General features: G+C 40.5%; 2 protein-coding genes across 7 annotated transcripts; both read left to right on the top strand.

The window, feature by feature from the left end:
• Positions 1 to 33,972: 33,972 nt before the first annotated feature.
• Positions 33,973 to 40,162, top strand: LYZ (lysozyme). The gene is made up of 4 exons (XM_008003981.3): positions 33,973 to 34,162; positions 35,706 to 35,870; positions 38,435 to 38,513; positions 39,385 to 40,162. Exons 1-4 carry the CDS (start codon positions 34,027 to 34,029, stop codon positions 39,449 to 39,451), a joined length of 447 nt encoding a protein of 148 aa, XP_008002172.1. The 5' UTR covers positions 33,973 to 34,026; the 3' UTR covers positions 39,452 to 40,162.
• A 5,480-nt stretch (positions 40,163 to 45,642) lies between these two features.
• On the top strand, positions 45,643 to 115,766 carry YEATS4 (YEATS domain containing 4). Of its 6 annotated transcripts, none has more exons than XM_073020938.1 (9): positions 45,645 to 45,931; positions 48,563 to 48,682; positions 50,093 to 50,167; positions 50,777 to 50,843; positions 50,933 to 51,027; positions 55,901 to 55,993; positions 56,273 to 56,360; positions 89,961 to 90,077; positions 114,967 to 115,766. In XM_073020938.1, the coding sequence occupies exons 1-8, from the start codon at positions 45,881 to 45,883 to the stop codon at positions 90,059 to 90,061; spliced, it is 690 nt and encodes a 229-aa protein (XP_072877039.1). In that variant the 5' UTR covers positions 45,645 to 45,880; the 3' UTR covers positions 90,062 to 90,077; positions 114,967 to 115,766. The 6 variants fall into 6 exon arrangements, with proteins under 6 accessions (XP_072877041.1, XP_072877039.1, XP_072877040.1 ...); XM_073020939.1 differs by lacking the exon at positions 114,967 to 115,766 and adding an exon at positions 108,495 to 109,384; XM_073020940.1 differs by lacking the exons at positions 89,961 to 90,077; positions 114,967 to 115,766 and adding an exon at positions 73,549 to 74,207 and having other exon boundaries at positions 45,643 to 45,724; positions 50,118 to 50,167.
• The last annotated feature ends 27,549 nt before the right edge of the window (positions 115,767 to 143,315 follow it).

Consider the following 143,315-nt stretch of genomic DNA (forward strand, 5'->3'; position numbering starts at 1 on the left):
GATTTTTAGTTTCTTTGCACTGGGTACGTAATTCCTCCTTTAGCTCTGAGAAATTTGATGGACTGAAGCCTTCTTCTCTCATCTCATCGAAGTCATTCTCCATCCAGCTTTGATCCGTTGCTGGCGATGAGCTGCGCTCCTTTGCCGGGGGAGATGCGCTCTTATTTTTTGAATTTCCAGCTTTTCTGCCCTGCTTTTTCCCCATCTTTGTGGTTTTATCTGCCTCTGGTCTTTGATGATGGTGATGTACTGATGGGGTTTTGGTGTAGGTGTCCTTCCTGTTTGATAGTTTTCCTTCTAACAGTCAGGACCCTCAGCTGTAGGTCTGTTGGAGATTGCTTGAGGTCCACTCCAGACCCTGTTTGCCTGGGTATCAGCAGCAGAGGCTGCAGAAGATAGAATATTTCTGAACAGCGAGTGTACCTGTCTGATTCTTGCTTTGGAAGCTTCCTCTCAGGGGTGTACTCCACCCTGTGAGGTGTGGGGTGTCAGACTGCCCCTAGTGGGGGATGTCTCCCAGTTAGGCTACTCAGGGGTCAGGGACCCACTTGAGCAGGCAGTCTGTCCCTTCTCAGATCTCAACCTCTGTGTTGGGAGATCCACTGCTCTCTTCAGAGCTGTCAGACAGAGTCGTTTGCGTCTGCAGAGCTTTCTGCTGCATTTGTTATTGTTTACTGTGCCCTGTCCCCAGAGGTGGAGTCTACAGAGACAGGCAGGTTTCCTTGAGCTGCTGTGAGCTCCACCCAGTTCGAGCTTCCCAGCAGCTTTGTTTACCTACTTAAGCCTCAGCAATGGTGAGCGCCCCTCCCCCAGCCTCACTGCTGCCTTGCCGGTAGATCACAGACTGCTGTGCTAGCAATGAGGGAGGCTCCGTGGGTGTGGGACCCTCCCGGCCAGGTGTGGGATATGATCTCCTGGTGTGCCTGTTTGCTTAAAGCGCAGTATTGGGGTGGGAGTTACCCGATTTTCCAGGTGTTGTGTGTCTCAGTTCCCCTGGCTAGGAAAAGGGATTCCCTTCCCCCTTGCACTTCCCAGGTGAGGCAATGCCTCGCCCTGCTTCAGCTCTCGCTGGTCGGGCTGCAGCAGCTGACCAGCACCGATCGTCTGGCACTCCCCAGTGAGATGAACCCAGTACCTCAGTTGAAAATGCAGAAATCACCGGTCTTCTGTGTCACTCGCGCTGGGAGTTGGAGACTGGAGCTGTTCCTATTCGGCCATCTTGCTCCGCCCCCTAATTTTTTTATTCATTTACATTTAGTGTTGTTATTGATATAATTGAATTACATATGCCATTTTGCTTTTTGTTTTCTATGTCTCATATCTTTTTTTTATTTTGCTATTTCTTCCTTACTGCTTTCTTTTGCCTTTGGTGTTCCAACCTGTTCCTGTTACCCAGCTCCAAAGTTGCTTCCACATTTTTGGGCATCTTTACAGCAGTGCCCCACTCCCAGTATCAATTTATCATATTAGTCCATTATGCTGCTAATAAAGACATACCTGAGACTGGGTTATTTATAAAGAAACAGGTTTAACGGACTCACAGTTCCACATGGCTGGACAGGCCTCACATTCGTGGCAGAAGGCGAAGGAGGAGCAAAGGCACATCTTACATGGTGGCAGGCAAGAGAGCATGTGCAGGAGAACTGTCTTTTATAAAACCATCAGATCTCATGGGACTTATTCACTATTAGGAGAACAGCATGGGAAAAACCTGCCCCCATGATTCAGTTGCCTCCCACTTGGTCCCTCCCATGACAGGTGGGGATTATGGGAGCTACAATTCAAGATGAGATTTGGGTGGGTACACAGCCAAACCTCATCAGGTATATACCCAATAATTGCATTGCTAGGGATAATTTTGTTTTGAGTTCTTTGAGGAATTATGGCACTACTTGCCACAATAGCTGAACTAATTTACATTCCCACCAGCTGTGTATAAGTATATACTTTTCTCTGCAATCTCACCAGCATCTGTTATTTTTTCTTTTTTAATAACAGCCATTCTGACTGGTATGAGATAGTATTTCATTGTGGTTTTGATTTGCATTTATTTAATGACAGGTCATTAACATTTTTTCATGTACTTCTTGGCTACATGTATATCTTCTTTTGAAAAGTGTTTGTTCATGTCCTTTGCCCATTTTTTTTTTTTTTAATGGAGTCTTGCTTCATTGCCCAGGTTGGAGTGCAGTGGCACAATCTCAACTCACTGTAATCTCCGCCTCCTGGGTTCAAGCAATTCTCCTGCCTCAGCCTCCTGAGTGGCTGGGACTACAGGTGTGTGCCACCATGCCCGGCTAATTTTTTGTATTTTTAGTAGAGATGGGGTTTCACCATATTGGACAGGATGGTCTTGATCTCTTGACCTCATGATCTGCCAGCCTTGGCCTCCCAAAGTGCTGGGATTACAGGTGTGAGTTGCCATGCCCAGCCTTCTTTGCCCACTTTTTAATGGGGTTGTTTTTGCTTATAGATTTAAGTATTGTATAGATTCTGGATATTAGACTTTTGTCAGATGCATAGCTTGCAAATATTTTCTCTCATGCTGTAGGTTGTCTGTTTACTCTGTTGATAGTTTATTTTGCTGTATAGAAGCTGTTCAGTTTAATTAGGTCCCATTTGTTAATGTTTGTTTTTGTTGCAATTGATTCTGATGTCTTCATCATGAAATCTTTGTCAGGTCCTGTGCCCAGAATGTTATTTCCTATGTTATATTTCAGGGCTTTTATAGTTTTTGTTTTACATTTAAGTCGTTAATCCATCTTGAGTCTATTTTTGTATATAGTGTAAGAAATGCTACAGTTTCAGTATTCTGCATAGGGCTGTCCAGTTATCTCAGTACCATTTATTGAATAGGGAGTCCTCTCCCTATTGTTTGTTTTTGTCAAGTTTGTCAAAGATTGGATGGTTGTGTGTGACATTATTTCTGGGTTCTCTATTCTGTTCCATTGGTCTATGTGTCTGTTTTTATACCAGTACCATGCTGTTTTGGTTACTGTAGGCTTGCAGTATCGTTTTTGTTGTTTTTTTTTTTTTTAAAGACAGAGTTTTGTTCTTGTTGCCCAGGCTGGAGTGCAATGGCGCAATCTCAACTCATCACAACCTCTGCCTCCCGGGTTCAAGTGATTCTCCTGCCTCAGCCTCCCAAGTAGCTGGGATTACAGGCATATGCCACCACACCCAGCTAATTTTTGTATTTTTAGTAGATACGGGGTTTCTCCATGTTGGTCAGGCTGGTCTCGAACTCCCAACCTCAGGTGATCCACCCGCCTCGGCCTCCCAAAGTGCTGGGATTACAGGCGTGAGCCACCATGCCTGGCCAACCTTGTAGTATAGTTTTAAGTCAGGTAACATGATGCCTCCAGCTTTGTCTTTTTTTTTTTTTTTTTTTTTTTTGAGACAAGGTTTCACTCTGTTGCCCAGGCAAAGGTGCAATAGCACAGTCTCAGCTCACTGCAGCCTCCACCTCCCAGGTTCAAGTAATCCACCCACCTCAGCCTCTTGAGTAGCTGAGACTACAGGTGTGTGCCACCATGCCCAGCGGATTTTTGTATTTTCTGTAGAGATGGAGTTTCACCATATTTCCCAGACTGGTTTCAAACTTCTGAGCTCACATGATCTGCCTACCTTGGCCTCCCAAAGTGCTGGAATTACAGGTATGAACCATGACACCTGGTTCCCAGGTTTCTTCTTTTTGCTTAGGATTGCCTTGGCTATTCAGGCTCCTTTTTGGTTCCATATGAATTTTAAAATGTGTTTTCCTCACTGTGGTGAGTGTTATTGCTAGTTTGATACACATAACATTCAATCTGTAAATTGCTTTGAGCAGTATGACCATCTTAACAATATTGATTCTTCCTATCCATGAGCATGGAATGTTTTTTCATTTATTTTTGTCATCTCTGATTTCTTTGAGCAGTGTTTTGTAATTCTCATTGCAAAGTTCTTTCATCTCCCTGGTTAGCTATATTCCTATGTATTTTATTCTTTTTGTGGCTATTGTGAATGGTGTTACGTTCTTGATTTGGTTCTCTGCTTGGATATTGTTGGTGTATAGAAAGTCTACTGATTTTTGTACATTGATTTTGTATCCTGAAACTTTGCTGAAGTTATCAGATCTAGGAGCTTTTGGGGGAGAGACTATGGGGTTTTTTAGGTATAGATCATATTGTCTGCAGAGATAGTTTGACTTCTTCTCTTCCTATTTGGATGCCTTTTATTTCTTTCTCTTGCCTGATTGCTCTGCCTAGGACTTTCAGTACTGTGTGAATAGAGGTGGTGAGAGTGGGCATCCTTGGCTTGCTCTGGTTCTCAAGGGAAATGCTTCTAGCTTTTGCCTATTCAGTATGATTTTGGCTATGGGTTTACCATGGATAGCTCTTATTATTTGGAGGTATGTTCCTTCAGTGCCTAGTTTGTGGAGGATTTTTAACATGAATGAATGTTGAATTTTATCAATAGCCTTTTCTGCATCTATTGAAATGATTGTGTGGTTTTTAGTTGTTTATGTAGTGTATCACATTTATTAATTTGTGTATGTTGAACCAACCTTGCATCCCAGGGATAAAGCCTACTTGATCATGGTGGGTTAGCTTTTTGATGTGCTGTTGGATTCAGTTTGCTAGTATTTTGTTGAGAATTTTTGCATCTGTGTTCATCAAGGATATTGGCATGAAGTTTTCTTTTTTTGTGTCTCTGCCAAGTTTTGGTATCAGGATGATGCTGTCTTCATACAATGAGTTAGGAATGAGTCCTCCTCAAGTTTTTGGAGTAGTTTCAGTAGGAATGTTACCAGTTCTTTATCCATCTAGTCCTGGGCCTTTTCTGGTTAGCAGGCTTTTTATTACTAGAATACAGTATTGGTCTGTTCAGGGATTCAACTTCTTCCTGGTTAAATCTTGGGAGGTTATATGTTTCCAGGAATTTATCAACCTTTCTTCTGGATTTTCTAGTTTGTTTCCAGGAATTTATCAACCATTTCTCCTAGGTTTTCTAGTTTTTGTGCATAGAGGTGTTCATAGTAGGCTCTGAGGGATTTTTGTATTTCTGTGGGATTGGTGGTAATGTCCCCTTTGTCATTCTGATTCTGTTTATTTGGATATTTTCTTTTTTTCTTCATTAGTCTAGCTAGTGGTCTATCAATCTTGTTGATTCTTTCAAAAAAAAAATGCCTGGATTTGTTGATCTTTTTAATGGCTTTTGAGTCTCTTTTTTTTTCAGTTCAGCTCTGATTTTGGTTATTTCTTGTCTTCTGCTAGCTTTGGGGTTGGTTTGCTCTTGTTTCTCTAGTTCCTCTAGGTGGGATGTTAGATTGTTAATTTGAGATATTTTTAACTTTTTTATATGGGTGTTTAGTGCTACAAACTTTCCTCCAAACACTGCTTTAGCTGTGTCCTAGAGGTTCTGGTATGTTGTATCTTTGCTCTCATTCATTTCAAATAATGTATTGATTTCTGCCTTAATTTCATTGTTTACCCAAAAGTCATGCAGGAGCAGGTTGTTTAATTTCCATGTAACTGTATGGTTTTGAGATAATAACTTTATTGTTTAGAAAGGAGAGCAAACTGGGAATGGGAAGAGGAAGAGCTATCATTTATTTATTGTTTCAATGTGCCATAGTCATCATGGTATGATTTCAAAAAAGCCACAAAGTAGATATTAATATCCTTATCTTCTGTAAGAGGAAGTTGAGTTCCACAGTGTATGAATAACTGGCCAGAATCATAGAGATGAGTGTAGCTTCTTAACCTTTATTTTGGAGAGGTTGCTTGGGCAAGTATCTGGAGGCATCTGGACCCAAGTTCATATCACTTGCAGAAACTGTGAACTCTGATGGTGTGAATTCAGCCATGGATAATCTCTTTATGGTAGGATGACTTTGGAAAGAAAAGATATTTATGCAGTTTCCATGGGTTTCACAATTCTGTATTCTGAATGGTGCCCTGTCTTTTTGTCCCACTTTGCCATTCAGAGGTACTTAACTAATTAAGGCCTCATTTGGCCACGTTAACAGAAAATTATGTTTTTTCTTCTACAAGTACGTTTTTCTTTGATGTTCAAAGATTCCAGTGGCGCTTACTCAGTCCAGAGTATCAATCTTGTTTACTCTTACTGCATACTGAAGCTGGACAGCCCAAACAACTCAGAAAAATGAACTCTTCATTATAACTATTGCAACTGTTGCTAACCTCCATCTTTTTTTTAGACGGAGTCTCACTGTCACCCAGGCTGGAGTGCAATGGTGTGATCTTGGCTCACTGAAACCTCTGTCTCCTGGGTTCAAGCGATTCTCCTGCCTCAGCCTTCCAAGTAGCTAGGACTATAGGTACCCACCACCACACCTGGCTAATTTTTGTATTTTTAGTAGAGACGGGGTTTTACCATATTGGCCAGGCTGGTCTCGAACTCCTGAGCTTGTAATCTGCCCACCTTGGCCTCCCAAAGTGCTGGGATTACAGGCATGAGCCACCACGCCCAGCCTGACCTCAGTCTTTCTTGAGGAGAGGCCAATATTGCCCTTTCGCCAGCCTGGACACAGTTGTTGCTGAAGCGTGTAGCTAAATATGAGCAGCCCAGTCAGAGGGAATAGATTTTCTAGTTGTCTTCTCTGTTGCCAGGATGCTGATGCATGGTGACCCCAAATCAACCACTCATGGGGCTTCAGATTGAGACTCCCTGTCTTTTAGCCTGAAAATAGAGAGATCAACCCCCAACAAAGCTGGCCCCTTCCAGATGATTCTTCTTTTCTAGTCCTGCCCCTGCCCTAACAGAATCTGGAAGGGCTGCCTCTTAATGGGGCTCTCAGCCTTACCCAGGCATGGTCCATCAAGATGTAGTTATGACAGGGAAAAACCCTGGGTTATCCAGACAGAACTACTGAGAGAAAAATCTTCCAGAAGCTGCTGAGGTGAGAGAAAGACAGGCAGGATTATGGAAGAGACCACCATTCATGAAGCTTGTACTAATATGCCAGGAACTGAGATAATGTATTAATAATGACTTTCTGTATTTCTGTAAGATGTCTGGTTTGACATCTTAGGAGCCCTGCTGGCAGGGGAGGGACTGCTCCTTCCAGGGCTAGTTAACTCCTAGACACAGTAAATAACTTGCCTGGGAGAACACCTTTCATGTGCAACACAACAAATCCAGCCACACCCCCAAACCTTTGGGGGTCATGGCTGTATCTATCTAACTATCACATACCAAGCCAATATTTGTCCTGCCCTAAATCATCCCTGGGCCAGATACCTAACAACTAGAGCCCATCCCTATAATCCAGAGTCTGTGGAAATTATTCAAAATTAGCAAATTTTAAACTATTTACTCTGTCTTGTTCCTTCCTTCTCATGGAAATCACAATAATGTCTTTGAGCCATGCTTTCCTCCTGCTCCTTATGCCTTCTGACTGACCCAGGTGCTTCCACATGTGGTCCTGAGTGGAATGGCATGTCCCCTTCTCTAGAGAACAGAATTACAAAAATCTTTCAATGACGTTAGCCTCTCTCTGCAATCACTCAGTCACCTCCAAAGTGAAAATCCTACAAGTACAATCATGACACAAAGGAACTTTATCTATATAATCCCATCAAAGTCTCACATCTCCTAGGAAACTGAGGCTCACTGAAGACCCTTCACAAGCTCCTACAGTTTTAGTGCAGAGCCAAAATTTAAGCTCAGGTTTTTTGGACTTTACAGCCTAAGCTTTTTAAATTACAACACGACACTGAGTCCCTTGGCCCCGCATTTAGCCTGTAAGTCCTCACCCTGGAGGGACTAGAAATCAAAAGTGTTGGATTATAATTCAGCTAGGACCCTGCTATGGACTGAATTGTGTCCCCCTTCACTACACCCCCAAATTCATATGTCAAAGTCTTAACCCCCTGTGTGACTGTATTCGAGATGGAATCTTTAAGAAGGTGATTAAGGTTAAATGAGGTCATAAAGGTGGAGCTCTGATTTAATAGAAATGGTACCCTTATAAGAAGAAGAGACATCAGAACTCTTTCTTCACCATAGGAAGATACAGGGAGAAGGTGGCAGTCTGCAAAGCCAGGAAGAGAGCTCTCACAAGAACCTAATGATGCTAGTCCCGATCTCAGACTTCCAGCCTCTAAAACTGTGAGAAAATTGATTTCTGTTGTTTAAGCCACCCAGTCTATGGTATTTTGATATGGCAGCCCTGAGTTGACTAAGATAGCCCCTACCTCATTTCTATACCTTGGCCAATCACTTCTCTCTGAATGTTAGTTACTCATATAACCATGAATAGTTTTATCTGTAAAGGTACAATTCTCAAATTATTAAGACCAAATCTCAGTTCTTCTTCTGATTCTATTATAGAAAATCACAAAAGGGTGTCAATCTCATGCTAAAAATAAAAACAAGCCAGACATAATTTTTAAAAATGCTTCAGAGAACTGAAGGGCCAGGTGTGGTGGCTACTAGGGCAGCTGAGGCCAGGAGTTCCAGACCAGCCTGAGCAAGATAGCAAGACTCATCTCTATAAGAAAAAAAGAGAGAAAGAAAATAAAGAAGGAACTAAAGACACAAAGGAATCTAGAAAGAAAAAAAACACAAACTTCAGAAAGTAGCCCTTATCTAGGAAAGATAAGACCCACAGCTGCTCTCATCACTGGAGCAAGAACAGGTTGGGGGGAAAAACACCATGGATGGGAATAATGAGAAATTAGCTAGCTTTTCACCAATATGTAATAATGGGCTAGTGAAACAGATTAAATCCCAAGGATACCCAGCCACAGAGCAAGTCTGCATCCACTCATTCACTTTTTCCCGTGGGTCATTATACAACAGTAGTGGGTAAAAAGTTAGAGAGAAGAAAAGTTAAGAGAGATTCCCTGTTGGGGTGTGTGGAGTCTTCTGCAAGTTCATAGTTCTTTCTGGAAGCAAGGGAACAGGGAAGATGAGTGCAGAGCAATCCATCAGAGGTACTCTAATGTCCAACTGTGAAAGTTGAGATAGGTCAGGAATCCTCACAAGCAACGCAGACTTTCGACTACCAAAGCCTGAAGACTCAGTAGGAAAGTTAAGAAACTTCTCTGAAACATTCTGGACCTTCATGGAGAGTAGAGAAGTTGTCCTCCAAAGGCCAGAGTGTGGGCAGCAAGACTTCAAGAGACCTCTACACACACAAACAGGAGGCTAGACAAGAACAAAGAAAACTCCCAGCAACCCATAATCTGACAGGTTGACTGTAAAGCAGGAAGAGAATCCCCCAGGTGACATGGCTATGAAGCACAGGTGGATCTCTAGGATGTTGTTAGTTCTCAGATCTCAGGCTCTGCTGAAGAGAAGCCCTCATTCCACTCCATAACACTTGAAGTCAGTGGTGAACAGAAACTATCTAAAACCACAACACAGCCAGTCACAGCTCAACTACACATCAGATAGACTTAGTTCCATTCCAATAACCTGACACAGAAGAGGCAATGGATCTGGAGATGGTCTTTAATGGAGATCACCACCAAGAAATAAATTTTCTTTTTTTTGAGACTACAGTTTTATCTCTTGTTGTTTACTAAATGTAAATTGTGTGTTTGGATGTATGCATGTATTTGTGTGTGTATATATCCATATGCAAAAAAAAGAACTTGGATCTATACATTGTACCATTTCATCATACATAAAAATTAACTCAAAATTGATCATAAACCTAAATGTGAAACATAAATCTATAAAACTTCTTAAACATAGTAGAAAATCTTTGGACCTTGAGTTGGGCAAAAATTTCTTAGATACAGCACCAAAAGCACAAACCATAAAAACAAATCAATAAATTGGACTTCATCAAAATTGAAAACTGCTATTCTTCAAAAGACAATGTTAAGAGACTGAAAGACAACCCACAGGTCACAGACTATGAGAAAATATTTACAAAGCAAATATTTGATAAAGAATTTATATCTAGTCTGGGCGTGGTAGCTCACACCTATAACCCCAGCACTTTGGGAGGCTGAGGCGGGTGGATCACCTGAGGTCAGGAGTTCGAGACCAGCCTGGCCAACATGGTGAAACCCCGTCTCTACTAAAAATACAAAAATTAGCTGGGCGTGGTGGTAGGTGCCTGTAATCCCAGCTACTTGGGAGGCTGAGGCAAGAGAATTGCTTGAACTGGGGAGGCGGAGGTTGTAGTGAGCCATTACACCACTGCACTCCAGCCTGGGCAACAGAGTGAGACTCCGTCTCAAAAAAAAAGAAAAAAAAAAGAATTTGTATCTAGAATGTATAAAGAACTCTTAAAACTCAGTAATAAGAAAACAACGTTTTTTATGGGCAAAATATTGCAACAAACATTTTACCAAATAACATACGTATATGGCAAATGAGCCCATGAAAAAAATGTTCAACATAATTAGTCACTGGTGAAATGCAAATTAAAAGCAAAATGAGATACTATTGCATACGTACTAGAATGGCTAAAATTAAAAGGACTGACCATATCATGTGTTGACAAGGATATGGTGGAGCCTGAACTCTCATATGCTGGTTTTACATATGAGACACATATATTGTAAAATGGTAAAACCTTTGGGAAACAGTTTAACTGTTTCTTAAAGAGTTAAACATACACCTACTATGTGATCCAGACATTCTACTCCTAGATATTTACCCAAGAAAAAGAAAATAGATGTCCCTACAAAGGACTTGGGACCCAAATGTTTGTAACAGCTTTATCTGTAATAGCCCAAAAATGGAAACAAATCAAATGTCCATCAACAGATGACTGGAATAACAAACTAATATAGCTGTACAATGGAATAGTACTCAGTAAAAAAATGGACTTTTGATACATGCGATGACATGGGTGAATCTTAAAATAATTATGCGGAGTTAAAGAAGCTAGACAACAAAGAGTAGATACTATGCGATTCTCTTATATAAAACTAGAAAATGCAAACTATCATCACAAAAAGCATACCAGTGACTGCTTGGGAATGGGGGAGTGAAGCTAAAGAAAGGGAGGAATTACAAAGGGGCACAGAAAACTTTTGGAGATAATAAGTATGTTCATTGTTTTGGTGGTAATCATTTCATGTGTGTATACATATTTTAAAACACCAATCTGTGGCCGGGTGCGGTGACTCATGCCTGTAATCCCAGCACTTTGGGAGGCCGAGGCAGGTGGATCACAAGGTCAGGAGATGGAGACCATCCTGGCTAACACGGTGAAACTCCATCTCTACTAAAAAATACAAAAAATTAGCCAGGTGTGGCAGGTGCCTGTAATCCCAGTTACTCGGGAGCTGAGGCAGGAGAATGGCATGAACCCAGAACGCGGACCTTGCAGTGAGCCAAGCGCCACTGCACTCGAGCCTTGGTGAGAGTGCGAGACTCCATCTCAAAAAAAATAAATAAAAGAAAGAAAAAAAGTCAACTGGTATACTTTAAATGTGTGGTTTATTTTATATATATATGTGTTATATCTCAAAGACCTAGTTAAAAAAAAATAACATACCACTTCCTACACACCAGATAGACTACAGTTAAAAGTATGGGCAATACTAAAGGTGTGGAGAAAGAACTTCCATCATTGCTGGTAGGAGTCTAAATATGCCCAATTACTTTGGAAAACTAGCAGAATTTACTGCAGCTAAACAAACACCTGTTCTATGACCCAATAATTCCATTGCCTGGACTATAGTCACAAGACATGAGTGCATATGTCTACCAAAAACATGTGTAAGAATATCCATAGTAACTATTCATCTTTACCAAAAGAATGAAAAAAATCCATCAGTAGTTGAATCGATAAATTTTGGCATATTCATGCAAAGTAATACTACACAGAAAAAAATGAGCCGCTGCTACAAAGTGGCAACACATGGAAGAATCTCAAAGACATAATGTTGAGTGAGATGAGCAGACGTGAAGAAAACATACTGTCCGATTCCATTATTATGACACCCAGAACAGGAAAAAACTAATAAATGGTGACAGAAACAAAAATACTGCCTACCTTTGAAGAAGTGTTGATTGGAAGGAGGCACAAGGAGATTTTGGGTTACTGGATATATTCTGTATGCTGATATCATGTTTTACACATCTGTATTTCTCTTATAGATGGTTAACACAGGAGTTACACAGGAGTATGTAAAAATTCTTTCAACTGTACATTTAAAATGTGTTAACTTAGTAACTATAAAACACCAATGAAAAGTAAAACAAAAATAAATAAATGAACGGACACTCAAATTCCATGATTTAACAAGAGAGACTGGTAAGGAGAAACACAGATATGTAAAACATAATTTCAAGAAATTAGGCAGTGGAAATTTCATGAATAATTTTAAATTATAAATACAGAGTTGCTCTTGTTATTTTTTCAGGAATTCTTAATTGGCTCTGACTTCCTCCTCCCAACCTAGTTGTCTCCCAAACCTAATTGTCTGTGAGTTATTAAGGATTACTGAAAATTTGTTTTCATAAACTAAAATGAGCACATTAATAGGGTTTACTGATTGCCCTTTGCTCTGGCCCCCAGCCACGGCAATTGGAATTTCCCAGGGTGCACTGGTGGCCCTGCGTTCTCTCAGGTCAGGCGTTCCGAACTGACCAATAAATCCAGTATCTGTACCTTTGGCTGAGATACTTTTGACTCAGCGGGCTGGGCTCAGCTATCTCACAGGAGAGGCTGCAGCAGTAGCTTTGGCTGCCTGAGGAAAGAATAGTACATGCTAGAAGCATAAATCATCGATGATGCACCCTGCTGGGGAGGCAAAGATCTTTTTAAACACAGAATTCCTTTGTTTAAATTATTTTAACCCAAGAGTAAAGGAGGTTGGTGATGCTAGGCAGGTATCCTACAAATTAGTATCCTACAAAGAAGTCTGGCTGCGTGCAATGTTAACTGTACATAAATAGTTAGAATTCCCCTAATTTTCAGAAAGGATGTTTTGCTATCAGTCCCATGGTTTTCAGTTCCTGCCTTTTTGTTTTGTAATGATCATTTCCCATAAGTGTAGATTTACATCACAATGCTTTATCTTTATAATTATAATTAACATATGCATTTTGCTTCAGATATTAATATTCATAAGCATAATGCTAAAGTAGATGTATATAATTCAACAAAACTTGACTTTTTAAGTGACAGTTCATCATAATTACTCAGTACCCTTTCCTCAGAAAAGTAGCAACAGGTGGAGTAAAATAAGTTATGTGGTAGTTTTCTGAGGTATTGCTCCTCAAACTTATGGGCATTAGCTGCAGGGGACTGCCCTCAGACCCGAATGGGATGAATAAAACGTACATTGACATGTAGATATTGTTAGAAGCTGGAAAGGGAGTGTCTGCCTAGATGACAGGACTGAAAAAAGGCAGATTTAAGAGATGAGCTTAATAGAGTGTAGCAGGTATAGGTAGTAGGCAAAGTGAGAGAATTAAAAATGAATAAATTATCTGGCTTAGACTTTTGCTTCTTTAGTATAATGCCTGCGACCTGTGTTGTCTGTGGAAGCCACATTGTTGAGGCTGCGGGTCCTGTAGGGTTTTTCTCAGGCTGACTTGAGTTTTTTTCTTCTTTCCATCCTTTGATGAGGATGTAGTCTCCAGGCTGGTGCTGGTGTACTGGAAATTCTAGGGGTGGCGCCTGTGCTAAGAGACTTTTTACGATCTTTAAAGAGCAGGTTAATGTTTTAAGAAAAACTTGTTGTACTTTATTTTAATGTCTAGTTTACAGAAAAACTGGATGATCCCGTTTTTTATTTTAGCCAATATGTTTACACAAAGAATTTTTTTTTTACAATTAACGTTTTAAAACTTGTTTACACCTTCAAAACAAAAATTATACAACAAGCCGGGCACAGTGGCTCATGCCTGTAATCCCAGCACTTTGGGAGGGCTGAGACAGGCCCGAACCTGAGGTCAGGAGTTCGAGACCAGCCTGACCAACATGGAGAAATCCCGTCTCTACTAAAAATACAAAATTAGCTGGGTATGGTGGCACATGCCTGTAATCCCAGCTACTAGGGAGGCTGAGGCAAGAGAATTGCTTGAATTTGGGAGGTGAAGATTGAGGTGAGCCGAGATCACGCCATTGCATTCCAGCCTGGGCAACAAGAACGAAACTCCGTCTCAAAAAAAAAAAAAAAAAATTATATGACATTGCCTGCATAAATTCCTTTTTATAACATTCTTCACAACTTTCACAATCTTCAACATGCTTTAACTTTCTATGTTTTATAACCTTCCTTACTAAAGGTGCTTTCTTATATCTATAACTTTAATATCTTTCGTTTCTTCCTACTTTATTTCTCTCCTTAGTCTTTCTTTTTGTGTCTGTCTCTGATCTGTCTTTTCTAGTCTCTTTCTTACTCATTCTTTCCCTTTATTTCTCTTTTTAATGTGCACTAATTAGGTGAGTGTTGGTATTAACGGATACATGTATATATCCCAAATTTAGGGATGTGCGTAACATCTGTTTGCCACAACTAATTAAGTTCCAATCCTCTAGGGTTAACACCTGTTGAAAGAGGAGCTGTGCCTGTGAGCTGGCAATCTGGGTGTTGTTGAATAATTTGTTTAGCCAGTCTCTGTGTAAGTTGAAACTGTTTAGATGAGTTTCTCTAATTTTAGTGGAAAAATTGATGCAATTGGGTCGCTTGGTCTAGCAGTGATGTTATAACCTGAAGATCTGCTGGATCATTGTCATAAGCCAATGGGCCAGGCAGAGAGCTGTGGGCTCGAATGTGTGTAATAAAAATAGGATGTGTACGTTGGTCTAGCAACTGCTGAAGTCACAGAAAAAGAGCACACAGAGTGGGCTCCAGAGCAAACTTAATGCTGTAAAAGTTCGTTAATAAATAAACAGAGTAACCTCAGCTCTCTGAGTGCTAGTAAACTCAGACTGAATGATGGAATTGTGTGGTCTCTACTAGACTGCCACTTTTCCATGTTTACCAGACCCATCAGTAAAGTGTTAAAGCATTAGGTATGGGGGAGTGCAATACCACTTCGAATTTACTTAAAGGAATCCTGATGATATCAGGGTTACAACTTAGCAATTGACTGCATTAATCATTAAGATGGCAAATTGAAATAAGTAACGTGAAGTTTATAAAGAAAATCTGAAAGCATCTCTAGAAGCAGAAACTTAAATAATATACTTTAACCATGTGCTTAAAGCCACAGGCAGAATAGCTTAAATCTTGCAATTGAGTTTTCAGGCTGATCAAGTTTATGGACTTTAATCTGGCCAACAGTCTTGAAAACAGTGACTCACTAGTTGAGGAACTCAATTCAGGCCTCTTTTAGCAAGTACAAATCAAAGACTATCTGTAATTAGTGGGTTAAGACAGTCATTCATGAATATGCTTTCACTACACTTACACACAACTTTTCTTCTAATTTAACAAATACGATTTAGTTAGGTTTAAAGGTCTCCTTTAAAGGGTAATGTGTGGTTTTATATGCCTAGCTTTTAATTACTCTTTAATTCATGGGCCTTCTGTAATCTCTCTCCCTTCAGAGGTTACTGTTTTACCTAATCTGGATTTGGAGAGCTACGTCAGGGGTAGGAGAGAGACAGCAACAGTGGCCATTATCAGAAAAGAGGTTTTTCAAATTCTTACATTTCACTTAAATTTTAGCAGATAATTAGAATCTGGGATGTCCCTTGTAAACAAGCAGCACACGAGATTTTGCCTTGGATCACCTGCAGAGCTGGAGAGCTGAGCCGGTGGGTCCCTAGGCGGTAACTGTTTTATTCGTAAAAGCGCTGCCTTTTGCCTGTGCTGGCTCTGTTTCTGTGAACTTCCGGGCTGCCGAGCCTTTCTTTTTATTTACTCCTTGCTCGGCTGCATTTCTTTCGGCTTCTGATGCCTTTTTTCTTATCTTTTTATAAACATACACCTGATTGCCTTGCTGATTCTGCATTACTGGGCAGGCTAAGAGCTCTGCTTCTCATGCTGCCTGCTTAAGACAGGGACTGATAGCTGTAGCATATCCTCTGTCTTTTTTCCTTTTTCCTATCTATTGGAGGAGGAGGCTCAGATAAAACCTCCGTTTCCTCTTTGTTATTTCGGCCCGGTGATATTAGGGTCGAGGGAAGAGGAAGTGATAAGGCAGGTGACGTTTTCTCCTCCTGGCTCTTTTTAGGCTCTTCAGTGTGTAACAGAGCTAGGGCTGCTCTAATTGAAGGCTGTAACATTAAAGCTGTTACTGGGACCTATTGCCTTTGCACATGATGTTTAAGATTTCTCCCCCATTTGTTCCCAGAGTTCTACGTCTAGCGTTCCTTCTTCCGGGAACCGTGGGCTTGGGATCACAACAGTTTGCATTACAACAGTTTGTCTGACATGGATGATTAGGTCCCTTAATTGAGCCTGCGAAACTAAGGCTCCGCTAGCCTTAAGCAACTGTTTTAATACTTTTATATAATGTTTCTGCTGCACTAATAACTGTTGTCCCATGATGAAAACTCAGTTTGACCCAGCTTCCCCCAGAACTTGGTAACCTTGAGTGGGCACCAGTGACTTACTGATTACTCACTGACTTGACCACGCGGTTCCTGTCTTCACCTTTGTTTTCCGGGGGTCTGTCGCTTTTCCTTCAGGCTTCCTTTGCAGCTTTCCTCATGAGGGCGGTCTTGCTTCCTGGGCAGCTTGCTTCATGAGGAGCTCCAACTGCGGGGAGTCTGTTTCTGCAGACCCCTGACTGGCCTCACACGGCTTTCCTCCCACGGGTTTCCTTACACGGGGCACCAGTTGAGGTATTGCTCCTCACACGTGAGGGCATTAGCTGCGGGGGTCTGCCCTCAGACCCTGACACAAACGATGGATGAATAAAACGTACACTGACACACAGATATTCTGTTTTGCCAGTCCAGCTAAGTGTCCGGCCACCTGCACACCTAGAGAGGTTTGTCACTGTGGCCGGCCCTGAGCAGCTCGAATTCCAGGCATTTATTTAGTATACAATTAACAACAGAAGCTTTGAGTAAACACACTTGTGGGTAATTAACATGGTTAAGAGAGTAGTTCTAGGAATGATGAAAGCTCAGGTACCCTGGTCTAAGGTAAATACTGTCAGGCCTCTGAGCCCAAGCTAAAAACCATCATATCCCCTGTAACCTGCACGCATACATCCAGATGGCCTGAAGCAACTGAAGATCCACAAAAGGAGTGAAAATAGCTTTAACTGATGACATTCCACCATTGTGATTTGTTTCTGCCCCACCCTAACTGATTGATGTACTTTGTAGTCTCCCCCACTCTTAAGAAGATTCTTTGTAATCTCCCCCACCCTTATGAAGATTCTTAATGTACTTTGTGAGATCCCCCTCTGCCCGCAGAACATTGCTCCTAACTGCACCACCTATCCTAAAACCTGTAAGAACTAGTGATAATCCCACCACCCTTTGCTGACTCTCTTTTCGGACTCAGCCCGCCTGCACTCAGGTGAAATAAACAGCCTTGTTGCTCACACAAAGCCTGTTTGGTGGTCTCTTCACACGGGCGCGCGTGACAAATACCACTGGGGGCAATATCCTTGGTTGACCTCCCCAGAGAAGGCCATCTGGCTCAAAGGTTAGTTAATGGAAGTAGGGTAAACAGACTTAACTGGGGAAGCCTCTGTTGTCCCTTGTATTGACTCTATGACCTAATGCTCTAAGGTAAGAGCCAGCTGCCTTGGCCTGTTCAATTATTACAAGCTATGTAACCTTTCGGCCTTCTAAACGGTTTGTGACTATTTCCTATAATTTTCCCTAATATTTCCCTTTACCCTTTCTGCCACCAACCTGAGTGAATCCTAACAGTTTTCTCCCGTTGCAAAATGTACCACGTTCAAAAGTTTGAAGATCACTGTCTTTATTATCATCTTGCCTTTAATTTTGGCCTTCCTTCTCCAAACACGCACACACCCACCCACACGCACAAAATCACTTTAGTCTGTACTAGCAAAAAGTGAGCTATGTGGTCCTTTTTAGCACACAAAAAAATACAATTGTGTCATTTCTTTTACTCAGAAGACTTCAGTTTTTACATTGCCTTCAGCAATGATTATAACATATTTTAGGTACTTATACTTTTGAGAATAAATAAAGCTTTTTACTTTCTTCTGAGAAAAATATGCAATATAATTTTATATAATTTTGGAGGTTTAGCAACACCTCTGAAGCCTATCCATAGATCTTCTAGGGATCCTTCACCTAACCTATACAATAAAAATGGAATCTCCTTTGAATAGCATAAAAGATTCTTCATTTACCTAGCCAGGCTCTTCACTTCCACTTCCTACTTTGAAAGGAACTTCCACAGCATACCACATTCTTTCTTATTGTCAGACCTCTGAGCCCAAGCTAAGCCATCATATCCCCAGCGACCTTTGTGTATACATCCAGATGGCCTGAAGCAACTGAAGATCCACAGAAGTGGAAATAGCCTTAACTGATGACATTCCACCGTTGTGATTTATTTCTGCCCCCATCAACGGATCGATGTACTTTGTAATCTCCCCCACCCTTAAGAAGGTTCTTTATAATCTCCCCCAACCTTAAGAAGTTTCTTTGTAATTCTCCCCACCCTTGAGAATGTACTTGGTGAGCTTCAACCCCTGCCACAAAACATTCCTCTCAACTTCACCGCCTATCCCCAAACCTGTAAGAACCAATGATAATCCCACCACCCTTTGCTGACTCCTTTTTCGGACTCAGCCCGCCTGCACCCAGGTGAAATAAACAGCCTTGTTGCTCACACAAAGCCTGTTTGGTGATTTCTTCACATGGACATGTGAAACACACCTTTTTTTCCTTTTTTTTCTCTTTTTTTTGAGACAGAGATTCCTTCTGCAACCCAGGCTGGAGTGAGTGCAGTGGCACAATGACGGCTCACTGCAGCCTCTACCTCCTGGGCTTAAGTGATATTCCTACCTCAGCTTCCAGAGTAGCTAGTAAGGGAGGAGACCACCCCTCATATCATCTTATGCCCAATTTCTGCCTCCAAAGAAGGAAGAAGTAAAAACTAAAAGGCAGAAATGAAATCCACAGGCAGACAACCCGGTACTGCGCAATGAACCTGGAAGTTAAAGATCGACCCCTGACCTAATCGGTTACGTTATCTGTAGATTACAGACATTATATGGAAAAGCACTGTGAAAATCCCTATCCTGTTTTGTTCCGATCCAATTACCTGTGCATGCAGCCCCCAGTCATGTACCCCCTGCTTGCTCAATCATGACCCTCTCACACGCACCCCCTTAGAGTTGTGAGCCCTTAAAAGGGACAGGAATTGCTCACTCTGGGAGCTCGGCTCTTGAGACAGGAGTCTTGCCGATGCTCCTGGCCGAATAAACCCCTTCCTTCTTTAACTCAGTGTCTGAGGGGTTTTGTGTGTGGCTTGTCCTGCTACACTAGGACTACAGGCATGTAACATCATGCCTACCCAATTTTTTTTTTTTAACAGACAGAATCTCACTATGTTGCCCAGGCAGTGTTTATTTTTAAATGAACTTTTAATTTTAGCATAATTCGAGATTTACAGAAAAATCCTGAAGATAAGACAGTTCATTTCTGTATTCCCCACACCCACTTTCCCCTATTACTAACATCTTACATCAATAAGGTACCTTTGTTACAATTAATGAACCAATATTGATATGTTATTATTAGCTAAAGTTCATACTCTATTCAGATTTTTTAGTTTTTACCTAATGCTCCTTTTCTGTTACAGGATCCTATCCAGGGTGGCATATAACATTTTGTTGTTGTATCTCTTCTGGTTTCTCTTGGCTGTAGTAGTTTCTCAGACTTTCCTTGTTTTTGATGAGCTTGGCAGTTTTGAGGAGTACCCATTAGGTATTTTGTAGAATAATCTTCAGTTGAGGTTTGTCTGATGTTTTTCTTATGATGAAACTGGGGTTATATGTTTTGGAGAGAAAGACCACAGAGGCAAATACCATTTTCATCACATCATATCAAGGATGCATACTTATCAACACGCCTTATCACTGTTGATGTTAACGTTGATCTACTGACTGAAGTAGAATTTGTCAGGTTTCTCTCCTGTGAAATTATTCTTTTACCTTGTTGCCATACTGTGGAAGGAAGTCACTATGCACAGCCTCAATACTTCCTTTAGGGTAGAGTATCTACATAAAGTACTTGAAATTCTTCTGCATGGAAGATTTGTCTGTTCTTCCTTTCTTTTATTTTTAAATATGTTCACCTCTACCTGGAATGCTGAAATAACACAATTTCAAAATTTCGATGACTTAGCACACATTTTATTCCTTATTCATTCCAAAATGCCTATCACACTTTAGCAAGTGGCTCTGCTCCACACTCAGACGCTTAGGCTGCCAGAGGTTCCACCATCAGGTAGCTACACTTTCTGAAACACACAGCTTCATCAGTTGCCAAGGAAAAGTAAGAGCACTGGAGTGTTTTGTACCAGCAATTAAATGTTTCAACTTAGAAATGACATTTCTATCCATAGCTCATTGCCTAGATTTATCTACATCACTCTGCCTAACTCTACAAGGGGACAGGGAAGTATAATTCTCTCCTGTGCCTGGAAGGAGAGGGAACTAGATATGGGTGAGTACTGGAAGTTTCTACCACAAGTCTTCTACCCTACTTGTCCACTAAACAAAATTCTATTCTTCTGCCAATTCTCATTCAGCTGAAATGCTATGAAGCGTTCACTATCTCTTCCAGACAGACTTCAGGTTCCCTCCATGCTCCGTCATCACTTTGTGGCTATCACCATTAAAACTATTATATTGGATTATAATTGTGGGTTTGCATATTCTGTAGAAGAAAACAACCATGTTTTTTCACCTTAGTATCCTCAGCATCAATACCGTGCCTCTTACATAGAAAAATATTCAGTCAATGTTTATTATTGGCTGGGCACAGTGGCTCACACCTGTAATCCCAGCACTTTGGGATGCTGAGATGGGAGGATTGCTTGAGCCCAGGAGTTTGAGACCAGTCTGGGCAACATAGTGAGACCCTATCTCTACAAAAAATGAGAAATTAGCTGGGTGTGCTGGTGGTGCACCTGTAGTCCCAGCTACTCAGGAGGTTGAGGCAGGAGGATCCCTTGAGCCCAGGAGGTTGAGGCTGCAGTGAACTATGATCACACCACTGTACTCCAGTCTGGGCAATAAAGCAAGACCCTGTCTCAATTAAAAAAGAAAGCTTTTATTATATTGAATTAATGAATAGATAAATTCTTAAACTTTATAACCAATGTTACACAGGACCTTATTCTATAATAAGATTATAGTGTTCTTGGCAATGAAAGTGGAATTCTTTTGGTCCATATTAACTTTATTTATTTTTTTTTTTTTGAGACAGGGTCTCACTCTGTCACCCTGGCTGGAGTGCAGTGGTACAATCTCAGCATATTGCAACCTCTGCTCCTCCTGGGCTTAAGCAATCCTCTTGCCTCAGCCTCCCGAGTAGCTGGGACTAAGGTACATGCCACCACACCCGGCTAATTTTTTGTATTTTTTGTAGAGATGGCGTTTTGCCATGTTGCCCAGGCTGGTCTCGAACTCCTGGGCTTACACAATTTGCCCACCTTGGCTTCCCAAAGAGCTGGGATTACAGGTGTGAGCCACGGCACCCAATCCCTTATTAACTTTAAATGAAGTATTGAATCATACCTTCAAATAGTTTCTACCTAGATTGGTATGAAAAATCCTGTGCCTCAAACATATGATCTTATTTCTAATGTATTCCAGAGGACTAAATTAACTGTGTATTTTTAAAAATTATTCTCTCAGCCAGGCACAGTGGCTCACGTGGTGGATCACACCTATAATCTCAACTTTGGGAGGCTGAGGTGGACGGATCATTTGAGGTCAGGAGTTTGAGACCATCCTGGCCAATGTGGTAAAACCCTGTCTCTACTAAAAATACAAAATAGCTGGGCATGGTGGTGGGTGCCTGTAATCCTAGCTACTCGGGAGGCAGAGGCAGGAGAATCACTTGAATCCAGGAGGCAGAAGTTGCAGTTTGCTGAGATCGTGCCACTGTACTCCAGCCTGGATGACAGAGCAAGACTCCATCTCAAAAACAATAAATTAAATAAATAAATAAAAATTATTCTCCCTCTTTTTTTTTTTTAACTCTAAGCTATATTTTGTAATTATTTTCTAATAATAAAAAAACCCCACATCCCTCTGTAGTTTGTGGTTGGCTTTTATTTAGAACTTTGTGTTACTTCATTGCATCATGTGTAAAGTCACAATCCTGTTTTAAAACACATGTTCAAAAGAGAAGAGCAACAATTTAATTGTAGGTGGGATGTATTTTTTATACAGTGATTTTACCAAATTTGTTGAGTGTCTACATTGTACAAATGAAGGCTTCTTACTGGGAAGGCAGAAGAAAAGGTTTAAAGGAGCATAATAAGCCCTCAAAAAGCTCATGATAGTAATTATAAAGACAATACAACAGCAAACAACAATAGAAAATGAAGTCATAGATGGCATGTAATGACATATGTGTGTGTTAAACACTAAGTCGTCTGAGTTCAAGAATGGCACGCTCTGGGTGTGGAGTGGGTCAGAAGAGAGAAGACCTGGAGTTAAGGGGATTAGTAAGAAGCCACGTACCAACATGAAGTTATCATGAAGTCCACACCCTTTAGGTCTAAAATAGATTCTACACTCCACAGGCGATATTTAACTTGCAGTGTGATTGAATTCCTTATGTAGGGATGATAATTCTAAGTGTAGTTTTTATGTGTTTAGGTTTATTTTACTACCTTTTTTTCACAAATAAATAGTAGTCAAGTGTGTGTATGTGTGTGTATAAACTTTACTGTTGCCAGGCGCAGTGGCTCAAGCCTGTAATCCCAGCACTTTGGGAGGCCGAGACGGGCGGATCACGACGTCAGGAGATCGAGACCATCCTGGCTAACATAGTGAAACCCCGTCTCTACTAAAAAATACAAAAAACTAGCCGGGCGAGGTGGCGGGTGCCTGTAGTCCCAGCTACTCCGGAGGCTGAGGCAGGAGAATGGCGTGAACCTGGGAGGCGGAGCTTGCAGTGAGCTGAGATTCGGCCACTGTACTCCAGCCTGGGCGACAGAGCAAGACTCTGTCTCAAAAAAAAAAAAAAAAAAAAAAAAAAAAACTTTTCTGTTTTAGAAGATGGCACACTTACCGTGGAAACTTAAAATACCTTTACTTCCTAGATGTTAAAAAAATTCATTTCTTTTTTTTAGCAGATTAAGGTTTAGCATCCTATTTTTAAAATAACATTTCTAATTTACTAAGTTACTCTTCAATTACATGTCAGTTTGAAACAGCAGTCAAAGAAATTATTTTCTAAAATAAATGTGTGATCTCAACACAGTGTTTCTGGAACTAAAAAAACCCACACAAAATAGATGTGTGAGACACGGATACCAGCCTTCATCCTCTTTGGGTCAGGCTGACTTGATTGCAAGGCCTGGGTGTAAATGGTACTACATTTGTGGGTTCAGTTTCTACTTGACGGAGGTGGAAATTGAGTATTTCCATGCTGGCAAGCAGCCACCTCACAGAGCTATCGTGTACTGGAGTTGGGGGAGTTGGGGAGGAAAGAATAAGATAGTGTAGCTGTACCCAAAACAACTTAGAGTGATGCCAAAAGGGAGACCAGCATCCTCTTCAAGTAAATGTGTATATACAAATCATCATTAATAGGAAGTTAAATATTTTAACTTATTTGCTTTGCAGTAAAATATTTGTCAAGAGGGAGAAAAATGCAACCCACATATGTGATCCCATTATCCTATTTACAACCCTCTTTCATCAACATTTTGTGATGTTACCAGAGCTCATTTACAGATTGAAATCACTAGTTCAGTGAGAGGAAATTTAATAAACATGCAATTAGATAGGCACAAATGAAAAGATTATACAGAACCTAAATTAAAAAAAAAAACGGTAAAAATAAAAACAAAACTTTAAAAATACAAAATGAAAAGATTATACAGAACTTATATCCAAAGATCTTATTTAATACAGAACTGAAATCAGAATGCCCTTCTAGAAAGAGGAAGTTAAAATGGGAACACTTCTGTTTCTTTGCAAACAAGACTGCATTTCATCAAGTCTGAAATATCAGTTGATGATTGCATTATAATTTCTCAATGTTGAATGCCCAGTTATTGTGTAAATTGAGGAAAGATCTTTGAAACTTGACCAAAGTGGGAAGAAAAGTGTTTTCTTTATAATGGGAAAGGGGGAAGTGAGATCCAGCCAAAGTTCTAATTACTTTGGCCTTGGAAGCTTAAAGATAATGGAAATAATAGAGCACTGAGAAAGAAATCAAAAGTCCTTCAGAATGATTTTATCATTGTTCAACATCAAGGATATTGATTTTTTAAAATAGCCTATAAGCGTTCAATGGCATTGCCTGCTATTAGACCAACCTCTTACAGAAAACTCACACCTTTAAAATAAATATATAAACGAGGTGTGGTGGTGTCTGGCCTATAGTCCCAACTGCTAAGGAGGCTGAGGTGGAAGGATCACTTGAGCCCAGGAGTTCAAGGCTGTAGTGTTCTATACCCATGCCTGTGAATAACCACTGAGCTCCAGCCTGGGCCACATAGCAAGACCCATCTACAAAATATAACAAAATAAACTAAAATAAAAATTAAAAAGAATATAATGGGTTGGCACAACTATATCGGAACTGAAATCAGACAAGGGGTAGGCAAAGATGTTACAGCTTGTCAAAGCATGAGAATTGGGTCTCAACAGAATTTATTCCTTTTTCATTTCAATGTTTACAAGGTAGTATGGTAGACTGAAAAAAGGATGTAACTGAACCTGAATCCAAATCTCTGCTCTCGCATTTATTAGCTATATTTATTTCTTTCTTTATCTGTAAAATTGAAATAATACTTATAAAATCCCTGTAAGAATTATAGGTAATGTTTATTAATGGACTAGCACTTTGTAAGTATGTGATAAACAAAAGCTAGTATTGTTTCCTTTCCCTTTTTTCTTAATCTCCAAAAAGTCTAAGTAATCGCCAGTTTAGTAGGCTGACTATTCAACCTCCTAAATATCTCTTGAGCTCTCTCAGTTCTCTCCATAGGCAATCATCACCTGCCATCTAGATTATTTGTCAGTTCTCTAGCAACTGTCTCTGAAGCCAATCTAGAGTGATTTCTTTAAAATTTTTGAGCCTGTTACTCTCCACTTTAATACTCATGAATAGTTTCTCATTGTCTTTGGGCTTAAGTCCTAAATCCCACTGTCTTTGGGATTAAGTGCCTAGATGTGGCCCTGCCTCTCCAACCCTGACCTCAATCTCATTTCTCTTTGCCACTTTCTCCAGTGGCAAATGTCTTTTACCAGACATTCTAGCACTTACAGATTTAAAGTCCAAATGTCTTTTTTTTTTTTAATTTTTTTTTAAATTTTTTTTTTTTTTTTTTTTTTTTTTTTTTTTTTGAGACAGTCTCACTCTGTCGCCCAGGCTGGAGTGCAGTGGCACAATCTCTGCTCACTGCAAGCTCCCCGTCCTGGGTTCATACCATTCTCCTGCCTCAGCCTCCCAAGTAGCTGGGACTACAGGCACCCACCACCATGCCTGGCTAATTTTTTGTATTTTTTAGTAGAGACGGGGTTTCATAGTGTTAGCCAGGATGGTCTCGATCTCCTGAGCTCATGATCTGCCTGCCTTGGCCTCCCAGAGTGCTGGGATTACAGGCACGAGCCACCACGCCCGGCCAAGTCCAAATGTCTTTACCAGACATTCTAGCACTTCTTTCAGGTTCTTCATCAACCTGTTCTTGCATTTTGCCTCTGGGTTTTAGAACATGCTGTTTCAGCCCCACTCTCTCTCCACAATTTCCCTACCTCTCGTATCTGGCTAACTATAACTGATCATTCAGGTCTCAACTAGAACCTCCTAGACAGGTTTATCACTTTTGTTAATTTCTTCTATAAATACAGTGCTTCTATTTCTGAAGTACTCACCACACTTAAAATTGTTTTCAATCAGCATGACTTACTATTCTATAAACTCTATGAGGGCAAGGATGTTATCTGCCTAGTTCCTACCAGAACCTGAGTTCCTTGCACGGTGCTGCCTAGCGGACAATAGCTGCTAGATAAAACATTGTCAAACAAATTATTTCCCAATAAGTGCATGACAGTATGACCCATGGCAAAGGCAACAACTGTAAGAAGCATATTAAAAGCAACTTAAAAACTTAAAAGCCAGGATGCCTTTACAAAACTGTTTTTGAACTTTAAACATAACTCTGAAACAGTCTTAACTCTAAATATCCTTTTAACTGAAATGTTGTTACTTTTTAAAAACTATTTTCAGTGATTCTTTCAGATATGGCCTACTCTCTTTGTTCTCTGCCTTTGCTTATATGACTTGCTCTATTTAGAACACTGCCCACCTAACCTCAATTCCTTCAGTCCCCTGGCTGGCTTGTACTTCTTGAAGACTTTGTAGAATTAAGAGGCTTTCCATAGGCAGAGTAGGTGGGGAAGGGCATAGCAGATTGAAGAAATAGCAAGAGAGAAGCAAAGAACAGAGTAAATGCACAGCAAATACCAGAAATGGTGAATTCTCCTCTGGGGCTGGAGGTAAAATGCATGGCAGAGCCTAGCAATACCCCTACTAGGCTAGTGCTATTTATTAGGCCAAGTGATCAAGTGACAGATTTTAAACATAGTAACATGTGGCTTTTGCTAGAGACTGTTGTAGCACAGTATTGGCAATATAGTAGAAATAATTCCCCATTACCCAGCCCTGTGATGTATGGTGAATTATGGTGAATAGTATTATTTCCTTTCAGAATTATCCAGTTACCTGACCCAAAATGCAACAGCAGCAAGACCACAGCATAAATTAAAGTTATGTGATTTCTGGAGTTTAGACGGTGTCAGAAAACCCGGGAAGGAAATTATCTAACTTGTTTGATCTATTTTGCAACGAGCAGGACCTCAAATTACAGGGATATCGAGTGCTAAAAGAACAGGTTGCATGCCAATCACAACAGGAAGAAAGAAAACAAAAAAGAACACACTGTGGTCACTAATACTTGGAAAAAAAATACACTAGTCTGCATTAGCCAATCCTAAATTAGTTACCATTTCTTAGCAACCCATGTGCCTCAGGAGCCAACGAAATGCCACCTTTGGATTGGGGTCAAGCCCTACTCCTCATAGGGACTACTTCCACAGAAAGTCATTCTGACCCATGGCCCGGCTCCTGGACTTGCAGGGGGCAGCTGGTAGGGGTGCTCATCCTGTTTCACAAGACTGGTACATAGCAGCTCCACTAGTTGAGAAAGTAATTACTTCACTTTAACCTTTCAGCATGTAATGTCCCCTGGAGAGTCAGAGGGTATTGCTCCCTACACCCCAACTCTCTCACTCCCTGTATATTCTAGCAGCCATGCTGCCACAACAGAAATGAATCTAGGTCCTCTGCACCCCTAAGCCAAACCCCACAGGGCAGCCTCAGTTGAGTCATGAGTGAAATGCAGCTGTCCTAACCACAGTATCCCAACGTCCTCAGTAACTTCAAGGAAGCAGCACTGCTTCACTACCAAGTGGTTATTTGCATCCTCTAACAAAAGCCATGCCAATGCTTCTCTCCATTAATACAATTTAGATTTACCCGTGTCAGTGACATTCTGAGGTTTTTAAAATTCATTTTTCTGATATATTGACACAGGTAATATTTTAATTACTTAATACTAATAGCAAAAACAAGATTGCAGGAACAAAAAATATATAGTAGTGACATAAATTAGAGTGAAACAAGATTATAAAGACAGAGGGGTCTGGCTCACTAGTGTGGACCATTGAAAATCTAAACACTGGCCAGGCATAGTGGTTCATGCCTACAAGCTCAGCACTTTGGGAGGCCAAGGTGGGAGGATCACTTGAGTCCAGGAGTTCAAGACCAGACTGAGCAACAAAGTGAGACCCCATCTACATAAAAATTAAAATAATTAGCCAGGTGTGTGGTACGTGCCTGTAGTCCCAGCTACTCTGGAGACTGAGGCAGGAGAGTGGCTTGAGCCCAGGAGTTCAAGGATGTATAGTGAGTTACGTTGTGCCACGGCACTCCAGCCTGGGTGACAGAGTGAGAATCTGTCTCTAAAAAAAAGAAAAGAAAAGAAAAGAAAACGACCTAGGGTTACCTCTGGAGTTAATGGTGACCTGAGTCATGACAACAACGAGCTAGTTTCAGCTAGTTTCTTAATCCTTAGAGCCCGCAGGAATCACCTCATTTTCTGCTTTCTAATCGCATTCTAATCAGAGCAAGCAAGTCTAGATCAAATAGTGTGGTTAGTATAGATTTGGTGTACCATAAATGGATGTAAGAAACATCACTTTGCTTTCTTCCCAAATCTAACAAAATATGTCTCTAAGCCCCACTTCCCCCGTGTGGTGAGGCAATGCTAGTTTTCGTTAAACTTTTTAAGCTGCTCTCCTGTCCAGGAGCTTCTAGGAGTCTCAAAAAAACTACGAAGTTCCGAAAACCTGGGGAAGACCTTAGAGCTTCAGCCTGTCATGGTCATACCTGAGCTGCTCAGACAGTGATTACTGCCCAAGCTGACGTGGTCATTCAAAGGCAGGAGGCTCCTTTTCCAAGCTTTGTTGATGCCCAAGGCAGAGCAATTTGTGTTCAATTTCTCCAGCAGCTACGTGCCATCCAAGAGACCTCTTGCCATTGCCTTGGATCCCACATGGAGTGAGATGCAGAGTGCTACCAGTCTTGGAATCTGCTGCCACTGTCACCCTAGATATGACCAAATTTACCTTGTCAATACCCAGTGGCCTCAGAAAGTTCCTCCCCAGCTTATTCTCTCTCAGTGGAATTTGTTTCCCAAACAATAGCCTGGAAAGGAGGTAGCATTCTGGAAACATGGCAACTTGTGTTTCTTCCAGGAAATACAAATGCTATTCTTGCAAGAGCTTTAAATCTTTTTTTTTTTTCTAACTATGCAATAAAAATGACCCTACCAAAAGAACACTGTACTGAGAGATATTCTTTCTAGTTACTTTTTACATGGCTTATATGTTATTTGAATACTGCTCATGAAGCTCTGTGAAAATAGTTCACTTATTTCCATTGAATTTAAGAGAACACAGATCTGGGTAGAGATGAGCTGCAGAAGAAAGATGACTATAAAGTAACATGACTGCCTCAATAAATATGACAGAGTTCATATATGCAGATGAATGAGGAAGCCTTCAAAATAATCACCCTTACTTTAGTAATTCCACTATCGATTAAAATATTTTCGGAACCTCTCTCTTAGAGTTCCCTTCAAGGCCTAAAACACACTCCTCTCTTTCTCCCTCCCTTTCCTTCTCTTATTTTCTCTTATCTCCCTGAGATATTCGTTGTAGCTTATGTCTTATTTTGTTTTGTCTCTGTTTCCTTTGAATTCTTCTTCTCGAAATGTTTCTTTTGATATTAATGTCACTCTGTATTTCACAATAGTGTCTTCCATCAAGTATCCTCCACTGATTGTGTAAGAGTAATACAAAGCACTAAAGAGCTGAGCAGAAAATCTGTAAGCCTGGGTACGTCTCACCACAAGCAATTGATCAAGACTGGCCATTTCACTGTGGGCCCCAAATAATAATATCTATAGGTCTTTTCTCCTGGTTCAGATATTTACTCCAGAGAGAATCCTACTGGTTCCTGCCTGGGAGGTGGTTTTGGCAGCCAGACATCGAGGAGCTCGGTTCAGGCAGGTTGAGAGCTGGGTGACTGGCTTACTCTTCAGAAGGCAGATTTGTATTTAATGCCTCTATTTTCATTATGGCATTATCCCCTGTCTTTAGTCATGCCTTGAGTCCCAAGTCCAGAGTCTCTGGTTCATCCTCTCCAAAGACTGATCTTCTCATCCTTCTTCTAGGATTGGGGAAAGGCAGCAACCTGGTTTCCTGGTCTGGGGGAGAAAATCTGGGGCTTAACTGTTTCATATACAGATTTCCAACCTATCTTTCTGTTTATAGCACTGCCGTGCAGTCCTGCCTTCAGAATTACCTAGTTTTTTCCAGGATCTAAGGCACGAGTTAGTTTGCTCTGTAGTGATTCCCCTTTTTCCAGGCACTCAGGTGTCAGCTTTCTCCATTATCCTAAATTAGTAACTATTCAGCCACTCTGTATTATAAACTTTTATTGACATTTCTCATCTATTATCATCTCGTCTGCTTTTCCTTTGCCCTTGTTGGTTTATACCTTTTCATATTCCTTTTGTTGATACTTTAATGTAATTTGGAAAGTGAACAGAGAGAAACCTGTGTGCCCAACCCACCACTTTCAAAAGAGGGCATAGTGGCTTATGCTTGTAATCCCAGCACTTTGGGAGGCCAAGGCAGGAGAATTGCTTGAGCCCAGGAGTTCAGGACCAACCTTGGCAACATAGCGAGACCTTGTCTCTACAACAAATGAAAAATTAGCTGTGTGTGGTGGTACATGCCTGTAGGTGGGAGAGTCACCTGAGCCTGGGAAATCAAAGCTGAAAAAACATGATTGCACTGTTTCACTCCAGTCTGGGCAACAGAGTGACACCCTGTGATATAGTTTGGTTATTTATCCCCATCCAAATCTCCTGTTGAATTATAATCCCCAATGTTGGAGCAGGGGCCTGGTGGGAGGTGTTTGGGTCATGGGGGCAGATCCCTCATGGCTTGGTACTGTCCTGGTGATAGTGAGTGAGTTCTCACGAGATCTGGTTGTTGTAAAGTGTGGCACTACCCCAACCCCCAGCAACTCTCTTGCTGCTGCTCCCACCATGTGAAATACCTGTTCCTCCTTCACCTTCCTCCATAACTGTAAGCTTCCTGGGGCCTCTCCAGAAGCGGATGCTGATGCCATGCTTCCTGAACAGCCTGTAGAACCATGCGCCAATTAAACCTCTTTTCTTATAAATTACCCAGTCTCGGGTATTTCTTTATAGCAACATAAGAATGGCCTAACAGAGCTGGGTGCAGTGGCTCATGTTTGTAATCCAAGCACTTTGGGAGGCTGAGGCAGGAGAATTGCTTAAGTCCAGGAGTTCAAGACCAGCCTGGACAACATAGCAAGACTGTGTTTCTACTAAAAATTTAAAAAGTTGGCCAGGTGTGATGGCACACGCCTGTGGTCCCAGCTACTCGCCTGTGGTCCCAGCTACTTGAGAGGCTGAGGCAAGAGGATTGCATGAGCCCAGGAGTTCACACTGCAGTGAGCCAAGATTGCGCCCCTGCACTCTAGCCTGGGCAACAGAGCAAGACCCTATCTCCAAAAAAACAAAACAAAACAAAACAAAACTGGCCTTACATCCTATCTAAAACCATAACAAAATAGAGGGCTATAGCACATTGTTTAGAATATCTTGCATTATGGCAAACCTTCATCTTTTCAGGATGGCTTTGGTTTTGGGGAATAGTCAAAAGTGTGAGAAACCCTTAGTCAGATTCCCTTTCCCAGGCCTGAAGCACCCAACACTCACCATAAAGAATTATTTTTCTCTATCTTGAGAAACAAATGAGTAAATCATAATTATTGTCCACTGTAATACAACAAAGTAATCTAGGGTCTGTAAGCAACTTTCGTAAAAAGATAAAATGCATACATTGCATCAAAAAGAACATGCAATACATACAAAATTTCTGAGGAAGAAAAATAATCTGTGCCCTCAAATCATGCTTACTTGCTATTTTATTTTTAAATAGATTGCTCATTAAACCTACCTCAAATGGAATGATAGGATTATAAATGGATGTTATAACTGCCCTTAAGTTCTTTGCCAGGGGAAATAATTAAGGGGATCCCTTTGAAGCAGTCACTTGATAACATGCTGTCACTTTGGTTCAGGTTGGCAGCAAATATTTGCTTGTTCCACTCCCAAGAAAGTATAAGGTCATAACTGTTTAGACATTTGAAAAGAAAAATTAATCTTATCAGCATAAGGCTGAAACCAGCGTATGTAATAACTGGCCGTCTTTAGTATTGAGTTGGGAATGGTATAAAGGGGACCAAAGGCTAACTCTTTTTTTCTTCTTCTTTTTTTTTTTTTTTTTATTTTTGAGACACAGTCGCACTCTAGTTGCCCAGCTGGAGTGCAGTAGCATGATCTCAGCTTACCACAGCCTCAACCTCCCAGGTTCAGGTGATCCTCTGACCCTCAACCTCCCGAGTAGCTGGGACTACAAGCACATTTAAAATTTTTTTTTTTTTTTTAGTAAATATAGGGTTTTTCCATGTTGCCCAGGTTGGTCTCCAACTCCTGGTCTCAAGCAATCCTCCTGCCTCAGCCTCCGATAGTGCTGGAAATATAGGTGTGAGCCACTGCGCCCAGCCAAGACTAACTCTTTTAATTGGTTTCTGTCTCTTTGGGTCCTGAAAATCTGTCTCACTATTTATTATTATTATTATTATTATTATTATTATTATTATTTGAGACAGAGTCTCACTCTGTTGCCCAGGCTGGAGTGCAATGGCACAATCTTGACTCACTGCAACCTCTGCCTCCTGGGTTCAAGCAATTCTCCTGCCTCAGCCTCCTGAGTAGCTGGGATTATAGGCACCCACCACCATGCCCAGCTAATTTTTGTATTTTTAATAGAGACAGGGTTTCAGCATGCTGACCAGGCTGGTCTTCAACTCCTGACCTCAGGTGATCCACCTGCCTTGGCCTCCCAAAGTGCTGGGATTACAGGCATGAGACACCACACCTGGCCCTCTTTATTATTGAAGAATCAAAATTAGACCTAGCCTGAAAAATGAGATTATTCTTGGTTTTTGGACAGGGTCCTTGAACTGTCATTTAAAACCAAATCTGGTAATCTTTAGAGGCCATTGATGAAAAATAAGGGTAACTACAAAGTGATGACACTTTGTGTGGCTCAGAATCTGTCTTCATAGGCAGATACAGAAGCATAGTTCTTTCTGAGTTCTGATAGCATTGTTTTAAAAGCTGTGCACAGCCTCCTGAGATTGCTATTTTCCAAGGTAGCATTTAGTTGGATATATGTGTTTGGGTAGGTTTGATTTTAAAAATGCTATTGCTTTCTAATGACCCCCTATGTTCTAATACGGAAATGGGAGGCAAAGTGTTGTGAAAAGTAGTTGGTAAATTCGGCCGGGTGCTGTGGCTCACACCTGTAATCCCAGCACTTTGGAAGACCAAGGCAGGTGGATCACGAGGTCAAGAGATTGAGACCATCCTGGCCAACATGGTGAAACCCCATCTCTACTAAAAATACAAAAATTAGCTGGGCGTGGTGGCACATGCCTGTAGTCCTAGCTACCCAGGAGGCTGAGGCTAGATAATTGCTTGAACCTGGGAGGCGGAGGTTGCAGTGAGCTGAGATTGCACCACTGCATTCCAGCCTGGCGACAGAGTAAGACTCCCTCTCAAAAAAAAAAAAAAAAAAAAAAAAAAAAAAAAAAAAAAGTAGTTGGTAAAGTTGTTCACTTGAACCTTACTGATAATAGTAAAACACTGATTCATAATAATAAAACATTTACTATAGTAACAAAAAAAGTCTAGAGTAAGAAACTAGCTGAGCAACGCGGTGTCACACTACACACCCAGTAAGACAACGGGCACATGTGTCATGTCCATTTTGTGGAAAATGTATGTAAAATAATTTTAAGTAAAAAAGATAAATACCAAACAGTGAATGCATAGAAAAAATTTCATGAAATTGAATGTTAGTCAAAAATCACAGCTCATTTTAAGCTGTACAAAATAGTCATTGTTTTCTTTATAATTGCTCAAATTCATAATCAAACAGAAGACGTTTCCTGTCTTGTAAACAGTGCTATGCCCCAATTCTTCCAGAGCCAGTAATGCCATTTCATTATTTTCCTGTAGAGTAGTTCTTAGGAAATTAGAGTATCTCTCTTCAAGCATTAAAACATCTCTTTAGAATCAGTAGATTAATACACAGTTTCTGTTTTCCACACAGCTGAAAGGGTGGAGCCACCAAACCACAAGGGGAAGAAGGAAGTTAAAAGATGTAAATACTGGGGCCAGCTCACCCTGCTCAGCCTAGCAGTCTGACCTAGCAGTCAACATGAAGGCTGTCATTATTCTGGGGCTTGTCCTCCTTTCTGTCACGGTCCAGGGCAAGATCTTTGAAAGGTGTGAGTTGGCCAGAACTCTGAAAAGATTGGGACTGGATGGCTACAGGGGAATCAGCCTAGCAAACTGTAAGTCTACTCTCTATACTTCCAGAGAATTAGCTATGTATGGAACAGACACTAGGAGAGAAGGAAGAAGAAAGGGCTTTGAGTGAATAGATGTTTTATTTCTTTGTGGTTTTATATACTTACAATGGCTAAAAACATCAGTTTGATTCTTTATAATCAGAGATACGCGATAAAGGAGTAAGAGCATGGCAGGGGAAAATTCCATTCTAAGTAAAACAGGACCTGTTGTACTGTTCTAGTGCTAGGAAGTTTGCTGGATGCCTGAGATTCAATGGCACATGTAAGCTGACTGAAAGATACATTTGAGGACCTGGCAGAGCTCTCTCAAGTCCTTGGTGTGTGACTCCAGTTATTTCCCATTTCGAACTTCTGAGAGCCTAGAGTGATGCAGCATTTTTCTTGTCTTCAAGTGCCCTGCCATGATGTGGTTTTTTTGTTTGTTTGTTTTGTTTTTTGTTTGTTTTAAGACGGTCTCACTCTGTGGCCCAGGCTGGAGTACAGTGGCATGATCTCAGCTCATTGCAACCTCCACCTTCTGGGCTCAAGTGATTCTCGTGCTTCAGCCTTCCGAGTAGCTGCGACTACAGGTGTGCACCACCATACTGAGCTAATTTTTTGTATTTTCAGTAGAGATGGAGTTTCACCATGTTGGCCAGGCTAGTCTTGAACTCTTGGCCTCAAATGATCCGCCCACCTCAGCCTCCCAAAGTGCTAGGATTACAGGTGTGAACCACTGCACCTGGCCGACATGGGATTTTTAATAGTGATGTTTTTAAAGAACATATTGAATTCCCTACACAAGGGCAGTAGGAACCTAGTTCCCTTCAGTCACTCTTTGTATAGGATTCCAGAAACTCAGCATGAAATGTTTTATTATTTTTATCTACTCTACTTGACTATCTTTCATTTTCTCCCACACAATTCAAGATGTGCCACGAGGAAAAGTTATTTTACAGTTTAGTCCATAGCTGTCAATGTAATAATCTCTGTAGTTTTCAGATTTAATTCAGACATTTCCCCTCAATAGCTATTTTTGAATGAATGAGTGAAGGGATGAAATCACAGAATAGTCTTGTTTTCAAGATATCCAAATTCACCTTTAGATATTATAAGAAAATTTCTCTCTATCAGAAAATCCTTATGTTTTTCTGATTTTTTAAAAAAGCATTTTTCCATCAGCCTATGTATCTGCTATGAATTTACAAAATCTACTCAACAGCTCTATTGATTTTTCTGTTCTTGGCTGAATGTTGCCTGAGGGATGGGAGCACAGGAAGGGTAAAAGCAATGGAAGAAACATGTATTTTAATATTTTTAAAAGTATGTTATATTGTTCATTAGTGTTACAAGATAATTTGCATTACAAAAGGATTCTCTTACAAGTCCCTTAACACTAAAGTGTTAAGATATTTTATAAGTTAAGTAAATCTTTATACTTATAAAACAAATCAGTAAAATAGAAGTAGCTAAATAGAACTGATTTTGCTATAGAGTGTAAGTCACTTAGTGTTGCTGTTTATTACTAAAAATAAGTTTTTTTCAGGGGTGTGCTTGGCCAAATGGGAGAGTGGTTATAACACACAAGCTACAAACTACAATCCTGGAGACCAAAGCACTGATTATGGGATATTTCAGATCAATAGCCACTACTGGTGTAATAATGGCAAAACCCCAGGAGCAGTTAATGCCTGTCATATATCCTGCAATGGTAAGACCAGCTAATATTTGACCAATCTGGTTATACTTACAAGAATTGAGGTTCAATGCAAATGAAAAAGCCTTGAAGGGTTCATGAGGGACCTAGAAAAACTACATCTCAACTTCCAGAAAATCATTATTATTTTCCTCATAATTCCCTGAGTAAGAAATTAAAGAAGCGGTATCATAAAAGGTTGACTTTTTTTAATATACAGAAGTTTCTGAAATGACTTATTAATTTACTGTCAATGGCCTTACTGATGCTTTGTCCCAAACAATGCCATTGCTCCTGCTTACTTTGGGGAAGTTTAGGGATAATTTAATTGTATGGTCCTTTTTCAATCGTTTTTCTTTTTATTAGGAAATGTTCTAAATACATACAAAATTAGAGACATTAGTATAATAAACAGCCATATGCCCATTATGCACTTTAAAAGTTGTTAACATTTTACCATGGTCACTTCTTCTATGTTTTTTTGTTTTTTGTTTTTTGTTTTGCTGAGAGTTTTTTGTTTTGTTTTGTTTTGTTTTGAGACAGAGTCTTACTGTACCCCAGGCTATAATGCAGTGGCACCATCACAGCTCACTGCAGCCTCAAGTGATCCTCCCACCTCAGCCTCCCAAGTAGCTGGGACTACGGGCATACACCACCATGCCTGGCTAGTTTTTGAAATTTTTAGTACAGGCAAATTCTGTGTTGCCCAGTCTGGTCTTGAACTCCTGAGCTCAAGCAATCTTCCCACCTCAGCCTCCTTAAGTGCTGGAATTACAGGCATGAGCCACTGTACCTGGCTACTGCTGAGAGACTTTTAAGTGAATTAGGAACATGATGGCATTCCATTTCTAAATTCTTTAGTTTACATCTTCAAAAAATACATTTCCTGTAGAACTATTACTGTAAATAAAAAATTAACTTAAGGATTTATTTAGGGTGAAACAAATGTTTTATTGAACTCATAAAAATAGAAATAACGTGGAATCTTCAGTGTCAAAAATATTGCAGAAATCTTGCAAAGTTGATATTATTAAATTTTTAAATATTAAAATTCCCAGTAGAGAACATTAATCTTATTTTTAAAATCCAGTTAATTAAAAATTTTAGGCCGGGCGCGGTGGCTCACGCCTATAATCCCAGCACTTTGGGAGGCCGAGACTGGTGGATCACGAGGTCAGGAGATCGAGACCATCCTGGCTCACACTGTGAAACCCCGTCTCTACTAAAAATACAAAAAATTAGCCGGGCGCGTTGGCGGGCGCCTGTATTCCCAGCTACACCGGAGGCTGAGGCAGGAGAATGGCGTGAACCCGGGGGACGGAACTTGCAGTGAGTGGAGATCGCGTCGCTGCACTCCAGCCTGGGCGACAGAGCGAGACTCTGTCTCAAAAAAAAAAAAAAAAAAAAAAAAAAAAATTATATAATCTTTGGTCATTAAATGAAAATTAGAAAATACAAATAAGAAAAATAACACCCATAATCTTACTCCCCAGAGGTTTATAACCATGGGTAAAATCTGGTATATATTCTTTTGTGTTTTTTTGGTTTGTTTTTTTTTGAGACGGAGTCTCGCTCTGTCACCCAGGCGGGAGTGCAGTGGCACGATCTCAGCTCACTGCAAGCTCCGCCTCCCGGGTTCAGACTATTCTCCTGCCTCAGCCTCACGAGCAGCTGGGACTACAGGCTCCCGCCACTACACCCAGCTAATTTTTTTGTATTGTTAGTAGAGACGGGGTTTCACCGTGTTAGGCAGGATGGTCTCGATCTCCTGACCTCATGATCCGTCCGCCTCGGCCTTCCAAAGTGCTAGGATTACAGGCGTGAGCCACCACGCCCGGCCTAATTCTGGTTTATATTCTTCCAGAATGTATATCAATCATGTGTATGAATGTTAAATTACATCATACATATATATACTCACATACAAACATGTAAGTAATGTGTGCTTTTGCAAAAATTAAATTGTATTATACACACTGCTTTACAATTTGCTTCTTATCACACAAAATTATTTGCATGTCAGCAAATACAAATCGGTTTTTAATGATCTTTTGCTCCATTTTCCAGATGAGAAAAAAATACAAATCTGTATCATCATTTGAAAAGAATGACTAGAATTTTAATATATGAATATTCTAGAATTTACTGATCCAACTGTTACTATTGAGCACTTAGATTGTTTCCATTTTTCCCTCTTAGAAATTGCTATGAATAGTTTTGTGTATACATCTTTGGGTGCATTTCTTATTTCTTTTGGATAAATTTTCAGTAATAGAACTGCTGAGTAAAATATCACTAGGTGTTTTTTTACAGTGTCTAGTACAAAGAGGACCTTTAATCATTTCGTTAATACTTCCAGAGCTTCCAATGACTTTGGTAAATGAAGGAAAAAATACTTCATTTCATGCTGAATGGGAGAGAATGAAGAGAAAGTTTTCCCCAACAATCACACATATATGGACTTATAGAAAATAATATCTTAGCATTCTTTCCACAGCCTAACAGAATAAAGCTGGCTAAACCTAAATTTAAAATAAAATATCTAATAAAGTTTTTATTGCTTACCACTTGTCTTTCAGCTTTGCTGCAAGATAACATCGCTGATGCTGTAACTTGTGCAAAGAGGGTTGTCCGTGATCCACAAGGCATTAGAGCATGGTATGTTTTAAGTGTTAAAAGGGAAAACTATGTTGCTCTACTGTTGATATATACAATGAGAGCAGACTTTCAAAGACGAAATTATGCTAATGACACCTAAAAATTGCAGCTTTTGGCTTATGCTAAATAATGTATTACCTACACCTTGAAGAAACAATCTACTTTAACTGATCCAGAATTTTACTCTTTTACTCCACAATTATTTTAGGGGATTTCTAGAGTTTTAAGATTCTTCACACTCTACCAGTTCCTTGTCATATCTTGAAATTCTTTTTAGAATTAGTAAATGTGGGCCGGGCACGGTGGCTCACGTCCATAATCCCAGCACTTTGGGAGACCAAGGCGGGTGGATCACCTGAGGTCAGGAGTTTGGGACCAGCCTGGCTAACATGGCAAAACCCAGTCTCTAATAAAAATACAAAAAATTAGCTGGGTGTGGTGGCAGGTGCCTGTAATCCCAGCTACTTGGGAGGCTGAGGCAGGAGATTTGCTTGAACCCAGGAGGTGGAGGTTGCAGAGGATTGCACCATTGCACTTCAGCCTGGGCAACAGAGCGAGACTCTGCCTCGAAAAAATAAAAATAAAATAAAATAAAATAAATGTGGAATTCACTTTGCAGTTGCTGCTGTACAACGCACATACAACGCACATTACTCAATCTATGTTCAGCATTCTATGCTCTACTGAGAGATTTGGGTAGGAGTGAAGTACTTTGTATACATACCTTCATTTAATAAATAGCAATCACTGAGTCTATCTTACTATTTTATCTATTGATAAAATATTTTGTTTCCCCAAGGGGTGTGAAGTATGTATATTACAATGAAGATATGTTTTAACCTTTCACCATTTGCTTCATCTTTTTCTACAGGGTGGCATGGAGAAATCACTGTCAAAACAGAGATGTCAGTCAGTATGTTCAAGGTTGTGGAGTGTAATTGCAGAATTTTCCTTCTTCAGCTCATTTTGTCTCTTTCTCACATTAAGGGAGTAGTAATTAAGTGAAAGATCACACTACCATTATTTCCCCTTCAAAGAAATAATATTTTTACAGAAGCAGGAGCAAAATATGGCCTTTCTTCTAAGAGACGTAATGTTCACTAATGTGGTTATTTTATATTAAGCCTACAACAGTTTTCAGTTTGCAAATAGAGCTAATACTGGTGCAAATTTATCTAAAACCTTGGTTATCAAATACATCTCCAGTACATTCAGTTTTTATCAAAGAAATAACCCAGACTTAATCTTGAATGATACGAGTATGTCCAATATTAAGTAAAAAATATAACAAACGGTTATCTTCAATTGATCTTGGGCAAAATACCAGCAGCATCAGATGCCTTCATCTGTTCAGTCATCTCCAAAAACAGTAAAAATAACCACTTTTTGTTGGGCGATATGAAATTTTTAAAGGGGTAGAATACCAAATGCTAGAAACAGACTGCCTGAATTGAGAATTTTGTTTTCTTAAAGTGTGTTTCTTTCTAAATTGCTGTTCCTTAATTTGATTAATTTCATTCATGTATTATGATTAAATCTGAGGTAGATGAGCTTACAAGTATTGAAATAATTGCTAACTAATCACAAATGTGAAATTATGCATAATGTTTGAAAAACACAAACATTCTAATTAAAGGCTTTGCAACACATACCTTGTCTGTTTTTATTTAGACTCCTATAGTGCCTCTGAAGAAAAACATACAAATATTTGAAAAAATATGATTTAGTGCTCTTATTATCTCTTATATCCTCACTTACTTCACTTAAATAGTCGGATATTGTTGGAGAAAAATCCACAAGCATGCTGACAGGTCTCACTTTAAATTCATAACCATAAATCTCAAATGAACCCTCATGTCTACCTGACCATTTTAGTTACTTCTCTGCAATCCTTGCATTTTTATGTCCCTAGTCTCCAAAATGACTGTTACTATTTTACTTTTCCTCTTCTCTCTTCAAAACCTCAAGACACACATTCAGCCTCCTCCTCTGCCCCGTTATCCTCCACCCTCCTCTGCTCTCAGCAGATAACCTGGCCTCATATTACACTTACAAAATAAAAGCAACTTCATAGCAAGTTTTCCCCTCCACATCACCAAAGCAGCAGTCATACCTTCCCATAGGCCCATCCTTCCTTCCTTCCCTCCTATTATCAGGATGAAGAGCCTCTGCTCCTACCAACAGCACTGACTCCACATGCAGTTCCCCTCCCATCCCTCTCACTTCTCCAAGTTAGGTTGTTTCCTGCATCCCTAGTTTGTTCCTTTTAGCTGGATCACCTCTATCATTCTGCAGTCTGCCCTAGTAACCTCCCATCTTACAACAAATACTCCACTGACCCTACAAAATCCTCCAACTGCAATTCCATTCTCTGCTCCCTTTACAGCAAGACTTCTGGGGAAGGATGTCTGTACTTACCAACTCCATGACCTCACCTCCCATTGTCTTTTCAACCCTCTCTAATCTGGCTTCCATCCTTACCCAGCTGAAACTGCCCCTCCAGGATTTTTCCCATGACTCCTCAGTGCTAATTCCATGATCACCTTGTTCATCTCAGCAGCATTTGACAAAGTGAACCACTTCATACTTTTAGCAGTTTTTTTCTCCCTTGATTTTTCCTTATTTGCATCCTACTTCAGTGACTGTTCTTTCTCAGCCCTTCTTGCTCACGCTTTCTCTGCTATTTAATTTCTAAATGTGAGAGTGCCTCAGGGATCAAGTCTATAATAATTTTATATACTACATATTTTATTTATTTGTTTCTTCTCACCAAAATATAACTTCCAAAATGACAGAGGTTTTCCCACTTTTAAAAAAAACATTGAAATAATCTCAATCTTTCAAAAAATGTAAAAGTACTGTACAAAGATCTTTTATTTTTTTCAGAACTGTTTTGAGAGTAAATAGCCAACATGATACCCAATGGCCCTGATTATATTGGTGTGTAATTCCTACAAAGACATTCTTCTACATAAAACCTCAAAACAATGATCCAAATTAGGATATTAACACTGATACATTACTACCACCTAATCATCAGATTCCACTCAATTTCAGAGATTGTCCCAATAAGACCTTCGTAACAAAAGCATCTAATTCAGAATCATGTTGTATTTTGTCTTCATGTTTTTTAAGTCTCTTTCAATGTGGATTGTTTCTTCAGTTGTTTCTTTCTGGACTTTTTACGACCTTGCCACTTTTGAAGACTACAGACTAGTTATGTCATAGAATGTTCCTAAGGTTTTTCTGGTGTTCTTTCGATTCCATTAGGTTATGCATCTTTGGTAGGAATACCACAGAAGTGATGTTCTCACTGCATCATTTCAGGTGGCATGCAGTTTTGATTTGCCCCATGACTGATGATGTTCACTTGGATCACTTGATTAAGGTGATGCCTGCAAGCCATCTTCACTGTAAAGTATTTGGGGAAGAGGTGCCTTGAGACTACTGCTCATTAAATTTTCAGTTTGTTTTTTTATTTATTTAGAGACAGGATTTCACTCTGTCACCTAGGCTGGAGTGCAGTGGCGTGATCTCGGCTTATTGCAACCTCTGCTTCCTGGGCTCAAGCGATCCTCCCGCCTCAGCCTCCTGAGTAGCTGGGACTACAGGCACGCGTCACCAGGCCTGGCTAATTTTTGTATTTTTAGTAGAGATGGGGTTTTGCCATGTTGCCCAGGCTGGTCTCGAACTGAGCTCAAGCAATCTGCCTGTCTTGGCCTCTCAAATGCTGGATTACAGGCGTGAACCACCGTGCCTGGTCATGCATTTATTTTTTTTATCAATATGGACCCATGGTTTCTATTTTATTCAAATCATAAGGAGTTATAGTCCATTACTATTATTTATTTTGATGTTCACACTGTCCTTGATTTGGCCAATGAGCCTCTGCAAGTTGGCTTCTGTGCCATTTTGACATAGTCCCATTATTCTTCAAGCACTTTCTTGTTTTCTGGCACAAGATATTCTAAGGCTCACCTTGTTCCTTCCTTGCTTTCAGAAATGGACTAGGCATTTCTCCAAGGAGCCCTGATTCCTCAAAGTGCATAATAGTATTAAAAACAAGATCTGGGCACTAGGGTGTCACTGTTCCCAGGCCCTATCAGTGAACAGAGCTGGAAGATATATGTATTTACACTATATTTATCTCTACATCTATCTATTTATATTGAAAAGCATGAATCCACACCAGTGTCTCCAATTCTAATCTCACACCACAGGATTCACTCTAGTTTTCTTCTTTTCCATGTTTTAACTCTCTTCTCTGACAGTAAGAAACTTAGCATCCATTACACTCAATATCCTTAAAATGTGTCCTTAGTACATTTATGTATTTGATGGGTTTGCCTGTATGTAACCAATTTCCCAACTCTGCCCAACATTGAGTGCTCTCCACTCAGGCTCTGACATCCCTCAGTGGGTTGCTTCCTTCCCCCACACCTGGACACCCTCCTTACCATGATACATCTCTGATTTTATAATATGCTGAACCACTGTACTGATAGGAAGAATAGAAATTTTTCACTCATTCCACTTCTGTATTCTAAACACCTAGAAGAGGGACTGGAACATGGTACATGCTCAATAAGTATCAGTTGATCGAATAAATCTCTTGCTGATTATTTAGTATGTTCCCTCCAAGCTGATCATTCTAAGTTTTCTGTTTTTGAGACAGAGCCTCACTCTGTCGCCAGGCTGGAGTGCAGGGGCGCGATCTCGGCTCACTGCAACGTCCGCCTCCTGGGTTCAAGCGATTCTCCTGCCTCAGCCTCCCGAGTACTTGGTACTACAGGCACGCGCAAACACGCCCAGCTCATTTTTGTATTTTTAGTAGAGACGGGGTTTCACCATGTCAGGAGGTCGATCTCCTGACCTCATGATCCGCCCGCCTCGGCCTCCCAAAGTGCTGGGATTACAGGCGTGAGCCACCGCGCCCAGCTTTTTTTTTTTTTTTTTTTTTTTTTTTTTTAATTAACTCTTCCAGGCCACATGATTCCAGTACAACAACTTGCGGGGTTCCAAGCCACGTCTTGGCTATGTAAATGCAGCACATAGACCAGCCATGGGAGGGCAGCAGAGGGCCACTACATAGGTGCCACGTTAGGCTTCAAAATTCTTGGATCATTCTGATGTGATTAAACTAAAAAAGAATGAGTTTATGCATATGGAGATACCCTGAGGTGTACAAAGGATGAGTCAAGGTAGGGGAGAGAGAGTTGAAGAGTGACAGCTGAGAAACAGAGATAGGACATGTCCAGGAAGTGCAGGATAACCCAACAACACAGGCTGATTGAGGAAATTGCCAGAGATTAGACAAAGTAGACTGAAGAGGGAAAGCAATGTTTGTTGGATATTTTTGTTTTAGTTTTTGATAAATATTTCTTAGTTATACCAACTGTTTTTAATATAATTACGCCCCCAAACCAAATTTCTACTCTTATTCTGGCAACAGGATAAAAATCAATATCAATGTTTGATCATTTTCAAAAGAAACTCAGTTCCTATGTTGGTTGAAATGCAGTGACATTCATATGACAATTGAGCTCTTCATGTGGCACTGATTATAACTAAGCCCTGAGCACATCCCTTGCACTTCTATTTAGTGAAGTCTTTTAAAAAATATTTTCTTCGGCCGGGCATGGTGTCTCACGCCTGTAATCCCAGCACTTTGGGAGGCCGAGGCGGGCAGATCACGAGGTCAGGAGATCGAGACCATCCTGGCTAACACGGTGAAACCCTGTCTCTACTAAAAATACAAAAAATTAGCCGGGCGTGGTGGCAGGCGCCTGTAGTCCCAGCTACTCGGGAGGCTGAAGCAGGAGAATGGCGTGAACCTGGGAGGCAGAGCTTGCAGTGAGCAGAGATCACACCACTGCACTGCGGCCTAGGTGACAGAGCGAGACTCCGTCTCAAAAAAAAAAAAAAAAAAAAAAAATCTTCAACGTTGTTAAATGGAATTACTAAAAATCACAATCAGCAATATTTTCTACTCTTTTAGCTTATTTTTAAAAAATACTTACCTCCATCCTTTTCAATATTACACTTATATTGCTTCTTCTTGATTTTTCCATTTTAAGATATTGACTTCCCACTATGGAAGTTAAAGATTAAGCTCTATTTCCTTCTCCTCCAACCCCATCAAGCATAGTACCTTTCTCCAAAGCCCATCCTTGCAAATGTAATTCTATTTTTTGGGGAGCGGGGAATCAATAGTCAGTATTTATGTAACCATAAATACAATTACTTTCTTTTGTTACACAAGATTTTGTTTTCCCTAGAATTAATAGCTGCATAATTCTTACAGCCGCTTAGTTTTCTGTGTACCTGTTATGAGTTAAACTCCCAAACTCTCGGTCAAATCTCCTCTTGAGGATTCAACGCCAGCTGGAATTGTGTCAATTCCATCCTTCTAAAGCAGTGTCTCCCAAAGATTTCTGACCGAATCTAATCTGGATGCGTTGCCGTCTATGCCTGTACACAGCTATCGTCCCTGGGGCTCTTTCAGTATCATCTTGGGATCTTATTATTTTCTGTGTTTGATATTTATTGTATTTCCTGTATTTCATAATTTCCTCCTTCTTGGCTTATTCCCTCATTTTGGTGGATCAGATCTACAAGATCTTCCTGGAAGTACTGAGAAAAGTAAGATAGGTACTATTTTTTATGTGTAGTGATTTAGCACGTCTGAAACTCTATTCACACACTCGATTGGTAGTTGGATGAGTATTGAAGACTAAGTCGTAATTTTCCCTCAGAGTTTTGAAGACAGTACCGTATGGCTTCCTAGAATCTACCTGAGCAATCTGAAGCCACTCTCATTCCACAGTCTTTATAACCTGGAAGGGTGTGGGGTCTCTTTATTCTCGATGTTCCAAAAATTCACAATGATATGCTTTGACATGGATGCTTTAATATTTGTGCTGGGTGCTTGGTAGGATCTCTCAATGTGGAAACTCATATTCTTAACATCTGGACAACTTTCTGAACTCATTTATTATTTCCTTCCTTTCTTTTTTTTTGGTTTGGAACTCCTGGACTGGTCTTGCGATGTGACTGCAACAGTCAGGCGCGTGCGCAGTGTACACTGCGTGCGCACACGCGAGCCCGTTGCGCCTGCGCACGGTGCCGCCGTCGCCCCTCCTTCCGCTGCGCTCTCCACCTGCGCGGGGCTGAATGGCCTTCGGGAGCGCTGTGGGCCTGAGGAGTTGACGGTTAGTCAGCGTTACAAGCCTTAGTAACTCGCCCTCCCTCGGCCAGAAACCCTCCGCCTGGGCCCGCGCGAGAGGAGCGCGGCCTCTGAGGGGAGCGGCGACCCCGCCAGCCCCGGTCTCTTTCCCTGGCGGCGGCGGCTTCTTCTGTGGGACAATATGTTCAAGAGAATGGCCGAATTTGGGCCTGACTCCGGCGGGAGAGTAAAGGTCAGTGCCCGGACCGCCCCTCTTCCGGGGTGGCTCTCCCGCCCAGGCTCCTCCCTGAGCGGCGCGGGGAGGTCGCGCTGGGTTTCCTTTTGCGCCTTCTCTCCTCGGGTTTGAACCGTGGTTTCAAGGCGGAGAGCGAGTCAGAGCCATTGAGTGAAAAAACGGCGTTCATTGGGCCCCAACTTCCTCGCGTCACTGCCAACTCCCATCGCCGCCAAAAACCGAACAAATCAGTGGTGGCTTGGGGAAACCTGGACGTGGCTGCCGAGGAAACGTGCGAGTCCGAGGGCAGGGAAAGCTCAGCTTGGTGCACATTCGCTGCCAATCTAGGTTATTGGTAAAGCGGTGACGCCACCCCCCTGGTGTGAGGATAACAATAACTAGCCAACAGTCGCTGAGCGCTCACCCGCAGTATTTCCAAGTGCGGTAACTGAGGCACCCAGGCATACGAAAGCTAAGAAAATTTGCTGGAGTTCATGGTGTTCAGAAAGCCCCAAAGCAAGGACATAACACTGCCTGGCACATGGGGCACATTCAGTAAATGTCAACTTCTTTTGTTTTTAATGAAATTATCATAGAGCCTAGCGTAATGTTTGACATTGTGACATTTCCCTCACACATCCCCCCGCACGTTAATTTTTTTTTTTTTTTTTTGAGTGGAGGGTCGCTCTTGTTGCCCAGGCTGGAGCGCAATGGTGTGATCTCGGCTCACTGCAACCTCCGCCTCTTGGGTTCAAGCGATTCTCCTGCCTCAGCCCCCCAAGTAGCTGGGATCACAGGCGCCCGCCACCATGCCCGGCTAATTTTTGTATATTTACTAGAGACAGGGTTTCACCATGTTGACCAGCCTAGTCTTGAACTTCTGACCTCACGTGATCCACCCACCTCGGCCTTGGTGCATCTAGAGACATGGTGAAACCCTGTCTCTACTAAAAATACAAAAATTAGCCGGGCGCGGTGGAGGGCGCCTGTAATCCCAGCTACTCGGGAGGCTGAGGCAGGAGAGTTGCTTGAACCTGGGAGGCGGAGGTTGCAGTGAGCTGAGATCGCGCCACTGCACTCTAGCCTGGGCGACAGAGCAAGACTCTGTTTCTTCAAAAAATAATAATAATAATTAGTAGGTTTAAAAAATACTTATCTGTGCCTTTTTTTTTTTTTTTTTTTTTTTTTTGAGACAAAGTGTTGCTCTTGTTGCCCAGGCTGGAGTGCAATGGCGCGATCTTGGCTCACCGCAACCTCCACCTCTTGGATACAAGCGATTCCCCTGCCTCAGCCTCCTGAATAGCTGGGATTACAGGCATGCACCACCATGCCCGGCTAATTTTGTATTTTTAGTAGAGACGGGGGCTTCACCGTGTTGGTCAGGCTGCTCTCGAACTCCTGACCTCAGGTGATCCGCCTGCCTCGGCCTCCCAAAGTGCTGGGATTACAGGCGTGAGCCACCATGCCTGGCCGCTTTTCTTCATTTCTTATTGCTGTTGGTTACACTCACTCAGCACTTTTCACATGTGGAAAATCTTGCTCTTTGTCCTTCAGATAGATTTCTGTAACTGAGCCATTGGTTTCAGATTCATGTGCAACATTCAATATTTTCACTTAAATTGAAATTTTTTATCTTTCCGTCATAATCTGTCAATACTCACTGCCTTTGCACTTATCAGATATAAGAAATATGTATGTTAAACCAAGGACAAATGTAGCAAACGTCATCAGCCGTTATTTAACAAGCTTCAGTCATCCAAGTGACACTTGGCCATTTTTGCCATGTCTGAATTCAACTGTAATATTTATTGTAACATTTACATTTAAATCAATTTATTTTTTAAACGCCTTTTTCTAAACGTTAATGTTTTTGAAATTGTAGGGTGATTTTTTTTTTGTTTTTGAAGACAGAGTCTCACTGTGTCACCCAGGCTGGAGTGCAATGGTATGATCTCGGCTCACTGCAACCTCCGCCTCCCAGATTCAAGCGATTCTCCTGCTTCAGCTTCCCAAGTAGCCTGGATTACAGATGCACACCACCACACCCAGCTAATTTTTGTATTTTTAGTAGAGACTGGGTTTCACCATGTGGGCCAGGCTGGTCTGGTTTCACCTCAGGTGAAACGCTCCCTGTGGTGAAATTGTAGGTTTTAATTTCTAGTTACAGTTATTATTATTTTTAATACTGATTAAGCACATAAGAAGTGAAAAATGTTTGACCTTTATTCTACCTCTCACAAATTACTCTTAATATTTACACTGTACTTTAGGAAACAGTGCCACAGATTGGGTGATAAGGACATTACCACAGGTGATGCCAGTCAGAATTGGCAATTTTTATTTCAATGCCTAGCTTTCAGGTGTTTAAGTAAAAGGTCTTTTGCATTTCTTTTAACAAAACTCTCAAAACGCTTTACGTGGTAATTTAAATGAAAGCATTTTGAAAGAAGGAGCATTGTAATTCTGGTGTTTTCTGTGTTAATATGAAATGAGGATAAGGGTCTGAAATTGATTTGAGAGAAATCCATTTTATAAGCAAACTATAGATTGTTAGACTGACATTCTTTAAAACAAGTTTTCAGAGCTCTTATTCTGCTTATTTAGCTAATGGTACAATATTCATTTATTTTAAAATTATTTTTCTTTTAGGGTGTTACTATCGTTAAACCAATAGTTTATGGTAATGTTGCTCGGTATTTTGGAAAGAAAAGAGAAGAAGATGGACACACTCATCAGTGGACAGTATATGTAAAACCATATAGAAATGAGGTAGGCACTTGTTTTTTCTGTAACCATTTTGCTTAAAGTTGTCTGTAATTTGTTTTGCTTAAAGACAACCTGTAATTTTTTATAGTACCGTTCTGATTATAAAATTGGTCCATTGTAGGAATGTTGTCAAAAAGTTTTTGAAAAAATAGAGAACCATCATCTTCATATGATACTAGAATTCAATTTTCCAAAAATGTTTCCTAATTAAAATTCAGATAAGAATTATTATGCTATAAATACAGTACATCTTCCTAACATCATGTCTCAAGTTAACATAGTATTTAATCAGGAGTTTCAGGAATAAGCAGCTAATCCTTAAAGTGATAATGTGGTAATAAGACCATCAAAATATGTAAAAGACAGCTCTGCTGTGTGATCCGATTGCTAGTAATTTTGTTTCACTGTGGAGTCTTTAATGCCTGGAACATAGCCAGTATATAGTAGGTATTTAACTGATATTTATTGAGTGAGTAAATTATTCCTCCATTTAAAACCCTTCAAAGTCCACCCAAAGACTTGCATATGAGTATTGATACCAGTGTAATTCATAATAGCCAAAAAGTGGAAACAATTCATCTATCAACTGATGAATGGATAAATAAAATGTGGTATATCCATACAATTGAATATTATCAGGCAATAAAAAGTAAAGTACTGATAAAGTAAAGATGCTACTACATGGATGAAACTTGAAAGCATTATGCTAAGTAAAAGAAGCCAGATATTAAAAAGGCCACATATTACATGCTTTTATATATATGAAATGTCCAGAAGGGGTAAATCCATAGACAAAGAAAATAGATAAGTGGTTGCTAATGGGTGGGGCAGAAGGAGTATTGAGGTAAGTGCTAATGGATATGGCTTTCTTTTGTGTGATAAAAATGTTCTAAAATTGTAGTGATTCTTATGAGACTCTGTAAATATAACTAACAACCACTGGCTAGGCAAAATGTCTCATTCCTGTAATCTCAGCACTTTGGGAGGCCCAAGCGGGAGAATCGCTTGAGCCCAGGAGTTTGAGACCAGACTGGGAACACAGTAAGACTCCATCTCTACAGAAAAAAAAAGGTGTCATTATGGTAAGATTCCAGTTTGTTTTTTAAATAAAAAAGTTAGCTATGAATATAGATATAAGTAATTTAAAAATTCCTAAAAGTAAATTAAAAGGCTAATAAACATTACTATTGAATGTGACTTATTGCTTTGCATTTTTTATTCTTCTATAATGAATTATATATTTTAAAAGCCACCTTCACCAACAGAAGCCCTTTTATTTGTCATAACTAATGAATATACTTCTGTACTTTAAAGTTAAGAAAATGAGGAGTTTTTGTACTCAACAGTCTTAGATTGCTTTAAATTAGTTGTCCTTAGCTTTATGTAATACAACTTTTTGTTTGTTTGTTTGAGATGGAGTTTCTCTCTTGTTGCCCAGGCTGGAATACAATGGCGTCATCTCGGCTTACTGCAACCTCCGCCTCCCGGGTTCAAGCGATTCTCCTGCCTCAGCCTCCTGAGTAGCTGGGATTACAGGCACCCACCACCATGCTCGGCTAATTTTTTGTATTTTTAGTAGAGATGGAGTTTCACCATGTTGGCCAGGCTGGTCTCGAACTCCTGACCTCAGGTGATCCACTTGCCTTGGCCTCCCAGAGTGCTGGGATTACAGGCGTGAGCCACTGTGCCTGGCCTATGTGATATAATTTTGTTCTTTGAAATTGACTATAGATTTGCCTTATATTTCTGTAATAGTACCAAATATGTACTGTTGTTTTAATGAAAAAAATCAAAACTGATTTAGAATATTATCTATAGAGGTTTATGAAAACAAGATTTGCCAAAAGAAGTGAATTTGGGACATGTATTTCTATATATTACAAATTATGAAAGAATTCAACACAGCCTTCCTTTGTTTTTGTTTTTTAAAAAAAGCAAAATAGCTTCCCAGGTATAATTCATATTTTTTAGAAAATTAGATTCCATAAAATTTGAAGGGAAGTATGTTTTTTATAAAATTAAGTATATATGCTCAGTGTATTTTTTTCCTAGTTTTCATTTGTAGATCATAAAACTAATTAATTCCTTATATTTTAGGATATGTCAGCATATGTGAAGAAAATCCAGTTTAAATTACATGAAAGCTATGGCAATCCTTTAAGAGGTACAATATAGTCTTTTGATTCACAATATCCGAAGTTAAAAATGGCTAGGAAACTAAACCGATAATTTACTATTTTTTTCTGTCTTTAGTTGTTACTAAACCTCCATATGAAATTACTGAAACAGGATGGGGTGAATTCGAAATAATCATCAAAATATTTTTCATTGACCCTAATGAAAGACCTGTGAGTAGCATTAATCTTTGTAAATATAAAATAGATTTCTTCGTAAATATGAAAATGCAATATACTTAATGAATAGGGTTCATTCAGATGTGTTTTATGTAAATTTATGGCACAATGTATCTTGCCATGAGTTAAGTTTTTCATTTTTAAATGTAGTGCCTTTCAAAATCCTTTTTTTTCAAGTATGGAAAGAAAACATATAATATGAACATATATTGGAAAGAAACCATGGAAATCAGATGATTACTGCAGCAAAAATTCTTAAAACTATTATTATCATTTGGTTATTAGTAATAAACAAGTTGAGCCCATATGCTGTGTAAAATGGTTTTTATAGTTTTTGGTAGTTAAACCCTAAGAAACAGTGTTTTTGCTTTTTTAAACTGTCATCAGTACTAGTGCTTCATTTTATATCTTATTTATGAGTCTTTATTTTTATAGCCACTGGCTTTTTCATCTTTTGATCTCTTCTTATCAGATTGTTACTTGATAATGTAAAAAAAATCCCTCCAGGCTTTTGCATTGATCCTTCAGCAACTTTGTTAGGTTGTGATATCCTCATTTTAGAGATCAGGATACCAAGGCCAGAGGTCAAGTCACTGCTCAAAAACACTCAGTTAATTATGGTAGAGCTAGTTTTTGAACCCAGATATTTGCATTCATACCTTTTTCTAGTATTTTTTCTTTTGAGTAAAACTACTAGGCCTTTTTTTTTTCTTAAGCCCGTAGGGTCAAAACTCAGTAATGGCTCTCACATTCCACATATGTGACTGGGTTTTAACTCCAGTTTCAAGGCTTTCACATTCATCACCATTTTATCTTGTTAGAATCATATCATTCTTTTAGCACCAGACATTTACATTTTAATTATCAGATTATATTTTTTAAACTGTGTATGTATTTTTAAAGGAGCGGAATATCACCTGGACCAGTATTTCAGCAAACCAGTTCCTAACTGGCTGCATCAGAAACACCTGAGGTGCTTGTGTATTTATTTATTTATTTTTGTGAAGTGCTTTTTAAAAATTCAAACTCCTAGACGTCACCTTTTGGAGAGTCTGATTAAGTAGATTTGGAATGAGGCCAGCACCCCAGGTGATTTTGATGCACAGTGAGATTTGGGACCCATTGACGTATACTTAACTCTTCTCTTCCTACGTAGGAATTTATTTAGGCAGTCTCTCAAATGAAAATCTAGTTTGGGCTTGCATATCTCCAATGTGGAGAATTAACTTATGTCACTAAGTAAAACATTCTATTCAAGGTTGGGGTAGTTTTAGTTTTAAGAAAGCGGTACTTCGTTCTGCTTCCCTGAACCCTTTACTGATTACTATTCCTACATTAGTTTCCTTTTCTCATGAGTAAGCATCCATAGCTCATTTAAACATTTTTCGTGTTTTCATGTGATGAAGTTTTTAGCTCTCCTACCATCCTTGTTGTCCTTCAGGAAAACACACTCGTTATATTTTGTTTGGCAAGAATTTTTTTTTTTTTTCTTTTGAGACATTTAGAGTTACACTGTCCTGCCCAGGCTGGAATACAGTGGCATAAACACGACTCACTGCAGCCTCCACTTTCTGGCCTCAAACAATCCTTCTGCCTCAGCTTCCCCAGTAGATGGGACCACAGATGCATGCCACCGCGCTGTGCTAATTTTTCATTTTCTGTAGAGATGGGGGCTCGCTATGTTGCCCAGGCTGATGTCAAACTCCTGGACTCAAGCAGTCCTCTCGCCTTGCCCTCCCAAGGTGCTGGGATTACAGGCATGAGCCACCATGACCGGCCAATAAATTATTAAAAGTTATATCTGCTATTTGCAAGATATTGTTTAAGGGACTGAGAAGGATACAAAAATGAGACACCGACCTTATTGAGAATTGTTTTTTAGGGAAAAGAGAGCGTAGAATTTAGCAGATGTTGAGAGGGAGAGAGAAGCAGCCCGTGATGTTACTAGAGTAGAAGCCCTTTTTAACTTTGTAAGATTGCTCTGTTTTCATTTTTATTTTGAGAATATGCTGCCTTACCTCCCTGTCTCCTCATCTGTTGCCCCTTATCCCCAGTTGGAAAATAAATCTGTGAAAGAAATCATTATATCCTGTAACCTCATTATGAGACAGCTCTTGAAGTCACTCTTAGAAAGGTAAAACAATATAACCTATTGCACTGCTATAGTGATTAATCTATTGAATAGGTTCCCATATAGATCTACGTAGGCCTTAGTTTTATTCTCTAAAAAAATTGTAGTTTTTTTTAGTATTATTTAACTATTGTACTTTCTCAATAGTTGGCTCTTACAGAAAATGTCAAATGAAGATTTATTTAAAATATGTAAGAAAGACAACTTGGTTGGAAGGTAACTTGTGATTTACTTCTGTTACCCAGTAACCTATTATACAGATCAAGCTACTATAAAAAGAATGGTTGTTTCTAAAAGCAAAATGCCAAATTGAGTTTTCATTCCTAGAAATAGGGATTTCTAGGCAAGTATAGGCAGTTTCATTGTTCTAAGAATTTTCAAACAGCCGTCAAAATTAGAGACATCCGTCTTGAAATGTTTTTATTGCCTATATCTGCATGAATGCCTCTGGAAGTCTGAATAATAAATTTAGGGAAGGACAGTTTTATGATGTAATTGTAAGAATTTTTTAATTATAAAAGTCAGATGTGCACATGATTTTAAGAGAAGATTTTTGAAATAAATGTGAGTCTTCTGTATTAGTTTTCTGGTACCACAAACTATGGGATTAAAACAACAGAAGTTGATTCCCACAGATCTGGAGGCTACAAGTCTGAAATCAAGGTGTTGGCCATGTTTTTTCCAAAGCCTTTAGGGGAGCATCTTTCCTTGCCTCTTCCAGCCCCAGATGTTCCTTGGCTTTTGGCAACATATCTCTAATATCTTCCTCCATTGTCACATGGCCTTATCTTTCTCACTGGTCTCTGTGTCTTCTTCTCTTAGAAGGACACCAGTCATATTGGATTATGGTCCACCCTAATGACTTCATCGTAATTACACCTACAAAGACCCTATTTCCAAATAATGTCACATCCACAGGTACTGAGAATTAGGGCTTCATATCTTTTGCCTGCATTTGTAGTCCCAGTTACTTGGGAGACTGAGGCAGGAGGATCATTTGAGCTCAGGAATTCAAGACCAGGCTGGGCAACATGGTAAGACCCCATCTCAAAACAAAATATACCTTTTGCAGGGAGGTCACAATTCAGCCCATAACGTCTTCTTTATCCCATCTTTGACCTCTTTTCCAAGAAAACTACTTTTTAACAGTTACCTGTTTTCAATTCATCTAGAAATTACTCACTCCCATGCATTTCATATATATGAATCCCTAATGTTGGATTTCTCAACTTCAGATAGTATCTTTCAGTGCGTAATGATTATAGATGATCCTTTTTCTTCCTCTTTCCAAGTTTCCTTTTTACATTTTGCTGAAGGAATTTTTTTCAGAAAGGATGCCTGAGAAATAAACTTTCAGAGCCATTGCCTATCTGAAATGTCCTTATTTTTTCTTCATACTTCATTGTTGGGGAGAAAAATTCTAGGCACTAAAGGTAAATATGCTTTCTTGTCTATGAGTGGAAAGAGAAGGCAAGGTCAAGAGGCCCAGCTACCCCATAGCGTTCTTAACTTTGATACTTGCCAACTCTGAGCTTGGAGCACTGTAGGGCTTCTGGGAGCTCTGGCTCCCACCTCTGAGGCAGTTTTCTTAAATTTTCAAGTTGTGTTTTTTCTCTGTTATTGTTTATTATCCTTTTTGGTAGACTCATCTGCTTTCTGTCTGTTCCAGAAATTTGTTAAATTATTTGCTTTAAATAATTTGATATGTAATTCATGCTTTCTTATTTTGCAGATTGTCTGTCTTTACTGTTATTTTAGTAGAATTCTGTGCATTTCCCTCCTCCCCTTTCTACATTGTTAGTGCATCATCTAGAGCCTGGAAGATGTCCTTTAAGTGGGATATTTCCACTTGCTGAGCCATGTCCAGGGAAATCTGACACTCTATTAATTGAGCTAAATTGTCTTTATGGGGAGTTGATCGTGCTTGTTTAAATTCAGTTGCAAGGAATTTTATATTTTCTGACTTTTTCAGTGTACCCTTCCTTGCTCCCTATTTCGTGACTTTTTTGGAGAATAGCTTTCTCTTACAATTATGTTAACTAACTTTTTTGAAAATTATTTGAGGTCTCTGGTTTTCAGAACTTCAACGTGAACTCTGATGTTTTCCCAACTAGATTTTATTTTGCTAAAATAATCACACATTGTGCTGCAAAGCTTTTCCCTTGATGTCTTACTATACTTGTTTTAAAGTATTTGAAGACATGTTGCTCTTCCCAAAGTGAATTATTACTGACCAACTTTTTATTAACTTTATTATGTCATTTATGTAATAATCTTATAGATCCCCAAAGAATTATCTTGCCCTCACCGAACTTTTTCATTCCTTTTGAAATTATCAAATCTTTTATTCCCCACAGTAAATTTGTAAACTCTAATCTTCAAAAGCAGTTGTCACAACCTACTTGTGTAAGTAAAATAATTCATCTTTTAGTGATTTCTCAGTTTAATTTCTATAGCTTTATCTTGTGTTATTTTTATAGTTTCCTCTCTAGAGATTCTTGAACAGATTCTTCATTAGCCTCTAAAGAATATTCATGTTAGGTAGATATGAATGTATCTAACTAGGAAAATAAAGGTACAGAAAATTTGGGTGATTTGCTGCAATCAGTTGCAGTTGAAACAAGATCATGAATTTGACATGTATATACTTCAGTCTCTAATTCAGTTTGAAAAATGCCAGTGTCTTGTGATGATAAAAACCACTGCACAGATGTGACATCTGTTTTTATTTCATAGGTAACCCTGTATCATTTGCTAAAGCTGTTTCAATCAGATACCAATGCAATGCTGGGGAAAAAGACAGTGGTTTCAGAGTTCTATGATGAAATGGTAAGAATATTTTATAATGACAGTTTTTGGGTTTTTTTTGTTTTTTGTTTTTTTTTGAGACGGAGTCTTGCTCTGTCGCCCAGGCTGGAGTGCAGTGGCGCGATCCCGGCTCACTGCAAGCTCTGCCTCCCGGGCCCACGCCATTCTCCTGCCTCAGCCTCCCGAGTAGCTGGGACCACAGGCGCCCGCCACCGTGCCCGGCTATAATGATAGTTTCAAAAGCATTTGAAGTTGGAGAACTTTGAAGTTATTGAGTTTTTGTTCATTCTATCCCATTAGATATTTCAAGACCCAACAGCAATGATGCAACAATTATTGACAACATCTCGTCAGCTAACATTAGGAGCCTATAAGCATGAAACAGAATGTAAGTGCCATGCATTCCTAATTCTGAAAAATAATGTATTCTGTAATGGTGAAAGGGTTGTATGATTAGTGCCTTTTAAACTTTAAAAAAAATGATATAGGTAAGTTTTTTAGGTGTTAAAAAACAGTTTGTATTACAGTAGAACATGTAAGAAGGATGTTTTAAATTGTTCCTAAGTAGGCCTACTTTCAAGAAGGGTGAAAGACAGCCTCTCACATTCTCTGAAGTACTGTTTGTCTGTTTTATTCCCTAATTACATTTAAGTATAGTTTTTCATTAGTCTTGCTTAGCCTATCATTTTCTGTTGACTAGTCTTTGCTAACAAAATCCGTGTGACGGACCTTGCAGAGCGTAATTATACTTTTATGTACTGTGAACTAGTTTATCTTGTATTTTTGCCGATGTCATTTTACATAGTTTTAGATTAATGCTCAAGTATTGACTACCTGAATGCCACATTGATAATCGGTCATGTTGTATTTTCTCTCTAAGCTGATATGGTCTCAGAATCCTGTACACATTAATCCGTGCGTCTATTCTCAGTCATTTGCAATTAGCATTTAATATGAAATCTATTTGCCATCCCTGTGTTAACATTTATGTCACTATTCCGTCATTTCTTTGATCATTCATTCATTACAATATATAGTGAGTACCAGTTACATGCCAAGCATTGTTCTAGGTGCTAGGTGCTGAGGTTAGAGCAGTGTCCAAATCAGACAAAAAGCCCTATCCTCATGGGCCCTACATTCTAGTGGGAGGAAAACAGGTATTAAATAAACAGAACAAGGAAGTATAAGGTAGTGATTAGGTGCTATGGAGACAAACAAAGTGGGGCAGGGAGCATCTTTGGTGGGAGGAGGTGGTTGGAGTTTTAGATACTAATACCAAAATATCAGTCAGGAAATGCTTTCTGAGCATTTGGAGACCTAAAGGAGTAAAGGAGTGATCTAAGGGAAAGATGTTATATGTAGAGGGAGCAGTGAGGACGAAGGCCCTCAGGTAAGTGAATGGCTGAAAAACAGCAAGAAGTCTAGTGTGACTAGAGTAGAGTGAACAAGAGGACAAGGAGTGGGAGATGAGATCAGAGAGGTTAACGGGACTAGGTCATGTAGGGACTTGTGGGTAACTATGAGGACTTCAGATTATTAAACTGAGATGTGAAGTCATTTTTGAGTTTTGAGCAAAGGAATGACATCAGATTTAACTTCTTTAAAATGTTTAATTTTGTGAGTATATAGTAGGTGTATATATTTGCTGGGTACATGGGATATTTTGATACGGGCATACAATGTCTAAAAATTACATCCAGGAAATGAGATATCCATCACCTCAAGCATTTACCCTTTTTGTTACAAATAATCCAAATATACTCTTTTAGTTACTTTTAAATGTACAATTACATTATTATTGACTATAGTCATCCTGTTGTGCTATCAAATACTTGATCTTATTCATTCTTTATATTTTTTGTACCAATAGCCATCCTTCACCCACCTACCCACTATGCTTCCCAGCCTCTGGTAACCGTCATTCTACTCTGTTTTCTCTATCTCATGAGTTCAGTTTTTGTTTGTTTTTTGAGACAGAGCCTCACTGTGTTGGCCTGGCTGGAGTGCAGTGGCACGATCTCGGCTCACTGTAACCTCTGTCTCCCAGGCTCAAGTGATTCTTCTGCCTCAGCCTCCTGAGTAGCTGGGATTACAGGCGTGTACCATCACGCCTGGGTAATTTTTTTTTTTGTATTTTTAGTAGAGACAGGGTTTCACTATGTTGGCCAAGCTGGTCTCGAACTCCTGACCTCAGGTAATCCACCCACCTCAGCCTCCCAGAGTGCTGGGATTATAGGCATGAGCCACTGCACCCAGCCTAGTTGTTTTAATTTTTAGCTCCCACAAATAAATGAGAATATATGATGTTTATCTTTCTGTCCCTGGCTTACTTCACTTAACATAATGACTTTCAGTTCCATCCATGTTGTTTGGAATGACAGGATTTCATTCCTTTTTTATAGCTGAATAGTACTCTATTGTGTATATGTACCATATTTTCTTTATCCATTCATCTGTTGATGGACACTTGGGTTGCTTTCAAATCTTGGCTCTTTTGAATAGTGCTGCAATAAACATAAACATGGAAGTGCAGATATCTTTTTGATATACTGACTTATTTTCTTTTGGATATATACCTAGCAGTGGGATTGCTGGATCATATAGCTCTATTTTTAGTTTTTTGAGGAACCTCCAAACCGTTGACCATATTGGTTTTACTAATTTACATTCCTACCAACAGTGTATAAGGATTCCCTTTTCTCTGCATCCTTGCTATTTGTTATTGCCTATCTTTTTGATAAAAGCCATTTTAACAGGCGTGAGATGACATCTCATTGTAGTTTTAATTTGCATTTTTCTGATGATCAGTGATGTTGAGCACCTTTTCATACACCTGTTTGCCATTTGTATGTCATCTTTTGATAAATGTCTATTCAGATCTTTTTCCCATTTTAAAATCAGATTCTTAAGGAGTTGTTTGAGCTCCTTATATATTCTGATTATTAATTCTTTGACAGATGGTTAGTTTGCAGATACTTTCTCCCATTCTGTGTGTTGTCTCTTCACTTTGTTGTTTGTTTCCTTTGTGGTACAGAAGTTTTTTAACTTGATGTGATCCCGTTAATCCATTTTTGCCTTGGTTGCCTGTGTTTATAGGGTATTACACAAGAAATCTTCGCCCAGTCCAATGTCCTAGAGAGTTTCCCCAGTGTTTTCTTTAGTAGTTTAATAGTTTGAACTCTTAGTCTTTAATCCATTTTAATTTGATTTTTGTATATGGCAAGAGATAGGAGTCTAGTTTCATTCTTCTGCATATGGATATCCATATTTCCTGGCACCATTTATTGAAGAGACCATTTTTCCCCCAAGTGTATGTTCTTGGCACCTTTGTCAAAAATGAGTTCCCTGTAGGTGTGTGGATTTGTTTCTGGGTTCTCTAGTCTGTTCCGTTGGCTTATGTGTCTCTTTTTCTGCAAGTACCATGCTATTGTGGTTACTGTAGTTCTGTAATGTAATTTGAAGTCGGGTGATTCCTCCAGTTTTATTCTTTTTGCTGAGGATAACTTTGGCTATTCTGGATCTTTTGTGGTTCCACATAAATTTTAGGGTTTTTTTTTTTCTATTTCCGTGGAGAATGTCATTTGTATTTTGATAGGGGTTGCACTGAATCTGTAGATTGCTTTGGGAAGTATGGGCATTTTAACAGTATTGATTTTCCAGTTCATGAACATGGAATATCTTTCCTTTTTTGTGTGTTCTCTTCCATTTCTTTCATTACTGTTTTATATTTCTCATTGTACATATCTTTCACTTCTTTGGTTAATTCCTAGTTATTTAATTTGTAACCTTGGTAAATGAGATTACTTTCTTGATTTCTTTTTTAGATTGTTCACTGTTGGCATATAGAGATGGTATTGATTGTTTTGTATGTTGATTTTGTGTCCTGCAACTTTAGTGAATTTATCAACTCTAATAGCTTTTTTGGTGGAGCCTTTAGGTTTTTCCAAATATAATATCATCTACAGGCTGGGCGTGTGGCTCACGCCTGTAATCCCAGCACTTTGGGAGGCCAAGGCAGACAGATCACCTGAGGTCAGGAGTTCAAGACCAGCCTGGCCAACATGGCAAAACCCTGTCTCTACTAAAACTACAAAAATTAGCTGAGCATGGTGGCATGTGCCTGTAATCCCAGCTACTTGGGTGGCAGAGGCAGGAGAATTGCTTGAACCTGGGAGGCGGAGGCTGCAATGAGCCGAGATTGTGCCACTGCACTCCAGCCTAGGCAACAGAGTGAGACTGTCTCAAAATAAATAAATAATAATAATATCATCTACAAACAAGGATAATTTGACTTCTGCTGAATTTTATCAGATCCTTTTTCAGCATCAATTGAAATGATCATATGGTTTTTGTCCATCATTCTGTTGATATGATGTATCACATTGATTGATTTGTTTATGTTGAGCGGTCCTTGCATCCCTGGGATAAATCCTGCTTGGTCATAATGAATGATCTTTTTAAGGTGTTGTTGAATTCTTTTTTTTTTTTTTTTTTTTTTTTTTTTTTGAGACAGGGTCTCGCGCTGTCGCCCAGGCTGGAGTACAGTGGCCGGATCTCAGCTCACTGCAAGCTCCGCCTCCCGGGTTTACGTCATTCTCCTGCCTCAGCCTCCCGAGTCGCAGGGACTACAGGCGCCCGCCACTTCGCCCGGCTATTTTTTGTATTTTTTAGTAGAGACGGGGTTTCACCATGTTAGCCAGGATGGTCTCGATGTCCTGACCTCGTGATCCGCCCGTCTCGGCCTCCCAAAGTGCAGGGATTACAGGCTTGAGCCGTTGAATTCTTTTTGCTAGTGTTTTGTTAGGATTTTTGCATCAGTGTTCATCCAGAATATTGACCTGTGGTTTTCTTTTTTTGATGTGCCTTTGGTTTTGGTATCAGGGTAATACTGGCCTCATAGAATGAGTTTGGAAGTATTATTTTCTCTGTTTTTTGGAATAGTTTGAGTAGGGTTGGTATTAGTTCTTCAAATGTTTGGTAAAATTCAATAGGGAAGCCATTGGGTCCTAGGCTTTTCTTTGACTTTTTACTACAGCTTCGATCTTGTTGCTTGTTATTGGTCTGTTCAGGTTTTGGATTTCTTCATGATTCAATCTTGGTAGGTTGTATGTGTCTAGGAATTTATCCATTTCTTCTAGATTTTCCAATTTATTGGCATATAATTGCTCATAGTAACCACTAATGATCCTTTGAGTTTCTGCACTATCAGTTTTAATGTCTCCTTTTTCATCCTTTATTTTATTTGAGTTTTGTCTCTTTTTTCTTAATCTGGCTAAAGATTTGTCAGTTTTGTTTATCTTTTCAGAAAACCAACTTCTTGTTTCATTTTCTTCATTTCAATTTTATTTATCTTTGCTCTGATCTTTTTTCTTCTACTAACTTTGGGTTTGGTTTGCTTTTGCTTTTCTCATTCTTTACAATACATCGTTAGATTTTTTATTTGAAGTTTTTCCTCTATTTTCATATAGATATTAAAAGCTACATATTTCCCTCTGAGTACTGCTTTTGCTGAGTTTTGGTTCCATTATCTGTTTCAATAAATTTTTCAGTTCCTTCCTTCCTTCCTTCCTTCCTTCCTTCCTTCCTTCCTTCTTTCTTTTCTTTTCTCTTTTCTTTTTCCTTTCTCTCTCTTTCTTTCCTTCTTTCCTTTTTTTTTCTCTCTTTTCTTTCTTTCTTTCGAGCTGGGGATCTCACTATGTTTACCAGGCTGATCTTGAACTCCTGGCCTAAAGTGATCCTCCCATCTCAGCCTCCCAAAGTGCTGGGATTACAGGTGTGAGCCTCCACACCTGACCCAATTTTTCAATTCTTAATCTCTTCATTGACCCACTGGTCATTCAGAAGCATATTGTTTAAATTCCATGTGTTTGTATAGTTTCCAGAATTCCTCTTCTTATTGATTTCTAATTTTATTCCATTATAGTCAGAGAAGATACTTCACATTACTTGTTTGTTTTTGTTTTAAATGTTTTATGACTTGTTTTGTCGCCTAACATATGGCCTTTATCCTTGAGAATGATCCATGAGCTCAGGAGAAGAATGTGTATTCTGTAGCCATTTGATGAAATGTTCTGTAAATACCTATTAGGTCCATTTGGCCTATTGTGCAGATTAAGTCCAATGGTATTTTTTGTTGATTTTCTGTCTGGATGATCTGTTCAATGCTGACAGTTGGATGTTGAAGACTCCAGGTATTATTGTATTAGCGTCTATCTCTCGTAAGCTCTAATAATATTTGCTTTATGTATCTGACCACTCCACTGTTGGGTGCATGTATGTTTACAATTGTTATGTCCTCTTGCTGAATTGACTCCTTTATCATTATATATTGACCCTGTCTCTTTTTATCGTTTTTGTTTTGCAAAATCTGTTTTGTCTGATGTCAGTATTACTACTGCTTTTTTTTGGTTTTGCATGCAATATCTTTTTTTTTTTTCATTTGCACGCAGTATCTTTTTCCATCCTTTTATTTTCAGTCTGTGTGTATCTTTAGAGGTGAAGTGTGTTTCTTGGAGGCAGTACGTCATTGGGTCTTGTTTTTTCATCCATTCAGCCTCTCTGTGTCTTTTGATTGGAGACTTTAGTCCATTTACATTCATTGATATTGAGATTTACATTCATTAGTATTGATAAGTAAGGACTTCCGCCATTTTATTTTTCTGATTGTTGGATGGTCTTCTCTTTCTTCTTTCCTTCCTTCCTGTTTTCCTTTTAGTGAAGGTGATTTTCTCTGGTGGTGTATTTTAATTTCTTTTTATTTTCTGTGTTTCTCTTTTATGTTTCTAGGTTTGAGCTTACCATGAAGCTTGCAAATGATATCTTATAACCCGTTGTTTTAAACTGATGACAGCTTAACACTGATTGCATAAACAAGCAATCAAAAAGAAAACAATAAACACTTTATATTTTAACTTCATCTCCCCACTTTAACTTTTTGTTGTTTCTTATTGCTATCTATGTCTTGAAAAATTGTAGTTGTTATTTTCGATCCGTTCATCTTTTCATATTTCTACCTAAGACATGCATAGTTTATAAACCGCAATTACAATGTAATAATATTCTTTGTTTTTCTGTTTACTTACCAGTGAGTTTTGTATCTTCAGATGATTTCACATTACTTATTAACGTGCTTTTCTTTCAGATTGAAGAATTCTCTTCAGCATTTCTTGTAGGGCAGCTCTGGTGTTGATGAAATCTCAGCTTTTGTTTGGGAAAGTATTTTTCCATGTTCGAAGGCTATTTTCGCCAGATATACTATTCTAGGACAAGTCTTTTTTTCCTTCAGCACTTTAAATATGTCATGCCGCTCTCTACTGGCCTATAAGGTTTCCACTGAAAAGTCCACTGCCAGATGTATTAGAGCTCCATTGTATGTTACTTGTTTTTGTTTTTCTCTTGCTTTTAGGATCCTTTCTTTATCCTTGAGATTTATGAGTTTGATTATAAACTGCCTTGAGGTAGTCTTCTTTGTGTTAAATCTCCTTGGTGTTCTATAACCTTCTTGTACTTGAATATTGATATTTTTTCCTGAGTTTGGGAAGTTCTCTATTATTATTCCTTTGAATAAACTTTCTACTCCTATCTGTCTATATCTCCTCTTTTAAGGTCAATAACTCTTAGATTCTACCCCCAGCCCGCCTTTTTATTTTGAAACAGGGTCTGACTTTGTCACCCAGGCTGGAGTGCAGTGGCATGATCTTGGCTCACTGCAACCTCCACCTCCCGGGCTCAAGCTGTCCTCTCACCTCAGCCTCCTGAGTAGCTGGGACCCACAAGCGCATGCCACCACCACGCCCAGCTAATTTTTTTTTTTTTTTTTTTTTGGTGGAGATGGAGTTTTGCCATGTTGCCCAGTCTGGTCTCAAACTCCTGGGCTCAAGCAATCCTCCCTCCTTGGCCTCCCAAAGTGCTGGGATTATAGGTGTGAGCTGCTGCACCTGGCCTAGATTTCCCCTTGTCTAGGTTGTTTTCTAGATCTTGTAGATATGCTTCATTTTTTTTTGTCCCCTCTCACTGTGTATTTGCAAATAGCCTGTCTTCAAGCCCACTAATTCTTTGTTCTGCTTGATCAATTTTGCTATTAAGTGATTGATGCATTGTTCCCATATGTCAGTGGTGTTTTCAACTCCAGAATTTCTGCTCAATTATTTTTATTTCCATTTATTTATTAAATTTATATGATAGGATTCTAAATTCTTTCTCTGTGTTATCTTGAATTTGTTTTGAGTTTCCTCAAAACAGCTATTTTGAGTTCTGTTTCTGAAAGGTCACATATCTGTCTGTTAGAGATTGGTCACTGATGCCTTATTTAGCTTGTTTGGTGAGGTCATGTTTTCCTGGATGGTCTTGATACTTGTTGATATTCATCAATGTCTCAGCATTGCAGAGTTAGTTTTTTGTTGTAGTCTTTGCAATCTAGGCTTGTTTGTACCTCTGCTTGAGCAGGCTTTCCAGGTATTTGAAGGAACTTACGTGTTGTGATCTAAACTTTTGGTCACTGCAGCCATATCTGCATTAAGGGATACCCCAAGGCCCAGTAATGCTGTGGTTCTTGCAGATTTGTAGAGTACCACCTTGGTGGTCTTGGATAAGATCCAGAAGAATCCTCTGGATTAGCAGGCACAGACTCTTGTTCTCCTCCCTTACTTTCTCCCAAACAAACGGAGTTTCTCTTTCTGTGCTGAACTGTCTGGACCTGAGGAGGGATGACACAAGCAGCCCTATGGCCACCACCACTGTGACTGCCTTGGGTCAGACCTGAAGCCAGCACAGCACTGGGTCTTGCCCAAGGCCCACTGTAACCGCTGCCTGACCGCCACCTATGTTTGCATGAGGCCCTAAGGCTCTATAATCAGCAGGTGATGAAGTCAACCAGACTTGTGTCCATCCCTTAAGGGCACTGAGTTTCCCTGGGCCGCAGGTAGGTTCAAAGATTCTGTCCAGGAGCCAGGGCCTGGAGTTGGAAACCTTAGGAATAATCCTGGTGCTCTGTTTTATTATGGCCAAGCTGGCACCCAAGCTATAAGACAGTGTCCTTCCCATTCTTCCCTCCCCTTTTTCCAGGCAGATGATTCTTTGCCTGTGTCCGCCAACTACCACAGGCCCACAAGGAGTTCTGTCAGGGTACCACCAATGTTTACTTAAGGCCCAAGGACTCTTCAGTCAGCTTGTGTTGAATACTGCCAGGCCTGGGACTTTCCCTTCAGGGCAGTGGGCTCCTCTTTGGCCTAGGTAGGTCCAGAGATGCCATCCACGGGCCAAGGCCTGGAATTGGGAAGTTGGTACCAAAGCTTGAGACAAAGTCCCCGAGTTGGTACCAAAGTAAGACAAAGTCCCCTTTACTCTTTCCTCTGCTTTTCTCAAGTAAGAGAGGTCTCTCCTTGTCACCACAGCTGTGAATATGCTGGGTCACATCTGAAGCCAGCATATCTTGTGTCTTGTCCAAGGCCCCCAGCATGTACTACATGGTTGCTGCTGCTGCTGTTTATTTAGGGCCCAAAGGCTCCTTAGTCAGCAGATGATGGATCCTGCCAGGACTGGTTCCTTCTCTTCAAGGCACTGGGTTCTATTCTGGCCCAAGGTGTGTCTGGAAATGTCTGGGAGCTGAGGCCTGGGGCCTCACAACTCTGCCCAATGCCCTATCCTACTATGGCTGAGCTGCTATCCAAGTTGCAAGACAAAGTCGTCTTTTCACTTTCCTCTCCTCAAGTGGAAGGGAGAGGATCTCTTTCAGAGCCATGAGCTGTGTTGCCTGGGGCGGGGGGAGGAGTGGTGCAAGCACCCTTAGCTGCCCCAGCTGGTGTCTCACTAAGCCAGGTGTCCCCCAAGTCTACTGGTGTCAAGCACAGCACTCGCCTTGCCTAAGAGTTGCAGTCCTTGTGGCCTAGATGGCCTTTCAAGTTTATTTAGGACCCCAGAGCACTTTATCCCAAGGGGGTGAGGCTTGCCAGAACTCAAGTTTTGACCACAGGGATGGGCAGTTCTCTGGATAGGGCGTGTAAATACTCTTTCTGTGGGCGCTGGCTGAGTTCTGCCCAGTGTTGGGAGCACTGTGTTCTAATGCAAAGTCCCCCAATCACTGTGCTCTCCCTCTCTTAAGTGCACAGATTCTCTCTTTGCACCGTGCAGCCGCTGCTGGGGGTGAGGGAGGGGTGGTGTTGGAAATTCAGTACTGTCTTTCCTATCCTCTTTAGCACCTCTTTCAGTGATATGAAGATAAAAGCAGGTACTTTGATCATTCACTTGATTTTTCCTTCTTATCAAGGTGCTCTTTTGTGTAGATATGTGTCAAATTTGGTATTCCTGTTGGGAGGACAATTGGTGGAGGCTTCTGTTCCACCATCTTGCTCCACTTCCTCCCCAAACTAACATCACCCTGGTTCTGCAAAGCAGATGTAATAGAAGGAGAAGTCGTAGTGTGGAGGCTGTCCCAATAATTCAGATTTGGTAGAATGGTGGCTTGGACCAGAGTGATAGCAATGGGAGAAGACATTAGATTTTGGACCTGTTTTGAAAATAGGTACAGTAGGATTTGCTGATCCTTTGAATAATGAGGTATTGGAGAAAGACAAGCAAAGGATGACTTACATGGTTTTGGGCCTGAGGAACTCCAAAAAAGTCATTGCTTTTTACACAGATGTTTTTGCGATTCAGAGTACAGCTTTGACTGGCCAGGTGTGATGGCTCATGCCTATAATCGCAGCACTTTATGGGGGCCAGCGTGAGAGGATTGCCTGAGCCCAGGACTTCAAGACTAGCCTGAGCAATGTAGCGAAACCCCATCTCTACAAAAAATTTTTTAAAAATCTTCTGAGTGTGGTGGCACTTTCCTGTAGCACCAGCTACTCAGGAGGCTGAGGTGGGAGGATTACTTGAGCCCAGGAGGGCAAGGCTTTAATGAGCTGTTATCATGCCACTGCACGCCAGCAAGATTTTGTCTCAAAAAAAAAGTGCAAGTTTGGACATGATGGGTGTGGGATGCCTGTAAGACATGTAAGTTGAGATGTTGAGAAGGATGTTGCACACTGGCATTCAAAGAGAGGAGAGGTCTAGGCTGGAGACATAAATTTGAAAGTTAATAGAATTGTAAATTATGAGACCAAATGGTATCATCAAAGGAGTAAGTAAAGATAGAAAAGAGGTCCAAAGACTGAGAGACATGGACACTCCAAAATTTAAAAATTGAGGAGATAACCAGCAAAGGGAATGAAGAACAAACAGCGAATATGGAGGGAGAAAAACTAGGTGCATGTAATGTCCTCAAAGCCGAATGAGAAAAGTGTATCAAGAACTTGAAAATGTCTAATACTGCTGGTAGGTCAATTAAGATGAGGGCCCAGTAATTGGATAGAGTAAGATGGAGCTCCTTGATGATCTTAACAGGAGCAGTGTAAGGAGAATAGTAAGGTCAGAAGATCAATTGAAGTGGATAAGATAATATCAGATGATATAAATTGGAGACAGACACTATAGACAACTCTGTCTTGAAGCCTGGCTGTAAAGGGGAGCAGAAGTCTTTGAAGCAGTAGCCAAAGAAAGATACGGGGTCAAGAGGGTATTGTTTTCAGGGGGAAATAAACTAGCATATTTGTAGGCTGAAAGGAAGTGATCCAATAAAAGAAGAGGTGGAGGGATGGTAATGAAGTGGGAGGGAATTGCTGTTTAACAATTAGTGGTTATAGCAGTGTTTTGTTTATATTTTCATAAAACACTTGGTTAGGACTTAAAAGATCTGGGTACTATTTATAATTTTGCAACTTGGGTAGTCATTGAAAATTTGTATGCTTTAATTTCTATATCTGCAAAAAATGTTATGAACATAAAACAGTTAAGTATATGATCACTTTGAAAAGGTAAAAAGCACTAGTGTGCTTCATTATTGATCACTCTCTTCTTTCTCTCGTACCATGAAATGTGCCCATTCATGGTGGAAAATTCTCTTTCAAAATTCAAGTGCTCACATTTTTCTGTTTTTGACAAAACTATTATTTATTGATGTATAACAAGTAGGTATAAATAATGTATTTTGTGAAAAGGCTGTAAATCTGTTTCAATGTGTTAAATCTTATGTATGGAGCTGTATAACCTTGGGAAGTTTTTATCAGTAAATTACATTTTCTGTATGATCTTTAGTTCATTTTCTTAATAGTACCAAATCAATAAGGGAGAAAAGTCTAATTCCATAAATGGTGTTGGCATAATTGGTAAGCTTTTGGGAGGAAAACTTAATTTTGATCATCACTTTATAGTACTTACCAAAACAAATTCCAGTTTCGTTAAAGATATTTAAATGTTTTTTGAAAATCAGCCTGTTTTTCGAAAAATTAGATTACTGGCTATCCTGGCTAGGGAGGACTTTCTAAATTTAAAGTGTTAGGAAAAATCACATTAAAAGAAGGATAGACTTTATTAAATATATTTAATTTCTACATTTCAAAAAGGCAAAGAAAAGTTTGCAGAAAATATGGCAAAGAATTAATTTTTTTAATGCTAAAATTGATAAATGGAAAAACATGTTAAACCTCAGTAGATAAATGGGCGGAAGATATGGACAGACAGACAGAAAAAGAGATCACCAGTAAATAAAATGATAAAATATTTGGCCCTGCTAATAACTTTAAGAATGCAAACCAAACAGTAGTGAATGACTACATTTGTCCTATCAAATTAGCAAAAGGATTTTTTTTTCCCCCTAGAGACAGGGTCTCATTCTGTCACTCAGGCTGGGTTGCAGTGGCGTGATCATAGCTCACTGCAGCCTCAAACTCGTGGGCTCACAGGATCGTCCTGCCTTGGCTCCCCAAGCAGTAGCTAGGACTACAGTTATGTGTCACCACATCTGGCAATTTTTTTTTTTTTTTTTTGTAGAGGCAGGGTTCTCCCACCTCAGCCTCCCAAAGTACTGACATTACAGGCACGAATCACCGTGCCAGCCAGGAATTTTTAATAGTTGTACTGATTAAGAATATGGTAAACTTTGCATTCTCATGAATTGTTTTGTGAGTATAAATTTAGCTTTTTAGGAAAGCTATCTGGGAATGTTAATCAAAGGTCTAAAAAATGTATGTATAGTTTTAACAATTTGAGGGCATATGATAGTCAATATTTAGTAATAATAAAATATCAGACTTACTCAGTGCTTACTATTTGTACTCTTCTGAGTCTGTGTATATATAAACTCACTTAATTCTATAACAACTTTATTAGGTAATATTTAGAAAACGAAACCAAGGTATAAGGAGGTTAAGAAACTGGCCCAGGGTCACACAGCTAGTTAGTAGTAGAATCAGAACTTGATCCCCGGCAGTCCTCAGAACTTAGGCTCCAAAAATTTAATAGTATTTTTATAGAGAATATTTATTATGGAGTATATTGGAAGTTTATTTAAGCACTAATGATCTAGCTTTTTAGTTGTTTCTTCAAGAAGTAATAAAAATGATAGTGAACACTTACTGAGAGTTTACTATGTACCTGTCAAGCACTTTCCCTTTCTTAACTTGTTGAATACTCTAAATAATCCTAGGAGGGAGATACTATGACTAGCACCATTTTGTAGGTAAAGACTCTAGAAAGATTTGATAACTTGCCCAAAATTACCCAGTAGAGCCTGCATTTTAAACCCCAAATCTGTCCGCTTAATTAATAAGTTGTAAAAAGCCTGATAGTCTGTCTCTTAACCAGTAATTTGAACTGACTTTATAAAAGTAGTAATTCTTTGGATTTGTTTTCTCGAAATTGAGACTTCATTGGGAAATTAAAAACAGAAACTTTTCTTTTTTTGTGTAAGCATTTAACACATAGGAAGCAGAACACTGGAACAAGCTAAAAGAAGTTTTAAAATGTTTTCCCCCAGGATCTCATTGCTAACTAACTCATGTCTTCTTCCAAACATCTAGTGCCCTTCGCAGTCTTACAAGTTGTCAAAAATAAAAGTATCATGAATCAAACAACATGAATCTGTGTTACATCTACAGTGAATGCCGTCCTTCTGACAATTGAGTTAATCAGGTCTCCCTGGCTAGTTTTAAAACTACCACTTGTAGCTCTACAGGACTCCTTGTTTTTATGCTGCTTCCTGGGCCTGTATGCCCACTTAATTTACCTAACTCCTTTCTCATTGTTTAAAATGTAGTTTAGATGTTACTACTACCAAGCAGCCCCCCTTCATAAAACTCACCCTTTCTACTTGATTTGAATCCAATCTACTCTTGTCGTTCCCTATGATTACCTCATGACATTAGTGCATTTTTTTCTTACCTGTTTCCTGCCTCTGTAGCCCAGCATCTAACAAAGCGCATATCATTCAGTGTGTTTTTTAAATTGATGTGGAGAGAGAGGGTACAGGGGAATACAAATTTCTGCATAGTAAAAAGCACTGGGAACAAACTCTAAAGACTGACAAGCCATAGAAAATGTACTCATGTCACACATGACTAGACTGTAGTCCCCCTTTATCTGGAGAGGACACGTTCCAAGAACCCCAGTGGATGCCTGAAACTGCAGATAGTACCAAGCCCTATATACTGTTTTTTCCTATACATATATACCTATGATAAAGTTTAATTTATAAATTAGGCACAATAAAAGATTAACAATGATAATTAATAAAATAGAATTATAACAATGAACTCTAATAACAGTTATGTAAATGTGTGCTCTTCCCCCACCCCACCCCCCAAAAAATCTTATTCTACTGTACTCACCTGTTTTCAGACCGCTGTTGACAGTGGGTAACTGTAAGCATAGAAAATGAAACCATGGATGAGGGGGGACTACTGTATAAAGCTGTATATAGCTCTTATGAATCAATAAGAAAGGCCAATAACCCAATAGGAAAATGAGCAAAGGGAAAACAGATCATTTGTAGAAAGGGAGAAATGTCTCAAACATTATAAAAGAGATGAGTCAGCCCCAGTAGTAATAAGATGAATGCAAATTAAGACTACACTGAAATACTGTTTTTAACCTTTCAGGTTAGGTAAGACCAAAAAGTTGATGCAGTAGGGAAACAGACACAATGCTAATGGGATTATAAATTGGTAGATCCTTTTGAGTTGCTTGACATTCTTCCAGAATTACAAGTACATATATATTCTTTTCAAGGAATTTATCCTACAAATATACTAAAATGATTATTCACAGCATACACATTATTGCATTGTTTGTAAAAGAAAAAATGGAGATACTCTGAATGTACATCAATAGGGGGCAGACTAAATGAATTTTGTATATGCATTCAATTAGGTCCTCTGTAGTCATTAAAAAGAATAAGACAGCTCTGTGTTATAGGATGAGCTTCCACGTATAATGTTAAGTGAAACAGCAAGGTGTAAAACTGTGTGTATAGAATGATACCACTTGTGTTGGGAAGAAGAAGAAACTGCACTTGGGTATATGCTTTGTATATCAGCAGACTATTTCTGGGAAGATATCAGAGAACCCAACAGTGATTATTTCTGGGAAGATATCAGAGAACCCAACAGTGATTATCTCTGGGAAGAAGCACTGATTGATCGTGGCAGGCTGGGGAACAAGTGTAGTAGAAGGGCATATTTTTTCACTAGCTACTGTTTTTAACCTTTTAATTTGTAATCTTGTATGTATTACCTATGTATAAATATAATTTTTAAAAGAATGAAAAGAATTACGAAGTAAAATATGAATTGTTTTGGCAGTCACTAAAAGCAAGTCGCTAGCAATGAGCAAAATAAGGAAAGAACTCATTAATATTTATTGCATGTTTTTTATGTGTTAGATGCTTTACATATAATTACTTCATGTAATCCTCGTAAATCCTCTGAGAAATACCTAGTTTTAACTGTATCATATAGACAAAGAGATTGATGGAGCCTTAGAAATGTCAGTATTCAGCTAATAAGGGAGCAAGGGTTTATTTGAACTCAGGTCTTTTCTGATTCCATAGTTGGGTTTTTTCCCACCAAAATATAAGTATACTTTAATAGTGAGCAGCAGCAGTTACCAAAAATGTCCACAAGATGGAAATGTTAGACACAAGAAGATATTTTTCTTTGTAAAACATCATGCTACATATCCAAGTGGCATATTTAAATAGATGTGTCCTGTTTTGCAGTAATGTTTCTTTAGTACTTTGTCCTGGATAGTTTCAAATATCATTTAATGTTTCTCTGTTCTCATAACAATAGTTGATAGGACTTTTTCTGTACCAGGCAGTATTCTGGGTACTTTGCATAAATTAATTCATTAAGTCTTCTTAACAGGTTGGGTGTGGTGGCTCACACATGTAATCCCAGCTGCTTGGGAGGCTGAGGTGGGAGGATCACTTGAACCCAGGAGTCAGAGTTTGCAGTGAGCCAAGATCACACCACTGCACTCCAGCCTGGGTGACAGAGTAAGATCCTGTCTCAAAAATTTTTTCAACAAATAATGTTATGAAGTATTTGCCATTATCATTTCTGTTTCATAAGTGAGGAACATAGGTGAAATAGCTTACAGTGTCACAACTCATAAGTTGCAGAGCTGGTATTCAGCTTTTAGCAGCTATTCCTACCTATTTGGAAAAAAAAGGCATTTGCTTGTTTTGATAGTGTGATTTTGTTTATAAAAGTTTCACCTGGGCCGGGCGCGGTGGCTCACACCTGTAACCCTGCACTTTGGAAGGCCAGGGAGGGTGGATTGCCTGAACTCAGGAGTTCGCAATCAGCCTGGGCAACATGGTAAAACCCCTTCTCTACTGAAATACAAAAAATTAGCTGGGCGTGGCAGCATGCACCTGTAGTCCCAACTACTCGGGAGGCTGAGGCAGGAGAATTGCTTGAACCTTGGAGGCAGAGGTTGCAGTGAGCTGAGATCCGGCCACTGCACTCCAGCCTGGGCGACAGAGCGAGACTCCATCTCAAAAAAAAAAAAAAAAAGTTTCACCTGTATATAAATTTAAGAAAACGTGTAGTTAGCACTTCTCCCCTCCCCCCCGCCACCTCCTTTAAGACAGACTCTCACTCTGTTGCCCAGACTGGAGTGCACTAGCAACATCTTAGCTCACTGCAATCTCTGCCTCCCAAGTTCAAGTGATTCTCATGCCTCAGCCACCAGAGTAGCTGGGATTACAGGTGTGCACCACCACACCCTGCTAATTTTGTATTTTTGGTAAAGACAAGATTTTGCCATGTTGGCCAGATTGGTCTCGAACTCCTGGCCTCAAGTGATCCACCTGCCTTAGCCTCCCAAAGTGCTAAGATTACAGGCATAAGCCACTGCACCCAGTCACCTCTTATTAGCTGATATATCTTGGGTTTGTGTGCCCCCTTATTTCAATCTTAGTATGTGTATGGAAAAAAGGACATTATGTCTTAAAATTTTAACTGTGAGTTGGTGATCAGAATTTCATTTTTAGTTGTAGTAAACATCTTAGATCCTCTCTTGGGAATTCAGACATTCTTCCCCTACCCCAACCTACACCCATGCTTAATGTTGTAATTCTTAAGTTATCCATATTTCATCATGGAAACATTGTCACCAGGAAATGCCATATTTATTACCCTATCATATATCTTAAACATGTGAGAAAAATACTTTAGTAAAATATTTGTTTTCTTTAGTTGCAGAGCTTGAAGTGAAAACCAGAGAAAAATTAGAAGCTGCTAAGAAAAAAACAAGCTTTGAGATTGCAGAGCTTAAGGAGAGATTAAAAGCAAGTCGTGAAACTATAAATTGTTTAAAAAATGAAATCAGAAAACTTGAAGAAGATGACCAAGCAAAAGACATATAAACAGTTCTCATGAGAACTTGGTAGTAAGCTAAACTGAAAATAAGATGGGCTTCACTGGAGAAATGGACTTACTGCAAATGCTGTGACGTTTCTAAGAGGAACTTCATATATAGCTGTTGACCATGAATTTCTCAGCAGTAGGAATTTGTACTATTTAAGCAATCTTTAATGGAAAGTACATGTGTAAGAATGGATGCATATACATTTTTACCATTTTACCAACCCATTTTAAGGAAATTCTATGATATTAAGCGCAATTTTAAAAAATGTTTATTGTAGTATATGTATAGCTTATTACCCTTTTGACAGGCATCAGCATTTCATTATAAAGTATTACTTGTACAAATTTTGTACTTCTCTAGTAGTTAGAATTAGTGATAGACTTAATGTATATATTTAATTTCTTCAAGTTCTTACCTGCCCCCATCCTATCTTTTTTGTATATGATGTGTCCAGTAAGTAGTCAATAAATGTAGTTTATTGATCCTATTTCTCCCTCCTGATCTGTTTCTTCCTCTTTGAAGACTTTCTGGAACACCCTCAATACAATTAAAGTATCTTTATAGTATTATGACCTCACATCTCTTATTGGCACTCATTGTTGCATATAGAAGCTCTTTGATGGTAAAGATTATATCGTAAGTTTTGTTCTGCCTATCACAGTGTCATTATTCTTCACATACAAATGTATTAATTCTTAGGGGCCAGGCACGGTGGCTCATGCCTGTAATACCAGCACTTTGGGAGTCCAAGGTGGGCGGATCACCTGAGGTCAGGAGTTCAAGACCAGCCTGGCCAACATGGTAAAACCCCATCTCTACTAAAAATACAAAAATTAGCCGGGCATGGTGGTACATGCCTGTAATCCCAACTACTTGGGAGGCTGAGGCAGGAGAATTGCTTGAACCCAGGAGGCAGAGGTTGCAGTGAGCCGAGATCACGCCACTGCACTCTAGCCTGGGTAGCAGAATGAGACTTCATCTCAAAAAAAAAAAAAAAAAAAATTAAATATTTCATAGGGACATATGGGAAGCAGCTGCAGCTGTGTATTAGCTTCATGCACTACTCCCACCCTCTCCTCTTTAGCCTCTTCTGTTCAAATCCACACAGCAAGTCCTCTACTTTTGGACTCATCTAATTTAACATTCATTAATACCTAATCTTTAAAGGTATGTTGGCTGAACCATCTTGGCAACCTAGGAACAAAAATACTTTCTTATCTGTCTGCCCTGATGGATTGGTTACTTTTTACTTTGTGGCTTTATATTTTAAAGTTGTGACTTTTACAATTATTATGGAGGATGTACAAAGGCCTCTCTGGTCTGAAATTTCGGCCAGAGCCCTCTGAGGCTTGGTACTGGTACTTTTAATTGTGCCAAGCATCATTCATTTTTCTCTGCACCTTTTATCCCCATGCCTACCTACTAGGCTTATCATGATAAGATTCCCCACACTACAACATAGGACCTGGGGATAGATCAGGAAAATGACATGAGGGAAAGCCCCATTCTACTTGAGGAGTTGGCACAGGCAATCATTATTCTAGTTAGCCCCCCAAGAATGTATTGGTTCAAATGTATTGGTTCATAAAACTAAAGTCCATGTAGGTAGGTCTGACTTTATGCATATGCATACAAGGCTTCAAAATATGTGCTCATGGCTCAGTCTTACTCTACTGGCTCTTACTTCTTTGTTGGCTTTAATCTTGGTGGGATTTCACTGTGACATTGCAAAGAACTCCTATAACTCAACAAAATTTTTTTTAATGGGCAAAGGATTTGAACAGAGATTTCTCAAAGGTATCGAAATGGTCAATAAGCATATAAGGAGATGCTCAGCATCATCCATCATTAGGAAAATGTGAATTATAACCACAATGAGATACCACCTCACATCCACCATTGTGGCTATAATTTTAAACAAAATACCCAAAAAAGTTGGGTGAGGATATGGAAAAATTGGAACCCTCATATATTGCTGTTGAGAATGTAAAATGGTTCAGCCACTTTGGGAAACAACTTGGCAGTTCTTCAAAAAGTTAAGCATAGTTATCCGATGATACAACAATTCCACTCCTGGATATGTACCCAAGAGAAATGAAAACATTCACACAAAAACTTGTACATCAATGTTCATAGCATCATGTATGACTGCCAAAAAGATAATTCAAAATGTCCATCAACTAATGAATGCATTTTTTAAATGTGGTATCTCCATATGATAGATTTTCCCATTCTTTTATAGGTAGAAAGAATATTTATTTCCCAAGGGATAATTTATTCTATTTAAATTCTAGACAATAAGAATTAAACTCAGCTAATTAGGCCGCTCACTTCTTTAAAGAAGATCAAAGTATTAGTCTCGTTTTTTCTAACCAATGTAGGTGGTTGGTGCTGTTATTCATATTTTACAGATAGGAGATTAAGGAACTATAGCTTGGTGTTGAGTCAACCAGCAGTGACTCAGATGAGTAATCTGCTATGGGCTTTTCTGTCTCATTAATACTTAATTCTCATGTTCAAAGTGTTAGCATTTTTAATCGTCTGTTGCTCATGACTAAATACTTCTCAAACCTCCTTCCTTTAATTGGAGTAACTTAATACTTTATCAAATATGAACATCAGGTAGCATAAATGCAAAACACTGCAGATAAAAATCTTGCTAGCCTTTAATAACATGTAAGAAAATTCTAGTGTTAATTCTATTGGATGGAATGCTAAAGCATAGATATTTGAAATCTCTTTACAAAACATTTCAGGTACCTGTTCCTTAGCATTACCACTAATGTCTTCAGTTTTGTTTTGTTTTGTTTTTTAATAATAATAGATTTCAAGCTCTTGAGATCAAAACCAAGGAAAATGACTGGGCATGGTGGCTCACACCTGTAGTCCCAACACTTCGTGGGGCTAAGGATCTCTTGAGGCCAGGAGTTTGAAACCAGCCTAGGTCACATGGTGAGACCTGGTCTCTACAAAAAAAAAAAAAAAAAAAAAAAAAAAAAAAAAAAAAAACAAAAAAAAAAACTTACACACACAAACAAAAAACAGAAAAATTGGCCAGGTGTGGTGGCATCCACCTGTAGTCCCAGCTGCTCAGGAGGCTGAGGCAGGAGGATTGCTTGAGCCCAAGAGTTTTTGAGACTGCAGTGAGCTATGCGTGGGCCACTCACTGCATTGCAGCCTGGTAACAGAGCAAGACCTTGTCTCTTAGAAGAACAAAGAAAGAAAATGAGATCATACAAGTACCAGCTAGGGAAAAAAACGAGTAAATTGCTTCCCCTCAACCCAGTCCCTGCCAACAATTGATAAAGAAATTTAAAAAAAAAAAAAAAAAAAAAAAAGTAAATATTATTTTCTTGGAGTTGGAAAGTACAATGCAAAACCCAGATATCGTAAAGTTTTGGATCTCAAATTTGAATGAGTTTAGGAATCTCCTGAGAGTTGCTAAATCTGGGGAAAGGGGATGGTAGAGGGAATAGGAAATACAGATGAAACAAGATTGACCGTTGCTAATTATTAAAGCTTGATAATAGGTACATGGGAATTTATATTATTTTCTGTACTCTTATGTATGCTTGAGATTTTTCATAAACAGGGTTTTTCATAATGTCAGAGAAAATCATGTTTTCTCCCTGAAGTCAACTGATGAAGAATAAGTCAATCTTACCTTGCTCTTACTGGATCAGCACACTGTCTCACAAGATAACAGTAGCTTCCAATTGCATGGTTAGCATGTTTACTTGTATGTTTTATTTTAATAATTCTAGCAAATTCTTCAGTACTGATCATTGAATGTAATAGAAGTTTGGAAGAATGGATGGGAGAGAGGAAAAAATAAAGGGAGCCATTAGGGAAGGAGAAAGAAAACCCCTTAGGGAGCTTCTTAATAGTTTAGAGTACAATAGTAAAGACATTTGATTAGGTCTAGAACAGAGCTCAGGAATTTGCATTTGTACAAGGCATCCAGGTGATTTGAGAAATGGCGTAGTGGCACAACTGCGCAAATTGTATTACATAAAATGCAACACTTCTAGATGGAGACAAAAAATAAAAATAGCCTAAAGGAAAACTGGGACATATATGTGTCTAAAGCTTTAAGACTAAAAGAATTATTGTAAATCATTAAGGAAAACAAACCACTGGCAAAAGCAAAAGACTTGAACAGGTAGTTCACTAAAGAGGACACAAAAATAACCAATCTTATGCTTCATCTCACTAAATCTTAAGAATACACAAATTTAAATAGCAAATATTTCTCATTCATGTAGGATGAGATAAATGGTACAGATAAATTGATAACAGAGAAGACACCACTGATGATACCAACAGAGAGACCAGAAACAGGCCATCTGGAAGATGGAGATAGTTTTTGTTTGTTTGAGCCTGAGTCTCACTCTGTTGCCCAAGCTGGAGCACGGCAGCCTTGACCTTTCTAGCTCAGGTGATCCTCAGACTATAGGCCTGCACCACCATGCCCAGCTAATTTTTGTATATTTTGTAGAATTTCGCCATATTATTGCCCAGGCTAGTCTTGAACTCCTGGGCTCAAGCAGTTGGCCCAAATGCTGCGATTACATGCATGAGCCACCATGCCTAGCCTGAGATAGAGTATCATTTTTTATCTGAAATTCAAATTTAACTAAACATACTGTATTTTTATTTGCTAACTCTACTTTTTAAATTTTAGACTTAAAAAAGCAAAGCAAAACAAAAAAAGACAGTGATAGCAAGAGAGTGAGGAAACAGCTACCCTCATAAAATGATGGTATTATAAATTAGTTCAGTGTTTCTGGAGGATAATTTAGGAATATCTGCTAGAAGACTCTGACTCAACAGTTTCACTTTTAAAATTCACATTTGTTTACTTTTTTTATTAAAAGCAAGTAGAGTTTTAGGAATATATTATTTATTTTCACAGAAGGAAGAAGGGAAAAGGAAAAAAATAAGAAAAAAGAATGTATTACTTACAAACATTTATCCAAATATGCAAGATATGCACAAGAATTTTCACTACAGCATTATTTACAATGAAAAAATAGAAAAAAATTGGAAGCAAGGCAAAATGTCTGTCAATAGAAGCTGTATAAATTATGATATATCATGATACAATGGAATCCTCTGTGGTTGTCAAAATGAATAAAGCAGATCTATGTGCTTTGTTGGTAGGGGAGGGAACGCAGTTTGAAAAACAGTGTTTATGATTCAATGTTTGTACGTAATATGTTAGTAAGCAAAGAAAAGTAACTTGGAGGAATGAATCATCACCAATCTTAACAGGAAGAATTATAGGGACTGTAACTATCTTCATTATGTGTCTAAATATTTAGCTTTTAAAAAAATAAGAATGTGTTTCCTTTGAGTGAAAGAGAATAAAAATAGTTTAAAAATTAAATGAAAAGGGAAAAACAGATGTCTTGATTATCAGAACATTGCCTCCTATGATGAAGTATCATGTAACAGTTCAAAGAAATTAAACATGACCTGTAAATGATGTAAGGGACCAGGGCCAGGACTCCTTCAGGAACTTTATTGAAGAGACTTACGGGTAAAGTCCTTGTTCTTGAGTGCATTGTCCAGTGAACTGGGATAAATAACATTACCTGCCCCAGTCTGGACTCTCTGATCTGGCTTTTAAATTATTCTTAGTTATTTTTACTTAAGATAAATTTTAACCAATTGACCACCTAGATTTCAGTAGCCTTATGTGATGTGCCTCATGTCAGTCCCCAACTCTAGGTAGCCTTCCCCAGTCTCCACCCTAGCCTGTTTACTTTTCTCACTTTCACTGGCTATCCTGAGTTAACTGTTCTCTACTCTCAACAAGGCTTCATTGCTCTTTAGTAATTCCTTAGTCTACCCTTAGTAAATTCTTCATTGTTGCTGTCTGAAAATTTCCAGTCTACTGAATCACCAGTCTGCTTATTCACTAAATGAATAGAGTCATAAAGCTGGGAGCTAATCATCTAACTTAATTCCCTTATTTGATAAGGGAGTAAAGTCATGAAGAAATTAAATGACTTTCAGAGTCACACAATCTGTTGGGACCAGAGATTCAATTTTAATTCAGCATTTCCTGACTGAACAGTCATGGCACAGCTCCCCCAAAGCTTAGAGAAGAGTGTGCAAACTGGAAATCAACTGGGAAACAAACTTTCCAAGAAAGAAGGAATCTGTAAGCTGAGGTTTACTGTTACTGAGGTAGTCAAATTCCTATTACTAAAATTTTGGCTCCTTCTCCCACCAGTTAATCTGGTTAAATCATGTTCTCAAAATTAATGAGAATTGTCACTCCTATTTGGTTTAATTACATGCATGAATTGAAACCACGAATCTATTTACTCTTATTCTGCACATCAGCAGATGACCTCAGTTCTTACATCACTGAGATCACTGATGCTATTCAAATTGATTCTGTAAACTTCCATCCATACAAAGTTTCTCTTTGTTCTCACCAAATCCTGCTTTCTTTCATCTCCCTAAATGTTCTCCCCATCTGTAATTTTAATGCCAATTTATACTATGTACTACTGCAAGTTTATAATTAGGGGAAAATAAACTTTCCTGAGCCTCAGTTTGCTGTGGTAAACATACTGCCTACCTCACGGAATTCTGTTTAAGGGTAAATGACATAGCATATGTAAAAGCATGTTGAATGGTAAGAATAAAGAGGATAATAATGCTGGCCATCTGCTAAAATCCTTGATGAAATACTAACACACCAAATCCAGCAACATAAAAAGGATAAAAAGTCCCATTATCAAGCAGGATTTATCTCAGGAATGCAAGGTTGGTTTGGCATATACAAATCAATAAGTACACATACACTATTATGAGCTGAATTGTGTCCCTCTTCCAATTCATATGTTGAGCCCTAACCCCTAGTACCTCAGACTGTGACTGTTTTTGAAGAGTGTCAAAGAAGTAATTATAATCATTAGGTTGGGCCCTAATCCAATACAACTGGTGATATAGTTAGGCTGTGTCCCCACTCAAATCTCATTTTGAATTGTAGCTCCCATAATTCCCACTTGTTGTGAGAATGACCCGGTGGAGGTAACGGAATCATGGGGGCTGGTTTTTCCTGTGCTGTTCTCATGATAGTGAATAAGTCTCATGAGATCTGATGGTTTTATATAGGGTAGTTTCCCTGCACACGCTCTCTTGCCTGCCACCATGTAAGACATGCCTTTGCTCATCTTTCACCTTCCACCATGAGGCCTCCTCAGCCATGTGGAACTGTGAGTCCATTAAACCTCTTTTTCTTTATAAATCACCCAATCTTGGTATGTCTCTATTAGCAGCATGAAAATCGACTGGTGTCCTTATAAGAGAAGACTAAGACACAGACACTTACAGAAGGAAGATCATGTGAAGATACAGGGAGGAGACAACCATCTACAAGCCAAGGAGACAGGCCTCAGGAAACTAATCCTGCCCACAACTTGATCTCAGACTTATAACCTCCAGAACTATGGGAAAATAAATACCAAATACCCATATGTGATAGTTTGTTATGGCAGCCTTAATGAACTAACATATACACTATATTAATAAAACAAAGGACAGAAAATACACATGATCATCTCAATAAATGCAGACAAATCATTTGACAGAATCCAATACCCCTTTATGATTAAAAAAACACTAAACAAATTAGTAATATAAGAGAACTTCCTCAGTGGGAAGCATCATATATAGTGGTTAAAGACTGGATTCTTTCCCCATAAGATCAGGAAAAAGATAAGGATGTTCACTCTTTCCACATCTATTCAACATTGTGTGGGAGGTTCTAGCCAGAGCAATTTGGCAAGCGAAAGGAATAAAAGTCATCCAGATTAGAAAGGAAGAAGTAAAGTGATCCCTATTTGGAGATGACATAATCTTGTACAAAGAAAACCCTAAGGAATACACACACACACAAAACTAATAGAGGTAATAAATGGATGCAGTAAAGTTGCAGGATGAATGATTATATACAAAAATAAATTATTTCCATACTCCAGCAATGAACAATCTGAAAATAAAAATTACAAAAACAATTTCATTTATAATAACATCTAAAACAATAAAATACTTAGGAATATAACACCTAAAGTGCACTCAACCAAATAAAAAATAGACAAATTGACCAGACGCAGTGGCTCAAACCTGTGATCCCAGCACTTTGGGAGACAGGGTGGGTGGATTGTTTGAGCCCAGGAGTTCGAGACTAGCCTGGGCAACATGGCAAAATCCTGTCTCTACTAAAACAATACAAAATTTAACTGGGCATGGTGGTGTGCACCTGTAGTCCCAGCTACTTGGGAGGCTGAGTTGGGAGGATTACTTGAGCCCAGTAGATGGAGGTTGCAGCGAGTCAGGATCATGCCACTGCACTCCAATCTGGGCAACAGAACAAGATCCTGTCTCAAAAAAAAAAAAGACAAATTGATCTTCATCATTAAAAACTTTTGTGCTTTCGCCGGATGCAGTGGCTCACGCCTGTAATCCCAGCACTTTGAGAGGCCGAGGTGGGCGGATCATGAGGTCAGGAGATTGAGACCATCCTGATTAACATGGTGAAACGCTGTCTCTACTAATACAAAAAATTAGCCGGGCATGGTGGTGGGTGCCTGTAGTCCCAGCTACTTAGGAGGCTGAGGCAGGAGAATGGTGTGAACCTGGGAGGCGGAGGTTGCAGTGAGCCAAGATCACGCCACTGCACGCCAGGCTGGGCAACAGAGAGAGACTCTGTCCCCCACTCCAAAAAAAAAAAAAAAAAAACAAAAAAAAACTTCTGTGCTTCAAAGGACATTCTCAAAAAAGTGAAAAAAACAACCCACAGAATGGGAGAAAATATTTGCAACTCATATATCTGACAAGAGTCAAGTATCCAGAATATATAAAGAACTCTTACAACTCAACAATAAAGAGACAACTCCAATAAAAATTGGACAAAAAATTTGAATATACATTTCTCCAAAGAAGATATTCAAATGGCCAATAAGCATATAAAAAGATGCTTAATATCATTTGGAAATACAAATCAAAATGATGATAACACCTCACATCCACTAGAATGGCCGCAATAAAACAGACAGACAATAATATGTGCTGGTTAGGATGTGGAGAAATTGAAACTCTCATATATTTCTGGTAAAAATGTAAAAAGACGCAGCTGCTGTAGAAAAAGTTTCAGAGTTCCTTAAAATGTTAAATGTAGGCCGGGTGCGGTGGCTCAAGCCTATAATCCCAGCACTTTGGGAGGCCCAGACGGGCGGATCACGTCAGGAGATCGAGACCATGGGCCTGGCTAACACGGTGAAACCCCGTCTCTACTAAAAAATATAAAAAACTAGCCGGGCGAGGTGGCAGGCGCCTGTAGTCCCAGCTACTCGGGAGGCTGAGGCAGGAGAATGGCATGAACCCAGGAGGCGGAGCTTGCAGTGAGTTGAGTGAGATCAGGCCACTGCACTCCAGCCTGGGCAACAGAGCGAGACTCCATCTCAAAAAAAAAAAAAAAAAAGTTAAACATAGAGTTACCGTATGACCTCAAAATTCTTCTAGATATATACCCAAGAGAATTGAAAACATGTCCACACAAAAACTTGTGCATGAATATTTATAGCAGCATAATCCAGAATAGCCAAAATTGGAAACAATCCCAATGTCTATCAACTGATGAATGAATAAATCGAATGTGGTGTATCAGTACAATGGATTATTACTCAGCAGTAAAAATGAATGATGTGCTAAACATGCAGAATGAACCTTATAAACATGCCAAATGAAAGATGCCAGACACAAAGGCCACCTACTGTATGACTCCACTTATATGAAACATCCAGAATAGGTAAATCCATAGAGACAGAAAGTGATTAGTGGTTGCCAGGAGATGGGTGGGGAAGGGAGGATGGGGAGTGACTGGGTACAGAATTTTTTTAGGTAGGGGTGATGGAAAAGTTCTTGAATTAGATAGTGGTGATCCTTGCACAACCTTGTGAATATACTAAAAATGACTGACTTCTACACTTTATGGTATGTGAATTATATCTCAATTTAAAAAAAAAAAGCTAAGTGTTACCATTTACTGAATACTTTATGTGTCCCACACTCAAGACAAGCCAGTGAGTATATCTATCATCCCCACTTAGCAAAACAGGTTCAGGGAGATTAAGTGCTTTGCCCAAGGTCACATACTAGGAAGTCATAGAGCTGAGACAGAAGTCTAACTCCAAAGCCCTGACATTCACTTAGCCACCAAGCTGTATTGATCAAAAGTTTTTAATAATTTCCATTACATATCTAATAATACTCAATAAAATAGAAATATCATGTGTATATAAACAATACATTAATATGTAAGCCATATATATATATATCCCCTGCAAATAAATGAAAAAAGTCAATTCAATAGAAAAATGGGCAAAGAATATGATCGCATACAAAAAATACAAATGGTGATTAATAAACATTTGAAAAGGCATATGGCCAGGCATGGTAGATCATGCCTGTAATCCCAGCACTTTTGGAGGCCGAGGCATGAGGATCACATGAGCCCAAGAGTTTGAGAAAAGCCTAGGCAACATAGCAAGACCCCCCTCTCTAATTTAAAAAGTTTAAAAAAAAAAAAACAAACAAAAGGGTGTATGAACTCACTAGTAATCAGAGAAATGCAAATTAACAAAAGACAATTGTTGGTTCATTGTAAAGACAAAATTTAAAGATGTCTAATATTCAGTCACAGAGAGTGAAAGGAAATTGGTACTCATACATTGTTGGTGTGCATTAAGATTAATAGCCACTTAATATTACCTATCAAAATTTAAAAGTTACTGAGTGCAGTGGTGCGTGCCTGTAGTCCCCGCTATTCAGGAGGCTGAGGCGGGAGGATCGCTCAAGTCTAGGAATTCTCAGTTGTAGTGCACTATGCTGATCTGGTGTCCATACTAAGTTTGGCATTAATATGGTGACCTCCGGGAGCAGGGTGCTACCAGGTTACCTAAGGAGGGGTGAGCCAGCCTGGGTCAGAAATGAAGCAGGTCAGGGCTCCCATGCTGATGAGTAGTGGGATCATACCTGTGGATAGACACTGTACTCCAGCCTGGGCAACATAGTGAGACCTTGTCTCTTAAAAAAAAAATTGAAAATTTACCATTTGATCAAGTAATTTCACTGATAGGAAATACTTTCATGTGTACATAAGGATGTTCATTGCTTGTTTTAATAGTGAAAAAATAGATATAAACAAAATGTCTACCTATATCTACATAAATTTCATGTAAATTCTCAGAAAAATATTACCAGGAGTTATTTTGGGGGAAAGCAGTGAAACTAGAGCTGGTGTTGGGGAGCATGGGTAAAGGGCTGGCAAAACTGTTTCCCTTTCTGCACGAGAACTCAACCTTTGGTGGCCAGTAAGGATCCTGCTGTGGGAACCTAAGCAGCGCTGCTGGGTGGACTGCTGCAGGGAGTCCCGGGAGGACATGTCCACGGCCCAGTGGCAATCTGTGCTTCCTTTGGAGTATCCGCTGCAGTATCTGAGTGTGGTCTAGATTGTGAGTTCATGTTTAGTTGAATCTAAAAAAGACCTCCTGTTGTGCATAGCTGGAAATTGAAAGTAAATTTGTAAGTTAAAAATTAGTTCATACACACCCTCCATTTCAGCCAGTAGGATCTTCATGCTGTTCCTTAAACGTACTCTGAGATTTCTTGTCTCTCACACTCTCCACTTTCTTTTGTTCAAGTATTTCCTTCCTTCCAGGCTGAAATTGCCTGCCGGCAAGTAAGCTCACCCTCCTTTAAACTACCTTAGCATCTTGCTTGCCTCTGTTTCATGGTATTCAACTCACCCAGAAAGGGAAAACTGGAATGGGTGATCTCCCAGATCCCCAGCTGTGAACCTAGGATTTTAACCCTAGATTTGTATTCCCACTCTTCAGACGATAAGCTTTTTGGTGAAAGAGGAGGCCGTTAGTCTTGTTTATCTTGTTAAGTGTGTGTAAAGCCCTTGGTAAGCCTCTCATCTGGGAAGTGCTCCACAGCATTTTATTGTTCCCTGCCACAACTTCCAGGGCCCGTCCTGGAACTATTCCACACCAGGGCCTAAGTCTAGTTACAGATCTTGGCTTTTCCTCTCTCTATTCTAGCCTGTCCCAATGCCAGGCACAGAGTCTTGTCCAGTTGTGTTCCAAGATACCACAAATGAGTACATAGCTCACTACATGTCAAAAGTGAAAACCCCAAGATTTGGCCTAAAGTGGGGCCATTTGTGTGGGCCTAATTCTGCTAGGGTTGTTCCTATACCTAAAATTTTAGGAGATTAAACAAATATATAGTATGCTTTCTGTTGAGGTTTGGTGACAATAACTAAGCTATTTTTACATCTCCAAAGAGCAACCTAAAGTCCCAGGACTGCCCTGTCTAATTGTCTAGAGTTGGGATCCACAAATTCTGAAAAGGGCCAGATAGTAAGCATTTTGTGGTCTCTGTCTTAGGTGTTGAACCCTGCTATTGTAGCACAAAAGCAGTCAGACATAGATGAGTGCTGAGTTACAATAAAATTTATTTATAGACGCTGAAATTTTGTGATACACGACATTATATGATTTGATATTTTGTCAAACATTGAAAAAATGTAAAACAATTCTTTATAAACAAACCATACAAAACCTTGCAGCAGGCCAGATGCAGCGCAAGGACTGTAGCCGGCTGGCCCCTGTTCTGATGTTTCTCTAGACTGGGAGTATATAAGAATCACCAATCCCAAGGGGACCTTTGTAATTTGCTCTGTGAATTCAAAGTAAAAACCTGAGATTTGGCCTTTGTAAATGTTCTGAACTGACGAAATTAGTCCAAGTTACCCTGTTAAAAAGGATTTGCATCCAGGTGTGGTTGCTCACACCTGTAATCCCAGCACTTTGGGAGGCTGAAGCAGGCAGATCACCTGAGGTCAGGAGTTTAAGACCAGCCTGGCCAACATGGCAAAACCCCATCCCTACTAAAAATACCAAAATTAGCCAGGCATGGTAGTGCACGCCTATAATCCCAGCTACTTGGGAGGCCAAGGCAGCAGAATCCCTTGAACGTGGGAGGCAGAGGTTGCAGTGAGCCAAAATCGTGCCACTGCACTCCAACCTAGGCAACAGAGCAAGACTCTGTCTCAAAAAGAAGAAAACGGGGGGCGGAATTTGCAGAAGAACCGTGACATACAAGCACAATGGTTTATTTCTTCTATTTAATGTTGTGCAAAGCTTGTCACCTACCTGTTCATGAATGTGGCAAGGGAATTATATCATGAGGAATTCATTTCCTAACCTCCTAAGTGCATTGCAATTTGGCTTCTTCCTTCACTTTGATACCCAAATTATCAGATATCTTCTTGGGACCATATCCAAACAAGCAGTTTTCAGGGCTTATTTTATATGACCTCTCAGAAGCATTTGACAAAATTGACCACTTTCCTTTACCTGAAACTTCCTTTCTCTTTCTTCTGTCTCTTTCACCATGATTTTTTGTTTGTTTGTTTCTTTTTTTTCCTCCAGTCCTTTTGGCCAATTCTTCTCAGTCTCTTTCAGCATTTCCTCTTCCTCTGTTCATTCTGTAAATGTGTCTTATTCCCTAAGGTTCTATTCTGAACTATCTTCTTTTCCCCTTACTTACCCATGGTTTCAAACACAATTTTACGCTAATTGTCACAAGTCTAGATTTCCAGCCCAAATTCCCATGCTGAGCTCTAGACTCTCCATTCTGTTACCTCCTAAATGATATATTTGGATGTTCTGCAGGCACCTCAATTGAGCATGTTCCAAGCTTAAGTTATCATCTCCTATTTCAAACTTCTCCCCATCGTGAATTTCCTGCTCTGTTAGATGGCATTAGTACCAACGCAGTTGCTCATTGCTATGGTTTAAATGTCCCCTCCAAAACTTGTGTTAAAATTTGGTTGCCACTGTGATAGTGTTGGGTGAGACCTTTGGGAGCAGAGCCCTCATTGAATGGATTAAAGCTGTTATCTCAGGAGTGGGTTAGTTATTTTGGGAGTGGGTTAGTTATTGTGGGAGTGGACTCCTGATGAAAGATGAGTTTGGCCCTCATTTTCTCTCTGGCTCTTGCACTCACTTGCCTTTCTGCTTTCGTCGAGGGGATGATAGAACAGGAAGACTCTGACCAGATGACCAAGCAGTTGCCAGTGCCATACCCTGGAACTTCCCAGCCTCCAGAACCATGAGCCAAATCTATGCCTTTTCTTTGTAAATTACCCAGTCTGTTATTCTTTGTAAATTACCCAGTCTGTTTTAGCAGTTGAAAATGAACTAAGACACCCATATTGTCAATAGTAGATAGGATCTCTCCATTCTAGATTCCTCTGGTGAGAACTGCAACCCTCCACTCACAAAGGTGGGTTCTGTGGCCATGTTTATATTATGTGAACCTTCCCCCTACTTTGATTGGACTTGGGTGGGTGCTTAACCCAATCTGGATTAATCAGACTGTCTCCTGGGATTATCTTCAGCTATCGCTAATTCTTGAACTAGAGCTGGTACAGCTATGTGCATGGAGAAGAGCAGAAAGCTGGTATACAGAGAGAGAATGAAGTTGATACACAGAAAGAAGCAGAGAGAGATAGGAAGATATGGCCTTGGACAGAGTAATCTTGGCCCTGCTCTTCTCACTCACCACCTGCCTGTGTCAAAGCCTGCAGGGCAGCCCATGTACCCAGATTACCACTTTCTGGATACAAATAGATTTGCCTCTAAACCTTTGTAATTGATTCCTATGCAGTAGTTCCCACCCTTATCTGTGGGGGATACATTCCTAGACACCCAGTGGATGCCTGAAACTTCAGATAGAACTAAACTCTATAAGCACTATTTTTTTCCTATGCATGCATGTCTATGATAAAGTTTAATTTATAAATTAGGCACAGTAAGAGATTAACAATAACTAATAATAAAATAGAACAATTATAACAATATACTGCTCACAATTTCATGGATAGATGATGCATTCTTACTAAAGAAGACCTTGAGCAACCTCAGCATACAATTTTTTTTCTTTCCTTATTAAGTCAAAAACTTTTACCTTTTCATTTAAAAGAAGCACTTACGGCTTGTCTTTGGCATATCCAAATTGCCAGCATCACTACTCTTGCGCTTTGGGACCATTTTAAGTAAAATAAGGTTTACTTTGAACACAAGCACTGGGATACTACGACAGCGAATTTGATAACAGGCTGACTACTAGGTGACTAACAGGCGGGTAATGCAGACAGCGTGGATCTGCTGGACACAGGGATGATTCATGCCCTGGGCAGGATGGAGTGGAACTGCAAGAGATTCCATCCTGCTACTCAGAACAGTGTGCAATTTAAAACTTTATGAAACTTTCTGGAATTTTCCATGGAATATTTTTGGACTGCAGTTGACCACAGGTAACTAAAACTGAAATGGAAAGCAAAACTGTGAATACGGGAGGACCACCATATTAAATTCCATCTACTGAATTATCTGACATGAGTTTTGTGTTCCTGGTTGGATCTTGACTGATGTAGCTAACTTTGCAAATAAGCACATACAACAACTCTACATCATTTAAGACCTACCCATGTTCTACTATATGAATGTTCTACGATTTATTTAATCATTTGGCTATTGATAAACATTTGTTTCCAATTATTTTGCTACTACAATCAGTGGTATAATGACCATCTTTGCATATTTGTGTATTTCTATAGGACAAATTTCTAGAAGTAAAATTGCTAGGTCAAGAAGAGTATACATCTTACTTTTTTTTTTTTTTTTTGAGACGGAGTCTCACTCTGTCGCCCAGGCTGGAGTGCAGTGGCGCAACCTCCGCTCACTGCAAACTCCGCCTCCCGGGTTCACACCATTCTCCTGCCTCAGCCTCCCTAGTAGCTGGGACTACAGGTGCCCACCACCACGCCCGGCTAATTTTTTGTATTTTTAGTAGAGACAGGGTTTCACCATGTTAGCCAGGATAGTCTTGATCTCCTGACCTGGTGATCCACCTGCCTCGGCCTCACAAAGTGCTGGGATTACGGGCGTGAGCCACTACACCTGGCCTTAAATTTTTAATAATATTGTCAAATTTCTCTCAAAAGTTTGTACCAAATAATACTTTCAACAACTGCGTGTCGGAGTACCTGCTTCTCTACACCCTGTGCAACTCAACTGTGAATCTCATTGATGAAAGTATTACGTCAATTTTGTTTATTTGAGTATTTTGTTTGTTTTGAAACAAGGTCTCACTATGTGGCTCAGGCTGGAGTGCAGTGGCAGGAAAGTGTTTCAGTGCAGCCTCCACCCCCTCGGTTCAAGTGATTCTCCTACGTCAGCCTCCTGAGTAGCTGGAACCACAGGTGTGTGCCACTATGATAAGGTTTCACCATGTTGCCCAGGCTCAGCATTTTATTGTTTTACTTTGCATTTTTAAAACTTCTGAGTAAGAGTGAGTATTTTTGTATACACTTATTGTTCATCTGCATTTCTTTTTCTGTGAACAGCCATGTAACTGGTTTTATTTTTTGCTTTTTTTCACTTAATATTATATGTTGTGAACTTTATCTAGAATAATTAAAAACATGATCAACAAGAACTGCATATTGGCCGGGCGCGGTGGCTCAAGCCTGTAATCCCAGCACTTTGGGAGGCCGAGACGGGTGGATCACGAGGCCAGGAGATCAAGACCATCCTGGCTAATATGGCGAAACCCCGTCTCTACTAAAAATACAAAAAACTAGCCGGGCGAGGTGGCGGGCGCCTGTAGTCCCAGCTACTTGGGAGGCTGAGGCCGGAGAATGGCGTGAACCCAGGAGGCGGAGCTTGCAGTGAGCTGAGATCCGGCCACTGCACTCCAGCCTGGGCTACAGAGCAAGACTCCGTCTCAAAAAAAAAAAAAAAAAAAAAAAAAAAAAAAAAAAAAAAAAAGAACTGCATATTATTCCATTCTGTGATTATACCATAATGATTCTTTTATTATTAGACATTTAGATTGTTTCCAATTTTTCTTTTTTCTTTTCTTTCTTTCTTTTTTTTTTTTTTTTTTTTTTTGAGACGGAGTCTCGCTCTGTCGCCCAGGCTGGAGTGCAGTGGTATGATCACAGCTCACTGCAGCCTCGACTTCCCAGGCTCAAGTGATCTTCCCACCTTAGCCTCCCAAGTAGCTGGGGCCACAGGCATGCACCACCACACCTGGCTAATTTTTGTATTTTTTGTAGAGACAGGGTCTTGCTATATTACCCAGGCTGGTCTTGAACTTCTGGCCTCAGGTGATCCTCCCACCTTGCCCTCCCAAACTGCTGGGATTACAGGTGTAAGCCACCACGCCTGGCCCAATTTCTCTTAACGTTTATACATTCTTTTTTTTGTTTTTCCTCTCGAAGCAAGAATGATTGAGAATAGGAACGGCTCAAGACGTTCACAACTCAGGTCATGAATAGCTAGGAATTCCCTTTAAGAGCAAAGGTTTTATCATCAGACAAACCTACTTGCAGGGTGAGTAACTTCTCTAAGCTTCCATTTCCTTCTCTGAGGACTAAATGAGAAAGTGTATGGAAGGTACTTTGCACAGTACCTGGTACATGGTAGGTGCTGAATACATATTAATTAATTTAATGTAAAATGAAATATGGGCCTGTATTTTATGAAAAATATTATAAGAGATACTTTTAATCTAAAATTCTTTTGTTCGTTTTTCAGGATTAGCATATATTGAGGCTGGGAATTGTTTGCTATATCCCTATTTCCTGGATAGCTACTTTGAAGTCCTGCAGTGCTGTAATTTTCTTAACTGGACTTGTGAAGGGCCCAGAAAACTCCATGCAGGATATTGGGAACCATAGCACTGGGAATGTCATGATGCAGATGGAGGCTTCTGATACTAGTGGTCCAGTGCTGTATTCTAAGTACAAATACTTTTTGTCTTTTTTTTGTGAGATGGAGTTTCGCTCTTGTTGCCCAGGCTGGAGTGCAATGGCGCAATCTCAGCTCACCGCAACCTCCGCCTCCTGGGTTCAAGCAATTCTTCTGCCTCAGCCCCCCAAGTAGCTGGGATTACAGGCATGTGCCACCACGCCTGGCTAATTTTGTATTTTTAGTAGAGACAGGGTTTCTCCATGTTGGTCAGACTGGTCTTGAACTCCCGACCTCAGGTAATCTGCCCACCTCAGCCTCCCAAAGTGCTGAGATTATAGGCGTGAGCCACCGCACCTGGCCACTTTCTGTCTTAACAATGGTTCTCACTGATTATTATGAGTTACGGATTGTTATGGTAACCACTGGGGTAGTGGGCTGAATCAGAAGAGCACTATCAAGAGTGTCTTACACGGAGAGGATCGTAGGTTTTACAATCTTCTGGGAAAACTACTCCTGGGAGATGCTGTTGGGCATTACAAGATCATCGGAGTCATCAAAGATCCTTCAAACTTACTAGTGACCCTTGGAAAGTTGAGACTAAGGAGAGTGTTGATGTAGTGCTAGTAACATCTTACATTTCTTTAGATTTGATACTAATTTCTCATTTTTATAGACGAGTGAATCCAGGATGGATGACAGGAGAGAGATTGTAATGGTATAAATGCTTCGCTTGCTGTAGGTTGAGTGTAGCTTGCCAAATGGGAGGGGTTAACACTTGTAAATTTGTAGATCAGAAATTATTGGGAAATAAAGGATATACGCATGTGTGTGCGTGCATGTGTGCACGCTTGTGTTTAAAGTTTTTGATACATGTTGCCAGGTTGCCCTGTGAAAAGTTTACTCCAGTTTGCCCTGGCACCAGTAGGCTGTGAGGATGCCTATTTCCTCAGACAAATTTCTCCAGTCAAGAGGTACCTTCCGGAGAATTGTATGATGATGCAATTGATGATGCCCTGGCCTGTGGCCCAAGTAGTCTCCAGAACAGCAGGCTTGAGGCAGTTCATCGCTCCAGCATGAGTAGATTCCTTTGTCCATCAATGTGAAGTTAAAACTACAGACTAGACCTTTCAATATGTTCTCATTCCTCTCACAGCTGTTTTTGGAGCATCTATTGTGTGTCGGGGGCCTTTTCCTGTCTTAGAGCTTGCCCATCAAAAATAGTGAGACCCACAGTTGCATATCATTAGAAATGCCATAATATTTAGAAACTACTTATATTACATAATATTTAGAAACTACTTATATTACATAATATTTAGAAACTACTTAGGGCTTAGAGAACCCCAATTCCAGATTGTGTGAACTTGAGTAGGTTACTGGATTTCTCTGAGGCTCGGTTTTCTCTTGTTCACAATTGAGATTATAATATGTATATCAGACGACTGACTTACAGTGCCTGGCCTATCTGGACACTGTAGTTATTAGCATAGGGATTAACAGTGTGGGCTTTGGAGTCAAGTTACTTGGTTTGAATCGTGGCTTCGTTGCACACTGGCTTTGTGATCACAGGCAAGTTATTTAACCTCTCTGTGCCTTACTTTCCTCATGTTTAAAGTGGTCATAATCATACTTGCATCATGGTGTTATTCAGAAGATCAACTGAGAGATGTTTGTAAAGTATTTAGCCTAGGACTTAGAACCTAGTTAATGCTCAATTAATATAAGTTATTTTTGGCCAGGTAGGGTGGCTTACACCTATAATCCCAGTACTTTGGGAGGCTGAGGTGGGCGGATCACTTGAGGCTAGGAGTTAGAGACCAGCCTGGCCAAGATGATGAAACCCTGCGTCTACCAAAAATACAAAAATTAGCCAGCCGCAGTGGTGCACACCTGTAGTCCCAGCTACTCAGGAGGCTGAAGCAGAAGAATCACTTGAACTCGGGAGGTGGAGGTTGCAGTGAGCCGAGATTGTGCCACTGAAGTCCAGCCTGGGCAACAGAGTGAGACTCTGTCTCAAAAAAAAAAAAAAAAAAAAAAAAAAAAAATATATATATATATATATATATATATGCGTGCTATTTTTAACAGCCTTATTGAGGTATAATTTACATGCTGTTATGGACTGAATTGTGTTGTCTCCAAAATGTATATGTTGAAGTCCTAAACCCCAGTATCTCAGAACATAACTGTGTTTGGAGATGACATCTAAACATCTTTAGCATGCATGTGTGTATCTATATGTAATTAAACTAAAATTAGGTCATTAGGGTGGACTTTAATCCAATATGACTGATGTCCTTACCAAAAGAAGAAATTTGAACACAGCCACATACAGGAGGAATATGATGTGAAGACAAAGGGAGAAGACAACCGTGTGTAAGCTAAGGACACGGACCTGGAACAGATCCTTCCCTTCCAGCCCTCAGACAGAACCAACTCTGCAGACCAACACCTTTCAGCCTCCAGAACTGTAAAATTTCTCGTGTTTAAGCCACCCAGTCTGTGAAACTATATTATGGCAGCCCTAGCAAACTAACACAAACCATAACATTCTGCCATGTTAGCGTATAATTCAATGGTTTTTAGTAAATTTGCAGAGTTGTGCAGCCACTACCACGATCTGATTTTAGAGTATTTTTGTCTCCTCTAAAGAAGCCTTTTTGCCATTTGCAGTCACTCCCTACTCCCACTTTCAGCTCCAGGCAACCACTCATCTTCTTTGTACCTCGACAGATTTGCCTTTTCTAGACTTTTCATATAAATCCTCTCCAATGAATAGGAAATTCTATATATTAAGAGTCAGCTCATTCTATATTCTTCTCAGCTTCTTATTAAAACTTCTTAGAATGAGCCCAAATCTACTGCCTTGTAACTTATTCTACACAGTTAACATATTCCTATCATAGTTTATTTTTAACAGAAGTCAGGCAAAAATTATTATATGTGCCACATAATTGTTGGAATGAGGATGGAAACATTTAGTCAAAATGACCATTGTCATCATAATTTAAGAAACAACCACTTTATTTTTAGCAGTCGATAAGGAAACAGATTGACGAAAGAAACTATAAGCAAGCTTGCTGTTTTGAGTCGCCGGAGGACATAAACGGCCCAAGAAGAATTTCAGGAGAACTGCTAATGAGAAACCTTCCGTGGTGAGACTTGAACTAACAAGCTATTCCCCCGGGCTGCTCGGGAACATCTCATAACTAATCAGGGCATTCCATCAAGACCACATGCACAGGGCCACAGCCTAGACAGCACAGCGTCCAAACCGCCAAAGAAAATGTTGAGGCTGCACCAATAAGGGACTTTGTGCAATGCCTCTGTTATTGAAAAAGTCTATTTAAATGAAATCTTTCTAGGACATTATGTCGAAACTGCAACCGGAAAAGTCTGCTTTCCTCACCTGGAAGAATTGCCCCTATTAAACCATAGTAACTATAAACAGAAATTATGTATAGCTGTGCATAAGCATGCATGTGTGTATCTATAGGTAACCATTTATTTAACAATATGTATTAAGCACCTTGTGTGTGCCAAGTACTGTTTTTTAGTTGTTGTTAGTTGGTTTTTGAGATAGGGTCTCACCGTGTCACCCAATCTGAAGTACAGTGGTGCAATCACATTTCACTGCAGCCTCGACTCTCTGGCTCAGGGGATCCTCCCACCTCAGCCTCCCGAGTAGCTGGGACTGCAGGCCTGTGTCACCACACCTGGCTAATTTTTGTAGTTTTTGTAGAGATGGGGTTTCGCCATGTTGCTCAGACTGGTCTCAAACTCATGGGCTCAAGCAATCCTCCCACCTCAGCCTCCCAAAGTGCTGGGATTATAGGCATGAGCCACCATGCCAGGCCCAGGTACTGTTATAAGTGCTTGTGAATATGTCAACGAATAAACAAATGTCCGTATCATTGTAGTGCTAACATTTTAGAAGGGAAAGTCAGAAAATAAACAATAAGCATAATAATAAATAAATTAATTACAGTGTTAAGTTAGAAGGTGTTTCATGATACAGGAAAAAGAAAATCTGAACAGGGGAAGAGAGTTGGGAGTACTGAAGGGGAGTGTGGACAGGGTTGCAACTTTAAATGGAGTGGTCCATGCAGGCCTTATTGAGAAGGTGGCATTAGAGAGAGACATGAAGGAGGTGAAGGAGTGAGCAGGCAAGTTTCTCTGGGAATAATGGTCCAGGCAGAAGAAACTACCAGGGCAAAGTCTCTGAAGCGAAAGCTTTCCTGGTGTGTCTGGGGAGCACCCCAGTGGCCAATGTGGCTGATGCCAAGTGAGCAAGAGGAAGATAGCAGATGAGGTCATGGTGGATACTGGGAACCAAACCACACAAGGGTTTGGGGTTCATTGCAAGGACTTTAGTTTTCATTCCAAGTGAGACAGGAAACTCGAAGAGCAACATGATCTGACTTCAGCTTGGAAAAGATCCCTCTGGCTGGTTTAGAAAGGAGCAAGGGTAGAAGCAGGGCTGAGGGACGGGAGCCTATTTCGGAGTCCAGATACGAGGTGATGAGGGTCAGGAGCGGTACACTTAATATGTCTGTGCAACTACAGATTCATTTATCCAGCAAATATTCATAGCCACTATACCATGTGCTGGGGTGCTGTGGCAACCAATTTGCTCAGTCTCCCTTCTATTACTGTAAACAACGTAAGAGTTGACATGGATGGGAGGTTCCCTGCAGGTCAGGCTGGCTCTAAGCGCTTGAAAGGTATTCTCTCAGTGAACCTGAACCTTATCTCAAGGGCTCAGGTGCCACTATTGTCCTCATTTAAAGGTGAGGAAAGGCCGGCGCGATGGCTCACACCTTTAATCCCAGCACTTTGGGAGGCCGAGACAGGCGGATCACAAGGTCAGGAGTTTAAGACCAGCCTGGTCAATTTGGTTAAACCCCGTCTCTACTAAAAATACAAAAAAAAATCAGCCGGGTGTCGTGGCCGGTGCCTGTAGTCCCAGATACTCGGGAGGCTGAGGCAGGAGAATCTCTTGAACCCAGGAGGCGAAGGTTGCAGTGAGCAGAGATCGCGCCATTGCACTCCAGTCTGGGCGATAGAGCAAGACTCCATCTCAAAATAAATAAATAAATAAAAATAAAAATAAAGGTGAGGAAAGTCAAACACTGAGAGAGTTGGCAGCCCAAAGTTGTGCTGTCAAGCAAGTCAAGATTCAAGTGCGCAGGCTTGGGCTGCAGAGTGCCTTCCTGAAGATGGCGGTGTGATGAGGGTTAGAATAGGATTACGTGGGAGGGAGAGCAGGAGGGCCACCTGGAGGAGGTGACATTGAAGCTGAGGCTTCATAGGAGTTAGCCAGGGGAAGAGTGGATATAGGGAGGAAAGAATGCAGCGGTGGAAGGGGGAGGGAAGAGCATGTGCAAAGAAAGACCTAGAAGTGAGAAAGCAGGACATTGGAAAGAAAGAAAAAAAACCCAGATGTTGCTAGATCCTAAGTGTGCTAGGGGTAGTCACACAGAATGAACTAGAAACACTAGCAGAGAGTAGAAGTTTGGGTTCATTAAATCTATTGACCAAATGTCTACTAATTGGCTGGGCGCCGGGCTCATGCCTACTATCCTAGCACTGAGAAAGGCCAAGGTGGGAGGATCACTTGAGGACAGGAGGTCAAGACCAGTCTGGCCAACATAGTGAGACTTTGTCTCTACAAACAAATTTTTAAAAAATATTAGCCAGTAATTTGAGGCTACAGTGAGCTGTGAACACACCACTGCACTCTAGCCTGGACAACAAAGTAAGACCCTGACTCTAAAAAAAAAAAAAAAAAAAAAAAAAACTACTAATTGCAGATTTGTCTTTAAAATTTTCTTCCTGGGATCTCACATTGTAAAACATATCAGTTGAAAGAGTGGATCTTAGAGTCACAGAAGAAATGGCAGCCTAAGAAGTAGCTTGCAGTGAGATCTTCAACCCCCCCGATCTCCATCCCTCCCTCAATCTAACCCAAAATGTACTAAGTAAAGAAACGAGGCTGGGCACAGTGACTCACACCTGTAATCCCAGCACTTTGGGAAGCCAAGATGGGCGGATCAGTTGAGGTCAGGAGTTCGAGACCAACCTGACCGACATGACGAAACCCCGTCTCTACTAAAAATACAAAAATTAGCCAGGCATGATGGTGCACGCCTATGCTCCCAGCTACTCAGGAGGCTGAGGCAGGAGAATTGTTTGAACTTGGGAAGCGGAGGTTGCAGTAAGCTGAAGTCATGCCACTGCACTCCAACCTGGACAACAGAGCAAGACTTCATCAAAAAAAAAAAGAAAAGACAAGAGAAAAGAAAAGAAAAGAAAAGGCTTGAGGTAGCTATGCAAACAGCTTCAAGAAAGTCTCCTGCTTACATTTCCATCAAAGGGCTACAATACAAAAATTTTGTAGCCCCTGTTACAGACAAGTCTAATTGAATCCTGCTCTCCCATTTATAGATAAATGACATCTATAAACTTCATTTATCTGCTCTCTAAAATTGACATGCTATTGCTCATCTCACAAGATCATCATCACTCTCTACTGAGCTAATGCATACAAATTGCATGTTTGATACTTTTTATTCATTTGCAGAACTCAAATATCTAAACAATGATTGCATGTTCTGAAAAAGAGAACATTTTAATTGTATTTTTTAATTTTAATTTTTTAAAAGAGATACGGTCTTGCTGTGTCACCCAGGCTGGAGTGCAGTGGCACAATCGTAGTTCACTGTAGCCTCAAGCTCCTGGGCTCAAGTGATGCTACTACCTCAGCCTCCCCAGTAGCCAGGACTACAGGAACATGCTACTGCGACTGGCAAATTTTAAATTTTTGTTGTAGATACGGGGTCTCACTTTGTTGCCCAGGCTAGTCTGAAACTCCTGCCCTCAAGTGAACCTCCCATCTTAGCCTCCTCCCAAAGCACTGGACTAGCAGGCATGAGCCACCATATGCCCAAAGAGTACATTTCTTATTGTCTCCAAAATTGGACAAATTATTTAGTCTTAAGTGACACAGGTATAGGAAAAGATTCAGATTCCACGAACTCTATCCACTTCTGTCCAGAACATTTTATTGAGTTTGCTTCAAAATAAGATGGGACTTTCTTGGCATATAACGTGAGGAGGTCGGACAGTGCACTGACTTCTTAAGCACAGAATCCCCTTGACTTCCAAAGTGAGACCTGGCTTGGCCCACTGAAAAGTGCCTAGACTTTGAAGCCAGATGGATTTGAGATTAACTGGGGTGATGTAGTTGATTGCTCATCAGTGGCACTGGGAATGAATTCACACTGCCTTGTACTTACATGGCTTTCTCAGTGGAAATGTTGCCATCAGTTCTTTTTGGGATATCAATAGTTTGGCAAGAAAGAAGGTCTCCATCAATGTATTATAGTGATAGGGGGACAAAAATCTGGGAAATGCTACCTAAATTCCTGCAGGATGCATGCAGGTGTTCACAAAGAACATACCCTGAGCAATTCAAACAGCCACAGAATCATGCTTGCTGAGTGCACACTTGCCTACATAAGGAGCAGCACTTTGACCTAGAAGCCAGGGACCGGGAAGGCAGTAAGAGAGAAAGAAACAGGGGGTGTTGATTCCCCTGTTGCCCTTTGCACCCCTCTACTTAGTAGATCTAACTTAAGTTGTTCAGTGAGCAAAACTCCAGTGTACTCAGTAGCTCCAAAGCAACATTTAGTGTCAAAAAGGTATTTGGGGCCAGGTGTGGAGGCTCACGCATGTAATCCCAGCACTTTGGGAGGCTGAGGCAGGAGGATCACTTGAGATGAGGAGTTTGAGAGCCTGGCCAACATGGTGAAACCCCGTCTATACTAAAAATACAAAAATTAGCCGGGTATGGTGGTGGGCACCTGTAGTCCCAGCTACTCAGGAGGTTGAGGTGAGAGAATCTCTTGAACCCGGGAGGCGGAGGCTGCAGTGAGCTGAGATCATGCCACTACACTCCAGCCTGGGCGACAAAGGGAGATCCTGTCTTAAAAACAAACAAACAGGTATTTGGAGCAAGCAATGGACCCAGCGACGATAACAATTTCAAAGCAAGTAGAGATCCAATGGCAAAGATGGGAGAGGAACAGCCTCAATGCATAGGAAAAGGTGGCTATAACTCTGAAAGCCAAAACTGTGTGTGGTGACAGGTGAGGGAAAGGATTCACTGCCTGTGATCCCCTGGCCAGTTGGGGATCCATCCGTTTCACACATGGATGCCAAGAGAAAGATGTCTGAGAGGGCAGTGGGTAAGAAGAACAGTTGTGGCGGACTAGCGAGGGGATCACAGGCAGAAACATCAACCCTTTAAGATGCCATGAGCATTGCTGCCTGCAGGTGGCGTCTCTCACTCTGAAGAATTCCTGTGAAGATTAAGAAGCCTTGCAATACATTTTTGGAAGGTCAGTTCACATCTGTTTTCTATTTGTCATATTCTGTCAGCACTTCTGTGAGAACTGAGCCATTACACCAGCCTTGGAAGCCAGAGGCAGCTGGATCCTTCAGGCCTGGCATCTCCCAGGCCCGCGGTCCTACTTTAGTGGAGGAAGAGTGGGAAACACTTTGCATCCCAACTTCAGTTCCCTGTGTGTGCCACTGCCACCATCGCTCACCTGCAAACTGCTTCAAAGAGCAAACAGGCACTAGGAATTCAGCCTGGTGAATCCATTGTTCTCCTCCCCATAAAACAACAAACAACTTAGAGGCTTTTCAATCCTCGGATGTGTTTAATTTGTTATCTAGCAACAAAAAAAAAAAAAAGAAAGAAAAGGAAATTCTCCCAAATTCTATACAATTTACAGCCCTCCAACTACAGAACTGGGATTTGCCAGAGTGACATACTGCAAAACGATTGGCCCCAGGGAAAAATCCAGAACTCAACAACACTCACAGTGGTCTAGTGATGGTTATCAGAATGGTGTTTCTAAATGGTGCTTATCAGTGTGCAGAGGCACTTATCACCAGTAGGCAAAGAGTTCCATGGATGTGGTTCAAAGGACAGCCCGAGAAGCACCTGGGTCACATTCCTGCCCATCTCCCTGCAGCCCTCCCACGCCAGTAGGTAAGCTACACTTGCTTCACAGGGTTGGGGTTTGGGATGACAAGGCATCTATGACAGGCTACTTCGCTCAGATCAGTGTGTAACAATTGATGCCCAGTGCTTAATTTTAAGAATAAGAATGTTTATAGTGAGAGATGAACAGTCAATATTTAAGTTGGTCGGCCGGGCATGGGGGCTCATTCTTGTAATCCCAGCACTTCGGGGAAGCTGAGGTAGGCGGATCACCTGAGGTCAGGAGTTTGAGACCATCCTGGCTAACATGGTGAAACCCTATCTCTACTAAAAATACAAAAATTAGCCAGGCATGGTGGCGGGTGCCTGTAATCCCAGCTATTCGGGAGGCTGAGGTAGAATCACTTGAACCTGGGAGGCAGAGGTTGCTGTAAGCCGAGATCGCACCACTGCACTCCAGCCTGGGCAACAAGAGCGAAACTCTGTCTCAAAGTTAAAAATAAATAAGTAAATAAAAATAAAATAAAATACTCAAGTTGGTCATGGCTTAAAAATTTTTTAAACTTTTTTTTTTTTTAAACAGAATCTCACTCTGTTGTCCAGGCTGGAGTACAGTGGTATGATCACGGCTCACTGCAGCCTCAACCTCCTGGGTTCAGGTGATCCTCCTACCTCAACCTTGCTCAGACTACAGGTGCATATGCCCTCACACCTGGCTAATTTTTTATGTTATGTTGAGACAGCGTCTCACTATGTGGCCCAGGCTGGTCTTCAACTCTTGAGCTCAAGTAATCCTCCCGCCTCAGCCTCCCGAAGTGCTGGGATTACACATGTGAGCCACCACACCCGGCTAGTCAGGGCTTAAATTATCAAGATCTTGGGTGATGACTTTGAGGCTTCTGAGCAGATGAGAAAGTATGACCAATGCCAGAACATAAGGCTGCCTTGGCAGGAGGCTGAAAATCCTGTGACTCGACGGAAATTGGTTACTTGTCAAGTCTAATTATTTGTGTTCACAATAATTCTGTGTTGTTTCAGAACTAGCTTTAAAATGAGGAAATAATTTTTTGATCACTACCCATGTACTGTGTTTCTGTGACTATTTATTGGTGTTTGTGTGAAAACAACAGCAACCACTTGTTACTGCAGAAATGGTCCCTTTGGAAATCAGCAGCACTTAATTTAATGCTGGCATTTTTGTTGCATATCTCCCCACAAATGCTTGACTTAATATTCTTACAATAAAGAAAAAGAAAGCAATAAAAGCTTTTGAAGCTAAATATCCCTTTAAAAAAACTGCTGATGGGGAAGTCTTTTCTCACATAGAAAGAGATTTTAGTTAAGATGATCAAATGAAATAAGCTATATTTAAAGTTTCTGGCTCTTTCATTTGCCTTAGTCAAATAAAGCTTGTATATTTTAGAGATGAAATCAAAGGTCATTCTTCTGATAGAGACAGATTCTGGGGATTGTCTTATATTAGGGAAGCCATTTTAGCAGTGACTTCAGCCTTGGCAGATGATAATGCTGTTCAAGTCATATTCAGTAAATGGAAGAGTTCTAAAATCTTTCATTTCTGGACTGAAGATCCTATGCTTGCAATATGTATAAGACATTATTTACTAGCCAGCCTGGCCCATGAAGTAACGTGGCGAAGCCCCGTCTCTACTAAAAATACAAAAATTAGCTGGGTGTGGTGGTGCACTTCTATAATCCCAGCTACCAGGGAGGCTGAGACACGAAAATTGCCTGAACCTGGCAGGTGGAGGTTGCAGTGAACCAAGATCTTGCCACTGCACTCCAGCCTGGCTTACAGAGTGACACTCTGTCTCAAAAAAAGACATTGTTTACTGGTTTTCTGATATGCACCCAATCTTGATTGTCAGTTTGCTCTCCTCCTTTGTTAAATGTCTGTGATAAACAAATGCTCATCTAAAACATTCATTTGTCAACAAAGGAATGTATGTGTTGGAGGGAGTCAACAACCAAGAATTAGAGTAATTTAAGTTGGTTTTTTTCTCCCACATATTTCCCTTGGTAGAATCTATCCTTGGGTGATAGTATTAACTCTCATCTGTTTCATACCAAACTAAAACCTATGTAATCTAAATGCATTTGAGCTAATCCTTCAACTTTTGCTACCTTCATCATAATTGCCAGTAAGTTATAAATATAGCTGGCTTGAGCCAGGCGCAATGGTGCATACCTGTAGTCCTAGTTTCTTGGGGAGCTGAGGCAGGAGGATCGCTTGAGCCCAGGAGTTCAAGTCCAGCCTGGGCAACATAGAGAGACCCCGTCTCCTAAAAAAATATATATATGTATGTGTGTGTGTGTATATATATATGTTTTATGTATAAATATATATACTAAATATGTTTTTTATATACTTTTATATTAAATATATATATAATTTAAGCCATATATATATGTATATGAGGCTTAAATTTTACTTTAGTCATTTCCCCTGCTTACCTCTGCTCCTTCTTCCTTTAGTGCCCAATTCAAATGTCACCTCCTCCGAGGCCTCACTTTCCTGTTCTCAGTCATCCTCCATGAATAAATCCTCCCTATGCTTTGTGTATACATCTACTGTGCTCATCCTACTTTACTTTTTTTTTTCTTTAGAGACAGGGTCTCACTCTGTTACCCAGGCTGGAGTGCAGTGGTGCAATCATGACCCACTGCAGCCTCAACCTCCTGGGCTCAAGACATCCTCTTACCTCAGCCTCCTGAGTAGCTGGGGCTACAGTTGTGCCCCACCACTGCTGGCTAATTTTTAAAATTTTTTGTAGAGACGGGGGTCTTGCTATGTTGCCCAGGCTGGTCTTGAACTCCTAGTCGCAAGTGATCTTCCTGCCTTGGCCTCCCAAAATACTGGAATTACAGGCGTGAGCCACCACCTAGCCTCAGCCAACTTTACAGTCATGTGTTCATGTGTCATTCTCATTAGATTGAATCAAGTCAGGGACTATGCCTCATTCATCTTTGCATGCCAGGCCCTGGCTCAGTACCTGCCATTATGGAAGGTTTATATAAATAGTTGTTGAAGGAAAGAATATCACGTGTTGAGCATTCTGATGGGACAAAGGATAGAAAAGGAGTCAGTTCCTACTCTCAAACAGCATACAATATAGTGAGCCAGAAAAGACCTGGGCATAAATACAACGCGAGAATGTGTGTGACAGGTGGCATTGCCAGTAAGACATTTGAGAAAGGCCTCACTGAATGCTGGGAGGACCTTCCAAACAATAGACCTGCATCAGCAAAGGAAGAAAAAGCATGAGGTTTCTTTAAGTTGCCCAGGTGATGTTAGGTAGGTGTCAAAAAGCGGTGGGAGATAAGGTCGGAAATCTGGCTGGGTCTGGGTGGTTGAAGGTCAGAAGCTTTGGAAATTCTTCTTCAAGTGATAGAGATCCACTAACAGTCTTTTAAGCACCAACAGTGGTGTGGGAAAGGTGGGTTGTCATTGCTGTGAGGGTAAAATGTAACTGGATTGTTGAGAAGAAAGTGGACAAGAATCCTGACTAATCGTCATGTCCCATTCCCTCAGTTGCTGAATAGAGAGCAGGAGATAGACATTATCACAGCAATGTTTTAAAAAGATCATTTTTCCAGGGTGCAAGGAAGGACATTTGGATGAGAGGCAGGAGGCAGGGAGACCGGTTGGGAGGCTAGGTGTTATAAAGGCCTGAAGAAATGCTGTGGAGGTCAAAGGAAGGGGATGTGCAAAGGAAAGGGTAACTATAGAACTCCATCGACAGTTAATTAATTGAAAGCAACCTGGTTTGGTTAGGGGGAGGGGGACGGAGGCAAGATGACAAGTTGTGTTTCAGATATAATGTATGTAAGGTGCTAGAAACACATCCAGGAGGAGAGTTCCGTCAGATCATTGGAGATGTGTGAAAAGAACGTGAGAGAGAGACAGGGACAGAGAGAAATTTGGCGACTCTTCATAAAAAGGGATGGATGGCAAAAGCCACATGATTCCACTCATCCCATGAAGATGAGTGGAATCCTAGCTGGAAAATTCCAGGACCAGACCTTAAGAGAAGCCTTCATTTAGGAGGCAGAAAGAACACAACCAGCAAAAATGGTCAAAAGTGATAAATGTCATGTTATGTGAACTTTAACACAATAAAAAACACCGGGGGAGAAAAAGAGGCCCATTAGCTACCACTCCTTTCCCCTCCATCCCCTGCCTCCCAGTCCCCAGTACTCACCAATCTATTTTCTGTCTCTGTGAGTTTGCCTGTTCTGGATGCTGTACATGGATGGAATAACGAAGTCTTTTAGGTCTTTTGCGTCTTTCACTTGGCATAATGTTTTTAAGGTTTGTCCATGTTGTGGCTGGCATCACTACTTAATTTCATCGACATATAATATTCCATTCCATGGATATTGCCACATTTTGGTTTTTGTTTTGGGGGGATGGGGTCTCTCTATGTTGCCCAGGTTGGTCTCAAACTCCTGGCTTCAAGTAATCCTCCCACCTCAGCCTCCCCAGTGGCTTGGATTACATCTGTGAGCCCCAGCACACAGCTCTGATACGCCACATTTTGTTGATCTGTCTGTCAGTTGATGGATACTTGGGTTGTTTCCACCTTTTGGTATTAGAAATAATGCTGCAATAAACATTCCTGTACAAAAAAAGATAGATATTAAGAATCACCATATGAGAAGGTTATCAATGAACGTGAAGCCAAAATTAGTGGGAAAAAAAATTATAAAGGTGTGTCAGGCAATTACTGAGTAAAAACATTATTTTTCTTTATTATATAATGTTTTTGTATTTGTCAGCTATTAAAATTTTATATTATATCGTGTTTTCTTTTCTATTGCAAATTTGTGTTCACATGTATACCTTAAAAAAATGGCATTAGGAATCTAAGAGAACCAGGAACATAAGTTCTAAGGAAGCCAAGCAGGGTGTCGTTTCTAGAGAGGCAGTGAGGAGGTCCAGAGAGTTCAAGGACAATGGAGATGGAGCAAACACCCGTGCATCTCATGACTAAGAAATCACCGATGACTTTCAAGAGGGCACTTCCAGGTGAAAGACAGGGACAAGGCCGGGCGCAGTGGCTTACTCCTGTAATCCCAGCACTTTGGGAGGCCAAGGCAGGCAGATCACGAGGTCAGGAGATTGAGACCCTCCTGCCTAACACAGTGAAACTCCGTCTCTACTAAAAAAAAAAAAAAAAAAAAAAAAAAATCAGCCAGGAGTGGTAGCACGCGCCTGTAGTGCCAGGTACTAGGTAGGGTGAGACAGGAGAGTTGCTTGAACCCGGAAGGTGGAGGTTGCAGTGAGCCGAGATTGCACCACTGCACTCCAGCTTGGGTGACAGAGCAAGACTCGGTCTCAAAAAAAAAAAGACAGGGACAAAACCACAACTCTAGGCAAATGAAAATTCAAATGCTTACCCGAAGGATACTCTGACAACCTGGTGACCACATGCCCCACCCAAAGGTAGCAGCTAGAGGCTGTGCCCACATCATTGTTGCCATGTAGAAAAGGTGGCCGAGACCAGTCAGCTGTGTGACCTTTATGGAAAAGACTGGAATCCTTATTTTTAAGTGAAATTTCCCACTTTTAGAAACACCGTGAAGGTTGAGTAAAACACCCCTATAGACTATCTGGTATTTGAGCTACCAGTTCTAGCAAACCCTGCTCTAAGGGCTTGGTTTGAGGCATTGACAACAGGACAGGAATGTTTTGAAATGTAAGACAGTGCAAGGGCATCCAGTCTGATGGGTGTGTTAGGGTTGGGAGGAGACCAGAGTGCTAATAGGTATCAAAGGGAAGATAGAAGATTCTGGAGAAAGAGGTCCAAGGAGGGGGTGGAGGACGTGAGATCCTTAGGGAGAAGAGAGACCTTTTCCTTTGAGATGAGTGAGATGAAGAGAGTGAGCAACAGAAATGTTAGATGTTGAGAATGAGGGTCAAAGTTAATGAAGGGACATCGAAGACCCTGAAATTAGTGTCTCAGTGAACTCTAAATAGAAGGTAAGCTCTCTCAGGTCCTCACTTCCAAGATGACAAAGAAAAGAAGAAACAACGGCCAGGCACAGTGGCTCACGCTGATAATCCCAGCACTTTGGGAGGCTGAAGTGGGCAGATCACTTGAGTCCAGGAGTTGGAGACTAGCCTGGCCAACACAGCAAAACCCTGTCTGTACTAAAAATACAAAAATAGCCGGGTGTGGTGGCGCACACCTATAGTCCCAGCTATGTTCGAGGCTGAGGCGGGAGGATCACTTGAGCCCTGGACGCCAAGGCTGCAGCGAGCCATGATCACACCACTGTACTCCAGCCTGGGTGACAAAGTGAGATCCTGTCTCAAAAAAAAAAAAAAAAAGAAAGAAAGAAAGAAAAGAAAGAAAGAAAGAAAGAAAGAAAGAAAGAAAGAAAGAAAGAAAGAAAGAAAGAAAGAAAGAAAGAGAGAAAGAGAGAAAGAAAGAAAGAGAGAGAGAGAAGAGAGAGAGAGAAAGAAAGGAAGAAAGAAAGAAAGAAGAAAGAAAGAAAGAAAGAAAGAAAGAAAGAAAGAAAGAAAGAAAGAAAGAAAGAAAGAAAGAAAGACAAAAGAAGAAACAATGGTTGTGCCAAAAAGGGCCAAGGCCACACGTAGCCTGTTCCCTGTACAAATGCACCCAATGTGTGCCTATGGACAAGGCCATTAAGCTCGTCATTAAAAGCAAAGTAGAGGCCATAGCCATCAGGGCCATTTCTGAAGTGAGTGTCTTCAACATCTGTGCTTCCCAGCTGTATGGAAACTGTATTGTGATATGAGTTGTGCCATTCATGGCAAAGTAGTCAGGAGTCGTTCTCATGAAGCCCAGAAGGATCCAATACCCCTCTCTGAGTTAGACCTACGGGTGCTGTTCCATGACCTCTGCGAAAGCCTGTGTAAGGTGTTTTCAGTCTTAAGGATGGAAAACTATCCTCTGGAAAAAAATAAAATGGCAATTATTCTTTTTATAAAAATGTAGACATTAAGATCATCTGTTGAGGATGAGAGAGACAAAGACTGGACTTTATGCTGTGGCAGGATGAGGAGTGTCTGAAACAGTGCCCACGGTCAGGATCTAACCAGCAACAAATCAAACCAATAAAGACCTGGTTGAGGTTGAAAGCACACAACCATAGGGATTTTTCACTTAATCGTCACTTTTTAAGTGGCTGCTTCATTCTGGGTACTGGGCTAAGCTCTAGGGATTTCCAGTCAAGTGAAGGAGATAGATGAAGAAACAAGTAACTACCATAGGGCTGTATATGTCATAAAAGGGCTATAAACAGGGCACTTTTGAGAAAACCGAGGAGGAACACCCTGGAAGGCTTTCTGAGGAGAAGGCATTTAAGTTTATATTTGAAAGATAAGTTGTAGTTGCTATGAAAACAATGTGGAAGGCCAGAAGAGACCATCTATACAAAGCACTAGAAGGAGCAACAAGCATGGGGCATTCCGGGAATCTCAGCTAATTCCACAGATCTGAAACAGCATGCCTTGGCAGATTAGGAGGGGGTGAAATTGAAGAGCTGACACGAAGAAGCATAAATAGTGATGGAACTTCTACTTGCCCTATAGACAAGAAAGAGCCGTAGAAGAATTTCAGGCATAACAGTGGCATCATCAGTTTGTTAGAAAGAACACACTGGCTCCATCAATGAGGAGGCCAATTTTGATGTGCAATTATGAACCCAGCCCCAGCAGATACATCTTGCTGGATCTAACTAAATCATGGCACTCTTAATCTCTTTATCCACTAATTAATCTAGGGTGGGGACATGCAACCCAGTTCTGGTCAATGAGGTATAAATGGATGTCTAAGGGAGCCTCTGGGAAAGAGTTATTTGGTAACAGAAAAATGCTGGAGAAGAAAGCGTTTATTGTCCCCTTGCTTCCTTCTCTTTCTAGATATTACTCTATGAAGATGTAATGTTTAGAGCTGCAGCAATCATTTTGGAATCACGAGGCAATCAACCTAAGAATGAAAGGCAACAAGTTGAAGATAGCGGAACAGAATAAAGACCCTGGATTCTTGGTGACAGTTTTGGTTTCCAAAACTACTCTGAGTTGCCCAGCTTTGAACTTACCAACTCAATAATGAACGCTCTTATGGTTTAAATCATGATTAATTGGCTTTTTTGTTAATTGCCATGATGTCTTATATGTGGCCATCACAGTAGAAAATTGAGGGAGCAAAAGATCCTAACTTGCTACAGGGGTCACTCAGAGATAGCCTCATTTCCATACTCAGGAGATAAGATGCATATTCTTGGTTAATCTTCTATGTGTCTCATTAGTCTTTGTCCTTCCCTTCCACAGTCTCAGCTGAATCATATGAAGCTACTTTATTCATCTACATTCTCTTCTTTGTTGCTTTCCTTGTTCTCTCCCAGACGGAATTCATTTTTCTCATTTAAAGTCTGATATGGTTTGTCTTTGCATCCCCACCCAAATTCCATCTTGAATTGTAATCCTCAGGTGTTGAGGGAGAGACCTGGTGGGAGGTGATTGGTTCATGGGGGCAGATTTCTCCCATGCTGTTCTCATGATACTGAGTGAGTTCTCACGAGATCTGATGGCTTTATAAGGGGCTCTTTCCCCTTCGCTCTCCCTCACTTCCCTCCTGCCATCTTGTGAAGAAAGTGCCTGGTTCCTCTTTGCCTTCTGCCATGACTGTAAGTTTCCTAAGGCCTCCCAAAGCCATGCGGAACTCTGAGTTAATTAAACCTCTTTCCCTTAGAAATTACCCAGTCTCGGGTATTTCTTTATTGCAGTATGATAACAGACTAATACATAGTCCCAGGGTCTTAGTGTATATATTTTTATATACACTATATATATTTATTATATTTATATTATATACACTATATATAGCGTAAGTGTATATAGTATAAATATATATGCTATATATACACACTACATATATATATACACTATATATATATATTTTTTTTTCTTTTTTTTAAGATGGAGTTTCGCCCTTGTTGCCCAGTCTGAAGTGCAATTGCTTGATCTCGGCTCACCACAACCTCTGCCTCCTGGGTTCAAGCAATTCTCCTGCCTCAGCCTCCCGAGTAGCTGGGATTACAGGCATGGGCCACCATGCCCTGCTAAGTTTTTTGTATTTTTAATAGAGACGGGGTTTCTCCATGTTGGTCAGGCTGGTCTTAAACTCCTGACCTCAGGTGATCCGTCCACCTCGGCCTCCCAAAGTGCTGGGATTACAGGTGTGAGCCACCGTGCCCAGCCGGGTCTTAGTATTTATTATAATAAATTGTATTATATTCATTTCTGAGGCCAGGGACTCTGTTTTCTTTATCTTAGTGCTTATGGCAGAAAGACTGGCAAATATTAATAATAGGTGCTCAGAAAGTGTGTTTTAAATGGAATTTTGAGAAAGGGGCCTGAATAACAACAATAAAGAGAATCATGGGCTTTTTCATGAGCTTCCCCAGACTTGCCAGACTGAATTCTGAGCTGCTTGCAGAATGGACAGCTCTGATGGTGCACACCTTCTCCTGTGGAGTGACTACCTCAGGCATGGCCTCCATTGCGCCCACGCAGTGAGAGCTGTAGCAGAACTGGTTCTCAAGTCAGTCCAAGCAGACTGTGGAGTCTTTGGCACCTCCCCTGACTTCCAGATGCAGAGATAGCACTGTGCCTCGGGATGTGGCTTCCCCACTGGCTGCCTGGAGAGGTCTTTGGTTACACAGCCTGAGAGTGCTAGAGAGTTATCACTCTGTGAGGTCTACTTGGACCAAAGAGAGACAGGAGGTGCAAAGGAGCCCACACATGAAGTCATCCCCCTCACTCCTTGGTGGACCACTCTGTGCACCATAATTCCATACAGCCCAGCCAAGCAACCCACTGTGTGATCTCATGAAGCTGTAGCCCGCTTCCTGATGCCCCACTTTGCACTTGCTTTTCCTCCATCCCCGACTGACTTCCTTTTTACTAACTCTTGCTGCCCTGGAATTGTACTCCCTTCTTTCTAATACAATATTAGGCCAGGTGTGGTGGTTCACCCCAGCATTTTGGGAGGCCAAAGTAGGACGATTGCTTGAGGTGAGGAGTTCAAAATCAGCCTGATCAACATAGCGAGACCCTGTCTCTACAAAAGAAAAACAAACAAAAAATTAGTTGGGCATAATGGTATGTGCCTGTAGACCCAAATACTTGGGAAGCTGAGGCGGGAGGATTGCTTGAGCCCAGGAGTTTGAGGCTACAGTAAGCCATGATTGCACCACTGAACTCTGGCCTGAGTGACAGAGTGAGACCCTATCTCAAATAATAATAATAATAATAAACTATTTGTATATGCCCTTGCCTCCATCTTTGTTTTCTAGGCTAAGACAAAGAGTTATAGCTATGACTCAGAATCCATTTTCTTGTTGTATATTTGTATATTTGTGGATATTTGTATATTTGTTAAACTTCAGTTTAAATTCTCTTTTTTTTTTTGAGACAGAGTCTCACTCTGTCACCCAGGCTGGAGTACAGTGGCGCCATCTCGGCTCACACAACCTCTGCCTCCCAGGTTCAAGCGATTCTCCTGCCTCAGCCTCCCAAGTAGCTGGGATTACAGGTGCCTGCTACTACGCCCAGCTAATTTTTGTATTTTTAGTAGAGATGGGGTTTCACCATATTAGTCAAGCTGATCTTGAACTCCTGACCTCAGGTGATCCACTGGCCTTGGCCTCCCAAAGTGCTGGTATTACAGGCATGAGCCACCACACCCGGCCTAAATTCTCTTTTAAACATAGGTAACCAGGGATGCCAAAACAGCACAGGATTTCTAAACATTCTATTTGTTTAAGGAAACCATTATCCATGGGGGCATTTTGTAAAAAATCAATCTGTTCATTTTAAAAATAATCTTAGAAGAGGTGAAGTGAGGTCTCAAGGGCAGCAAATTAACTCCTAGGATAAGCAAACATTTAATTGTCCTTGATTTTAACATTATCAGTTTGAGCTTGATCATGATTCCTTTAAAGTGGCTTTATTTCTCAACACATCAAGCCTGTGTTGACAAGTTTCTTGAAAGAGAGTTGGAAGAATAATTGAAAGATACGTAATTATTCTTTGCTTGATGTCTGGCTATCTTAATGCCATCTAATGTAAATAAAAGTTACAGCAAATGATAAGAGTATCTGAGTTACTTTCTTTTGACAGATGTGAAACACTATATTACTTTTAAGCATTATTATTATGTTTGTCACAGATATCTTTCGATACAGTTAAATTTGTTTTATATTAAATACATGTAGGAGTTAAATATAATTAATAGAAATATCCTTAGGGGAAAAAATGAGGTTTGAATCTCAGTGGCAGCATAATCAGCTTGGATGTGTGGATGCCTCTGCCTGTAGGGGTCTGGAATCATTAACCCAAATAAATGAAAAGCATAAATTACTATAGAGATATTAACCTACTTAATCTTATCTGACATAAGAAACAAAGTTAAAAAAAAAATGTTAGTGTATTGCTAAACCACCCAGAACAGAAACACATATACAAACTGAAAAAGAAAAAAGAATAACTATTGGGTCTGGAAAGGACCCACAGGGGAATTGTACAAGTTGAGAACCTACCAAGATAAAAATGGAGTACAACAAACCTGGCAAAGATGACAATCTTGATAATTTGAATCTCAAATGATTTGATCATACTTTCCTGAGAAATACCCCATATGAGATTGGGAAATAATAGCATTCATTCTGAAATATGTACGTATTAAATGCAGCCAGCTCTCAACCATCCTGCTAATTGATGAGAGTACAGTGGGGCCGGGCAAGGCGGCTCACACCTGTAATCCCAGCACTTTGGGAGGTCAGAGCAGGAGGATCGCTTGAAGCCAGGAGTTCGAGACCAGCCTAGGCAGCATAGCGAGACCCCATCTCTACACAAAAACTAAAACATTAACTGGGTCTGGTGGCACGAGCCTGTAGTCCCAGCTACTTGGGAGGCTGAGGTGGGAGGATCACTTGAGCCCAGGAGTTTGAGGCTGCAGTGAGCTGTTATTATGCCACTGCATTCTGACCTGGGCAACAGAGTGAGACCTATGTCTAAAACAAAACTAAATAAATAAATAAAAAAGAAATTAGAGTATAGTGGGCCCAAAATCAACAGCAAATTTGTTAAATGCTAACTATGAGGATTAAAAAGGAGACTTTTGCCAAAAACAAAAAACAAAAAACAAAAACAAAAACAAAAACCACTGCCTGGGTTCCTCCAGCTGTGCTCCCTGATCAAACTGGAAATTGCCAACGCCATTTACAACCTGCTTTATGATTGAGCTTGCCTACTCACCAGGCCCTCTGAAAAAGGAAAGATAATAAGAAGTAGAGAGGGAATGGTAAGGGGGTAGGATGGTTCAGGGAGCAGAATTTCAAGAAGGCAATGGCCAGTGACCCAAGTGTTGTTCTGAAACAAGAGGAATAAAGAAATCCTTTGGTTACTTAGAAACAGTCAATGATGTTCTTCAAAAGGGTAGTTTCAGACACTCCGACTTCTGGCCATAATGAAGTAGCTGGAACTGGAATTCACCTTAAGTAACTAGAAAAACAGACAAAATATGTGAAACAGCTGTTTCCAGACTTTGGACAATAGGTAATATGGGACTGTGATCCCTGAGAATAAGGTGGCCTTAAGATCCCCCGGGCTTTCTGCCTGAAGACACATGTCTGGCGATGGAGTAGGGAAGGGCACCCGTGTAAGACACAATGGTCTTATTGAGTTGAGGAGACCAAGATCAGAATTCAGGAGGGTTGAAGTAGCTGGAAATTATAGGGCAGAGTTGCAGAGTTTCTCTCTCAGAAAGAGAGTTCCAGAAATTTGCATGGTATCATTTTGCACCTTTGCTGAATATGGTGAAACTCCATTAAGCGAAGAGAGATTGCGAACTGAACAGCAGTTCCTGAGCTTACAAAGGGCTGGGAATTGCTCAAGCGCTGACCAGCCAGAGGGAAGTGTCCTCACTGATCACTAGGAGCATTCAGTGAAAGCACTAGAAGGGCCATGCCTTGGAAATGTTACTAAACTGTTCCTAGGATAAAAGCTACTTTAGGTCTGCCCTAACAAAGCTTGAAAACAAACCCCAAAAGGGCCAAACTAAACCAAAAGTACCTTTCTGCCTGCCACTACAAAACACAACGGTCTTTGAAGGAAGATGTAAGATCCAGACACTCAATAATATAAAACTGACAATGTTCAGCATCCAGTAAAAAATGACTAAACAAGTCAAGAAGCAGAAATATGTGACCCATAACCAGAAAAAATAATCACTCAAAGGAAACAGACACAGAAATGACAGAGATAGAATAAGTGGAGAAGAATGTTAAAACACCTATTGTAACTATTTTTAACTATTTAAATGAAAACATGAACAAAGTGAGGAAAGAAATTGACGACATTAAAAAAGGAGAGAGAGAGAGAAGTTTCAGAATGACACTGTACTGAAAAAAGAAAAGAATGAAGAAGCCAAAATTAAGGTAGAGAACAAAGACCATTTATTCAAGAAGTATAGCTGGAAAGACAGAAAGGGGTAGCAAGGCAAAGGCTAGGCTGCTGTTGGTTGCTTTTCTTAGAAAAAAAGAGAGAAGCAGACAAGAAAAGCAAAAGAGGAGGAAGTTGAGAAAGAAAGCTTTAATTGTTAGAGGAAATTGTGTGAGGTTAATGGTTCTAGGAAGCTTTAGGAGAGAAAACTTATCTCTAAAGAGAAGAGGAATGATTTTATCCTGAGATAATTGAAAGAGGTAAACATAAAATAGAGACAGAAAGTTCAAGGGAATTAAACAAGGCCAGGGTAACTAAGGGAGTTTCAGTAAACAGGAAGCAAAATCCTTCACTAAGAGGTGACAGGATTGGGAAGAGCAATGTGTGGGAAAAAAAAAAAAAAAAAAAAAGAGAAGAGAGAGCCTGAACCAGAGACTATGGGAAACAAGCCTCAGAGAAAATGTAAGAGATGAATAATGAAATCCCAGCACTTTGGGAGGCCAAGGTAGGCCGATCGCTTGAGCCCTGGAATTCAAGACCAGCCTGGGCAACATAGTGAGACCCCCATCTCTACTAAAAATAAAAATGAGCTGGGCATGGTGGCGCACGCCTATAGTCCCAACTATGCTGTGATCGTGCCACTGCCCTTCAGCCTGGGGGCAGAGAAAGACTCTGTCTCAAAAATGAAAATGAAAATGAAAATGAAAATATAAAAACAGATGAATAAAAGGATTGCAAAGGTATAACACCATTTTCCCAACACTGTCAATTAATTAGATGCCAGAATTAATAGAAGGAAATCATTAAATGCAAACGAAGAGTGATTTGAGCTTAAATGTTAAAAAGAAAACCATTGTCCTTTTTATTTTTGTGTGCTAAATCCTAGTGAACTTTCTGGAGGAATAATAATGCTGAAGGAGGAGAATTGTGAAGAAACAGTGGCCTAGGAAAGAAGGAAAATAAGCGGGAAAAACGTTGGATCCATCAGACAAGAATAGAATGACTGTAATCTTCAGACTAGTAAAATTTTATTTTTATAAAATTATGTTTGTGAACTTGGATAATAAATCTGTGTATAACTGACAATTGATTGTAATAAAAATGACAAAGTCAGTTACATTTCTGTGTTGTATAATAAGGTGAATCGGGTCAGGACCCAGACGACCTAATGTTGTGTGTGACTTCTGACCCTGGCCGTCTTTATGGGCTAGTCATTCAATCTCTCTGAGTTTGTATCTACATGTGCAAAATGGGAAAAATGCTAGTTATGCCTACTCCATATGAATTTGCACAAATCAAATGAGAGTATAAATGAAAACACTTTGCATGCTGCTAAATGCTATAAAACAAGATATGTCTAGACCTTTTTGGGCTATCTATCCAGCTTGCAGTGACTCTCGTTTCTCTGAGTGTTGGCTTTCCAGCCACTGGGATGCCTCTGCCTCTAGACAGATAGAGGATTTACTCTATCACTCCATCCCCCTACCCACAATTAACTAGACCAGGATTAAACATCTGTCCTAGATGAGTCCATCAGATTCTCCCTCCTGAGAACTTAGAATTGAGGCCAAGACTATTCAATTTGGACTGATTGCTTGAACAGAAATGTAAACTTTGGAGCAATGAGTTGGTCATCTGCTGCTGGCCAAGGGCATGGAGCCACAGAGAAAGCCAGCTGCAAAAGAATGAAGCCGACAGGCACAGGGAGGCTCTGATAAGAGGAAGAGAGGAAACAGCCATCTGACGGCCGTGCAATTCCCGGGTCTTCCTCCTGAGGCCTGATAGCTTTACTGACCTGAGAGTCTGTAAACCACTCCTGTGTCCTATGAATAAAATCTCTTATTTTGATAATCTGGCTCACATGTTTTTCTGTAATTTTCAACAGAAGATCTCCACTAAGGCAGTGTAGTGGGTTGAATAGCGCCCCTCCAGACTCATGTCTCCCAGAACCTCAGAGTGTGACTTTATTTGGAAATAGAGTCTGCAGATATAATTAGTTACGTTAAAATGAGGTAAGACTGGATTAGAGTGGGCTTGAATCCAATGACTGGTGTCCTTATAAGAAAAAAAGAAGACAGAAATACACACAGAGAAGAAGCCCATATGAAGACACAGGATGCAGAAACTGGCTTTCTGCTGCCACAGGCCAGAGAATGCCTGGGGCCACCAGAAGTTTGAAGAAGCAGAGGAGGATTCTCCCCTACAGATTTCAGAGGGAGCACAGCCTGCTGATAACTGTAGACCTCCAGCCTCCAGAACTGTGAAAGGATACATTTCTGTTATTTTAAGCCACTCAGTTTGTGGTCCTTAGTTACGGCAGCCCTAGGGAAGTAATAATAGAAGCACTAGAATAGGAGGGTTGACCTCAAAACTGCTCTTTTCAAACTAGACTCTACAATGAGAAGAACGCTTTGCTGTTCTTAGGTGCCTGCTGGGCCCACAGCCTGCTTCTTAGAAACTGCTGCTAGTGGTTTATTCTCTGGTGTCGTATTTCTTGCCGTATAAAACCAACCCCACTACCTTAGCCACATTTTTTTGGAGCCAAAGTCCCCTGGGACTGAGCTAGTCAGAAGGAGGCCAGAAAGGACTTCGGGTGTCAAACTGCTCAACAGGGACACTCAGCCAGGAAATAGAAATACTAGATAAACAAAGTGTAGTTATCCCAATCCATGCTGAGCCTTTATTCCTTTTCTCCATGAGCCCGTACACATCCCTGGGAAGCTCGGAGACCAAGAATGGCTGCCCAGCTAAGGAGGCAAAGGACATCCCATGCTGCCCCATGAACCCTGGCAATAAACACCCATTATTGGGATTATCTGGGTATGCTTCCTGTTTCAACCTGCTTTAGTCAACATGGGCTACCATAACAAAATACCATAGACTGGGTGGCTTAAACAACAGAAATGTCTCACATTTCTGGGGGCTGGGAAGTCCAAGATCAGGTGCCAGTCAATTCCTGTTGAGCAGTCTCTTCCCAGTTTGCAGAGGGCCACCTTCTCATTGTGTCCTCACATGGCCTTTCCTCAGCGCGGGGCGAGAGAGAGAGAGAAATTGCTCTCTTCCCCTTCTTATAAGGTCGCCAATTTTCTTAGATTAGGATCTTATGACCTTATGACTCTGTTTAACCTTATTTACCTTCCAAAAGCCTTATCTCCAAATACAATTATATTGGGGGTTAGGACTTCAACATATGAATTTGGGGTGGGGGGTACAATTCCGTTTATAGCAACTCGTAAAGGATCTAACTAACGTAGGCTAGGCCAAAGGTACTCGTGTATGTGTATAACTGCCACACAGGCTTAATATGTGTTTTTGAGGAGTGGGGAGGAAGCCCAGAAAACGTTCCCTAAACTTTCCTCCTGCTTCCTCCTCCTCTACACCCTGGTGGTAACAGAGGAAACCCCAAGTCCTCTGAGGGTGTTTGCCAGGGAGCTTGTTTCATGGGATTGGCCCAGCCCTGAAGAAGGCAAAATGTATTCTGAGTGTATGTGCACAGGGTCAAATTAATTTTTTTCCTTTAATGTCTTGTTAGAATCTTTTCACCAAACACCTGGCTCATTCATAATTCTAAAGCAGGAGTCACACTGAAAGACAATCTCAGATAATTTTTGTTACCTCACAAAGACACAAAGCGCTTCTAATTATGTAAACAAGGACGTGTGTGTGTGTGTGTGTGTGTGTTCATACTTCTTATATGCCAGGTGTTGTGCTAAGTGATTTTTATTTTTACAATATACATAAATTTGTGTACATATATATATAAATTCACTTTATCCTTACAACAGCCTCATGAGGCAGTAGTGTTATTCTCCTTTAACAGGCCAGACAATTGAGGCACAGACAGTGAAGTTAAGTAATTTGTCCAAGATCACATAGTACTAATGCTAGGAATTGACACAATATGGCTTCTGAGTCTGTGCCTTTGCTTACTACCCTGTATTGCTAAGTTAATAAACCATTAGTCCCAGCTATGAGAAACTGCTAGTGTAGTGGTTGGGGCAAAGGATGAGTAAGGGGTATATAGATGGGAAGATCAAAATGTAAACAACTATAGTGCAAAATGTAAAAAGTTCTCTAATAGAGAATGTGCAAAAAGATATGGAATCAGAAAATTACCATGAGAAAGACGTCCTTTTGCATGAACCATTTCTTAGCCCATTAGTCTCTACAGACTTTGATGGTCATAGAGTAACTGACAGTCCCAGAAGCAAACATAAATTACCTTGGAATAAATCAATATAAATTCATGGCACCATGTGTTAACTTTAACTGACTCGGGACAGTGGGCAAGCTATTTGGTGTATGTGGAAAGAGATGCAAAGTCTTACTTGTCACATTCCGCCTGTCCTGGGCAAAGAGCTTGTTGCTCTGAAGTTGTGTCCCCAGGGCAGAAAGGGAAGAGGATTGTGTTTCTTCCCATTGCTCTTGCTAATCAAGTGGCCCTGTGTGCTCCAACAAGAGGTTCTTCTTAGTTGGATGAATGGATGTGTAGAGAGGCAAGAGGCCAGGACTTATGGGCTTAAGAATGTGTAAGATTTATTGGAGCTGCTGGTTAGAACACTGCTGTTTTCGTGAACTGGACCAAAATGCTCTCACACCAACCTTTCACCAGTAAAATAAATAGCCTCAGGTGTCCATCGACCTAAGGGGACCTGCTAGTAGTTGACATAATTGCCAAACCACTCACTGGGAACTTGACAGATGAGTCCTTTAGCTTTCAAACCAGGGTGAGACTTTGCACCGAAAAAGGAGACTAATGCTTTTTACAGAGAAATAGAAATTCCCATTTTCTTAATCTTTCAGATATTCGACAAATATTTATTGAGTGCCTACTATGTAACAGACACTGTTCCTGGAGATTGCAATATATCAATGAGCAAAAGAAAGATGTATACCCTCATCGACCTTATACTCTAGTGTAAGGAGATAGGTGATTAACGATAGACCTACTAACTAGGTAAATAATGTATATGCTAGGAGGCTATAAAGTGTTATGGAAAAAGAAAAAAGTAGAGCAGAATAAGGGGAATTGAAAGCATGAAGAACTCATTGCAGAATTATCGGGGTAGGACTTATTGAGAAGATGATTTTTGAGCAAAGCCTTGAAGGTGTTGAGAGGATTACCCGGGTATTCATATGGGGAAAGAGTATACCAAACAAAAGAAACAGCAAGACAGGGCTATGCCTTGTATGTTAAGGCTACTAAGGTGGCTAGAGCAGAGGGAGGTAGGGGAGACCAGGAAGATGGAAGAAATAAGAAGGACCTGATCCTTCGTGGGCTTGCAGGCCATTGTAGGGACTTCTACTTTTTACATTGCAGGACCTTTACTCTTAATGAGATGGGACTGTATTAACGAGTTTTGAGCAGAGGAGTGACATGTTTTGTCTTATGTTATAAGCAGATCGCTATGACTCCTGTGTTGTGAGTTGACTTTACTCTTGCTAACACAAGAGTGGAAATAGGAAAACCAGATAGGATGCAATTGCAGTGATCAAGACGAGAGATGATGCTGGCTTGGACCAGGTTACAAATAGCAGAAGTGGTGAGAAGTAGTTAGATTTTGAGAGTAGAAGTAGGTGGAGTTGCTATGGATTGGATGTAGTGTGTGAGAAAAACAATTTAAAAAGATGATTCAGATGACTATGTATACCACGATGGAGAAGGCTACAGGTGAGGCAGGTTGTTGGATCTACAAGTCTGGAAGTCAGGGAGAAAGTCTGGATGGAAATATAAACATGAGAGTTGTTGGTATACAGATGGTATTTAAAGCTAAAGGCTGGATGAGATTGCCAGGAAAGTGAGTGTGGATAGAGAAGGACTCAGACCAAGCACTGAGCCTCTGAGTTTTCCAACATTAAGGAGTTGGGAAAAGAGGAATCAGCAGAGGAGACTAAGATGGAGTGGTCAGTGAGGTAGGAAGAAAACTTAAATGCTAAATTCTGGAAACCAAGTGAAGAAAGTATGCCACGGAGGAGGTAGAAATCGATAGTGTCAAATGCCGCTGAGAAGTAAAAAAAGTTGAAGACTGAGGATTGACCATTGGATTTAGCAACATGGAGATCATTGGTGATTTTGCCAACAAAAGTTTTGTTGGAGTGGTGGGGGAATATCCAGATTGCAACAGATTTACAAGTGAATGGGTGCATTTTATTATATATATATATCATACCTCAACTAAGTTGATTTAAAAACACAAAAAGATGGGAGGGTTGACATAGGATAACCCAAACCTGGAAATAACACAAATGTCCATCAGCATTGGAATGGACTTTAGAAGTCATGGCATATTCATTCCATGGAGTATTACAGACTAAGCAGGAGTCAGCAAACTAGAGCCTGAGAGTCCAATCCAACACTGGAACAGTTTTCATAAAGCTTTACTGGCACTCAGCCATGACCATTTGTTGAAGTATTGTCTTTGGGTGCTTTCATGGGCTACAGCAGCAGAATTGAGTAGTTGTGATAGACTTTATGGCCTACAAAGCCTAAAGTATTTATTTTCTGGTCTTTACAGAAAAAGTTTGCCAATCCTGGTCCAGAGCAATCAGAATGAGTGAACCATTGCTATTTATAGCAACATGGATTAATTTCCCAAATATAATGTTGAGGGGACAAAGCAAGACACAAGAGTACACACTGTATGATTTTATGCGTATGAAGTTCAAAAACAGGAAAACTCAACTATAACGGGAAAAGTATTCTAGCATTCTAGGTGCTAGAAGTTAAAATAGTGGTTACTTTGGGATGAGTGACTGGGAGGTGTTAGGAGGTGAGCTTCTGGGGTGCTGATAAGATTCTATTTCTTGATATGGGTGCTGGTTGCCAGGAGTGTTCAGTTTGTGAAGATTAACTGAGTGCTTAGGATTATGTGCACATGTCTAAAATAAAGTTTACTAAAAATTAAAAATAGTAAGAGAAGAACTGGGTTATAGCAATTCTTTCATGAAGTTTTGCTGTAAAGCGGAGGAAAAAATGAAGAGTAGTTCACAGGGGAGGCAGGGTTTTTTTTAAAGCTATAAAAAGGGTTTTTTTTTTTTTTTTTTTCTTTTTTGAGGTGGAGTCTCGCTTTGTCGCCCAGGCTGGAGTGCAGTGGCGCGATCTCGGCTCACTGCAAGCTCCGCCTCCCGGGTTCACGCCATTCTCCTGCCTCAGCCTCCTGAATAGCTGGGACTACAGGCGCCCACCACAATGCCCGGGTAATTTTTTGTATTTTTAGTAGAGACGGGGTTTCACCATGTTAGCCAGAAGGGTCTCAATCTCCTGACCTCGTGATCCTCCTGCCTCGGCCTCCCGAAGTGCTAGGATTACAGGTGTGAGCCACCACGCCTGGTCAAAAGGTTTTTTTAAGCTGGGAAAAATAATAGCATGTTTATATGTCGATGGGAGGAGGAAATTGAAGGTTTAGAAAAGGAAGGGGAGAGTGCTGGAGTGATGTCCGTGAGCAGGTGAGAGGGGATGCATTCTGGTGCACAGCGGGAGGGACTGACTTTGGACAGGAGTGCAGGAAGTTCATCTATGCTACCAGCACATTTTGGTTAAGTGAAGGCACCTACAATCTGGTGCCTACCTTTATGCCTTGTAAAAAATAATTCTGGGTTACCAAGTAACCCCTTTATGATCTTCCCAAAGCATTTCCCTATTTGCCACTTCATGAATAATAATTTCACTAATAGTGAACACTTTACAGATGCGTTCACAGAGATCTCACTCAATACTTGTCTTCTAATGAATGCAACACATTTTCTGTCTCTTTAGTGAGATGGCACAGAGCAGCTCAGAGTATGTAAAGTGATAGTCTACAGTCTCTGTAACCAATCCAGGGCTGTGACCAAGGTCTCTGTATTAGTTTGCCAGGACTGACATAATAAAGTGGCGTAAACAACAGAAATGTGTTGTCTTACAGTTCTGGAAGGTAGAGTCTTGAGATCAAGGTGCTGGCAGAATTGGTGCTTTCTGAGGGCTGTGAGGGAGAATCTCTTCTGTGCTTCTCTCCTGATATCTGCTGGTTTGCTGGCAATATTCGGCGTTCCTTGCTTCGTAGGTGCATCGCTCCGATCTCTCTTTTCATATTCACGTGGTGTTCTCCCTGTGCCCAGGTCTGTTTGTGTCCAAATTTCCCCTCTTTATAAAGACACTTGCCTTATTGAAATAAGGGCCCGTCCTATTCTAGTATGACCTCATCTTAACTAATCACATCTGCAAACTCATCACATCTATTTCCAAATACAGTCACGCTCTGAGGGACTGGGAGTTAAGACTTCAACATGTTAATTGGGGTGGGGTAGGGGAGGACACAATTCAATCCACAAAGGTCTCCTAATGCCACATTTAGTGTCAGGCTTCATGACAGTAGATTAGGCAACTGCAGACCAGGTAGAATTTGAGGATCAATGGGATTGAAAAGGTCTTGCTTATGCATCACTCTGCTTGGCAGTCCTATCATTTGAACATGTTTTCTTTGATGTAACTCTGATGTGACTCTTTTGATCTGTTTAAAGAAGCGAATCTTGAAAGCCAGGTGCAGTTGCATGTGCCTGTAGTCCCTGTTACACACAGGTACAGGAGGCTGAGGCAGGAGGATTGTTTAAACTCAAGGGTTCAAGGCCAGCCCGGGCAACACAGCAAGCCCTTGTCTCTAAAAAATTTTTTTAAATAAATAATAAATACATTTCCAAAAGGAAAGCAGAACTGGAAGAATAGGAGTGAAGACAGGAAAGGCGAAGACTAAAGAGATTTGCAGGGCAAAGTGTTCCTCTCAGGAAGCCTTTTACCTTGTTTGGCCCATAATCACATGCATTGAATTCATGTTTGTCTTTTATAACATAAAAACAGCTTCCCTAGGCTTCACCCCTGAGATTCTGATTCTGCAGCCCTGGGGCCCAGGAACCTGCATTTTAGCATGCTTTCAGGTGATTCGGGTGTTACACTGACAAAGATTTCTCTAGGGAGCCAGTGGTTCATGGTGTGGAGAAATTGAAGCAATAAGACTAGGGTTAAGGCAAGACTGGGCCTTGCCATCCAGACAGAAGGGACAGAACCATAGAACCCATAAGGTCAGAGCTGCAAGGGCCCACAGTGACTGTCAAGGTGGTCACCTCTTTACTTTCCAGATGAGAAAACAGAGTCCAGAGATGGTGAAGCCAGGGCGTTGTGAACGCTGAAGAGCAGAGGAGAAAAACGGGATTTAAATATAACAAGAAGATTACAATGGATCAAATGAAAAGAGAGAAGAGATATGTGAAAAGCTATCTCTTAAGCCGGTGTCTAGACCAGATAATGTCTCTGTTCTCCTTATCAGGTCACAGACATTGCCATGCTTCAAGGGTGGACCACTTCCATGCTTATGAGGCAAGCCCAAGTTCCTGAAGCAAGTACTTGCTCACAAAGAAGCTGGTTATTTGTTGGGTTTAACTGCTTCTCAGGGTACTGCACTATCCTTAGCATGCCAAGATTAAATAAGAATCTCAAGAAAACATTTTTGGCATGCAAAGATAAAATAAGAAACCAAGAGAAACACTTTGCATGATGATCTTCAATTAACTATGATTCTTCCATAGACTTCCTGACAACATTCTTAGTATAAGCATCTGTATCTGCGCCGTTCTTTGCTTTGCTGTCACCTTTCTCACCCCATTTAGTGTGCACAGTAACCCTGTAACAGGTATTACCCTCAATGGGCGGATATTTTAAAGGTGAAAATCTGATCATGCCCTTTCCCAGCTTACAATCATTCAGTGATTCCTTACTGTTTATCCATTGGCTTGGGAAATATGTTCCAAGTTAACAAACTAAAAAGGAAAAAAAGGCAATTTGTACAACGATGTACATAGTACCTTTATTCACAGTATTATAAATTTGGGGCCGGGCACAGTGGCTCACGCCTGTAATCCCAGCAGTTTGGGAGGCTGAGGCAGGTGGATCACTTGAAGTCAGGAGTTCGAGATCGGCCTGACCAACATGGTGAAACCCCATCTCTACTAAAAATACAAAAATTAACCGGGTGTGGTGGCACGTGCCTGTAGTCCCAGCTACATGGGAGGCTGAAGCAGGAGATTGCTTGAATCCAGGAGGCACAGGTTGCAGTGAGCCAAGATCACACCACTGCACTGCAGCCTGGGCGACAGAGTGAGACTCTGTCTCAATAAAATAAAATTTTTTAAAATTGGAAACAACCCAAAACCCAATAATAGAGGGCAGGACTAAGAAAATCCTGCTCTATGAATACACTGGAATACTCTGAACCTACTTTAAATAATAAGAATCTGGTCTACACTGTTGCATGAGTGTGTGTCTAAATGTATGTCTAATGGTGGTTTAATTGTGAAATCAACCTAACCAACTGGCTAATGAACAACCTGATTTCAACTCTGTCAAAATGGACACGCTGACAAAGACTAGATGATACCAACAGGGGGCAAAGTATTTGATATTGTATGTGAATCAGCTCTTCTGTCTACGTGTGACGAAAGATTTAAATGGAGAAGATAATGCCTTTGGAGTTTTCTTCTGGGGGCACTCACGTAGGATTTTATACTGAGATTAAAACTGTAAGACCTTGGTACAGTAAGAATGGGCTGCGGACATGATGGCAGTTTTATGTGGAGATGTCAGTGTTTAGGTCAAGTCCGAATGGAGGCATGGCGGGCGGACTACAGCTGACTTCGTGGACCCATTGCTCACATGCACGCTTGGCCCGCAGGCACCCCAGCTACTGCTACCACAGCAGTTCAAGGCTAGTAAGAAGTCACAGAGCAGGAAAAGAACTGCCCTATTAACTGCAAGAGAAAAACTGGTCAGACTTGATCAAGCAGAACATGAGTGGTGATGTCAAGCTGACCTTATGTATGGTTTCAAAGAGACTCCAGGAACAGTTCACCCTGTTCTCTCTTTGTTGGTGTTTTTTGTGGTTCAAGTCATAAAAGCATGGTGCTGAAGGCTCACTATTAATGCTCACAAATGACTGAAGTACCTGACTGCATGCAGTATCTATTCAAGTGTGTTTATTAGGTCTCTTCCAGTTCCCTTTGTAGACTTTTTCCCCCACCACATACACCTAAATCTAAGAGTATTAGCCTCTTGTCCCTTTCTGTGAACAATGTTATCATGAATCCAGTCCTCTTTAGGTTTAGTGTTTCACTGTGTGCAGTGGAGGAATAAGTTGAATGGTTAGGAAAGATGTTGCCCTTCTAGATTCTGTGGGTTTTCTGCCTTTGTAATCTGGAATCTCAACTTGGCTTATGCTGGCTTGATTTAAAAAAAAAAAAAAAAAACCTGGCTTATGTATCCCAAACTCATATGAGCCTGATCCGTATGAGAAAACCAGTTTAATCATTTATTATGAGAAATGTAGCAGCCAAGAGCCAAGATATTTATGTTGGCCAGTTTGTGAGTTCCCTTCCCATGAAGAAAGCCCAAAGATGAGAAGGTTGTTGCTGTGTGAGCTTATGTTATTCGTATGAGGAAGGGGTCTAAGAGATATTTATTTACAAATTGATCTGCCTAAAATTCTCTGATTCCCTTTAATGTCTACTCCTCTAAAGGCCCGGCTCCCAGCCACCTGATCTGCAAAACTCCTCTTACCCCTGAGCTCTTGGGAAAAAGTAATCATTAATCCTGCCAGGCTACCATAACTTTTGTACCTCTATTATGGCACCTATCACATTGTGTTCCAGTAGTTATTGATGTACCTGTCACCTGTCTCCCCTCCTATATCAGTAATTAGGGCAGAGACTCTCATCCACTTTTGTTTCTCTAATATCTAGTACATAATAAGTGCTTGGGACAGAGTTGCTAAATGAATGACTGAATGAATAAATGAATGAATGAAATTATATCTCCATCTACCCTAAAGGCCTTTTTTCTCCCTTCCTTCCTTCCTTCCTTTCTTTCTTTCTTGTTTTTTTTTTGTTTTTTTTTTTTTTTGAGACAAGGTCTCATTCCCATCACTCAGGCTGGAGTGCAATGGCACAAACACAGCTCACTGCAGCCTCAACCTCCCAAGTCTCAGGTGACCTTCCCACCTCAGCCTCCTGAGTAGCTGAAACTACAGGCACATGACACCATGCCCAGCTAATTTTTGTATTTTTAGTAGAGACACAGGTTTGCCTTGTTGCCCAGGCTATTCTCGAACTCGTGGGCTCAAGTGATCCATGCACCTTAGCCTCCCAAAGTGCTGGGATTACAGGCATGAGCCACCGTGCCCGGCCCCTAAAGGCCTTTTATAAATCAGGTTTTATTAAATGGATGTAGATAGGTATTAAGAGTAATTGGTAGGGGGTGGGAGGGGGCAGGAGGGAAAGAGAGAAAGAGAATCCTGTCCCCTAACCATGACAGACCTGCCTTAACATTGTACTATGGGGAACCCATAAAAGCCAGTTGTAGGTAACACCTAATGCTTCACGTTTTCACCCAGAATTATCTGCCTGTCTGCTTCCTCTCTATTATTCCCTAGCCTTATCTTAGGCCCTGACTTACATATGCCTTGAACTGCCTCCTTATTTTAGTGAACAATTTGATCTCCTCTTCAAGCATATTGATTTGGGTTCTTCTAACTCACCTTTTCCCCATCCTCTCTACTGTCTTCTGCTAATCCTCAGGGTGCTTTAGAGCCCTAGTTTGTAAAGGACCAACAGCATGAGCCTCCTCTCTGAACTTTTTAGAAATGTACAATTGGCCAGGTACGGTGGCTCACACCTGTAATCCCAGCACTTTGAGAGGCCAAGGCAGTGTATCACTTGAGGTCAGGAGTATGAGACCAGCCTGGCCAACATGGTGAAACCCCATCTCTACTAAAAAAATACAAAAATTAGTTGAGTGTGGTGGCACGTGCCTATAGTCCCAGATACTTGAGGGCTGAGGCAGGAGAATTGCTTGAATCCGGGAGGCAGAGTTTGCAGTAAGTTGAGATGACCACTGCACTCCAGCCTGAGTGACAGAGCGAGACTCTGTCTTAAATAAATAAGTAAATAAAAAGGCCGAGCGTGGTGGCTCATGCCTGTAATTGCAGCACTTTGGGAGGCCGAGGTGGGTGGATCACTTGAAGTCAAGAGTTCAAGACCAACCTGGCCGACATAGTGAAACCCCATCTCTACTAACAATACAAAAAAAAAAAAAAATTAGCCAGGTATGGTAGCACACACCTGTAGTCCCAGCTACTTGGGAGGCTGAGGCAGGAGAATTACTTGAACCTGGGAGGTGGAGGTTGTGGTGAGCTGAGATCACACCACTGCACTCCAGCCTGGGCAACAGAGCAAGAGTCCATCTCAAAAAAATAAAAAGAAAACAAAGAAAGAAAAAGACATGTACAACGAACTAAGGGTAGGTCCCAAAACTACTGAGTCAGAATCTGCATTCTCACAAGAACCCTAAGTGTTCTGTCTGCACAGTAAAGTGGAAGAAGCTCTGCTTTATCTTTAATGATGACCACTACTCCTGGTTCATGATTTTCTTCTCAACCTTATCTCCTGTTGTTCTCAAGACATCAACATCCATTGTATTAGTTATCTATGACTACACAGCAAGTCACTCCACCTTAGCAGCTTAAAACAACAAACATATATTATCTCACAGTTTCTGTGAGTCAGGAATCTGGGCAACACTTATCTAGATCCTCTGGCTCAGGGTCTCTCACAATACTGCAGTTGAGTGTTGACTGAGGTAGCCGTCATCTAAGGCTCTGCTGGGGAGGATCTGCTTCCAAGCTCACTCAGTGGCTGTTGGCAGGCTCGGGTCCTCATGGGTTGTTGGACTGAGGGCTCAGTTCCACCCTGGATGTTGGCCAGAGGCCTCCCTCAGTTCCTTGCCTGATTGGTCTCTCCACTGGGCAGTTCACGACATGGCAGCTGGCATCATTCAAGCAAACGAAAGCAAAAGCAAAAGAAAGCAAACAAGGCGAAAGCCAGAGTATTTTTGTAACCTAATCTCAGAAGCGAGAGCCCACCATTTTTGCCACATTTTGTTTGTTAGAAGTGAGCTGGCTGGGCCAGGTGGCTCACCCCTGTAATCTCAGCACTTTGGGAGGCCCAGGCAGGCAAATCACGAGGTCAGGAGTTCAAGACCAGCCTAGGCAACATGGTGAAACCCCATCTCAACTAAAAATACAAAAAATTAGCCAGGCCTGGTGGTGGGCGCCTGTAATCCCAGCTACTCAGGAGGCTGAGAAAGGAGAATCATCTGAACTCAGAAGGCAGAGGTTGCAGTGAGCTGAGATCACGCCACTGCACTCAAGCCTGGGCGACAGTGTGAGACTCCATCTCAAAAAAAAAAAAAAAAAAGAAGTGTCACTAGAGCTACACTCAATGGGGTAGGTGATTACACAAGGGTGGGACTAACAGGAGGTGGGGGTCACTAGGGGCTCTCTTAGACGTTGCCTACCAAATCCATGTTCAGGAACTTGGCTGACTAGTTTCTACTTCAGTTACACACTTGCATGGCCATACCTGGGACCTCAACACCACTGGAATGTTATATTCCAAACTGTCACCCTCTGTGCTTGTTATACTGACCACAACTTATCACTCTCTCTACTTGTCCCACCTCTTCACTCTTATTGGACCATCCTTCAGAGCAAACATGACTATGTACCCTTTTTGGCCTTTCTTGTTACAGTTTGTTAATGCCATTCCTGTCTTATTCAAAGCTCCACACAGACAGCTTCCTGTGTTTGGCTAGTTACGTACGGGTATACTAAAGAACTAGAGACGTTCACACTCCACACTCACTTATTTGATTTGTGGGGTTGTCACTTTCCCTTCCTTCACGTTAGGGAAAATCCAGCATTCTCGGGCTTTTTTCCTACTCCCAGGTTGATGGGCATGCTTGAAGAAGATCACGCCATCATGCAGGTGCGGTTCACTATCCATGTATGCCACCATCACCACGGCACCGCCTCTCTTCAGGAATGCATCCCTACAGAATGTATCCAGTGGCATTTCCAGAGCTTTCTCACTTGCCTCAAGTCCCCAAACGCACCTTTACTTTTCTGGGTCCAGTCTTAGGTTTCCTCTTGTGGAAGGCCATTCCCCGCTTTGCTAGCTCCACTTTAAGAATGTCCTCATCTCTCCACTCATTATGGTTTGTCCCTCTGGTCTCAGAGGAAGAGGTGCTGATCGTCCTCTCTGGATCTGAATGCTCCACGTGTCCTTATGTCGTATCTTATCCCATTTCCTCTTTGACTTTGTTCCATCAGTTCCTCTCCTTCTCTCCCTGCTGCCTCTTTCCTTCAACTTGCAAGTAAGCCCACAGTAAAAACAATCTCCATTAGCAACCTTTTTTTTTTTTTTTTTTTTTTTTCCCAGAGACGGAGTCTGTCACCTAGGCTGGAGTGTAGTGGCGCCGTCTCGGCTCACTGCAAGCTCCGCCTCCTGGGTTCCTGCCATTCTCCTGCCTCAGCCTGCTGAGTAGCTGGGACTACAGGTGCACACCACCACACCCGGCTAATTTTTTGTATTTTTAGTAGAGGTGGGGTTTCACCGTGTTAACCAGGATGGTCTCAATCTCCTGACCTGGTGATCCACCCACCTCGGCCTCACAAAGTGCTGGGATTACAGGTGTGAGCCACTGCGCCAGGCCCAGTAACCTATTTAAGTAACTATTTCATCACTTTCTTTCCACCACTAAGTTTATTTGTAACTTTATTATAATCTCCAAACATATAGAAAAGTAGAATACCATAATAGATTCCAATATATATGCACCTAGTTTTAACAATTGGTCATATGTGCTTCATCTTTCTTTTTCTGAAGCATTTTTAAATTAAATTCTAGACATCATGGTATAATGTCATGATTTATTTAGTACCCCTAAATAGAATGCATCTCTAAGAAAATCGTTATCACAACTAACAAAATTAATAACAATAAGGTCTTATATTTTATAACAGATCATATTAAAATTTTCCCAGTGGTCTCAAAAAATGTGTTTTGCAGCTTATTTTTTTAAAGGAAGATTCAATGAAAGACCACGCATTGCACAGGTTGCTGTCTTGCTTAATTCTCCATTAATTTCAACAGTGCCCTCCCCTCTTTTTTTATGTCATTGAATTGTTGAACAGATTGTCCCATTGGCCCTATTCAGTGTGCCTTCTGGATTTGTCTGATTGTTTGTGTTTTTTGGTGTCATTTTACATGTTTGCCTAATCCCTGTATTTCCTGTATGCTGAAGGTGAGATAGAAAGGCTGATTTCAATTCAAGTTAAACATTTGGTCAGGAATATTAATAGCTGGTGCCTTCAACTTTATATTGCATACATTTTAGGCACATTACTCATGAGAAGCTAGTACCACAGGTGTATGCCACCACTGTGGGCTAATTTTTTTTATTTTTTGTAGAAATGGGGTCTCGCCATGCCTCCCAGGCTGGTCTCAAACTCCCAGGCTCAAAGAGATCCTCCCACCTTGGCATCCCAAAATGTTGGGATTACATGTGTAAGCCACCATGCCCAGCCACATTTCCCTTTTGTAAAAATAATTATGATAGTAATTACCTTGTCTTTCTGTTTGTTTTGTTTTCTATGTACTTGTCTCAGTTGGTCATTTCCTCTCCCAGAGCTGTAAAATTTCTCTGTATATTCTGTGGTTAATACATCAAGTAATCTGTCAGTTTCACAGTTTGGGTTTTTTTTCCATCTTCAAATAATAGCCTTTTTGAGGCCTCTATTGTCCTATTCCTATCTGTGACTGGCTGCTCTTTAGGCCTGCCGCACTGCAGGCTATCTGGGACTTCTGGCCATTCCCTTCTCCTCTCTTCTGCATAAGATTCTTTTGTTTGGATTCTGTGTATGCCCCTTTCTTGGTTTCTTCCATTGTTTTGATGGAACACTTTGTCCAATAGCAACCTTAGAAGGGGTGCCCCAGGCCAGACGCAGTGGCTTACACCTGTAATTCCAGCACTTTGGGAGGCCGAGGCGGGCAGATCATTTGAGGTCAAGAGTTTGAGACTAGCCTGGCCAACATGATGAAACCTTGTCTCTACTAAAAATACAAAAAATTAGCCAGGCATGGTGGCGGGAGCCTGTAATCCCAACTACTTAGAGGCTGAGACGGGAGAATTCCTTGAACCCAGCAGGTGGAGGTTGCAGTGAGCAGAGACAGTGCCACTGCACTCCAGCCTGTGTGACAGGGTAAGACTCTGTGTCAAAAAAACCCCAAAAAATGAGGGTGCCTGGAAGTAAATGTTTTGAGACCTTGAGAGACTGCGTATCTGAAATGTCTTGAGTCTACCCTTACATGTGATTGTGATTTGTATAGAATTCAGCACTGGAAATCCACTTTGATGACAATTTTGAAGTCATTGTTTTATTGTTGTCTAGGATCTAGTATTGCCATGAGAAGTTTAATGCCATTCTGTTTCTCCTTCCTGCATGGTCTTTTTTGTTTCTCTATATTACCTTAGGAGTTCTGGCAATTAATTCTTGTAAATTTTCTTTAATTATTTGACTGTTGCTCTCAATTTTTCTCTGTTCTCATTTTGAAATTTTGATCAATTGGATGCTAAATTTCCTGTGTTGAGTTTCTAATCTTATTATCCTTTTCTTCCTCTTTTCTACTGTCTTAGTAGACATATTTTCCAATCCTATTAAATTTTCTATCTGCTATTACATTCTTAATATTTACAATTTTTTCTAATTTCTCTGAATGTTCCTTTTTGGGAGTATCTTATTAATGTTTAAGGAGTACTTACTAAAGTAAAGATGCAATACTTTTCTTATCTTTCTAAGAATGTTAGTTATAATTGTAATTTATAAGCTTTCTTCTTCTATTCCATCTACTCTTTCTATTCCTTGTAAGTTATTTATTTACTTATTTTTTTTGACGTAGTCTCGCTCTGTCGTCAGTCTGGAGTGCAGTGGCGTGGTCTTGGCTCACTGCAACCTCCGCCTCCCAGGTTCAAACGATTCTGCTGCCTCAGCCTCCTGAGTAGCTGGGACTACAGGTGCATGCCACCATACCCAGCTAATTTTTATTTATTTATTTATTTATTTTTAGTGGAGATGGGGTTTCACTATGTTAGCCAGGCTCGTCTCGAACTCCTGACCTCATGATCTGCCCGCCTGAGCCTCCCAAAGTCCTGAGATTACAGGCCTGAGCCACTGCACCTGGCCATAAGTTCATTTTTTAAAGGTTTGGGTTTTTTTTCTATATTTTGTATTGGAATCTTTCTTCTATATGTCTTCTAATATCTGGTGACCCTTAGTGGTCTCTTGATTTAAGAATGAGGCAATAAAAAGTCCATTGGGAGGCCGGGCGCGGTGGCTCAAGCCTGTAATCCCAGCACTTTGGGAGGCCGAGACGGGCGGATCACGAGGTCAGGAGATCGAGACCATCCTGGCTAACACGGTGAAACCCCGTCTCTACTAAAAAAATACAAAAAACTAGCCGGGCGAGGTGGCGGGCGCCTGTAGTCCCAGCTACTTCGGAGGCTGAGGCAGGAGAATGGCGTGAACCCGGGAGGCGGAGCTTGCAGTGAGCTGAGATCTGGCCACTGCACTCCCGCCTGGGCGACAGAGCGAGACTCCGCCTCAAAAAAAAAAAAAAAAAAAAAAGTCCATTGGAACCTCTGTGCATGGCAGGTTGATTAGGCAGGGCTCTTTCCCTCTTTCCCAAAATGCTTTTCTCTTGGGAAGCCAGCAGCTCCAATAACAAATATTCTAATCTCCTCCCTGAAGATGGTGTACTGTAAGACTGTCAGCCAGTGTCTAGAGCCAATAGTATAAAAAGGCTGGAGACCTCATTGTTCAATATGTAGACTTTCACTGAAGGCCCACAGTTGCAGGGTCCAGAGTTGTTCTGATTCAATCTCTCCAGATAGAAGCTTTTTTTTTTTTTTTTTTTTTTTTCCTGCAAGAAAGGGTCTATCAGTCAGGTTCATGAAAGAAAACAGAAACCAATGTAGTTTTTGTGTGTGTGTGTGTGGTTTTTTTTGTTTTTTTTTTTTTTGTTTTTTTTTTTTTTGTTTTTTAAGCAGAGAAATATTTAATTCAAGTAATTAGGAATTTCCAAATTTATTGGAAGGGCTTGAGAAGAAGGCTACACCAGTTCACAGTATGCAACAGTGAACAAAACAGACCAAAACTACTCTTAGTTCATGGAGTTTACATTCTAGTGTAAAAAGAGAAGCAATAAACACAATAAAAAAGCAAAATTTGTTATACGTTACATTTTACATACTTTGCGATAAGTGCTAGAGAGGGAAATAAAGCAGGGAAGCGGGATAGGGAGTTCTGGGACAATTTAAAATAGAGCGGTAAAGGAAGGCCTCACTGAGAAGGTGACATTTGAGTAAAATCCTAAAGAAAGCAAGGAAGCAGGTCATAGAGATATTTGGTGGAAAAGCATCTTAGGTAAAGGGCTCTGAAGTGGGAGCATAAATTATGTATTTAAGAAACAGCAAGGAGGCTACTGTGGCTAAAGCTGAATGAGAAAAGTGAGGGTCGTAAGAGATGAGATCTGAGCAGTAAGATGGGGAGTGTGTGTGTGTGTGTGTGTGCGCACATGTGTGCAAAATGTAAGGGTGTTGTGGACCATTATAATGATTTTTTTCTCTTGGCGAGGTGATATTTTTCTATTTGAGGAAAGGAAAATTTGGACAAAGGAGTAACACAATCTGACTTACTGTTTTAAAAGGCCCACTCTTGGGGACAAGAGCAGGAGTAAACTGAGTGTCTTTCAGAATAACCTGGACAAGAGATGATAGTGGCTTGGACTATGATAGTGATGGAGGTGGTAAAAAGTGATTAGAGATAATTAAAAGATGGCCCATGAGTAATTATGACCCAACTGAGCTTGGGTAACATTCATTGGGTAGTTATTGATTAACTTTTGTTTTCCTACGCTAGAGGAACTTTCTCAGTAATGCTTAGGAGCTGAGGCTCTGATGGAGAATGCAAAGGTGACCACCCCATCGGTGGGGATTGGTATGGCTGTAACAGTAAATGGCCAAAGATGATCATGGCTTGGGCCAAGGTGGTACTAGTAAAGGTGGTGAGAAGTTTCCAGACTCTGGATTTATTTTGAAAATAGAACCAACAAGATTTGTTGATAAATTAGGCATGGAATGCAAGCAAAAGTGAGAAATCAGGGTGACTGTAGTTTTTTGTCCCCCTTTTTTTGTTGTTGTTGGAGTTTACACTAGTGATAATGACAAGACTTCAAGAAGATGGGATTTTGTGGGAAATATCAGGAGCTCATTTTGAACCTGCTGAGTTTGAGATGCCTTTGATACATCTAAATGTAGATGCCAAGTTGGCAACTGGATATATAAGCATGGAGCTCAGGAGAGTTTATAGAAAATTTTATTAGTTAACATTGCTGAGGTAACTAGCAAGCATCAAATCTCAGTGGATTACAGCAGCAAACATTCATTTCTTGCTCTTGCTACATATGGGCTACAGATTGATTACAGCTCTGCTCTAGGTTGTGGGCCAGCAATAGGTCTGATTCAAGCGTCTTCTAATCTTGAGCCTAGGCTAAAAGAACAGCCCCTGTCTGTGCTATACTCGTGGCAAAGGGCAGAAGCAAGAGAGGCCAAACTAATCAATTCAATCCAATTTAAGGATTCTCCTTGCGTATGGCGTACACCACTTTATTCCATCCCACCAGCCAAAAAAAGTCACATAGCTCCGCCCTGCAAGTGGCAAAAAATGTATACTCTGCTCAGCAGAGGCATTTTAAGACAAATCCAAAGGGTGTAGATGTATAATACTCATAGAAGGGAGAAAGCAAGTAGTTATAAACCATAATTTAATCTACCACAAAGTGAGTGTAGATAGTGAAGAGAAGAAATCCAAAGACTGAGATATTTCGATATTGAGAGGTCAGGGAGATAAGGAGAAACCAACAAAGGAGACTGAGAAGGAAGAGATAGTAAGGTGGGGAGAAACATTGGAAGTCAAGGAAAGAAAGTGTCTCAAGAAGAAAGGAAGGAACAGCTGTGTCCCATGCTGCTAACAGGTCAAGCAAGATGTGGGCTGACGTTGACCATTACATTTAGCAATGTGGAAATATTGGGTGATAGTGACAACAGAGTTAATGGCATGGTGGGGGATGCTGTGGTTTGAACGTTTGTCCCCTCCCACACAAGTTGAAATTTAATTGCTACTGTGACAGTACTGAAAGGTAGGATATTTAAGAGATGATTAGCTCATGAGCACTCTACCTCATGAATGGATTAATGCCATTATCTCAGAAATAGAGTTGTTATTGTTGGAGTAGAATCTTTATAAAAGGATGAGTTCAGCCCTGTTTTGTCTCTCTCACCCTTGCTTTGCCCTTCTGCTATGGGATGCTGTCCACTATGGGATGATGTAGCAAGAAGGTCCTGGCAAGATGGACTTTTCAATCTTGGACTTCCCAACCTCCAGAAGTGTGAGCCAATAAATCTCTGTTCATTATAAAATACCCAGTCTGAGGTATTCTGTTATAGTAACACAAAATGGACTAAGATGGGGAAAAAAAGCTGATCTATGTGGATTCAAGAGAGAATGGGAGTAGAGAAGTTAGAAATAGTAGGTATAGGCAGGCTACTCTTTAAAGGAATTTCGCTAAAAGGATAAGGTAGAAAATGGAGTAACTGAAGGGAAAAGTAAGGTGAATAGTAAAGTTTATTTTTATTTTTTCTTAAGACAGTAGAAATAAAACCATGGTTTTGTGCTGATGGGAAAGATCCAACAGAGAGAAAAAACTTGATGATGCCAGAGATAAAGGAGAAAATTGCTTTAATGGGGTCCCTAAATCCACTAGAGAGAGGGAGATCTAGTGCATAATAGAGAACTGGCCTTCATTAGGAGCATAGACAGTCCATTCACAGTAACATGTGAGAAGGCAGAGCGTGTGAGCACAAGTGCAGGTAGGTGAGGAGATGTGGCAGTGAGAACACATGAAAATTCCTTTCTGATTGCCATTATTTTTCAACAGAAATAAGATACAACTCATCAGTTGAGAGTGAGGATGGGGAGAAGTTTTCAGAGGCTTCAAAGTTCGGAGAAAGTCTGAATAGTCTAGAAGAATGTGAGTCTGGACCAAGGAACAATGATGATTGGTAGGTAGCATTAAGCACTCAAGTGAGGTTAGTGATGGTTATGTGTTTTTCCCTCCAACTACATTTAGCTGTAGAGGTGCAGTGCAGATTTAAATGGAAAACTGGATCCTGGTAACAAGCAGGCAGAAAGTTAGATTTAACCAGGATTTGCAAAGTTAAAAAAAAAATCAATAAAAAGTAAGAGCGACAAGACAAGGGAGTTTAGGAAGCTTGCAAGGTTATAATGATTGATCACAGAATTTAGGCGGAGTAATACTGAAAATTGGCACATGACGCAGGTTAAGGACAATAAATGGTTGAGGAATTAATATATTATAGGTATAGATATATTTGAAAAATGGTTGGAGTCAAAGAATAAGCTTTAAAAACAGAAGATCTTGCCTATAATTCCAGCCACTTGGGAGGCTGAGGTGGGAGGATCACTTGAGGCCAGAAGTTCAAGACCAGACTGGGAAAAATATCAAGACCCCATCTCTAAAAAATAAAAAATAAGGCCAGGCATGGTAGTCCATGCCTGCAACCCCAGCACTTTGGGAGGCTGATGTGGGCGGATCACTTGAGGTCAGGAGTTCAAGACCAGCCTGACCGACATCATGAAACCCCGTTTCTACTAAAAATGCAAAAAATTAGCCCAGCATGGTGGTGGGCGCATGTAATCGCAGGTACTCGGGAGGCTGAGAATCGCCTGAACCTGGGAGGTGGAGGTTGCAGTGAGCCAAGATCGCACCACTGCACTGTAGCCTGAGCTACAGAGTGAGACTCTGTCTAAAAAAAAAATAAAAAATAAAAAAACAAAAAACTTAGTGGAGTGTGGTGGCATGCACCTGTCGTCCCAGCTGCTTAGGAAGCTGAGGCCAAGAGTTTAAATGGCCCTCAGATCTGTCTTCTTATTCTTTATAGTCCCATTGTTACCACCCCAGTTGAGGTCACTGTTATTCTGCCAGCTTTCACCTAGGTTGCTGCCAGGGCCTCCTAACTCTTGGTCTTCAATCCCTTATATACAGTACAGCCAGAATGACCTTGTGTAACACAAAACTGGTCATGCTACTCCCTGCATACAGCGTTCCAATGACCTTCCCATTTCCTCAAGATGTTTGGTGAGGTTTACCATTGTATCAGCTTATTTATATCTTTATCTCTTGCCATTCATCTTCCTCATCCTCAGCTCTACTCTGGCAGCCCTAAGGCTTAGCCTGTTGATCATGTCATGCCCTCCTTCCTTTCCAGATACATGTTGTTCTTCACTTCTGTCCTCACCCACTGTATCTTGGATGACTAACTGATCCATCCTGTAGGTTTTGCTAAGGTGTTACAGCCTCCAAAAAAAAAAGCCTTTTGTGATCTTCCTTGAGCCCCAGAGCAGGGGCTTCTCCTAGATGATGCTGTACTCTCCTTTACTTCCCCAACCATAGCACTAATTATGCAGAATAGCCATTTCTTACTACTTTCCTACTTACTTCTCTCCTAGGTTATAAGCCATGTGAGAGAAAGTTTTGTTTCATTTCTGAGTCATTAGCACCTCACACATAGTAGATTTCTGTAAATTTTTATTATTTTTAATTTTTATTGATACGTCATAGGCATACATAGTTTGGGAGTACCTGCGATAATGTATTACATTCATATAATTTGTAAAGTTCAAACCAGTATAACTGGGATAGCCATCACCTTATATATTTGTCTTTTCTTTATGTTTGAAACATTCAAATTATTATCTTCTAGCTATTTTGAAATACACAATAGATTGTTGTAAACTATAGTCACCCTTCTGATCTATCAAACTCTAGGTCTTATTTATTCTGTTAAACTGTATATTTGTACCCATTAATCAACCTCTCTTCACCCTTGCTTTCCCCTCTACCCTACCGGGTCTCTGAAAACTACCAATCTACTCTCTATCTTCATAAAATCTACTTTTTAAGTTCTCACATATGAGTGAGAACATGTGATATTTGTCTTTCTGTGCTTGGCTTATTTCACTTCAGATAATGACCTCCAGTTCCATCTATGTTGCTTCAAATGACAGGGTTTAATTTTTATTGCCAAATAATATTCCATCTTGTATATGTACCACCTTTTCTTTATCCATTCATCCGTTTATGGGCACTTAGGTTGATTTTATATTTTGGCTATTGTGAATAGTGTTGCAATAAACAGGGGAGTGCAGACATATCTTTGATACATTGATTTCCTTTCTTCTGGATATATATCTAGTGGTGAAATTGGTGAATCATATGGCAGTTCTATTTTTAGTTTTTTAAGGAACTTCCTTACAGTTTTCCATAATAGCTGTACTAAGTGACATTCCCACCAACTATGTATGAGGGTTGCCCTTTCTCTGCATCCTTGCCAGCATCCATTATTCCCTGTCTTTCTGATAAAAGCCATTTTAACTGGGGTGAGATGAAATCTCATTGCGGTTTTGATTTGCATCTCTCTGATGATTAGTGATGTTGAACTTTTTTTTTCATATGCCTGTTGGCCATTTGTATACCTTCTTTTAAGAAATGTCATGCAGCAAGCCAACATGGCACATGTATACCTATGTAACAAACCTGCACGTTGTGCACATGTACCCTAGAACTTAAAGTATAATAATAATAATAAGAAGAAGAAGAAATGTCTATTCAGATCTTTTGCCTATTTAAAAATTGGATTATTTGGGGTTTTTCTCCTGAATTGTTTGAGCTCCTTATATATTCTGGTTATTAATCCCTTGTCAGATGGATATGTGAATTCAATAAAAATTTATCAACTATATAGTATACACCAGACACCATGCTAAACAATGGGAATACATAAGAAAATAAGGAAGACAAGATCACCTCCCTTGCACAACTTATACTCTAGTGAAAGACACATACAACCAAACAAGTAAAACAATTACAGCTTGTATTGGGAAGAATATAAACAGTTGGCTGTGAAAGGGAATAATAGAGGGTCCTACTTAGATAAGATGACCAGGAAATTCTGCCTTGAGAAATTGATATTTTTGTTTTTGTTTTTTGAGATGAAGTTTCACTCTTATTGCCCAGGCTGGAGTGCAGTGGCGCGATCTCGGCTCACTGCAACCTCTGCCTCCTGGGTTTAAGCGATTCTCCTGCCTCAGCCTCCCGAGTAGCTGGAATTATAGGCATACCCCACCACACCCAGCTAATTTTGTATTTTTAGTAGAGACGGGATTTCGCCATGTTGGTCAGGCTGGTCTCAAACTCCTGACCTCAGGTGACCCACCCTCCTCAGCCTCCCAAAGTCCTGGAATTACAGGCATGAGCCACAGCACCCGGTGAGAAATTGACATTGAAGTTAAAAACTAGAGAATGAGAAGGGGCCAACTATTTGAAAAGCTGAAAGAAGAGCATTACAAACAGAAACAAGAACAAGTGCAAAAATCCTGAAAGAGGAAAGAGGTTAGTGTGTTCTAGGAGCATCAATTGCAGAGGACACTTTTTTTTGAGACAGAATCTTGCTCTGTTGCCCAGGCTGGAGTGAAGTGGTGTGATCTCGGCTCACTGCAACCTCCTGTTCCAGGGTTCAAGTGATTCTCCTGCCTCCTGAGTAGCTGGGACCAGTTGTGCACCACCACACCTGAGTAATTATTTGTATTTTTAGTAGAGATGGGGTTTCACCACATTGGCCAGGCTAATTTCAAACTCCTGGCCTTAAGTGATCCACCAATCCACCTCAGCCTCCCAAAGTGCTGGAATTACAAGCATGAGCCACCACGCGCAGCCTGCAGAGGACACTTTGACTGCAGAGTTGTGACTGATGAGATAAGATACATGGTGCAAAGTTGGAGACTTCAGGCAGGTGTTCCAATCATGCGGGGGTCTTTCTAGCCATAGCCAGGCATTTGGATTTGTTCTAAAAGGCTGGAAACACATGGAAGTGTTTTAAAGAGGAGAATGGCATGCTCCGATTACATTTCAGGAGTTTACTCTGGTTATGTTGATAATGGAATGTAAGGACGTTTCCATAGAAGTGGAGGGACCAGTCGAAAGCCATCACAGTAAACCAGGAGAGGAAGAGCAATAATTTAAACTGGCACAGTCCCAAGTGAAGATGGGGAAAAGTGAATGAATTCAAGATACATTTGGGAGGTGGAACCCCATTTGGACTGGCTGGTGAACTGACAATGAAGGATAAGGGGAAGGGAAAGGATTTTAACTCCCAGACTTCTGACTTCGGTAACTGAGTGAATAACTTTGCCATTTATAAGATACAAATAATGGGGGAAATAGCTTGGAAGGGCACAGGGAAATCAAAGATTCTATTTTGACTATGCTAAATTTAAAACGTGTGGGACACAACAAAGTAGAGATGTCAGATAAACAGTTTGGATACAGTAATCTGGGGCTTAGATGAAAGGTCTAGTCTCGACATATACATGTAGATGTTATCGGCATTAAAAAGTGGATAAGATCCCTAAAGAACAGAGTAAATGTGGAGAAGATAGAACAATATTCAGAAACCAAGATAGAGACTCTGGGAGTGCTCATCGTTACTATGGCATTGTTTTTCCGAGGCTGCCTCACTAACTGAACTAGGGAAATATATGTATGCATATACATATGTACATATATAGGTATTTTCACATATACATTTATATGCATATATGCATACATGCATCTATATCTATGTTAATTAATTTAATTAATTTTGGGGATGGAGTCTTGCTTCTTTGCCCAGGCTGGAGTACAATGGTGCAATCTTAGCTCACTGCAACCTCCACCTCCCAGATTCAAGTGATTCTCCTGCCTCAGCCTCCTGAGTAGCTGGGATTACAGGAGCGTGCCACTGTGTCCTGCTAATTTTTGTATTTTTAGTACAGATGGGATTTCACCATGTTGGCCAGGCTGGTCTTGAACTCCTGACCTCAAGTGTTCCGCCCACCTGGGCCTCCCAAAGTGCTGAGATTACAGGTGTGAGCCACCATGCCTGGCCCTATGTTTATTCTTTATATCTGTCTTTATATATTGAAAACCATGAGTTCACACTGATAGGTTCAATTCTAATCCATTGCCACAGGGCTTATTCTAGCTTTCCTCTTCCATGTTTGCACCTCTTTTTTCTGACAGTGAGCAACTTGACTGTCATTATCCTTAATATTCTATTAATTTGCTTAATCTCCCTGCATGTTGCCAATTTCCTGACACCTTTAGGCTGCTACCTTGCTAGAACACTCTTCTGAGGCAGGCCTGGCCCCCATGAGGCTGCCTTCTGGTGAGAAAGGGAGAAAGCTCACTTTCCTTATTTAGGTTCTGCACATTAAGTATACTCTTCGGCATTTTATTTGTTTTGTTGCTATTTTGAATAAGCATTTCTTTTTCACTGTATGTTCTGTTCATTGCTTGTATTTGAAAAGACTACAATGTATAGTTTCATTTTTTCATATTTGCATATTTGAAGTGAAAAAAGTTTCTATGTCATTACTCATTGGTCATTAGTAATATTGAACATTTTCAAGTGTTTGTTAGCCATTCTAATTTATGTTTCCATGAATTTTCTGAATCCTTTGTCTGTTTTTTCTATGGAAATCTTTTATTACTTTTTAAAAAAAGTCAACTTTCTTGAGTTCTTTATTTTTATTATTATTATTATTTTTTGAGAAAGGGTCTTACTCTATCACCTGGGCTGGAGTGCAGTGGTGTGATCTCGGCTCACTGCAGCCTCCACCTCCTGAGCTCAAGTGATCCTCCCAATTTAGCCTCACAAGTAGCTGAGCCTACAGGCATGCACCACCATGTCCGGCTAATTTTTAAATTTTTGTTTACAGATGGGTTTTCACCATGTTGTCCAAGCTAGTCTCAAACTCCTGAGCTCAAGCAATCTGCCTGCCTCAGCCTCCCAAAGTGCTGGGATTACAGGCATGAGCCACCAAGCCCAGCCTTGAATTCCTTATAAATTCAGGATAATTGTTTGTTGCAAATATTTTCCAAGTTGACTGTTTTAATTTTTATTTATTTTTTTTAATTTGCAGAATTTTAATTTTTCATATGGTCAAATGTTTTGATACTTTTCTTTGTGATTTCTTTTTTTTTTTTTTTTTTCTTTTGTGACAGAGTTTCTCTCTTTTTGCCCAGGCTGGAATGCAATGGCATGATCTTGGCTCACTGCAACCTCTGCCTCCCGGGTTCAAGCGATTCTCTTGCCTCAGCCTCCCAAGTAGCTGGGATTACAGGTGCCTGCCACTACGCCCAGCTAATTTTTGTCTTGTTAGTAGATACGGGGTTTCACCATGTTGGCCAGGATGGTCTCGATCTCTTGACCTTGTGATCTGCCCACCTCAGCCTCCCAAAGTGCTGGGATTACAGACGTGAGCCTCCGTGCCTGGCCACTGTGATTTCTTATACTACGTTTAAGTTTCGAACTCCCTTTCCTATCCAGAGGTCATATATTCACGTATGCATTACTTTAGCTAAACATTTTTAGAAAATTTAAATTTTAACATTTTATCCATCTAGAATTTATTTTATTACATTTTTAGCCAATTTGTGGATAATTCGAATACAGTTGGAATATTAATCTTTTACCTGTCACAGTTGACACAGCTTTTCATTTGCCATTTTAACCTATATCATTTTGATTTATCCCCCTCCTTGCTTTTAAGCTTAGAATGACTTCCCCTATCCAGAGACTTAATAAACATACACTTACGCTTTCTTTTTTCTCTTTATTTTTCCTCTCCTCTTTTTCTCCTCCTCCTCCTTTCTCTTTAGCGTGTGCCTCAAGGCCAGCTATAAGTAAAACAGAACCACTAACCTAGCCCCAAATCACTTTGATCTCTTGGGGGTCTTAGAGACCAAGAAATACATGGGATTGAGGTGGGTTTTTCTAACACACACTCCCCTCCCTTTCCCTCCTACATAAAAAGCAGTCCAGTGTTGAACTTCCCAATAAGTGTATGTATATCTGACAATTCATAAACTGCTGAAGTGAAAGGTGGCCTTTAGATATTCCGTATATAAATTTAGCCATTTATAGAGAGGGAATGAAAAAAAAAAGTGGCCTGATTCTGATCAGATGCTGCTTGTTTCTCCTTACACCACGGGGTTCTGTTCTATGTCATTTCCTTTGAAGTCAGTGGGAGCTCTGTGCAGGACGGCAACACGAACACCGGCCTCCATACATGAAGGTGAGAACTGCCATTACGATAAACTATTCAGCAGTGTGGTGGAGGGAGCATTGGTTTAACACAC

The sequence above is a fragment of the Chlorocebus sabaeus genome, chromosome 11 (genome assembly GCF_047675955.1).
Source record: "Chlorocebus sabaeus isolate Y175 chromosome 11, mChlSab1.0.hap1, whole genome shotgun sequence".
In the NCBI taxonomy this organism is placed as follows: Eukaryota; Metazoa; Chordata; class Mammalia; order Primates; family Cercopithecidae; genus Chlorocebus; species Chlorocebus sabaeus.

Coding starts and splice junctions, on each gene's coding strand:
- LYZ (XM_008003981.3), top strand. CDS start 34,027: ATGAAGGCTGTCATTATTCTGGGGCTTGTCCTCCTTTCTGTCACGGTC. Junction 35,871..38,434: donor CTGTCATATATCCTGCAATG/GTAAGACCAGCT, acceptor CTTGTCTTTCAG/CTTTGCTGCAAGATAACATC. Junction 38,514..39,384: donor CCACAAGGCATTAGAGCATG/GTATGTTTTAAG, acceptor CTTTTTCTACAG/GGTGGCATGGAGAAATCACT.
- YEATS4 (XM_073020937.1), top strand. CDS start 45,881: ATGTTCAAGAGAATGGCCGAATTTGGGCCTGACTCCGGCGGGAGAGTA. Junction 50,844..50,932: donor CTATGGCAATCCTTTAAGAG/GTACAATATAGT, acceptor TTCTGTCTTTAG/TTGTTACTAAACCTCCATAT. Junction 55,994..56,272: donor CAGAGTTCTATGATGAAATG/GTAAGAATATTT, acceptor CTATCCCATTAG/ATATTTCAAGACCCAACAGC.